At 42.7% G+C, this 127,037-nt stretch overlaps 5 protein-coding genes across 7 annotated transcripts; 2 read left to right on the top strand and 3 right to left on the bottom strand.

Moving 5' to 3' along the window:
- Positions 1-618: 618 nt before the first annotated feature.
- LOC115376017 (adenosine receptor A1-like) lies at positions 619-2,541 on the bottom strand. The gene is made up of 4 exons (XM_030075538.1): positions 2,362-2,541; positions 2,082-2,216; positions 1,754-1,938; positions 619-1,438 (listed from the first exon to the last, which is right to left on the bottom strand). The coding sequence occupies exons 1-4, from the start codon at positions 2,539-2,541 to the stop codon at positions 619-621; spliced, it is 1,320 nt and encodes a 439-aa protein (XP_029931398.1).
- Positions 2,542-5,448: 2,907 nt separating this feature from the next.
- Positions 5,449-22,177, top strand: gtf3c3 (general transcription factor IIIC, polypeptide 3). The gene is made up of 19 exons (XM_030067025.1): positions 5,449-5,764; positions 6,677-6,755; positions 7,441-7,763; positions 7,863-7,986; positions 8,399-8,590; positions 9,325-9,490; positions 10,443-10,590; positions 10,791-10,971; positions 12,607-12,707; positions 13,152-13,323; positions 14,262-14,464; positions 15,055-15,156; positions 15,250-15,382; positions 17,582-17,807; positions 17,983-18,037; positions 18,500-18,635; positions 20,514-20,638; positions 20,723-20,875; positions 22,022-22,177. Exons 1-19 carry the CDS (start codon positions 5,672-5,674, stop codon positions 22,142-22,144), a joined length of 2,835 nt encoding a protein of 944 aa, XP_029922885.1. The 5' UTR covers positions 5,449-5,671; the 3' UTR covers positions 22,145-22,177.
- A 1,400-nt stretch (positions 22,178-23,577) lies between these two features.
- Positions 23,578-68,495, top strand: LOC115370186 (E3 ubiquitin-protein ligase HECW2-like). The gene is given in 32 exon segments (XM_030067092.1): positions 23,578-24,146; positions 26,035-26,129; positions 34,391-35,692; positions 39,753-39,860; positions 40,591-40,685; positions 42,652-42,727; positions 42,826-42,995; positions 43,775-43,917; positions 45,101-45,201; positions 45,552-46,603; positions 46,875-47,034; positions 49,489-49,590; positions 50,529-50,614; positions 50,616-50,680; positions 51,353-51,456; positions 51,731-51,855; positions 52,104-52,289; positions 52,812-52,964; positions 53,071-53,170; positions 53,825-53,921; positions 54,072-54,155; positions 54,423-54,532; positions 57,264-57,384; positions 57,521-57,634; positions 58,088-58,240; positions 58,752-58,850; positions 59,458-59,587; positions 60,416-60,562; positions 63,151-63,265; positions 63,850-63,935; positions 64,136-64,248; positions 64,866-68,495. Coding segments are annotated over 30 exon segments (4,731 nt in total). The 5' UTR covers positions 23,578-24,146; positions 26,035-26,129; positions 34,391-35,268; the 3' UTR covers positions 64,978-68,495.
- A 3,029-nt stretch (positions 68,496-71,524) lies between these two features.
- LOC115370151 (insulin receptor substrate 1-like) lies at positions 71,525-75,952 on the bottom strand. 2 transcript variants are annotated; one of them, XM_030067048.1, is made up of 6 exons: positions 75,618-75,737; positions 74,668-75,087; positions 73,862-74,108; positions 73,191-73,440; positions 72,444-73,104; positions 71,525-72,144 (listed from the first exon to the last, which is right to left on the bottom strand). In XM_030067048.1, the coding sequence occupies exons 2-6, from the start codon at positions 75,063-75,065 to the stop codon at positions 71,727-71,729; spliced, it is 1,974 nt and encodes a 657-aa protein (XP_029922908.1). In that variant the 5' UTR covers positions 75,066-75,087; positions 75,618-75,737; the 3' UTR covers positions 71,525-71,726. The 2 variants fall into 2 exon arrangements, with proteins under 2 accessions (XP_029922908.1, XP_029922900.1); XM_030067040.1 differs by lacking the exon at positions 75,618-75,737 and adding an exon at positions 75,819-75,952 and having other exon boundaries at positions 71,527-72,144.
- A 7,589-nt stretch (positions 75,953-83,541) lies between these two features.
- dglucy (D-glutamate cyclase) lies at positions 83,542-99,559 on the bottom strand. Of its 2 annotated transcripts, XM_030067061.1 has the most exons (15): positions 99,378-99,559; positions 98,760-98,842; positions 95,904-96,057; positions 92,307-92,393; positions 91,092-91,230; positions 90,662-90,812; positions 90,406-90,528; positions 89,924-90,145; positions 89,265-89,382; positions 88,781-88,923; positions 88,499-88,598; positions 87,592-87,740; positions 87,027-87,146; positions 85,084-85,244; positions 83,542-84,593 (listed from the first exon to the last, which is right to left on the bottom strand). In XM_030067061.1, the coding sequence occupies exons 2-15, from the start codon at positions 98,833-98,835 to the stop codon at positions 84,441-84,443; spliced, it is 1,896 nt and encodes a 631-aa protein (XP_029922921.1). In that variant the 5' UTR covers positions 98,836-98,842; positions 99,378-99,559; the 3' UTR covers positions 83,542-84,440. The 2 variants fall into 2 exon arrangements, with proteins under 2 accessions (XP_029922921.1, XP_029922929.1); XM_030067069.1 differs by lacking the exons at positions 98,760-98,842; positions 99,378-99,559 and adding an exon at positions 98,401-98,434.
- Positions 99,560-127,037: the final 27,478 nt, after the last annotated feature.

Raw genomic sequence — 127,037 nt, 5'->3', positions numbered from 1 at the left:
CAATAAATAAAGCAGTTTTGGAGAAATTGATGCAAAGACATATTGATCAATTCCAGTAGAGCTGTATTTGCCGCTTAGTGCAGCTCAAGACATTTACTCAACGTGTATTTAGACAAGAAAAGCGAACTGCAAAATTCTAACTACTTCTAATTACATAACTTGGATGAAGAAAATATTGCACAAGTGAATCCAATAAGTCATCAACCAGGTAATCATGCTTTCATTGCCGGGTTTGCTATAGTTTGAAAAATGAGCATTCAGATTAGTTAGAATGTGATAATTTATTCTTATATTCTTATTAAGACATAGAACCATTTGTTTACAATCAAATCTCAGTTATGGTAGTGCCACAGGATGAGGGCGTGTTCAGCTTCATGATGTGTTGTCATTGTCCTCATAGAAAACTTAGGAAAAGTTTTGTACATGACTAAGTAGAATGAGTTTGAACAGCCTTATGCAAGCAGGTTTCCCTAATATCTAATGGTCCAATTTTATGGTGAATTGTTTAAGGCGAAACCTTTGATTCAGAAAAGTATCTGAGCTGTTGTTAGATATTTGGTTGTTGAAATGACAATTTTCAGTTTTGGTTTTGATTTTGGTAAAATGCTTTTTGATGCTCTACTGGTGTTTTGTTGTGAAGATCCACTGCCACATCCCTGTCAGAGTGCGCCTGAAAGACCTCATCCTGTAGGCGTACAGGATTGGGTTGAGGGCCGAATTGGCATGGGAGAGCAAAATGGCCACCAGGGTGACCGACATGGGCACCGGGCATTGTGGGCAGAGCAGCAGGACGCAGTTGATGCAGTGGATGGGCATCCAGCACACCATGAAGAGAAACAGGACCAGGAAGAGAGAGGTGGCCTTGCGGATCTCCTGGCGGGTGCGTGCGCCGGGTTTGCCGTCATCGGACCCTCCAACCGACCCCGAGCTCGAAGTGGAGCTACCAGAGCCAGTTGGTCCAATCCTGAAGCCTGGCTTTGTAAAAATAGTGGTGGGCACAGTTTGAGAAGCACACCCAACCACTTCCCCAGTCCCATTTGAAGCCTCACCCGGAGTTCCTAATCCACTCTCAGATGCACCCACCTCATGGAAAACTTCAGTCTTCGATGTTCCCTCTTTGGCGTCTCCACCACTTCCTGTCTCCGTCCCCATGTCAGTCTCATCTCCTCCAGCGCCATCACCATCTGAGCCCTGGACCACGGTGACCTCCGTCCCGGACCCTATCCCGGTGCTCCCACTCCCGGTAGCGGGCCCGTCCTGCAGCCCGGCCCCGGCTGCAGTTCTTGTGGCCACGGCGATGCGTCTGAGCTGGCGGCGGACGGTGAGGAAGATGTGGGCGTAGATGATGAACATGGCCACCAGCGGCACCAGGAGGCAGCAGAAGAAGTTGAAGTAGACCATGTAGGTCATATCCACCACGCAGGTGAAGATGCAGTACCTGGAAGGACAGGAGGAGGCGGGACAGGGGGCGAGGTATGGTCATGGTTTGGTTTTTCCTTTGATCCTTCTGTTTATTTCTCCTGCCCCTCCATTTGCCCTATGATGACCTTCATTCATCATCCATCCATGCTATTACCATGTGTTCTTCCACCTGACTGATTCATTGATTCATTGTTTTATTCAGTCACTTAGTCATCTGTCTACTCATCCCATCTCCCCACCCTCTTCCCAACCTTTCACTAATTCTCTCACTCACTCATCCATCCTTCTGTCTATCCAGTCATCCATCCATCAGCACTCCAGAGTGTCTTACTCAGAGTCTCCTGGTTGTTTGTGCCAGTCCATGAGCGGCACAGTGCCGGAGATGGCAGCCAGGCTCCAGGTGACCAGCAGGGCCAGCCGGGCGTTCCTGGGGCTCATGATGCGCTGGTACTGGAAGGGCAGCAGGATCGCCACGTAGCGCTCCGCCGCCACCGCCAGCAGGCTCAGGATGGAGCTCTGGAGGAGAGAGGAGGGCACTTAGAAACACACACTATCTAACAACATGACTTTGTATGGCTGGCAGTGGCTCCCCGAGGGACTTAAAGCGATAAGGTCCTGACCACATTTTGACTCCCGAGGCTCCAGAGAGACGTTCCCACCTGTGTGAGCACCATCAGGATGCTGAGCAGCACGAGGCACAGCGGCAGGTTGTGGCGGGGCTGCCCCAGGTCTGTCAGCACTGCACAGGGGATGGCCAGCAAGCCCACCAGGATGTCTGCTACTGCCAGTGACACCTTCTCACACACACACACACACACAAGAACAGCACACTTTTTTTACTATTTTCCTCCTCTCCCTGCTTGTTTCCTGTCCATGATTTCAGCGTGTTCAACAGATTTAATGGTTTATGCTTCAATAAAGCCCTACTCTGCTCCTCACCAGGAAGTAGTTGGTGACGGTGCGAAGCCTCCTGTTCCTGGTCACAGCCAGGCAGACCAGGACGTTGCCCGTGATGGCCAGCAGGGCGATGAGGAGCTCGGCAGCGATGTAGGGCCCTTTAAGGCGGGGTTGGTATGCAGAAGGCGTGGCGTCCAGACAGCCAGCAGGCGTTACATTCATGATGAGAGGGAGACACGTGAGGGCTCCACCGTCATGGAAAACCTGGAGAAAGTGCACGGGGATTTGAAAATTGTGTTTTCCAGGCTTAGAATAGCAATAGCAAATGATACATATCCAAAACATTTTGGAAATGTGATGGGAATTCAACCAGAATCTGTCTTTTTTCAAACAGTGGAATGATTAGAGCAGAAACATCAGCTAAAATGCAGTGGAACATAGAAGAGTCACAGATTATCAATCAATCAATTAATATCAATATCATAATATCATAATTAATAATATGTGAGGGGACACAGGCAACATGGATTTTTGATGCTAATTCCAATAATCAATATCTTCCCACCTGACACACCACTAATATTGCCTATGCCTTTTTGTAAGAGTTGTTACACAAATCGTGACTGTTAAGTAAAAACTTATCTCCAATTTTGGTGATTTTCATGATTTAATTAATTTGAGATACAAGCCTCGACATTTTGGAGATAAGTGCTTTTCACTGAGCCGACACAATGCAGATGCAAGATGCAGGTTAAATTTCGGACAGGCCTGTTTTACAGAACATAATTAAGAAATTTTAAATCCACATTTTTAAGACCACATTGACTTTACACTGATGTTAATTTCACAGCTGCAAAAAATGCTGAAAAGCTTGTTGGATTTGTGAGGAAAAGCTCTCCACTCTGCTGTGGTTTTCTCCACAAGGAAAACTGTAAACGTGCTGTGCAAGTTATTGACTCTGCCCTTTGTTACTGATGGAAAGGTGAGAGAGTTTTCAGCCATTCGTGCTAATTATGCAGAAAGAATTACACTGGATTGAGGGTACAGGGAGAGGAATAAGCTCAATGGATGTTATGAGGCTGTTAATGTGGCCTTTGTGCCGACCAACTGAGCGGTGAAAATTGTTCCTGATAAGGTACAAAAACAGTGACGCACGCCCAGACAAAAACACAAGCGTGTGCAGCCCACTGGCCACTGTTTGCCCTGGCTGATAGTGAGTCTAACCTGCTGCCTGTTGCTGAGCACAAATGTAAATAGGGACAAAACCACAAGGCAACTTCAACATCATTAGGTTTGAATTAGAGGAGATCCCCCCCGGCGGTCAATAAAGTATCTCTGATTTCCGATTCTGATTGTATCTTTGTAATTCTGAGCAAAACGTGCTCGTCCCAATCTTAATCCTAGATCCCAGACACAATACAGAGATGGGTCACCATGCTGCAAGGTGCATGAATTTATTAACAGCTGTAATGTCATGCAAGTTGCTCCCCTGGGTGCAAGATTTTACCGGTGTTCTCTGCAATAGCTCCATCGTCATTCTGCACCAATTTCTGATATAAAACTAAGTCAAAGGACACAAGAGAGCAAAACAAGCAAAAGAAATGCAGTGATGACTATGCTCTTCTTGTTTTCCTTAACCCCTGTAACTCTGATTTGCCCTTAAATTTCCTCATCAGTGGTTCACTCTGAAAAGAAATTGGTTTTCCCACATTGTATGACAATGTCACATCCATATTCTGGTTGCAGCTTCATTGGAGCCCCATCACATTTCTATTGAGGGAAATATTCAAACCCAAGATGCCGTTGTTTTTTGGCTGCAGCATCACATCAAATAGAAAATATCTAGAAAACTTGTGCATCATTTTATACACTCCTCCTGTGATTCTGCAGGACATGTTTGGCGTCTCTTGAAACTTTGGGATCTCCACTGGAAATTAAAATAAAGTTCCATAGGTTTGGATAAAGCAGCATGCATCTGTAATGACTAATAAAAGCAATTTAAAAAAAAAAGCCATACATGCATTGTGAGTTGCGAATAAAGCATTTGAGGTTTTGATAGTGATGCCCACTCACCTGAATTAGGCTTCTGCTGCAGGCATCAGACGGTGAGAGAGGTCCAGACCCTCCGGCTCACTGAGACAGTGTGAGGCTGATGGATGCAGGTCACGCACATCTGTGAGGGAGACCAGAGGAAGACACAGGAGCCATTAAACCACACCTACCCCTCCCTATCTCTGTCTCCTTTTTCCTTTCTCTTCTCTGATCTCCCTCTCTCTCTCTCTCTCCCTCTGTGTCTCTCTCACGGGAGGTAAAAACACACAGTGCCCTGACCTCAGCACAATGTTGTCAACACATTGACCTATTGAATGATTCACAGCAGTTGCCACACACCTCTAAATGAACTGGAAAACCAAGATATGCTTTGACGTAAATCTGCACCCTGCTATTAAAAAAGACACAAGCTGCAAATTATGTGCGCTTCACGTGCACATTCAAATGTGACAAAATGCTGCATGACAGTGATGGAGACAAACGGAACATGCTTTTTAAAGCACGCCTGAAGTGTACTGTAAATGACGCACACAAAAAAAACTAAACAAACATAAAAGTATGAAGTGTAACGACTGAATTTGGAGTAAAAACAATGATTTACAAAATGAAATTGTGCATTCTGAAATTAATTAACAAAATGTGATGTGACTGTTTTTGATAGACATTTATTTTAATTCAATTTAATTTTAATTCATTTTGAGTTTAGAAATACTGAGTATCTTTCTTTCTTTGTAGGTTTGGAAATCACAGTCACCCATTGCATTTGATGCTTCAAAATAATTTGAAAAAGAAAATTGTAAGCTATATGCTATTTGCGTGGGTAACAAAGAAAAACCCGGCTTACTTTTGTTTATGTGGACCTTAGCCACATCATGATATGGCTTCATTTAATTTTCATTTTTGATAAATTATTTACTCATTATTCACAGCATGAGCACAATTATTCACAACAACGAATCTATCTGATAGATGCAGAATGAGGTACATTGATATTCCTCTTTTTCACCACTAGATGTCGCCAAACACTTCTTTTGTTTTTTCATTCCGCCACCCGGATGTTGTCTCGGGTCACATGACCGTAGTTCAGCATGGCTAGAGACTCAGTTGGGTTTGTTTACAGCAGCTGTGCTCTGTGGAAACACGTTGTGTCGGTATTTAAGACGTAAACAGTTACATCTCATGCATGTAGTTACAGAGAGACAGTTAGAGACGTGCTCCAACGTAAATCCATGAAATAAACGCAGCCTAATTTGCTAACGTCGTAAGCCACACAGCGAGAGATAGAGGCAGAGAGAGAGAGATGTCAGGTTTCAGCGCTGAACTTATCGACTACCTGGAAGGCAGGATTACATTTGAGGAGTTTGACAGGAGGAGAGACGAGCGGCTCGCCAAGGTAAGCTGAACACGGCGGTGGACTCAGTTTAATTTGAGCTGGACTGGTGGTTAGCACTGCGGCTAAGCTAGCAACAGTCGACGGTTAAGACTCGGTGACACGATTTAACGGTAACCGACATCCTTAAAACGTAGTTACAAGACTTGATATTACACGGAATTGTCATATTTGCTGTTATTTGGTCATTAAAGCACTTTAAACTCTATTTTTTGCTATTTACACGATAGCAAAAGTTTGCTATATTATTGACATTTCCTTCCTCTGATTCGCAGTTCTTTCTTTCTCTCTCTCAGCCTGTAGTCTGTAATGAATGACTTTTCTGTGGTTTGGTAGAAGCTATTTTTTAATTTTTTTTAAACTGTAGAAGAGCCTTTTGGTGTTTTACATTGCTTGTTTATTCCTTTAACCAGGTGTGGTGTAAAGCTACATTTGTTTTTGGAGCAGCATACACCAAAAATTTATGCAACAAACTGGCAACTTTAAAAAAAAAAAAAAAAAAAACTTCCCTGTAGGTGAATGTAAAATGTCTGTATTCATGACCAGAAGGCAGAGTGTGTGATGAAATAGCTCCTGTGTTTACTTCTCCTGTAAAGACCCGTCTTAATTGACTTTAAATGTCATAAATGAAACGAATAACATGAGTGTGTTTGTTCCTCAGTGGTGTCTTAATGGTGTCATTTAAGTGGTGGATGATGAATTAGTGTTGGCAAGATGTTGGGGTAAACTGTATTTCTATGTCTTATGATCAGGCATTCTCTGATTATTTGATTGATTTAACCACTGGGAATTTGTTACAGTTTTGGTAGTTGTTTTTAAAACTAAAAAAAAAGTCTCTCTCTCTCTCTCTCTCTCTCTCTCTCTCTCTCTCTCTCTCTCTCTCTCTCTCTCTCTCTCTTTCTTTCTCTGTCTCAGTCAGCGAAACAAGAACTAGATGAAGACGAGCAGGATGATGCTCAGCCGACCACTTCTGGCCGCGCACAACAGGATATCGGTAACCCCAGAGTCTGTGTGATCGTGCACAGTATTATTATCTTGCTTTGTTGATAAAGCTGATTTTGTTTCTGTGTACCTGATATTGGCAGCCCAACATGATCTGAATCTGAACGTGAATCTTAATTCATCTATGTTTTATTTTGTTGATGATTCGATTCATGATTTAATTAATAAAATGTCAAAAATAATGACAAAAGCTCCACAGAGGCTATGTGATGCCTTCAGATTGCCTCCTTAGTTTCACAAACAAACAAACAAAAACAAGAAAACACCAAACGATTCATTTTATTATAATATGACTGGAGAAAAGTAAGCAAATCTTAGCAAAGCTGCAATCTGACCTTTTTGGGATTTAATTGATAAATGACTAAAATGACAGTGAAATGATTTTATGTCACCTGACTTAGTGTCTCAGCACCACACTAAACTACTGCCTTCAAAATGTTAGTAATGGCAATATTTTCCATGTTGGACTGCTATCTCTAGGTTGGAATGAGCTACAAGGCCAAGAAACTAATTATCTTGACAAGGCATGACATTGTACTTTAATAAGTTGTATCACAGGCCTGAAAGAAAGCCAAAAATAGAGTGATAGAATTATGGTGGCTAACTGATTTGTAGTCGCTGTTTCTTAACATAATGATACTGAAACATTCTCCTGTCCTTTCGTCTCTAATCTGAAGATGGCATCAGTCCCATGGTCCAGCAGGCCTTTGCCTCCATGCTGGGAGAAAAAACAGAGCCACCGTCTTCAGAAGAGGAAGAGGAGGAGGAGGATAGCTTGAGCTATGTTGACGATGAAGATGATGCAGATTTTGTGGTGAAGGAGAAGATGGCGATGGAGGAGGATGAGGGGAAGGAAGGGAGGAGAAAGAGAAGGAGAAAGAAGGTAAAGGACGAAGAGGCAGAGGAAGAGGGGCAGCAACAGGAGACGGAGAACCCGACGGTGGGGGAGGTCTTCGCCCTGGAGATGGAGCTGAACCGGGAGAACAAGAAGATGATGAAGGTGAGGAGGAGAAGAGGAGGTTCCTGTGTCTTAGTTTCTGACTGTTTGGTCAGGTGTGTGTATCTAACTTTGTGTGTGTGTGTGTGTGTGTGAGAGCAGGAGCGGCGAAATCGCAGTAAGCTGCCCAGAGCTCTGAGAGGCCTGATGGGAGAAGCCAACATCCGCTACGCCCGCGGAGAGAAGGAAGACGCCATCCTGATGTGCATGGAGATTATAAGACAGGGTATGAACCAATCTGTGTGTGTGTGTGTGTGTGTGTGTGTGTGTGTGTGTGTGTGTGTGTGTGTGTGTGTGTGTGTGAGAGAGAGAGAGAGAGAGAGAGAGACTTTGAATAAAGTCCTTGAAACTGTGCTCATAGTAAATAGCTGAGGCGGTGACACATTTTTAAACTTAAAACTTGAAAAGAGGCACCTTGAAAATGCTTGAAATTTGCCTAAATTTGATTTAAGAAAAGGGGCAAGATAGTCAGTGTGCTCTAATGCAACATTTCCGGTTTTCTGTATTGTTAGTGTTGTGTCAGGAGGACTGTAAATATAAAGTAAGGATATGTTCATTTTTAAGACAAGAGCTTTCACTCGGGGGAAAACACTTGTGAATTCAACATCTCAACCCAGTCACTGTCTCTTTTTCTGCAGCTCCTCTGGCCTATGAGCCTTTCTCCACGCTGGCCATGATCTACGAGGATAACGAAGACATGGAGAAAGCTCTGCAGTTCGGCCTGATCGCCGCTCACCTGAACCCGTCCGACTGCGAGGAGTGGATCAAGCTGGCAGAAATGTCTCTGGAGCAGGACAACGTGCGGCAGGCCATCGTCTGCTACTCTAAGGGTGTGTTATTCTGAGTCACACCGGTCCCTGTCTTTGTTTTTGCATTTGTTTTTTCTGCCCGCTGTATTTCTCAACACATTTCACAAAACACTGATAAAAGAAACCACCCAGAACGCACATGAATGTATTTTTATTTATGGGATTACTAGGCCTGTATAAATATTTTTTCAACCTTCCTAAGCCTCAGCTGAAGCGCAGCAAAATATAAAAGGCACCAAGCTAAGCTTAGCAAGAAAAGTGTGTTTTTAACAAAAGGATGGGAAAACAGATGACCCCAAATTACAAAAACGAATTATTTAGCAGTTATTTTGCCAGATTAATAGGATCGCATGAATGAATCAATTATACGACTCAGTGATTTGAGTCACCAAATTATTTTACTTCACTTGATTTTTTTTCATTAACATCTTCAGTATTGCCGTTACTAAGCATGAGGACTTACATCGTAATATATTAATATACGCCATTAATTTTACAGCCCTAGTATAAATCCACTATAACTGATAGTGACATAAAATATAATGACATTTCCAAGCTACAGGAGATCATTCATAGTAAATTTCCCTTTTAAAATCCATTATCAAGAATGTAGAAGATGTCAGAAATTGATGCAACTCCATTATCTGCCTTTTTTACCTTGTTGATCCCCAAAGATGGATAAAAGGTGAAGATGCTGATCTGCAATAATTATAGTAATCATTCTCCAATCTATGTGATTCCCACCGCCTCCACAGCCCTCAAGTACGACCCGACCAACGTTCGCTACCTGTGGGAGCGCTCCAGCCTGCACATGCGTCAGGGCGATCACAAGCAGTGCATGGACGGCTACCGCAGGATCTTGAGCCTGCTGCCGCTGGAAGATGGAGAGCACTTCATGCAGCTCTCCAAAGACATGGCCAAGTGAGCACACACACCCTGTTCACCTCATCACACACTGCAGGAGCCAGACACAGACTGGCTGGCTGAATTTCTAACCAAGTGGTGGATCATGATTTGTTGAACAGTTAATAAACCAACATTGATAATGTTTATCAGATTAGAGGCGTAAGCAATTGTCAAATTATTGTCAAATTTACTGACTTACAAACTGAATTATTAACAAAATTAACTTAGTACAAGGGTTGATGTTTAGCCTTTATGACCGATAAATCACATATTTCACAGCATTTAAATTGAAATGCCTTTGTTAGATTTGGAAGAGTTTATACAGCAGTAAAGTAAAGACATAGCTGGAACCTCTTCCATCATGCAGTCACTCAAATGTTGGAATGACTCATAAACAAAAACCATAAATATACACTGCTCCTACCAGGGACACAGTGAAAAGCAGATTTAAGCTCCTCGTGGGAAATACACAGTTATGTGATCAGAAGTAATGTCCTCATTCATCTTCAGAGACAAGTCCAGTCCCGGCAGCCCCACGTCGGCCAGATGTGAACTTTTTGTAGAAATCAAGTGGACATTGCTGCACATTTACTCACTGATGTAAATTAAACCAAAAATGTATTTTCATAGTGGATTAGGAAATGGTGGGCAGGCCACTCAGCACCTTATGGGCTGAGTGGCCACAAATTTGTTTGGGCTCTGCTAACTTCCCATAAGCATGTGGATTTATTTTTCACACTCTCCAGACTAAATGGCAAACAAATTGAAAAACATAATCAATAGATTCATCTACAGTGAAAGTAATCATTAGTGCAGTGCTGATCTTGGACACCAAAAGGAAGGTTTGCTGTTGGAAATGAGAATTCAAGTTCATGTGTGTGTGTCCTCATGTATCTGTGTGTGTGTGTGTGTGTGTGTGTGTGTGTGTGTGTGTGTGTGTGTGTGTGTGTGTGTGTGTGTCCTATAGGAGTTACTATGAGAGTAATGACCTGCCGGCAGCTTTAGGTGTGATGGAGGAAGCTCTGAAGCGGCACCCAGGCCTGGTCACTGATGATGTCATCAACATGGCCGCTGAGCTCTACATCGCCAACCACCAGCACAGAAAAGCCCTGCAGGTACACAAACTACGTGTGCATGTGCATTTGTGTGTGTGTGTGTGTGTGTGTGTGTGTGTGTGTGTGTTGTTTCTGCCTTTGCAACCTGTGTGGAAATGTTTGAGATTTCCTTGTGTGCGTCAGAGGGAGAGAAACAGAGGAAACTAAAAGGCAGAGTGGTGTTTCTTTGCCAAATATTTGGTGTGTGTGTGTTTTCCTAGGTCTTGATCCAGTTCTCAGGTATATTTCTGGTGAGGGCTGAAACCAAATCAGACTCCACCGTGCCAATGGATGAGAAGAAGGAAGAGGAGAAGATGACAATGGTGGAGGAGGTGAAGCAGAAAGACGAGGAGGAAGCAGAGATGAAGACGGCTGATGAGGACAAAGCGATAGAGGAGCTGGGTGAGAGGCCATTTCTCCTAAAACTGAGCATTATCCCTCCTCTGACTCCTGCCACTCTTTTTTCTAGCATGAAAGTAGTCTTTCTGCTTGATTTGCACAAATTTGTTTTACTTGCAATAAAACATTGCTTGATTCTAGTGTCAGCAGTTTTGCGCTCAGATCTATTTTTTGGTTGCAAATCTGTTCTGTTTGGTTGCATAATAACGAAACAGAAAACACTCCTTTAAATAGTCTATTCTCATCCTGTTTCCACTTTTCACAAGAACCAAAAAATGCTAAGATGTGGAAAAATGGGATCCAAAGGCAATATTGATTTTTAAACTGCAGGTTTCCAAGTATCTAGTGGCCAAAATAGTGACAGGAACCATAAATGTGTCTGGGCTTTTTCTGCCAAATCCAGAGTAGTTGTTTTGACAAAAAGCCCTCAGGTACAATACATTGTGATATACAGCATTTACTAGCCACAGAGACTTGATGGTTATTCATGAGACTCAAGGAACATTTGTCTTTCAAATAAAGAGAGCTAACAGAGCACAAGAGCTCAGACAGTGAAACAGTGCTGCTTGTTCATTACATTCATTATAAAGCAGTTAATCCAGGAGCTGTAACCTTGGGAGGGCTTATTGACATTTTGAACAGAGTCTAATGAGAGCCGGCTAAAAATTACGTTTTGTTCTGTGCCCAGCGAGTCTGTTCTGCATTGTGTAGCTGTCTTGTAATGTGTCAGAACCAATTAACCAAATCAAATTCATTGTGCACCTGTTGTAATTAGTACATAAAAGAAATTACTCTCAGTGAGGTTACAAATGTCTTTCAAGAGGCAATTTCAGGTTAGTCAGATATCAGGCATTTCACTCTATAATCTGTTTCATACTGAGCAGGATCTAACTCAGTGAAGGAGATGCTGATACAGAGTGTCTGCAGGTCCTTAGAAAGTCTTAAAATGTCTCAAAAGTCAATTTATAAATATAAGCTCTTAAAAGACATTAGATAGTCTTAAATCTGAATTTATGAGATCTTCATTTCCAAATAAATATATTATCAAATTTCATTTATGCATCTTTTAATTTCTTCTCGTCAAAATTACTCAAGTTCTGCTGCATGAAAGTTAGCATTTCTGATGTTAACCCGATACTGTATTTTATACTCTACTGTATGCCTTATAGTAACATGCTACACTTAAGCTGCTGGGAAAATGTTGTACCTTTACATAACACATTTTCTGCTTACTCTCATGTTACAAGAACCCAGATTACTTTCTTCAGCATCTGTACAGAGAAATCCACAACAATCCTTGGAGTTACCTGTCCCAAGTTTAAAACAAAAAAATCCTGGTAATATTTATTCCAGCAGCAACTTATTATGTAAGCTAAAAGAGTCTTAGTTTGTGTCTTATTCTTTCCTAAAACTTCTGTTATCACATCTAACTTTGCTGTTTGCTTCAGTGGGATGAACAATAATTTCATTATTTGACATGATTTGGTGCACATGATTAATATTTTCATAATAATTTCAACCATATTGCCCAACCCTAATCATGACTAAACTGTTGCTGCACTTTACTGGACGTAGTTGATATTTGTGGCAGGTAGTAATGTTGATTTAAGGTCAGTTTGTTGCGTTGTGTATTTGCAGGTGACGTGGTGGCAGTGGACATACCCGACAACGTCCCTGTGGACATCAGAGCCAAGCTGATGGTCTGCCTCATACACCTGCACGTCTACCAGCCTCTGGAGGTAAACTGACACGCTAACATCAGTTCACCCCCTCTGCCCTGTTTCTCTGTCTCGTCTATCCTTTGGTAAAATAGAATTGTCATAAGTTTTTGTGTATGTTGAAGTGAAAACATGAAAATCACCAAAAATGGAGTTATGAGGATTAGAGCCCATTTCCATTCCAGCTCAAAAATTTGCTATATCTCCTGCCATATCAGTAATCAGTGTATTTTTTTTCCTATAAAAACACTATCGGTATCAATCTCATAAATCCCATATTGGTTGGGCACTAATAAAGATTTCATGATAATAGCAAAACTCAGCTGCAAGGTTTCATGTGAAGTCAGAGACTTGATTTTAGAGTTAAGTTTATAGCTTGAAAAGTTTTTTTTTTTTTTTGAGACTACGGTAATTGTGATATATATGTATTTTCTCACCCTTGCTCTCCCTTATATCCACCCATAGGTGCTTCTGACAGCACTGATGGAGCACAGCCCAGAGGAGGTGGGGGATTTGTATCTTGATGTCGGTGAAGCCTTCCTGGAGGAGGGCAAGTACGTGTCGGCTCTGCCTCTGCTGTCAGCCTTGGTCACATCAGACAAGTACAACCTGGCTGTTGTCTGGCTCAGACATGCAGGTATGATACAGACAGAAAAATACTCCCCAGAAATATTTAAAATCCCATAAACTGATATCAGAGTAACAAATACAGATTCAGAAAACTCCTCTGCTGCATTCATGGACTTGCAGGCTGCAGCTAACTAGCTAAAAGCAATATCAAAACACTTTGAACAAAAGCAGTTTTTTTTTTTCTTTTTGAAGGGAAAGATGTTTTGGACATCATCTTAAACAAGATAATCCGGTATTGTGCACTGAAGCATCCTTCAATTACAAGTTGCAAACAAATTTGAACTACTGAAGCCAGTGATGTTTCATCCTTGGCTCCATCCAAACATTTCTGAACACTTTTTACCACCCTTTTTAATCATAATAAAAATTGGATGAGACACACAACTAAACACATAGCTTGTTCTAATCCTGTCGTCACATCACGAGAAGTACATCTTGACTGCATAGTCGGGGTTGGACAGATAGACATGATGGAGTATCATTGAAGTTTGGTATTTTCCAGACAGCTGGGGAGAAAGTCTGGTAAATTCAGCATTTCTCTGGGAAAGTTGGAGGATTTCAGGGCCTTTAATACATAAACCACTTTACAGAAATATGCTAAAGTGTTTTTTCCAACCTGTTCACACATTCAATGCATTAGCTAGTGGTTTTCAGCTGTCTCTCTGCACAAGCCCAAGGCACTTTGTCATTTTAGACCTTTTTCAAGCTCGAAAAACAGCTTTAACATACATGGAAGGAAGAAGATTTTAGGTCATGAAAGCACTCTGACTCAATTACAGAAAGCTATGGAAAAGTCATGAATTTTTACATCAGACAGGAGAACAAACAGCAGGAGTGAGCAGCGACAGGCAGGTGGACCAACATCATCAGACAAAACCAACACAGAGACACAGACTGATAACATCTCTCTTCATCCATCACTTTCTCCTCCCTCCCCACTGTCAGAGTGTCTGAAGGCGCTCGGGCACTTGGAGGCGGCAGCAGATAGCTTCACTAAGGTGGTGGAGATGGCTCCCCAGCACCTCGAGGCCCGGCTCTCCCTGTCCACCGTGCAGCAGCAGCTGGGCCGGCCGCTCTGCGCCCTCAAGGCCCTGGAGTCCATGTATGACACCAACACAGTGGCACAGGACTCGTCAGCTGCACAAAAGGCAAGGGACGCTGAGTGTGTTTGTGTTGGTGTGTGTGTTTGTTTATGGGTCAGTAGGGTGTCTCCTGGACCCAAAAGTCTTAAAATCTTTTATGGAACTCCTAAATAACTCTGCATCCTGTGAAATTGCATTTTAAACACTTAAATTCAGTGTGACAGGATTCCCAATGGTCATGGAATTTATGGAATATCAGGGCATTTTGAGTGATTCCTGTGAAGTTGTTCACTTTAAAGGAATACACCACAATTTTCCAGTTTGTTTCACACATTCATTGCATTAGCCAGTGGTTTTCAGCTGTCATAGAAACCAGACTGTTGACCCTTTTGGAAAAACAACATTAACACATGAGCTTGAAGGTTCAGTCCTGTTTGGTTGTTTTCCTCTGTGATAAATTGGCACATTGTTACAGAAATTCCAACGAGTCTCTTTCTCTTGTCATTTTCATATTGCAAAATTGGTCTTCTGTGCCACTCCAACTGGTGTTAAAAAGTGATAAATTTAACTTGCATTACTGCAACATTATTCCTTTATGTACAATGTGCCTTTTTAAATTTGATGTACTTGTACTCATATGCGTTCTGTGGTTGTAGGAATTAAAGCTGCTGTTGCATCGCTCCACACTGTTGAAGACTCAGGGCCGAATAACAGACTACCTGGATACTCTGATCACAATGATATCCATGCTGCTGAAGGTAACCTTGATATTATCTTACAGACACAAACAATTTCTTTGTTTTTGTCGTCTCCTTGTATTACAAATGTATGTATGTGCGTGTGTCTCCTAGGTGGCCATGCAACGTGCCAAGGTGTGTGCGCGCTCTGTAATCATGTCCGGGGAACGCCACTTGAATCTGGTCAAGGTCAAAGACATGCAGCCGGACATCGCAGACCAGGAAGCTGCATACCAGGACATCAGCGGTATGTTTGTGTGTTTACATGTTGGGCACAGTTTGTCAGCTATTAGTGTTCATCCTCAGCAGCCTGGGCAGCGAGGCGGTGGTACACAGGCTGCTGGTCTGGCCTGCCATTGGCAAGAGTGCCAAAGAGCAGGGCAGAGCGGTTGGCGCGGTATTGTTCTCCATCAGCAATTAGTGGCAGTCACCATATGTTGAGAGGGTGCTGCTTCTGTTCTGGGTCCCTGGTGTCACATCCTGGCCAAAGTTGTGTTTCCATGTGGACAAAAATAAGAGCTTCAGAGTGGCCAAGTTTAACATTTTGTAATTGCCATGGCCACATCATGGATTAGTTTGTCTTTATAAACTTTTACCAGGATGCTATGTAATGATGGTATTGGATACTGTTCAGTTATACAGATACTGTGCTATTTTACACCGTAGGCTACTAAACTACATTAAGAATTGTGGTTATTGTTTGATCACTAATAGTAGCAATACATTACTTCAAATAGTAATGTAATACAATACTAATGCCAGTTAGCGAAGTATACATAATAGCAGTACTTTTATACAAATAATAATTCTAATGATATACTAACAGTAATGGTACATAAAACTATACTAATACACAGACTTTGGGTTTACTATATTACTTTATATTCTACATTACTGTACTTTACAATTGTTTATTATTTTCCTCAACCCTAAGAAAATGTTTCTTTCAAAATGATAGAAAGAGCCTTGTCCTTTCTACATGTCAGTGTAAGTCAGACTGTCTTCCGCCATTTACACTAATGTTGACGTATACAATAGTATAGTATAGTAAATACGGATGCAATGATTCATCGATTGCACTGATCATAAATTCTGCAGATGCAGCTGAATCAATTTGCTAAAAGAAAAAAACATAAGGAATCATTATGGCTTTGGCCTTCTAAGATAGACGTTCTTGGTTGCACATGTGGATATAATTTTTTTCTCTAAAATTACAGTTATTAAACTCCAAACCAGAAAAAATCATTATTAAACCAGTTCACTGACCAGCGAATCATGAATTGAACTGAATCAATGTTAAGCCAAAGATTCTCAACTCTAATAAGTATAGGACTGTATAGGAATTTTAATGAATATAATACACATACTAACAATACACAAGTATTAATCTTATATTAGTAATATTAACAGTATCATTCCATACTATACTATTTCTATACTGCATTGCACCATTTCATTATGCACCATACTTTTTTGTGACCAAATTTTTATTGGTTTTCCCATTTGCTTTCATTACGGAGGAGACATAGGTGTACTAATATTGTACTTTCTAGAATAGTATGTTTTACTGTACTGTTTTCTCCATTACTCTGCCATGGTGCCATGTGCTCTCTCATGCCTCCTCCTAGAGTTCTCATATTCTGCCCGAACCCGACCCGACCCGACCCGACCCGACATTTTCGGGTCGGGTCGGGCCTAAAATTTACGTGAATTGGGCGGGTCGGGTCGGGCTTCGGGTTCTGTGGGGGATTTTTTTTTTTTTTTTTTTTTTTTTTTTTTTTTAATAAAAAAAAAAAAAATAGAATTATGTGTTGTGTTATTGATTATGACGTTTCATTTTTATGTGACTGGTGGAGAGTGAGAGACTGGATTGGATTTGGAGGCTAAACTTTCAGTGACAGACAGACAACCAGCTGTGCGTGCGCAGCGCAAACAAGTGAGAGAGAGTTGCAGCAGTATCCCGCTGTGCTGGCACACTCGGCAGCAGGGACGGGTTTTGCTATGGGCAGTGCAACTGCCCAGGGCGCAATCTACTTGGGGGCGCACGAGAAAAAAAAAAAATCTCCAGTTTTCTAGACTACCGTATTGACCCGCACATGCCGCGGCACCATCAGTCGGTATCAGGCGGGCCGGCCGCGGCACCGTCCGATACCGCGCCCACCAGTCAGGTCTGCCGGGTCTGACAGGTGAGCTGCCTGATGGCCCGCCTCATACCGACTGATGGTGCCCCGGTGCCGCGGCCGACCGGCTCTGCTAAATAATGGGGAATTTGGCGATTTTTTTTTTTTTTTTTTTTTTTTTTTTCGGGCTTTATCGGGCTGTCGGGCCTAAAGTTCGGCTAATTAGTCGGGTCGGGTCGGGCCTCGGGCTGGCCCAGTCGCGCCCGGGTCGGGTCGGGTCTTAATTTTCAGGCCCGATGAGAACTCTACCTCCTCCCCCTCACCAGGTAAAACCAGCGTTCTGTCCCGGGAGGACTGGTGGCAGCTGCTGGTCAGCTGTGCGCGGACGCTGTGCGAGGAGCACCGTTACGGGGAGGCTGAGCTGCTGGTCGAGTCCGCCATGGAGTTCTTCTCCTTCTACGAAAACAAACCCAAGAGGAAGGAGCTGGAGTTCTTCGGCCTGTCAGCCGCCTTCCTTGACCGCAACTACCGCAAGGCCTACGACTACATCAGGTGAGAGAGAGAGATAAGGAAAAGCAGAATTAAGGAATAAAGAAATAAGTTAAGGTGTACACCAACATCAGCTAGAGAGCAAGTCAAAGGTTGTAAGTCTGTTTTGATTTGAATTTCAAATTTTTATAATTTTATAATTTTTTTTGTGTTGTCTCGGTCCATGTCTTCTCCATAGGTTGATGCTGATTGACAATGTTGAACGCCCTCAACTTTGGAACGTTTTCAACCAGGTGTGTGTGTGTGTGTGTGTGTGTGTGTGTGTGTGTGTGTGTGTGTGTGTATGTGTTTATGTGTGTGTGTGTGTGTGTGTGTGTGTGTGTGTGTGTGTGTGTGTGTGTGTGTGAAAACAGAAGCTATACATTTGGCTTGACTTTAGGTTTGCTCCTGTGAAAGTTGAGTGCATGCAGAAACAAAACTCCCAGCTGGCTGTCTTTATAGTAGACCATTTATGTGTGAGAAAAAGTTTCATTAAAAAGCATTTTTGGTAAAACAATAATTCAAACAAAATAATTTGTCAGCCCCTATCATGTAATATATCATCTCAAATATCTTCAGTACTCTGTGAAAAAGAAGGGGGGAAAAACTCCATGTATCTAGTTTTCCTGGTTTGGGTCACATTTTGCTCACACGCCTGTATTTTTCGCGTATTTTCATGTGGACACAATCAAATTGAACTCTGTTTTCCTCCACAGGTGACGTTAAACTCACAGCACCAGCGCCACCATCGCTTCTGTCTGCGCCTGATGCTGAAAAACCCCGACAACCACGCCTTGTGTGTCCTCTGTGGGCACAATGCCATGGTGTCCGGCAGCTTCAAACATGCTCTGGGTACAGCACACGCTCACACATACACAGATTAAATCTACACACGCAGATTAAAGTTCAACACAAACGTGCAGATTAGTTAAATATGCGCGCACACAGCTATGTTGACGCTGCATGCAGGCTCCACATATGTTGGATTTAGTCTACACAAACACAGCTCCCTCTCTCTCATTCCCTTTTGCTTTCACACATGTGACTGAAGTGACTAAACAGATTAATAACATATAATAAAAAAAATAATAAAAAAATAATAAACTTTATTTATGTAGCATTCAAAACAGAAGCTACTAAGTGCCTTCCCATGATAAACAGTAATAACTCAATCTACAACAAAAAAGAAATAACAACAGAGCTAACTTCAGAAAAGATATAAATAAACACAGTTCACAGAAAAGCCAGTCTAAAAAAAGTGCGTCTTTAAAGGGGTTTAAAAGTCAAAACAGACGTAACTGATCTGACCTCTTGAGGAAAGGCATTCCACAGTTCAGGGGTCCTAATAGCAGAAGCTTGAGCCTCTTTTGAGATGAGTTTGGATCTCAGAACATTTAAAAGAAACTTTCCCTCAGACTTCAGGTTACAGTCGTGCTCATAAGAGGATAAAAGATCTAAAATGTAATTTGCCTCTGAGTGAGAAGGAAATATTGGGGCGCTTTCTCAGACAGGGATTAGACCTAGTCACAGACTAAAATGCCTTTTTAAACTACAATAACTTCAACTCACTTTATGGATCATGGAAATATTCCTAGATTATCTTAATCAAGATTTAAATGATGCTGAAGTGAATGAAGGTTTGAATTATAGCTCCAAGGCAGCAGGTTTAACTTCAGAGTGGAGAAGCAGAACCCTTACCTTTGTTTTTCCTCCTGTTCCACAGTTCCAGGTTTTTCTAGACCCACTCCAGGATTTATGAGCATTGCTGGGTTTTCAGTCAGAATCAGCAATATTGATCCCTGCGGGGACGTTGGGTAAATTCAAATTCACCCTTTGAGCAAATTAGCAAATTACACAGGTAGAAAGGTGATAAGCAAATTCTCAGAAAATAGCCTGAAAATGAACAGAAAATTATTAAGAAATGATGGGAAAATAACTTTAAAATTACCAGAAAACTTCCAAAGAAAATGATCAAAATTACCCCCAAAATACCCTAAAGGTGGCGCCCAAAGCTAGAGAAACTTGAATCTGTTGAATTATCGCCTCAAAGTTAATAAGGGACTCCAGAGTCCAGAAGTAACCAATCTGAAGTTAAGATGTGTTTTGGAAAGTCACTCTTTAGGCCAGGTTTAACTACTCCAGATTAAGGTCTAGTCCTGTTTTCATTAAATCTCTGGGAAAGTCTGGGAAACTGCCTCAGAAAACACCATGATTATTTAATGCCAATTCATTAGCTTCAGTAAAAGTTCAGTAAAATAAAAAATGTAAAGGTTTTTGTAGATATCTAATACAGTGGCATCTGCATTAAAGCTGTCATTTGAGTCTGAGACATTTAAAAACAATTGTTTATGTGGCTTAATGGGTGATAATGTTATCTTTATATGGAGCATAATGATGTTTGAGAGATGTCTAATTCAGTTATCTTCCCTCATTTTAGGAGAGAGGGGGCATGATTTCACTGTGACTCATAGAGACAGGAGACGCAGGCATAGACGTAGGCAAACTAAGGAGCTACCTTTGATGTTCAACTGTTCTTACATTTTTTTTTTTAAGTTGACATTTCAAAGCCTTGTGAATCTGGAAGTTTATATTTATGCAGGTTTGCTTCAGAGAGGATCTGTCTGTGCTTATCTGAGAAGCTCTTCAGCACAGGCGCTAAGGCTCTTACATACAAGGATGTGTGTAAGAGCCTTATATACATTTTATATAACATTTTGGCTCTGTGTTCAGGCCAGTATGTGCAGGCCTTCAAGACTCATCCCAGCAACCCTCTGTACAGCCTGTGTGTGGGACTCACCTTCTTCCACATGGCCTCGCAGAAATTTGTAGCGAAACGGCATCCACTGCTGCTGCAGGTAGGAGTGTGTGTGTGTGTCTTCTGCTGACGTTTTATTATTTACCTTAGTTCTGCATCCTTACATTTGTGTGTATGTGTGCAGGGTTTCTCGTTCCTGTGGCAGTATGTGGAGCTGCGTGGAGAGTGTCAGGAGAGCATGTACAACCTGGGCAGGGCGCTGCACCAGGTGGGCCTGGCCCATCTGGCCATACACTACTACCAGAAAGCGCTGACGCTGCCCCCACCCAAACTAGAGGTACACACACACACACACACACACACACACAGACGCTCCCCACCCCAACTTACCCACCCTCACCTTACATTTTAACCAGCTATTTTTGGAGCAGAGCTTGCTGTATCACTGTAACTCAAAATTAGAGGTGTGTTCCTTTGCGGACCTTTCACTTGTACTGTGTTCTTACGCAGTGACTACACTATGAAGTAAAAATCCATACACTGACATCCATACACTACCCTTTGGATCAATTTACCATCCTTCTTTATAGCTGTCCCAGATCTGCTTTTCATTGTTGGAACTAATTTTTCAGATTTGGTTTTGATTGTTTGAATCTGTTGTCCGCCTGTAAAATGTTTGATTTTCCAGAGATGCAGATATTCCACTTTAAGATTAATGTAGTGCGCGAAAAGTGGGCTAAACAGAGTCAAATGAACAGTGGTTACTGGGACTTTTCCATAAAATCAGCTCTCAGAATTATCATTTTTGGCAAAAACGACCAGCCGCTGGTTAAGAAGACAGACATTTGTGTGTGCTTTGATGAATGAAATCTGGAAGCATTTAGGAAAAAAGTTTTTTTTTTTTTTTTTTTTTCCTGTGGTTGTGCAGCCAGTCAACACCACATAGTCTCAATGCCTGTGGAAATCCTCTGAAGTTGTCATCATTTTACAACCATCGATTTCATGGGTTTTAATTGCACTTTGTTTTTAGTTTTATGTCTGTTTATTTTACTTAGCTTTAGCAGCTTGTTTCATCCATCACAGAGGTTATGTTCCTGCCGTCTGTGCTGTTTTAGTAGTTATTGTTTGTTTTGTGTTGACTCTTTGCCTTACGTGACGTTTTGCTTCTTCTTGGTGACATTGAAAACAAGGATCAAAGCCCTCAGTTTTCCTCCAACTTTCAATAAAAGTTACTGAAATGAGTGAATCTTCATACATTCCTTTTTCTCAGCCTCTTTTGTAGATTTAGACATTTTGTGCACAAGTCAGTATTACCAGGTGGTGCTGCAGACCCACTGTATGTTAATGAGATCAGTAGATTGACCACTTAGCCTTGCTCTGTCACTCTTCCCTCTCCCTCACTCTTCCTCTGATGACATTTTTCCCTCTCTCCATCTTTCTTCCCCCCCTCTTTCCCCCTCCATCCCTCCATCTCTCCCTCCAGGGTATAGATGATGATCAGGTGGATCTGAGGAGAGAGATCGCCTTCAACCTCTCCCTCATCTACCAGGCCAGTGGCAACATGGAGATGGCTCGCCAGCTCATCAACACACACTGCGTTATTTGAACACACACACACACACACACACACACACACACACACACACACACACACACACACACAAAGCTTCATCAGTGCCAGTATTTTCATAATTTTGGTTTGGAGACCTGGGTCCAGTTCCTGTGTGTGTTGCAGTGTAAGAAAGGCTTTTCTTTTGAAGTGCATATTGTGATATCTAGATGCCTGTGCTCTTATTTTATTGGTAATTGTCCTTTATTTGGGATGAGCCGAGGAATAAGGTTATGTGAGGAATTACTGTGAGCACTTTGAGTGTATTTATAATTTTCTATCTGTGGAAGATGGCACTGAAGAAGCCAATGAATGTAAAGGAAACACTGGTTGTTCATGTTATCGTCTGAATAAATACACACACACACAAGTATCATTTACTGTATGTAAAGTATTTCCCAATATTTTTTGAAACATGTTTCAATTCCAGGTCTAAAATAATACGTTTTCAGTATTTAAAATGTTTTTAATAAAATATTTTGCTAAAGAAGCGAAATGTTTGGGATGCTTTTTTTTTTTTTTTTTTTTTAATATCTGTAAATGTTTGTTTATTTATTTATTTATTTATTTATAAAAAAAAAAAAAGTCAAACAAGGATTGTTATTGTTTTTTTGTTTTTTTTCTTCACAAGCTGCCCATAGGCTTGTTGGGGGAAAATAAAATAGATAAATAAATAAAATGGGGGAGGGGCAGCATTTTGAAGCTTTTGTACCTAGTTAAACCCTTTGGTCAGTGCCAGTGGGGTGACTTTTTCAGCTTTGTTGTCATTTTTTTTTATTCCAGTCATCATCATCATCATCATCATCATCATCATTAGCACTAGTGATTATCAAAACGCATGCATATATTTTTGGGGTCACGATGAATGACCTGGAAGTTGGCAGGTCAGATGACAGGTGGTGTTTCCTGTGCTAATTCTGGTGATGAGAGTGGAGGCCCAACGCGTGGACCGAGGCACTGGCTGGCTTTCTTTTGTCGGCACGGGGGGATTAAGGCAGCGAGATTATACCCCCAAATCCCTCCCTGTCTCCCATCTCAACCGTCTGCTACCAACATCTTTCATCTCCGGGTCAGTGCACTTTGATCTGGGACAGGAGATTTTAGCCAGTTTAAAGCCACGTGGCCCCAAATTACACACGCGGCCCCTTCCCCCAGCTTTCTAATTGATAAGGATGAGGTTTTATCCCCGGACGCCCCATATTGATCTTGATAAAGTGTTTTTAGTGCTTTAAAGTCATCCTTATGTGTTCTCTTTGTAGTGAATAAACCAAACTACCGCATTTGTTTGGGGACCACCTGGAACCCCCTTCAGTGGCCCCTGGTGGTCCTAGAACCGCATTTTGGTAACCACAGATCTAGGCTACAGAGAGGGGAGGGGGCGGGGGTTAAATCACTATTTTGATGCCGAGGTCGGTGTAAATGGACGACCACGCCGAGGCCTGGCTTTGCAAAAGTTCAGTGGCACCGGTGCAGCGCAACTGGTTTGACCACCTCCGGGATATTATCGTGTAAAATCGGGTTCGCGTCGTGCCAGTCCAGCATGCCTCGGCGTCGGGTTAGCAGGGATAAAGTGAGTGGAGCAGCGGAAACGGGGAGGCGGATGTGAAGTCGTCCAGCCAAATAAATAAGATATGAACGCGTCTTTCCACCCAGCCTGGCAACATCACGGATAAACAGTCGTTCCTGACGGTGCAGCGTGAAAGAGAGAGGAAACCACGGCGAGAATGGTTTGAAAACGGGAATAACACGGAGCTGAATTCATCGTCGGTGCGAGATTTTGTACAGACAGGAGGCTGGAGGAACAGCGAGAGGGAGCGGCGCTGCGCCCGGCTGAGGAGCGCCGGATCCCGGGTTGGAAGCGGATGAAGGGTCGGTGGGGCCCGGGCCGTGCGCGGAGCCGTCGTCCATGATCAGCGACTCGCTCCGGGGGTTTTGATGCCCAGCGGGTGGATTTGTAAACCAAGGATATCGTTTCCATCTCCGTGACAAAACCTGAACGGTGAGTAACGGTGCATGCATGAAAATGCTCCACTGACATTTGGTTTTTATTCTAGGGGGCAGCTTTGATCTGGATGTGCAGCCACCAAGCTGTCAAGTGACACATTCTTTATATTCAGAATGACATCAGTTCATAACACCAGCAAGTCTACCGCTCTATATTTGTGTCTGAAAATGCATTCTGGCTTGTTTTTGTGAGATGATATAACGTGACGCTTTGCAAAAAAAAAAAAAAAAAAAAAAAAAAAAAAAAGCTATAGTGCAAAGAAAAAAAAAAGGGGAAATTCTTTGTTTTTGCAGCATCAAGTGATACAGGCCGTTATGTCCTGTCCTGGTAAAAATGAAAACGAGGCGTTTTGGCATTTTGTGCTCATCACCAGTCATTTCAGTCTGCACACACTCGCTTTCTCTTTCTCTCTCTCTCTCACACACACACGCACTCTGTTGGAGAATATGAGGAAATCAGATCATGCAGTGTGCTCACGAACAATCAGATCATTCCCAGAGTGAGACAAGACAGGTCTGCTGCTCATCTCCTCTTATTTCCTCTTTAATAGCCTCAGCAAGGATCTGGCCCTGATTGTAATCTGGATAACAGGCTGCACTATTGCCTGGGCAATTAAGTGGAAGTATAATGAGTTTAAATGTAATGGGCAGGTCAGTTTAATGCTGGCTCTTCTATATTTTTTTTCTTTATAGCTCACACTGATGCCAGCTTTTCACCGATTTATCACTACAATTTGAAAAAACACTAAGATGACCCCATGTGCTCATGACACATGCATTACATTCAGATGCAAAGAAGCTTACAGGCTATTTTAGACTTGCAGGTGGATCGATCCAGTATCTGATACCACTATCTGTGCATCCCTGTTGATAGTTTGTGCTCCTCCTTAAGTTACACCCCTCAGTCTGTGCCATAACAGGTTATTTTAGGTATTTTTAACTTCAGCATGTGCGGCTTTACTGCCAGTGTATTACAGTCCCTGACACTTGTGCTTTCTTGTACAAAAATATGATAAAAATATAAAATAGTTGCAACAACAGTTACTAGCCATGCAACAAATTGTCTTTTGAATTGTGATGATGTTCAAGTTGCACTACAAAGGATTTCCCCCTCGTGTCATTTTGTAAATAGAAGAGAGCGTCTTGTCCCACCTAAATGAGACGCTGTAGGTTCACCCTCGTCGCCCCAAATTGAGACTCTGGTTTCTGGGATGGAGACTTCCCTGCTCACAGGAAGCGAGCACTTCATCCAGAGAAATCCGGAGTCACCATGAGTTGTTGTGCCTATTTTGTTCCTACTTCTTAAAGCGTTAAGCATCACAGAACAGCTAGCTTGGTTAAGAAAAGGCAGCATGGAGAAATGTTGCAATAATGCTCAGAGGCAAAAAAACATTCAGAATTTGGGATATGCAAATAAAGGAAGGATTTATTTGGGTAGTCAAGAGACTTAAAGGCTCAAACACTTTAACAAAAGCCTGGGAATATCCACATTCCACTCATGCTTTTTTCCTAATGCCTTTGTAAAAAATGTTTTGGACATTAAAGATGCTGAGTTCCAAAAAAATCCTTCTTTTTTGCACATGTTCTGAACTCTCCAGCTCACATTTTTCTAACTGTTCCCTCCTGCTGCCACTAGGAGCCGCTAATGTGCAGAATTGCCCAGTGCATCTTTAAGGTCCAGCTGACTCAGATAGCAGCAAAATTGAAGATTCACCGGCAAGAAGCAAATTTAGAAAATTGTATTCATCATGACTCCACATATTCAAACATTAAGACACTTTCTTATCACTGTATTTGTGACTTTTATCAATTCTCAAACTTGACGCTGTTCATATAACATAAACATAACCTAATCATAACCTTTATCTCATCCCTCCGGCCAGTTGTTTTTCTGGGAGCCACTCTACACAAAATGTCCTTGGCTGGTGGAGCACCCTCATCCCTGTCGGACTGAATAGGTCAATTTTGTCTTCACAAGGTTAGAAGTACAAGAATGCACACACACACACACACACACACACACACACACACATATACTGGCACAGAGGAATGTGATGGGGACAGGAAGCTGTCGCCTCTGACGGGACCGCCTCATTGTTCTCCAATCACGCTACGGCTATTTCAGGACAATGTCTGTGTGTGTGTGTGTGTGTGTGTGTAATCGCTTAGTGGTCTTAGCTCAGAAGTTTGTTTTTGTGCCACATCCAAGCCAACCTAATGCTGTCCTTAGCCTTGTTTATATCTCAGATGTTGTCAGGATTATTGAAGACCTTGGTTTCCGGGCTCCAATGTGAGTGTTTGACTGATTCAGTGGGTGTATTTTTACACAAAAATCTCACCCAGAGCGGCTTTCAATCTGTGATACTTCTATAATTCAGCGATCTGTAAAAAATTGAGGCTGTTCCTGCACCCCCCAGGCCCCTCCCTGTGCAGACATCTGAGTGTCTTTTCCCCTTTTAGTGGTCGAAGTCCAGCTCTGCTTCCGCCCCGCAACAGTATCAGCAGTATTGATTTCAGCGGAGAGTTTCGAGAGTCACGGGGGCCGTAATGCTCCTCTAAACCCCACAAAGACTTTTGCCTCTGATGGGAAACAGCAGCGTGCGAGTATGTGGGTGCCCGTACGTGTTTGTGCACTACCCATAATTCCCCTCGCCTTGGTGTAGGATGTCTTTGATTGAAAATAGCAGCCAGCATGCCAAAAAGAAGTCTAGGGCGTGTGTAGCAGTCGTAAAAGTGCATGTGTGCGCCTTGTGTGTGTGTGTGGTTTGACTGTGTTTTGATGTCAATACCTGGTCTTTCTGGTCTTTTTTCACCAGTGTGTGTGTGTGTGTGTGTGTATATTTAGGCACAAAGTCTCACCACTTAAAAATAACCTGCAGACTTGGAGCTGTTGCTGGAGAAGAGATAGCACTTATCTCATGCAGCTCCACACACACAATTTTTCATAGATTATTCAAATATTATATAAAAGGATTAATATGATCAATTGTTATGTTTTAAATCAATAGCATGTTTTTAATTCAACATGTTTCCGATGTCTAATAATAGCCAACATGCTGATATTAGTAGTGACTCTTTGGAATAATCAGTTTATTCCCATACACAGAGGGTATTCCCAAACGGGATAGGGAAGTTAAACTGCTTATCCTAAGTATGACCTTAACTGGGATATGATCTCTTTCCTCTGTCATGCATTGTTCAGCCCATCCTTTTTTTTTTTTTTTTTTAGTTGCACGCTGATGTCACATCCATATTGTTGCAGCGCATCATTGAAGCTCCATCGCACTTTGAAATATTCAAAACTGAGACTGCAGCATTACGTCAAAGAGAAAGCATGTAGACGCCGTTTATGCGCGTCTCTCTCCCCGTGAGCCAGCTATTTTTCTCTGTCAGCGGGACGTTTTGGTGTCTCTGGAAACCTCGGGATCTCCGCTAGAATTTCAAATGCATTTCTGTGGGTTTTGAACAAAGCTTGGCCGTGCAGCACGCATTTGTAATCACGGAGCCGCTGGTGGGACCGGCCGAGCTGCACAGCCCAACATAATAAATGTGTAGGAGCGCGGCGCAGGGAGAATTCAGAAGAAAATGTACCCACATGTCAAAAACGCTGGACTGTATCATTAAGCTAATGGATAGATGGGCTGGCTGTGCTGCCAAAAGCTGTAAACAAGGCACACACACACACACACACACATATACATCCTCCTCCATGCAAGCCCAGCAAGCAGCAGCTCACCTAAAGCATTACAGCTAATGATATCACACACCTTAACCCCTCTCAGGTAGTCGTGCACACACACACACACACACACACACATATACACACACACAGGTGGAGTCTTGCAGTCGCCAGGGCAGTAGAGCAGTGATGAGTCAGCTTTCTGGTCCAGTCGACTCAATCCATCAGTCCACTCACTGTCTCCAGTGTATATATGTGTGTGTATGTGTGTGTGTGTGTGTGTGTGTCTACCTGTGTTGCTATACAAAAGAGCTTATGCAGAAGTGTTTCCGTTTCCGTGTGTATGTGTCGATAGCATGGCGCCAGTTGCACCTCTGCAGCTCGTTCTCCCTCTCTCTCTGACACACACACACACACACACACACACACACACACCGTCGCACGGCCCCAGTCTGCTGGAGCGGAAACACAACATGACATTTTCCAAAGGGAGCTGGTAAATATACCCGGGCTCAGGAGGCTGGTGTGAAAAATCACGCTGCTGGTTGGGCCCAGATGGACGCCGGCAGCTCTGAGGTCAGGTAGCGGCACAGATTATGACGTGTTGTTACGACGTGTGTGTGTAATAACAGCTACGGTGAGATCGATCTATTGATGTCCCGGCATATCTGGCTGATATCTGCCTTCTTTTCAATATCCGATATCGTCCATGTCTTTCCTCTGTGATATGAAAGGTTGTTGTCTCGCTCTAATATTGTTGGACAGTATCTCTCATCTTTTTATTTTGCATGTGCAATATTCTCCTTGATTATTGTGTTTATCCAAACATTTCATTAAAAAGCGATTCACTCCAGTGATACTTTATCAGGTTTGTGGTTGTGAAGTGTGAAGTTCATGAGGTCACCATAGGTCATTTTGCAGTTTTAGAGTTTTTCCCCATGTTTTTCCTCAAAATTGATCCTCACTTTGGTGCAATATTTAGCCCACTTGCCGACAACCGAACATGACATGCATGGCATCGATGGATTCCTTAGACTGTCTAGTTTCATAAGACAGCATCACTTTAATCCTGAGTCCGCTACAGCCTATGATAGACAGTAAGACACTCAGGCCCACCAACGGGCCATCTGCGCGGTAAAGGGTCAAAGATATTGAAAAATTGGCAGTAAATATCAGCTATCGGCAGCTTCAGCGCAAAGAAAAATGTCTTATTAGAAAGTTCCTCAGTCATAGCTGTAATACATGAGCTGGTATTAAGCACATGAGCTGCTGTGTGTGTTAGTGATATCACTTGTGCAGCGTGACTTAAGCCACAGCCTCCATCTTTGTGTACGGTATTAAATATCAAGCTGATGCCGGGATAAAATAGGATCTTGTGTGAGAGAATTGCACTCGTTTCAGTTAAATCTGACACCAGCAGCCGCGCGAAACACACAATTATTCTAATTTTTTTCTCCCCGTGATCAAAGGCTGCGGAGTTCATTAAAACTAATGGAACGAGTCCGCTTGTTGCTTCGACTGGCGGAGGGCTTGTTAGTGAGCGGGTGGGAGCAGTGGAGACGGGGTTTCGGTGCGTCTCTAATGCGGAATGTCCCGTTTGGCCTTTGCTCTCGTCGAACCCTGTGATGGAGGCTGCCGCAGGGTCAAAGGTCATGTTGCTGAATGCATGTGAGACGGAGGGAGGAGAGGGTCAGAGGCTGAGCAGTGATGGGAGAGGTGGAGAGATGAGGTTTTTGTCACTTAAAACAATGATATGAAAGAATTCCTCATATTCCAGATTGGCTGCTTTCTCTGAAACCGATGCAGATGTTTGCGTTGTTGTTATCGCACAATCAGTTAAAATGACACCGCTGTTCTCTAGATGCCATTCAGTTCCATTTATGATGTTGCTTGTAGTTTAAAATATCAAGTCCAAACGTCATGCCAAACAAAGAAATGTTGCCTACCGAATCCATCGAGGAACCTTAATAGGACAAAAGTGTCAGCATAAAATAGTAACACCTTTAAGTTGTAAATGAAAAGTTAAATGTGCATCAAGTGAGGCGGACGTCCCATCTTATGGAGAAATTTTCGCCAGTAATTAACATCCTCCATGGTTACTTCAAGTTTGTCCACCAGAAAAATAGGTTTTAATTATCCATCTGGAACAAGCTGACATTATTATTCCACTATTTCTTTTACAAAATAGTTGGAACTATTGATAACAGCAAGCTACTTTAGTCTGTTTCACCAGGCTGTTTGTCAGAATTAGTATTTAAAGTATTTATTATTTAAATGCGGGATATCTGAAATATATATATAACCTAATCTAAAAGTAAAACATAAAAACAACATTTTGCGATGCCAATCTGGAAAATTACCTTCACCAACATTGAAAGAATCCTTGAAGAATAAATAGGTTTAAAAGCTGCGTTAAAGGTGGCAGTGTTGCACATTAGCGGCCCCAGGTGGCAGTGAGAGGGAAGTACATGAATTTTGCAAAATGTAAAGCCAAAGAAAATCATGCCACATAGCTTTGGTAAGCTTGCACATGTTTACTTGCGTGTTGATTGCTGGTGGTGTATTTTGACATAAAGAATGGGATCTAGTGCCGTTTTGAATTGTGTGCACGACATGTTAAGAGTTGTAAAACACTCTAAATTCAGCGACCAGCCATCTGCACCGTGCATAGTTAATGTAATGAAGGCAGCCATGCAACTTCAAAGCATTACAGGTGGTGCATGACTTGACTCACGTCTCACCAAAAGGAGTAAGCATGTAATTTAATTTGTAGGCGTGCACGGAATAAACAAAACTTTCTCCCGTCAAATGTAACGCAGTGATGTTGTAGTTTGTAGATTATACAGAATAAAACGCTGTTTCCCCTTAAGACAAGTTAGGAAATGTTTTCATCCTGCGAGCGTTTGAACGTAAGCAGAGGAAAATGTTCAAAAACTGTGAAAAGTTTTTGAATGGCTGCCAGATCGAGGACCCAGCTGGTTGAAAGCGAAGCGAGCAAAGCTTCACAGCTCCCGTCAAGTGCGACTTCGACAGCTTGAGGAAGCCAAATAGTAGCTGCTGGCTTTCCTGCTGGATGTGTTTCCTCACATGGAGACTTTCTGCATTCAGGAGGCCTGTTTATTTGCTGAGGATAACTTATTTATTTATTTGAGCATCCATTCAGAAGTTAAAATTTTCAGGGTAGCTGGATGGAAACATGGCTGCAAAGAGAGAGCGAGAGAGAGAGCGAGAGAGAGAGAGCGAGAGCCAGGGCTCCAGCTGCAGATTGAAGCCGTGTGGTAATGCAGGGGATTAGCAGAGGCATTCTGTCAGTAGTAAATCCCCCATTCTCTGTTTTAATCTGGCTGCTGGATCAAGGACACTCACCTCCTGAGAGCTTGTGTTCACGTGCACGCGCGTGTGTGTGTGCACGCGCATTTCCAATCAGCATTATAAAGACAAAAGGCGACATTGTTGTTTAATTTCAGTGAGAGCGGGCCACTCCGGGTGGAGCACGCTGCAGGTTCTCAGTTGTTTTCGTGCGAAGGAGAGAGACAAGACTAGGTGTGAGAGTGCTTTTAATTTGTGAGTGCCAAGCTTCCAGGCATCCAGAATGTGTAATTTTCTGTGGGTGTATATTTGTTTTTGTGTGTGTGAGTGTGTGTGCCTGTGCCATTTTGGCACAAGTGCCTCTCAACTCGGCCAGCAGCCCCATGCTCAGCGCTGGCCTCTTCCCCCGAGCTATTTATAAAACTATCAGTCCAGATGTGTGGGCGTATTGGTGTGACTGTGTGGGTGGGTGTGTGTGTGTGTGTAAGCCCGGTTTACTGAGTGTTTTATTGTGGTATCGTTCACATCGCATCATCACTTTAGTTGGATTCACAGGATCGTCTGCAGCCTGGTGAAAGCTTATTTATCTGTAACGCATCAGATCTATACAGCGAGGCATGGAAATGTCACTCCGTCTGCTGTGAGTCAGCACTGCAGCTGAATTTCAAAGCTACTGGCACGGTGATCACCATGATAAACGACCACTCAGACTCCTTTTTTTTTATGCACAAGTAATCAGTTTATGCTCTGTAAAATCTGGCCACAAAAAAAATGACAGAAGATCAGCTCATGTGGTCGTGTTACTGGTGTGAGGTGGGACAATTACGACCTCTCGGCCATCGATATGAACAAAAAATCAATCCCGGTTTAGCATCCAAGTATTGATGTAAGGCCTGGTTATGAGACGTTGCAGCACCGTTGCAATAGCAAAAGGTGGTTGTGTGCACCTGAAGTTAACTCAACAATAGAGAGATCTGCTGAGGCTTTAAGAAAAGTGCTACAAAAACAAATGGGCAGGCACATGGTAGCAAAACTGGTAGCTTTCCCGACCAATTAAATCTAGTCTAAGTCAAATCCAAGACCAGGGGCCAGACTCTCCAAAAAGTTCTTACTAATAATCTTAAGATGTTTCGTAAGAGGAAAAAAATTAGAAGTTCATAAGAATGTTCTCAAGTGCTATTCCCCAATGTAAAATTATTAAGGTATTAGCCTACTACATTAATCTATGTTATATAATCAAATTTGGCTCTAAATGAATCAAAGATGTTTGGAAAAATAGCTTACCTTCACACAGCATGTGGTGACTTAAGACGACCTTTACCTGTCTTAAAGTTACGATACTATTTAAGAAAAATAGTAAGATAATTTCTTTCAAGAATCCCATTTATTCTTAAGAAAAATCTTAAGAATAAAGTTGAGAACATTCTTAAGGTCTTTTGTTTGGATTCTTAAGATATTTTCGAATTCACAAACAAAATATTCTTCTTAAACCCAAACTTAAGAAAAAAAGTGGCACTTAAGAAGAAATTTAATCTTAAGAACCTTTGGAGAATCCGGCCCCAGATCCAAAGGCAGCAGCTGGGACTGGACCATATATTGATATTGCATCAGTATCTTGATATGAGACTCTATCATGTGACATTCTAGGTGTTGTAGAGGCTGCGTTACAGTAAAGAGATGCACTTTTCTCAATTAGACTGTCAGACTGTTGACTGTAATCTCTTGTGTGTAAATATCTTAAGCATCCCGACCACGCTGTCATAATGTCAGTATTGAGGTATTCAGTCAAAGACGTCGTGCTCTGATTTTGTCCGTATCACTGAGTTGCAGGTTCCGTCCATTAAATTGCTTCTTGTCCTGCGGGAGAAAATAAAGCCATTCCCAAATAAAGTGACCCATATTTTCTATTTAAAGGCTGGAAAAAAGTTGAGTCACCGTGCAGCCGGTCGCTGGTGTCCGAGACAGGACGGACCGGCGGGAAAGAGTGAAGCGCCCCTCGAATAGTGTGTAGGCGTCAGGTGATTCATCCTCTCTCTCTCTCTCTCTCTCTCTCTCTCTCTCTCTCTCTCTCTCTCTGTGTGTGTGTGTGTGTTGCTACGATCGATCTCCCACATTCTCTCGCACAACCTCCTACTCTCCTCTTTATCTCCTCATTTATTCGTTTATTTGTGTCTCTCTCCCACACACACTCCCCCTGCCCTTGTTTCAATGCCTCTCTCTCTCTCTCTCTCTCTCCCCCTCTCTCTCTCTCCCATGCCTCCCTTCCTGTGTTTCTCTACCTCTCTCACCAGAAGGGTACTGCACAGCTAATTTAGCAGCCTCAGGGGGACGGTGCCTGCGTATGTGTGTGTGTGTGTTTTCCTTCAGTCTTGTAAAGCCAAGGAGGATGGAGGGAGTGTGTGTGAGAGAGAGAGAGAGAGAGAGAGGAAGAGAATGAGGGAGTGGCGTATAAAGATAGACCAGATGTGGAAACAAGAGAACAAGAGAGGCTGATCATTAGTTTTGATGTGACTGGCGCAGACGCTGAGACAAGGTTTGGCATAATCACTGCTCACCATGGCAACCAACATATGTGTGTGTGACAGAACGAGAACGAGGCTGTGCATATGTGTGTGTGTGTGTGTGTTTGAGAAATATAGACAAAAGGAAATGGGAGATGTGATCAATACGTTCTCTGTATTCATGTGGCACTGAGTGATCAATCAATTTCTCAGTACTACTTTAACACACACACACACACACACACACACACACACACATATATAGACATAATAGCTATGTTTCCATTGTTGCCATCAATTTATTTGTATATTCTGCACACGTTTGATCATTTGGGGAAAAAGATTCCTTTTTTGTTGAAAGTAAAATATGTGAGAAAACGGCATTATAAAAAAAAGTGTTGTGGTGCTTACATTTTTTGCCATTTTTTTTTTTTTTTTTACTGTATTATTTGGCTCTAGAAGGAAATGCCGGCTATCGATCCTGGCTCTGTGTGGCTGAGGCTTTCAGAGGGAAACGTTTTGTCTGCGAAAAGTTGGCCACTTGAGTGAAATCGAAAGAAAGTATGAAAACAAAGTATCGTTCATCCTGACTCTGCCTCCTCCTGCAGCCGGCCTCAGTGTCGACTTTCATTCCTCCAGATGTCGGTCGGTCACATGACGGGCACTGTCACCGTGAGATATTGACCGTCCTCCCTCTTCTCACCCTCCCCTCTCTCCCTCTCTCTCTCTCTCTCTCTCTCTCTCCTGTAGGTGTCCAACCTCCTTCCGCCCCTCTCCTCCCTCTGGATCGAAGGATCGCCCTCTCATCGTCCCCTCCTCCCCACGGACAGGAGAGCAGGAGGATTATTACAGGATCACCCTCCATCCCTCCTCCCCTCGGTGTCTCTCCCTCCTTCCGTCTCTCCCTCCCTCGCTCCTCCCTTCTTTCTTCACGCACCCGAGCGAGGCGACTAGAGCCCGTGTGTGAGAATGCGCCGGTGTCGCGGGGTGACGGGTCCACGTTTTCTGTCCTTCATCTGAACTTTAAATGACTGATCAGGGAGACGGAGACAGGCCGAGGCGATAAAGGAGCGTCGGTTCAACTCCCAGTGCCTTGCTCAAGGCGATGCCAGCAGGGCCGAGGAACCAACCAGCAAGCAAACCCAGCCAGCGCCTCTTCTTCCATCAACCCTTCCGGCTTTTTGAAGGAGGTTTCTCCCGGGACGTCCCGCCACCCCTCCCTGTCCCTCGGTAGCTCCGCCCCTCCCCGGCCCCGCCCCTCTCGCCCGTCGTCCCGCTCGCTTCATGTTGTAAACGTCACCGCTTGCTGAAGAGGACTCCCTCCTTCGTCCTTTCCTTGCTTCCTCCCCCCTCCCTTGTCTTTTTTTTTTTTCTCTCTCTCTCCCGCCACCCTCGCCTCCACCATTCGCCCCTCTCTCGCAACGGCTGTCCTCCCCCCCCGCCCCCGCCCCCAGCCTTCCTCCCCCTCCCCCTCCGCCTCCTCCCCGCACCATCATCATCACCACCACCACCATCCCCATCCCCATCCCCATCCTCACCCACACCATCACCATCACCACCACCAGCTCTCCTCTTCCCCTCCTCCTCTCTCATCCCCTCCCTCCTCCGCGTCAGCGTCGGCGGCTACCATGGCGACCGCCGCCACCGCCTCCTCCTCCTCCGCCTCCACCTCCTCCTCGCCTTCCTCCTCCTCGTCAGCCAATGGCAGCGCCCGGGAGCACCTGCTGGCGGTGCGCCGGCGCAACCCGCACGCCCGGCCGTACACGCTGGGCCCCGAGAACCTCCGCAGCCTATCAGTGCAGAGCGGAGGCGGGGCTTCCACCTCCGTATCCTCCTCCTCCTCTTCTGCTGCGGCGTCGGCGGTCCCATCGGAAGCACCGGGAGTGGGGCTCCAGCGGGCCAACAGCGACACGGACCTGGTGACGTCGGAGAGCCGCTCGTCGCTCACGGCGTCCACGGACCAGCTGACGCTCGGCCACGCCCACCTGGTCATCTCCTGGGACATCAAGGAGGAAGTGGACGCCACCGACTGGATTGGCCTGTACCACATCGGTGAGCAAATGCAAACTCAAGCACTAACGATAAAACAGTTTAAAGTGTCAAGGTAACCGAAAGTTGGAAACAACCTGACCATATCAGATTATTTCCATAATTTCCATAATTGAATTAACCTTAACACACCTTTCAAAAAATAGATTGTCTAGTGAAGAGGTGAATGAGGATTTCTTAATTCTTTGAAAAGAGGTATAATATTTAAACACACATTTTTGTACAACCTGAACATGACTGGTGCATTTACAAAAAAAAAAAAAAAAAAAAAAAATCATAATGAACTGTCATACAGCTACAAATTGTAGAGACTGTTCTCTTCATATTTTTGTTTTCATCCTTGAATGAACTCATGAGAACCAAGGTTATTATCCTTAACCAAAACCAACAAAATAACAAAAACTAGGCGTGGGGAAAAAAACTGAAAACTATACTAAAAATAAATAAATAGGCCTAGTAAATAAAATAAAAATAAAATTAGTTTTTATCTTTGTCAGTTTATTTGGTTCATAGCTGCTAAGGGAATGATTGTGAACTTAGTGTTATTTTTGGCTAAAGCTGCTTGCCGTACAGCCCCGTAGTTTGTCCATCCGCCTTATGTCTGTCTTGGGATTTCACTCAAACTTGTCTCTACGCCGTCTGCTTGTCTCTCTGTCCTCCTGTCTGTCTGTCTGTCTGTCTGTCTGTCTGTCTGTCTCGGGGCGTGTAATAAAAATCGTGGCAGGACAGTGATATGATGGCAGAGAGGCTGCAACTTGTAACTCGCCTCCTCTGCAAGGTTAGAGCATTACCTCAGCCCCGCTCACGCTGCATTAACTGGCTAATGGATTGTGTGTGTGTGTGTGTGAGAGAGAGAGAGAGAGAGAGAGGGAGTACCCTGATGGAAAACAGCGCTGACTCAGCATCAGTAGCATTTAAGAGCAACTTTGCCCGCATGTCTCTCTCGCGGCCGCTACACTGCTGTGTTTATGAGTGACAGTGGCTGCTGCTGTGAGCTACAAGCTGCCCGTCATAACAGCGGCCCGCTGACAAGGCTCTATTACCACACGTGAACGTACAGCTGCAAATCCAGGCCGACACGTTCCGGCCGCTGTGCACATAAATGCACGTCATATAAATGCAAATCAGATCTTTATTATTTCACAGATTGCTCGCTGAAACTCAGGCCGTTGAGGTTTTGAACGTTTGTATGCATGTAACTATCTAGCAGCATGGCATGGTAGTGTTACTATTAAACTTACCATGAATTTTCAGATTATAGGGGGTCCACCTTATTTATCCATGCCCTATGTTCCCAGGCCCGATCATATTTTCCTCAACATAATTTCTTGATACTGGAACGTGTTTTCTAAAGCTTATCTTCCTCAGCATAAAAAGAATAATACCTCCATTACATTAAAAATGCATAATCTGATCATAGGAGTTCAGTAAATTATATCTGAAATGGTGTTTGAAAATGGCATATCAAAAAAAAGCAACAAGGGAACATAGAGCCCTGGGCAACAGAGATACACTGCTGGTTATAGCCCAGCACTGTGATATATCCAAAATTGTCCCCCTGTGCCAACAATTTAGCCGCACTTGACATTTTAGCAGCAGTTGGTGCTGTCAGTGTTCATTATGATATGTTGGCTCAGTTTAAAATGTAAATGAAAAGGCTTGTCTCTGATAACAGCCTCTGTCTAACAAATGGCTGGTGTGTGGCCGCTGACATAAATAACACAGCTGAGCTGCCGGGAGGTTTTACGGTGACATCCTGCGGTTCTCGGGCCAAGGTGAGAAATAGCAGCTTTCAGCGGCAAGTGAAATACACACAGCTCACAGAGGCTGAGGTCATCTCAAACCACCAGAGGCCGATTTTCCGTGTGCCAAAGAGAGGGAGTGTCTGTGGACACTCTTTGTCCACCTCTAGGGGGAGAGGGAGGGGAAAGGATAGGCAGAGGAAGCCGGTGAAAAGCGATCTCTGCATCTCCGTCCTCCCAGCCACTCTGCAGCTCTTTGGCGGTATTGACCCAGGCAGGGGAATTTCTGGGGCTTTTCCCCCCAGGGACAAGCACTGTTTCCAGCCTGGCTGGCAGCCATGCTGCCCTGGAGCCACTGGAGCTCCATAGCCTCACCCTGCTGTTGACCTGTGTGTGTGTGTGTGTGTGTGTGTGTGTGTGTGTGTGTGTGTAGGAGAGAGAAAGAAAGAAAGAGAGCATGAGGGTATGGTTGTGTGTTTGTGTGTGTGTCAGACTATAGTTTATGATGCCTGGATGGCTGCAGGGTTATCAGGTCAAACAGCTGTCTATATGTGTGTGTTGGCACAAAAGTGTATGAGGAATACTTATTAGCTGTCACCCACAAAGGCCCAGGGATTATTGATGGTGACCTGCTGTGACAGAGGAGACATACTAACTATGTGCCCACGTGTGTGTGTGTGGGTGTGACATTGTTTGAATGTGTGTATGTGTGTGGGAAACTCAGTTTGATGGACATCAGCATTGATCCGGTCGGACACGAGCCATTTGTCACCCCTTGAACGGGACGCAGAAATAATGTGTGACGGCCTGGCAGGTACAGACAGGAGTGTAGTTTATGAGCAGAGGGCAGATGTGTGTGTGGCACAGAGTTTCCCTCCTTTCACTCTTGTGTGTGTTTTCAGACGGGGAGCTGGTGGCCCCCAGGGTGATGTGTCAGTGCAACCAACTCCCAATCCCTGTGGTGCAAAGCCACGCCAAAACCCTCACAGTGATCAGAAATACAAAGTGCAAAGTTAGATGCAGGCTTATATTGATATGGTGATATGAGACCAAATACCATCTGGGATTCTGGCTACCATAACACGCTGATATGGCATAAGCTTGTCTTTTCATGGTTTGAAAGGCTGTGTTACAGTGAGGGATCCACTTTTCTGAACTTCTGTTATTGGCCTCTACCTGCTTAGCCAGTATATTGGCATTACTAAGAATTTTTCTATGTAAATATGAAAGCACCAACAGTCTTCCCTACAGTATCATCACAATATTGCAGTATTTCTTAATATTTCACCGTGCAAAATGGGACTACATTTTCAAACTCTGTAGTAAATAGGATGAAATGCAGGCTGTACATGCCACAGTATCCAAAATTATATTCGGTGCATTCCCAATATGATGCTGCATTCAGGACAGGTGCATAAAGAAAAGGACGTGACAGGTTGGTGCATGAAAGAACCATACACAGGATGTCATATTCATCTACCTTTTTAAAGAAACAGTTCACTTAAAATAGCCCCCCAAAATGAATTTCACACTTATCCCCAGAGCAGTTTATCCATCCAAATAGTTTCTGTGTGTATCTAGGGTTCTCATTATCAGGATAAGGGCTTCTTTGTTATAACTGGAAGATGTTTCCACGCTGGAGTTCAAAATAGCGCACTTAGCATCCTAAAATTAAACCATTAATTATCAGGCTCTTGGTATTCGGTCGTTGCCGCAAAGTTTGTGCAGGCATAACGGTGGCCGGCAGCTGCTTTACATTGATTCAGCCCGTTAGGCCGCTTCCATGAAACACCTATAAATACGACGGCAGCAGGGGCGATTTAGGTCATTTTAGGTCGTGGGAGTGCTTTGGGTCCACTAATGGAAGTTGATGAAAAAGCGAGGAAATCTCACAGCGCTGTTTTTTTTTTGTTTTTTTTTTCCCCTCACATGGTCACGCCAAATGAAGGCTCCAGGGAAGCGCTTTGCTGTGGCTTATTGTTGCAAACGGCGGCGCTAAAAGTTTGAGTATTTTTAACCTTTGGTGTTTGGCACTTTGACGGGTAAAAATATGCCAAGCTGTCAGGGGCTCAAACACATTTATTATTCTGTGAAATGCGGCGCGTAACCTTGGTCTCATGTGCTCGCCTTTATCTCCGTGTCACCTTGCTGCATGTTAATTATTTTTTACGTCTTGCCCAGCGTGGGATTAATTGTTAACGGCAAACTTCTGTCGCCCAACTTGGAAACTCATGGGATGGACCTCAGTGTGTGTGGTGCAAATGGCTTAAAATTGTGGGTGTGTAATTTGTGGTTTTTGCCTGTGTGTGTGTGTTTCCCAGATGAGACGTGTGTGGCCAACGTGTGGGACTCCAAGAACCGAGGAGTGAACGGCACCCAGAGGGGACAGATCGTCTGGAGGCTGGAGCCGGGACCCTACTTCATGGAGCGTGAGTGGACTTCAGTGTGTGTGTGTGTGTGTGTGTGTGTGTCCCGTCCCTCAATAGTCTTTTGTCTCTATGAATTTTTCTTATTCCTCTGTTTTTCATATAGTTATACATATGAGTATTATGAGTAAAGCTAATATGTATTGTCTATTCAAGTATGTATTATATATTATGTGTGTAAGGTCTAGTATAAGTTTATAACAGGTATCATGTTAAGGTAGTGAAGCAGAGGAGGGTAAACATCGACATATACAATGAAATTCATATTATACATCATACTGGAATGAAGTTAGAGAACACATAATAAATACTTTTCTCAAAATAGAATTGATTTTTTTTTATTTTTTTTTTTTACTCTAGGTTAGTAAGTTCAGAACAGTTAAGTCGGCCAAAAAGTGAGTGATTCATTTACTCACTTTTTGGCAGGCAAGCCTAGCAGCTACTGTCTGCAGGTTTACAATTTGGCAACATCTGGGAAGCTGATTGCACAGCGGTGTGGTGTTTCCTCACTGCGCCTCCCACAGATCACCTGTCAGTCAAATGGTGGGGCGGGGCTGTGGCGTCGTTTTCAGTCCGAGTCTCTGTAGGTGGCGCTGTTTTCGTCACTGCTCAGATTACCTACCTGCTTTAGTTTTTGTTTTTTTTTCTTTATGAGGCAAACTAAGTGAGGGATTATTTGGTAGCTGATCTTCTGAAACTCAGAGCGTTTATGTGTGTGTGTGTGTGTCCACAGCGGAGACAAAGATCTGCTTTAAGTACTACCATGGTGTAAGTGGAGCGTTAAGAGCAACGACACCCTGCATCACTGTCAAGAACCCCGGAGTACCAGTATGTACCGTGTGTGTGTGTGTGTGTGTGTGTGTGTGTGTGTGTGTGATCTGTCCTCTGAGCAGCCTCTTTTTTCCTTGTCTCCTCTTTCCTCTCCCTTTCTGCTTCCTTTGTTGCATTTTCTCATTTAAAACCGTCCCATTCCTAATCCCTCCACTTGATTGGCTGCCAGCGGCCGGTGATCTACCCAGATTATCAGATGCAGATCCTCGCTCTCCCACCAGCGCAAGAAATAAACACGTATGTGCACACGTCCGAGTCCGATTGGCGACAGGTGGCGTCGAGGGGAGATGCGGCGTGAGATTGAAAGCCTCTTAGCATGCGTACCGCTCTCTTTCCTCTTTTCCTCTCTGTCTCTCTCTCTTTCTCTCTCTCTCCATTACGATTCACCTCAATCGAATTCAGCTCATCTCTCGCTTCATGGGCATGAGAGCAGGCAGGGCAGGCCGCCCCATTAGCCCGGTGTTGATGGGATCGATGGTGCAGCCGGGGTTTATTAGGTGAGATATTGTGGACTGGGCGTGCGGCATCCACAGTCAATAGAAGGAAGCGAGCGGAGTGGAGGATGGAGGCGGCCTGCGTCTAGGCAACATGACTCCAAGCGACTGATGTGTCACCTGCTGTCACTCAGCCGCCCTCAATCTCACACCCACAGCAGTGTCTTAAAGGAGCAGTTCATCCAAAATGCACAAAAATTACATTTTCCCGCGTGCCCCAATGCTGTCTGTCCAATCAGAGCGTGTTGTGTGATTTGGTGAGGTTTCCACGTACTGGTTACTGCTTTTACTCTGTTGCTAATTTTACAGTTTTATACCAAAACTGATTTTGCTTTTTTTTTTTTTTAAGGCTGATATCGGTTGATATCGGTTGGTAGTATTGTCTTTTTTTTTCTTTTTAATTAACCATATTTTATGAGTGTTCATCGGTCTCCTTGTCCTTTCACTTCTTATTTTATCCTTATTTGTCAGTCAAGATGTAAAGCACCTTGAATATCATGCATTTGTTTGAAAGGTGCTATACAAATAAAATTTGATTGATTGATTTTGTTTTTTGACCTAATAAGACATAGAGAGAATGACAGTGAATCTGATAGACCTCAGTCTTCATACACTGTATAATTTAGCCTACATATAATTAAGTGGATGATTTGGCCCTTGCTTTATGAGTCTGATACATGATAATGAGTTCATTCTTGGCCCAACTATTGCAGACTTGATTGCTGATGATCTCCAATACGAAGCAAATTCAGGAGTTGTGTTGTGCCTCATGAGGAAATAGCAAAAATGTTCAGGTTGTTGGACAAGTGGAAAAGAATAAGCACCGCAGGCAGTTATAGATTCTAAAAAAGGCACACTTGGGTCCTTTCTGCCTCAGGAAAATGTCCCCTTTTAGATGAAACCATGATGATTTTTTTTTACTGTGCTTTTATTGAATCAGCCATGTCCTTTTTTTCCCCTCTCGTCTCCTAACTTGAAAACCTCAAGTGCTTGATTTATTTGCGCGTCAGGAATTGTTTGTGTATCCTTTCTCTGCGCTGTAAAGTTCACCTTGAAACCCTGAAACTTTATTTTTCATCGCTCTCATCCCATCTCTGTCAGTCTCCCTGTTTGTTTCTCTCTCTCTTTTTTCATGATCCTGTCTTCCTCCTCTCCTCTGTCCCTGTTTGTGACGTGCAGCTTTGATTTAAGCGGCGATGTCATGTGAGGACGTATCTCTTCCCGGCCCACTCGTCTCTGTGAAGTTCTCTCTGTCTTCCCCTCTCCCTCTAGCTCTCTCTCTCTCTCTCTCTCTCTCTCTCTTTTTACCTTTCATGCTTCATCTCCCTCTCTGATGAAACAAAATATGAGGGAACATCAAAACGTTTCTCCGGGGTTGGAGTCGTTTCATTCCACGGATTAAATTGGAATGGGGGCCGTGTGTGTCGCCATCGCTCATGCCGCTCTCCCATTGGTTGCTTCCCGGTCAGGTGGGCGGCGAGGGCCAAACAGAGGACCAATCGGGGGCCGAGCACTGTCGCAAACTTGTCAGCTTCACCCTATCAGGTGAGAGGAGAGATTTGAATTGTGGTGTACGTTTTTGGAATAGTAAAAAAATCCACACACACACATGCACATACCTGAATGTGTGTTTTGTGTACTAGACATCCGGGCGGTGGGCCTGAAGAAGGGGATGTTCTTCAACCCGGACCCCTACCTGAAGATGTCCATCCAGCCGGGGAAGAGGAGCGGCCTGCCCAAATTCACACACCACGGCCAGGAGAGGCGCTCCTCCATCATAGCCAACACCACCAACCCTGTGTGGCACGGGGAGGTGAGCAATACACACACACACACACACACACACACACACACTCTCTAGGGCATCCAAAAAGTCATGAATTGTCTAAATTTGACAAAGCAGCTCTTCTGTTCCTCCGGTTCTCCGTTTCTGTGTGATCTGGCAGAGTTTCCAGTCTGCCGCAGTCTCTCCAAAAACAATGACACGGATACTCGGCATAATTCAGAGTTCAGCGAGGAACTATTTCCTGCCAAAGAACACTGGCAAACTCTATCTAGCCCCAAATTTGTACTCCTTACGGGTGGATGGATACAGTTTACCAGTTCTTTTTTTGGCAGGAAATAGTTCCCAGTGAAACATGAAACCTTTTCTCACCCCGGGGCTGTGGATTATTGATGTGTATTTTTGGATAAACTGTTGTTTAAGGCATCAAGGTTATTAGGCTTTGGTTGTGTTTTTTAAATGAGTTGCATTTTGATTGAAATTAAATTGGAGGTATTAACATATGATTTACATTCAGTGATACCTCGAGTGTGAAACAAAGGACAGTGAATCTTGGTTGTACAGTATTTACAGATACATATGAATATATGGAGAAAAATCCATTGCATAGCTCTGGTGCATGTGGTTTTAGTAGCATGCATGTTTCTAAGATGTCCTTTTAAGACAAACAAAATGCGATAAAAGAAGAGAAATAAAAAAAAAGCCAACTGGAAATGCAAGTAATATAATGTTTATTTCTGCCTTTCCTCTCTCTTTTCTTCTTCACCCATCTCTCTCTCTCTCTCTCTCTCTCTCTGTCCGTCCTGCAGAAGTACACCTTCGTAGCTCTGATGACCGACGTGTTGGAGATTGAGGTGAAGGATAAATTCGCCAAGAGCCGGCCAATCATCAAGCGTTTTCTGGGTCAGCTGATCATCCCCGTGCAGCGGCTTCTGGAGGGGCCGACAGCCGAGTGAGTGCAAATCCCTCCATTCACACTTTTTGACTGCGGCATGTAGTGTTTTTGTCATAAATAAGCAAAATATGGCACAAAAACACACGAGCAGATTGAAGGATTGATTTTAGACTTAGATCAATTTGTTTGGAAAAATGAACAGTTCACTTTCTTCAGCTTTTTGCACTGTTGCCTCATTTTATCCAGTTCCTGGGAAGAGGGTTATAGTTAAACATTGTGATTCTTCCCCAAAAAGAAATGAAGCACCGGTTTGTTTTCACCTCTGTCTCCAAATGAAGTGTAATTTAGTTAAGCTTCATGGCTCAAAGAGTGGCCGATTATATAAATAAACCGGCCTGTGCAGGTCGGGGGTTCGCTTCCCATCTGCAGGATTTTACAGCCCATAATCCAGGTCCCAGGCTGGTCTTGTTGTCTGAGAGTCTGAGAGCCAAAGTGTCACAGGTTCAGTCCTGTGCAGCAGCCAGCATGTCCAACAGCATTTGTCCTGTTTAAGTGTCTTTGAGCAAGAAACTGAAGCCTTGAAGTGGACTTTTTTTGCCATCCTGCTCTTAAAAAGCCCCAAACTGAACAGAATCAGCATCTCAGATCTTCTTGCCACTTTTGAATCCTCGGATCGTGTCGAGGCATCTTGCTCTGACGTCTGATGATGTCTGCTTTTGTTTGGTTTTTGAAGTCCTCTCCTCGTCTTTTTCTTCTTGCCATAGTTTTCAGCCTAACGACCAATAGCTGCTATAAATAGTGCCTCCTACTTGCTTGTGGTGTCGCGTATGTGCTGAGAGGATTTCAGACTCAGAAACAGTGATGACAGACGTTTGACCTTCACAGTTTAACCGCAGTAACTCAGCATAGATGAGTCAATACTGATCAATACTCACCAATCAGCTCATTGTTCCAGCATTGATTTGGTATTGATCAACAACTGGGAGCACACCATTGAGGATTATGTTGATTATATATGTAGGTGTGTGAGCGCATATGTGTATGTTTACTGTCTATATATGTGTGTGTGTGTGTGTGTGTGCCTCATTGTGTCTATATGATGTTTTCCCCAAAATATAGACTGTGTGTGTATTTGTTTATGTTATTGTAATGTAATGCAGCTTTTAGTATTCAAGTCCTGAACTGTTTGTTGATGTGGACATATACTAAATGATGTGTGTGTGTGTGTGTGTATGGACAGTGACCAGCCGGTCAGCTACAGCCTGTGTCGTCGTCTGCCGACAGACCACGTCAGCGGGCAGCTGCTGTTCAGAGTGGACATCACCTCCACTGGACATGAAGGTGTGTGTGTGTGTGTGTGTGTGTGTGTGCTGATGCTTAAATGATTAATTGATGAGTCAGTCCAGGGAACATTAACTGAACTTGACTGTAAATTTAATAACCGGTTATATATTTGAATCATTTATAATGTAAAAATGCCAAACATTTGCTGGTTATATCTGATGGTTGTGTTTTTTTTTTTACACTTCATATCTTTCTAAAATGAATACCTCAGGGTTATTTTTTGCTGGCTGGTCAGACTATTTCACCTTGGGCTCTGCCTTTTTGCTCTCCATTTTTCTTTTCTCCCTGTCCATCTTTCCTCCTCCTCCCTCCCTGTCCTCCCCTTCTCCCTCTCCTCTCTCCTCCAGAAGCCTCTCCAGACGCCGTGGGCACCATCTTGGGTAGCAATGTGAACGGAGACCCTGGTAGTCCCTCTGACGATGAAGACCTCCCTCACCCCTCTTCATCCTCTCGCGTCACACGAGGACCCTCCCCCACTGGCTCCGACGAAGGCTCCCTGTTGGTCAATGGTGCTTGTTACTATGGCGATGACAGCGTGTGGCGGGAGCCCGGGCAGACGGGAGACGATGATCTGGGTGCTGTGGCTTTGGGCGGCCACACCCACCGGCAGGTGTCGCTGAACGACTACCTGGACGCCATCGAGGCCGCTAGAAGCCCCGGAGACCGGCTGCCGCCGGGGCCTTCGCCAAAACTCAGGTCCAGCTTCCCGACGGACACGCGGCTCAACGCCATGCTGCACATAGACTCTGATGAGGATGAGGAGACGGCAGGGCAGCACAGGGACCAAGCGCAGGAGGCAAAGCCACAGCAGACCGCAGCAGAGCTGGCAAACAGCACGCAGGCGGCCGCGGGGAGCTCAGCTGCTTCTGCGTCCGGACAAGGAAGTGACGGATCAAAAGGAGGCCCAGAGCAGGAGCCTGAAGCTGCAAACAGGACAGGAGCTGCAGCAGAGGCGGGAGCAGCAGCCAGTGCTGGGCCTGGAGCAGGGACCGCAGCTGCTGCTGGGACAGGGGCTGAGCCTGGAGCTGGGCCTGCAGACGGGGCGGTCGGTGGGACAGGGGCTGGTGCCGGAGTCGGTACGGAGGCTGGAGCATCATCAGCCGTGGCTGAGACCGCAGCTGGAGCTGGGGATGCAGCCGGGGCATCGGCCGAGGCGTTGTGTGTCTCTGGAGCTGCAGCCGAGGCAGAAACGATCCCTGCCTCCTGCTCCGCCCAGGCAGCAGGGGCTGAGGCAGACGGAGGGGCTGAGGCGTCTGCAGGGGCTTCTTCCGCGGAGCAGGGGACGCCACTGGAGACTGAGGGGGGGTGTACCTGCCAGGACCAGAGCAATACGCCCGCTCCAAACCAGGAAGTACCCAGCAGCTTCTCGCTTTGTGGTGCTCTGCTGTCCCCCATTCAGGTGAGCAGCTCTGCTTCAGATGACTCGAAGCTAAATCTACTAATATAACATGTTGCTGTCTTTTTAGTATGAGTATTGTATTGTCCTCTTGAAGTGCTGAGCTTTGTGCTTTCACAAGCCCAAACATGCATCACCAGGACTGTATCATTACAAATATTTGTTGATGATGATGATCATGAATTTAGACAGTTTTTAGGGATCATAATGGCTGTGACTTAATTAAACTTAGGATTAACAGAAATAAAACCCAATTTATTTCTTCTCTCCTCAGGAAGTGGAGATGAAACATGAAGTGGCCCCTAAGGCTGAGGAGGAAGGGGTGGAGTCATCGAGCAGCGAAGCAAACGGACCAATAGCGGCAGCCGCTCCCACCACGAGCAGCGTGGCTGACGAGGGGGGCGGGGCTACCGGGGGCAGTGTCGCTGAAGCTGGTCAGTGGCAAACCTGACGTGCATGTTTGTGTCTATTTGTCAAGATAAAGCGTGAACTTCTCCAAAATGTAACACCCACGCAGTTTCACCAGATGTCAGAATTTTGTTGAATAATAATAATAAAAAAATTTAAGACATGATAAATTATTATAGATCATTTTTCAGTGCACCCAGCCAGTTTAATAGTGCACTGTGTGAGGAAATCCTACAGCTCCATTGTGTTATTTTCTGTAATTTGATGCTGTTTTCTGACCCTGGGACAAGCCCAAGCGATGCAGAAACACATGGTGCACTGTCACAGAACATGACAAACCACAGGAAACATTTGCATAGGTTTCTTTGGGACATCAGGGCCTGCTTGCTGTTTTTAATCCACCGGGCGCAGCTCCACTCTGTTGTTTTTGTCTTGTCTCTGTTCCGTGGTGGCAAAAAGCTCATAAAGCACTGTTAATTACAGGAGCGACAGCCAGCGGAGGGGATGGGGAGGTGGAGCAGGGTGAGCGGCAGGAGGAGGAGGAGGAGGAGGAGGAGGAGGAGGGAGGGGAGGTGTGGAGGAGGAGGCGCTCCATGCAGGCCTCTGGAGGTGTAGCCCAGAACCAGGAAGTGGCCGGGGCCAGAGAGCCAGCTCACCAGAGCGGGACGGCAGTGGGGAGAGAGACAGGTGAGGCGCAGGCTGGATGGGATGTTGGAATATATGAGAGATTGGAATATGATGCGTTTTCATTATGAGGATGCACTCAGCACAGCGAACAGAGATGGAAAAGAGGCCTTCATTATCATCAGACTGAGTAAAACCACACCGCTGCACCGTCCACAGAGCAGCTCCACCGCAACACTGCAAAAACTCAAAGTCTTACCAAGAATATTTCTTATTTCAAGTCAAAATGTCTTATTTCTAGTCAAAATATCTCATTACACGTAAAATAAGACATGATCACCTAAGAAATAACTTTTTAGACAATTTTCATTTGTTTCAAGTGAAAATTTGCTTGTTTCTTTGGCAAAATTTGCCAGAGGAAATTAGCCTGAAACAATTGAAAATTGTCTAAAAAGTTATTTCATGTCTTATTTTAAGTGTAATGAGATATTTTTACTAGAAATAAGACATTTTGACTTGAAATAAGACAAATATTGGTAAGATTTTGAGTTTTTGCAGTGAAGTCTCCATCTCAACACGTCAGCTGGTCACATTCAGTGTTCAAGTCCAAAGTAAAAAACTGAAAAAACTGCCAGTGGGATGAGAAAAACCCACTTGTTTCTAACGCTAATCGGCTTGTTTCCAGAATTTTCTTGAATCAAATGTCAGTGTCTTGATCCTGGTGGGCTGATCTGCATTATTCTGCCTTGTTTCAACAGATTTGTACTTGTTCCCAGAAAAGAACCTACTGAAAGTGCATTTGAAACGACTGGCAGATTTTTTTTCACCTTGTTAAACCAAAAAATTAGACTGAATATGAGACTAAATGTTTTTTTTTTTGTTTTGTTTTGTTTTTTGGCAGTGAAGCAGTTCAGTGCTTTGCTCAGAGGAACCTTAATACGAGTTACTCAGAGAGTCAGGGGTGTTACTCATTCGGTGTTTTCACAGTCAGATTTTCCACTTGCACTGAACTGATGACTTTGCCGTCACAAGGCCACTTGCCCTGTCCCTCAGGCTACGCTCTCATGTACTCATCTTACACGAACTCAGAGTGAGGCTGGGAAGTAGGCGGCAAATAAACTGAGGACACGTCTAACTCAAAAGCCTTTGACTACACGGTCCACTCACCCTCCTATAACAAGAGTTTTGTATTTTTCCACTGGCATTTTTCTAACCCAGTTGCCTATGAATGAAGTGAGGATCATGTCTGTTAATATTAAAGCATATGAATTAAATCAACAATAGTTTTGCCCATGCTGCGCTCTGAATCTTGTGTAAGAGCATCAGAACCATGCAAAATTTCAGCTGGCATCTCTCCAGGGCAGAGGCTTGACTATCAGGGATTATTAATAAAAGACCAGCGCGTTACACAAACCGTGGAGCAGAAAAGGTTGGAAAAAGCAACCAGAAGAGCTGAGGGATTACAGAGTGAACAGTTCTGCTTATTTAACCTTTTGGAAGGTATTAGGTAATAGTAGATGGCACCGCTGTGACTGAGGTGAGGGGAATAGGAGATGAATTGAGCTGCGGGTGCTGACCTTGTGCTTGGCAGATTATGAGGTTTTGGGGCTTTAGTGATGCCGGGGGAGTTAAGCTCCACAGGAAAATAGTCGCCAGGGGCAAAAGCTCGGCATGTTGTAAAATCAGCAAAGCTTCCTGGAAACGAGCCGGGGGAAACGGGCGGATACAGGTGAATCTTGGGGAGACATTTCTGCTTTTTTTTCTAAATGTAAAATGATGACAAATGTCAGTTTTTTTGAAGACAGTATTCGTTTCATTCATTGTGTGTGTGTGTGTATGTGTGTGTGTGCGCGCAGGTGCCACCGCCCAGGTCAACGGTCACCAGTCTGTTCGCTCCCTGCCGTCCGTCCGCCATGACATCAGTCGCTACCAGAGAGTGGACGAGCCGCTCCCACCCAGTGAGTGTGTGTTACCCTGTTCAAAATGCAATAAGTAACAACTATTTAAAGCACCTCATCAAAGTAATGTAACCTACTACAGCTGATTACTTTTGTTTACTTCTCTAACAAATGCAGTGAGCATGCAAAGGGAGGTGGGAATCTTTTTTAAAGAACAGGATTTAAACTCGAGTTTCTTTGGAAATGAAAGCCTTTCTTGGAGCTCAGTGTTTTGTGCTATTCACTACATCCTGAGTGTAAATAGCTATTAAAACTTATGTAACGTTTGACCACGAAATCATTCTCAACGGGACTCAAGATGAAGCACGAGCTCTCCTGCTGCCACCATGCCAGGCCTGAGTGGAAATTTTGGGATGGTGACAGCGTTGATGTGTAAACATGAAAGGCCTGGGAACAGCAGAATGTAGAGCCAGACGATCAGAAAACATCGTATTTTTGGATTGTTGGTGCAACTAAACTAAGCGTTGTTTTTGTGCCTTCGCTGTCCCGTCATTGTCTTTGCAGCTTAACTAAACACTCATTTTAGCGTCCCGCCTTTTGGTTGGGTTCGCGCCGGGACAATCAAAATAAACAGACCTTCTCTTACCACTAAAAACCAGCAGCAAAACATGACGTGTATTTTGGATCGCTCTCAACCATTAACAAAGCCTGCTAGTATCGAAAGCCTTTGTAGCTGCTGTAAGTGATGAAATATTCATATTTTGCAGTGGGTATTCATCATTTCCAGCCTGTTAATACCTCTGTTGGATTTCTCACCATCACCGAAGAGCTAACAGATGCAGAAAATCAGCTGTGCATCTGTTCAGAGGTGCAGGAGCTTTGCATTTTTCCTGCCCAGCACGGCCTCGCCTCTGTTTATGGGAGAAAAAAAAAAACCCTGATGATGTGATTTTGTTTGCGCATGTGTGTGTTCTTCTGTCTGTGTGTGTGTGAGTCAGACTGGGAGGCTCGTATTGACAGCCACGGCCGGATCTTCTATGTGGATCACGTGAACAGAACCACAACCTGGCAGCGGCCCACCGCCCCCCCCGGCACCACAGACCCTGCAGAGGTCCAACTCCATACAGCAGATGGAGCAGCTCAACCGCAGGTCAGGGAACACACACACACACACACACACACACTGAGATGCTGGATCACACAAGCTACAACCAATAAAAGTTATTTTGTCTGCTTGAAAGATATCTTCCATTCCTAAGTTGTGACATGTGACGGACAAAAGCCTCATTAATAAGGCCTCGAGACAAATCACAGGCTTTTTTTCTTTGTGTAAGAAATATTTTGAAACTTCAGAAATGATCTCTAGACCGGCTGGGATTCCTGAAATGAGACCAAATTGAATGCAGCTAGAAAAAAAATGAAATAGACAATGACAATGGTGGAATTTATTATCAATTGATAAGTTTTGGAACAAACTGCAAATCGTTTGAAGCTTGATGAATCTATAAATCCCTCTTGGGAACTTTGTAATTGTATCAAAGGGAACCAAAATCAAGTCGAAATGGGTTTAAAAATGGGTTTTAGAATACATCTAAGAAAAAAAAGAGAAATTTTTCATCAAATAGCACAAGAAAACATGCTCTGTGAGAAGTGAAGAGTAATTTTGCCTCCAGAATATCAGCAAGAAACAGACATTGTCATGTGATGAATGTCTGTTTATCTGAAGACAGGAAGCTGTGAATTTCACACCTCTCTCTCTCTTTCTCTCTCTCTCACACACACACACACACACACACACACACACACACACACACCTTTCTAGGTATCAGAGTATCCGTCGGACAATAACCAATGACAGCAGACCAGAGGAACAGCCAGCCAATGAGCTGCCGGCGGATGAGACTGACATGCACCCTTCTATTCCAGGTAGTCCTCACACTGCAATGCATTCTGGTCTCTGTAGTCCGTAGAGCATGCACTGTGCTGTGGAGGAAAATGAACAGTTGCTGACTGTTTGGTTTATACTTTTATAGACTCTCTTTTTATGTTATTGCAGAACTGTTTCAGATGAATGCCAACCACCTTGTCTTTTACTTTTCCAAGCTAACATCGTTTGGTAGATGAACCCAGCACTTCTTTTGGCTTTGTCTCCCGAAATATTTGAAATCTTTGTGTGTGTGTGTGTGTGTGTGTGTTTCAGAGCTGCGTAGGGACGGCAGCGTGGCTCAGTCCAGTTCCAGGTCTCGTCTCACTCTGCTGCTTCAGTCTCCCAGCGCCAAGTTCCTCACCAGCCCCGACTTCTTCACTGTGCTGCATTCCAACCCTGTACGGACATCTGGTGCTCTCCTCTTCTTTTCTGTCTCTCATTCTCTTTCTCTACTGTCCACTCATCCATCCATCCATTCCTCTTTCCCCCAAATCACCCTGCTCTCTCTCTCAGGACACAGCTCACAGCCCACCAAGGCAATGTGCATTATATCTGCATAAATAGACAATGGGATGCACTGCACTTTAAATAACTCCCTCCCTCCCTCCCTTCTGTATTTCACGCTGAATTTCCCTCTCTTCCCCAGAGTGCCTACCGCATGTTCACCACCAACACGTGTCTGAAGCATATGATCAGCAAGGTTCGCCGGGACGCCCATCACTTTGAGCGCTACCAGCACAACCGAGACCTGGTGGCCTTCCTCAACATGTTCTCCAACAAACAGCTGGAGCTGCCCAGGGGCTGGGAGATGAAGCACGACCACACCGGCAAGGTGGGCATGATGTGGATATCAGGCAGTCTGCGGCTCCCAAATTATATTATGTATATCCCAAGACCTATAATGTGTAAAGGCTTTAAAGGTCTGGGATACGGCTGAATATAGCATTTTAAATTTTGAATTCGGTTTCAGAGGTTGGAAAAGTCGTGCATATTTTGATATGGCTGCAGTGGGACCTATTTCAACATCTGCCTCAGTTGTGAAAGTGTCTTATTGTATTAATAATCTTACACCGGCTTAAATTTAACACATGCCAGCATTTCTCCAAGAATTTTGCTCTCAAGGTGCAAAAGGATCTGAAGCAGCAACACCATGTGACACTAAAGCTCCCCAGTGAAACCCAGACGGGTGAAATTCTTTTAGGATAAGCAGCTCCTTAACACACAGTCGCCCGCTACATCTATTCCAAAAGAATGTTAAGTTGAAGACAAACAAACAAAAAAAACGTCACCAAAGACACAAGATGAGTTCTCTGCTTTAAATGCACATATTCATGGGATGTGTGTGTGTGTACAGCCTTTCTTTGTGGACCATAACTGCCGTGCCACCACCTTCATCGACCCCCGGCTGCCTCTGCAGAGCTCCCGGCCCGCCAGCCTCCTCGCACACCGCCACCACCTGACCCGACAACGCAGCCACAGCGCTGGGGAGGTCAGCCCGCGGCGACTGGTAAGGTTCACACACACACACACACACACACATGCATGCATGGACAGGCACACACACACACACATACTCACACTCATCTTCCTCCTCCTCCTCTTGCTCTGTCTAGGTGGGTGAGGACCCTCGTCATGCTGGCCCACCCGTCCTGCCGCGGCCCTCCAGCACCTTCAGTTCAGTCAGGGGGCAGTGCCAAGACCTTGTGCCAGTGGGTCAGTACATGAATGAATGCACGCACACGCACACACACACACACACACACACACTTCCATCCACCAGGGCATGCATCGATCAAGTCTTTAAAGTGATCTTTGACTGGTCATTGGGATGTGATTGCATCTGTCCATCACAAATAAAAGTTTCTATGCTTTGGTAGTTAACTTACGCCAGTTCACCCCATTCATTTTTTTTAAAAAATGTGAAAATCTGCTCTTTGATACTTGAAGATTGCAACACATAGGCAATTCCATGCTGTCAATACTTGCCGGCATGTATGTTCACTTCAAAGGGGCATTTCATCTAATATCAGGGGAAAGAAATAGTTCAAGGAAAGAAAACATGAGAAAAACAATGTTTTTAGGAGGGCTAAAAGAGATTAAATTAATATCGAACACTGTAAAATATGACCACTAGCGGAAATTTCCAGGCTAAAAATGAAACAGCAAAATGGCACCAAGAATGCAATGTCACCAATCCTTGTTTTTAAACAGTGTTAATGTTTTTTAGTGGAATTTTCCTTTTAAAAGCAGACCTTTTTTGATCAAAAACAAAATTACTGTTGTTTTAGATGCTGTTATTCTCTGAGAAACATAATAGCATGTTTATCTTACAATGCCACACATGTACTTTGTGCTTTCTCCCTCTAGCATACAATGAAAAGATTGTGGCGTTTCTTCGTCAACCAAATATATTTGAGATCCTGCAGGAGAGACAGCCCGACTTCAGCCGGAACCACTCACTCAGGTGAGCACACATGCAGAAACACTCAACTCAATCAGGAGGGTAAATTACATTTGTGAGAATGTATGCCTTCCATATAAAACACAAAGAATGATGGGATACATAGCAGGGGTTACCTGCACTTAAATTACTTTATTGTTGCTATGACAACAGGGAGAAGGTGCAGTTGATCCGCACAGATGGAGCGTCAGGATTGGCCAGGCTGTCAGGAGACGCCGATCTTGTCATGCTGCTTAGGTGACACCACCTTCCTTCCTTGTTTCATTCCTAGCTTCCTCACTTGTTTTAATTATTGTTTACTTTCTTCCTTCCCTCCATTCTTGCTCTCTTTTTTTCACCCACAACCCCCATCTTGTTTTATTCCTAGTTTCCTTCCCTCTGTCTTTTTGTCTTTCTTCCTTGTTTTCTCATGTGTTCTTAAACTGGACAAGGAGAAAACGAGTCTCACTTATAAGTTAATAATGTTTCTGCTGTTCTTTTGATTTCTGCCTCTCGTCCCTCTAGTCTGTTTGAAGATGAGGTGATGTCCTACGTGCCTCCTCATGCCTTACTGCACCCCAGCTACTGTCAGTCACCTCGGGGATCCCCTGTCTCCTCTCCACAGAACTCACCAGGTAAGAGACAATCAGTGCTTACACACACACCTAATTCATGTTAGAAACTGATTTGGAGACTAAAGTGTTTATTTTATAAAGTTAACCTTCCTGAGCAGCAGGATGGCCTAGTGGTTATAGAGACTGAATCCTTACCAGCTCCAGGGCTGCTGTTCTCTATTTGAACTAGTAACACTATTACTATTTTCATGTAATTTGTAACAAGTCAGACTCAAACTGCAGTGTTAACACTTTATTGGATTTGTATTTATTTATACAACTGATCATTTGAGATTTTAGAACAAGCAGGAGTTGTAACATTTAGTTGCATGGCATCTTACGCTCTGGTGCCAAACACAAGATGCCATGTTTTTAGTGGCATATGTTGCTGCTGAAGTGGCATATGCCACTTTCTCTTTGGTGCCAAACGTAAGATGCCATGCTTTTAGTGGCATATGCAGCCTCTTCTCCTTAGGCCTGACAATGTATGACTGCTAAATTTGAGTGCCATACAAATGTGACTTGCATTTTTAGGCTTTGAGATTTGTTTACATTTCTAACTAGTCTGACAATGTAATGTATTACTCATTACTTGTACTCATTTAAAAAGTAATATTACTTTACTAATTACTAATAGTATTACTATTACTAAAATATTTCTAAAAACTAATAGTGACATTACTAGTTATATTTAACTTACTCTTATAATAAGCAGCTGACATAATCTCAGCAGTATTTAAGCAACTTGGTATCAAATTTAATTACTGTTGATACTAATATTTAACTGTGTAATAACTTAGTATCATTGTAGCCAATACCCTAATTGATACACAGTTAATTGAGGCTGAATCCCAGGTCGATCTGGGTGTTGGCATCCTTCATGTGGTGGAGCCATCAGAGGGGGGCATGGTCCCAACAGAGGGTGAACAGGCGTCCTAGGAGGTAGTAGCGTTTGAAGCATCAGTCTGCAGGATGAAAGGGAGAGCAAAGTTAGGTGGGTAGAGAAGCAGCTACCCACAGGGGGCCTGTTTCACCCTCTCAAGTACCAGGTGGCACTGCCCTGTGGTTCTTGGGGCATCGGGTAGGCATCAAATTGTGAGACATCATTCACCTTTTTGCTAACAAGAACAATGGGGCTACATCAGGTGCTGTTAGACTCTTTTATTACCCCCATCTCCAGCATAACTTTCAATTATTTATGAATCACTATTCTGTGTTCAGTTAACCAATAAGGACTGGATTGTATGAGGTTTGTGCATCCTGGCAGGGGGAGAACACATCAGCAAAATGCTGCTGCAACATCTGTTTTCTGGGATGGTGAGAGATGGTCATCACAAGGGGAGTGAGACAGGATTGGTAGACTTTGACATCTCAGACTCCACCGCTCTCCATGCTTTGAGGAGGATGAGACGCAAAATATATTTCCCTTCCCCCGTCAGGATGTGCAACCTCACAGTCAACATCCCCCACTCCCCATGTGACCATAAAGAGCCCTTACCACTTAGCGAGCAACTCTGAGCTGGAGATGGAAGCAATATAAGTACTTGTCTTAGTCTAGTCCCTCTGTTGCACAGGTGCTGTTGATGCTCCTGGGCCTTGAGCAAATTCTCCCGTGACAATTGCCTACGTGTGTGGAGATTTGGCAACATTTCCTGGATTTCAATTTTACTTGGGCAGTTTTCTTAACCAGGTCCAGAGCCCCATGTGGTTTTCGGCCAAACAGTAGTTCAAAGAGAAAAAATTCTGTGAAGGCCTGGGGCACCTCTAGCACTGCCAACAACAGAGGGTCTAGCCATCTATCCCAGTTGCAGTTGTCATTGTGTATGAACTTATGGATTATGGGTGCAATGGCACACTCGGGATGGCCTGGTAACCATGTGCCATAGTGAACCGAGAGGCTGCAGGTTTTCATTTCAACCGAAAACTCCACCAGGTGATTTCACTGATTACCTCACCTTCAAGCAGAAAGGACGAACTAATCAGTGAAATCACCTGGTGGAGTTTTCGGTTGGAATGAAAACCTGCAGCCCCTCAGCTCACTATAGCACATGGTTGCCTGACCCTGCCCTAGCACAACTGGGTATCTGTGAACATCCCCATGCACACACTTAATTTCTACCCAAGATGCCTCTACTAAAGCCCCAGGATGAACCAGGATCTGGTGGATTACATACTGCTGTCTGTGCATTTTCTCATTCATCCAGGTCAAAGATATTTAAAGGAAAATCAATCAGGTCAAGTGGACTTAGTTGTATGTCTAGAAGATGTTTCACCCCTTATCAAAGTGGCGTCATCAGTAAACTAGACTGGTAGACTATCAGTCTGGTCTAGTGAACAGCATGAACTGATGAAGCCACTTGGATAAGGGGTGAAACGGCTTCTAGACATACAACTAAGTCCACTTGACCTGATTCAATTTCTTTGAGATTACAGTCTGCTCACTGTCTGAATCCACCATCACCTGGTGTACACCCCCTTGGGATCCTTACCGGAATGCTGTACATCCCTCCTGAACCGGGGAAAGGCTGGTGGGCCAGCAACCTGGACCTGCTCGACCTCAATGAGCGGGCACTCCTTGCCCGGGCTCCAACTTTCATACCCTGACATCTGGGGAGCAGAGAACAGCGCCTGTAGCAGCTGGAACCTAGAGTGGAGAGGAAATAGGAGGCTTAGAGCAGGAAAAAAATGATCAAATAATTACCAGATAATGTCAATCAATCCCCAATCCCCTATCCCTTCTCTCTGCCTGCAGGTACTCAGAGAGCTAATGCAAGAGCTCCAGCTCCATACAAGAGAGACTTTGAGGCCAAACTACGCAACTTCTACAGGAAGCTTGAAACCAAAGGCTACGGCCAGGGACCAGGGAAGCTAAAGTAGGTAGTGTGTGTGTGTGTGTGTGTGTGTCTCCCTGTAGTGTGTCAGCAGTGCTTTTAGATAATTACTGTTCATGTATGCAGGAAATGTGTTTGTATTTACATGTGTTTGTGTTCTTGTGTGTGTGTGTTTCAGGTTGATTATTCGTCGCGACCACCTGCTAGAAGATGCCTTCAACCAGATCATGTGCTACTCCAGGAAGGACCTGCAGCGCAGCAAGCTCTATGTCAGCTTTGTGGGGGAGGAGGGGTGAGTCTGGGACTGGGGGTAGGAGCAGGAGAGTCGGATAGGGATTTCTAATAGGGTAAGGTATAGGTTGGCTTTACAGAGGACAGGTTATATAGGAGAAGAGGAGAGCGAAGTAATTACATAGAAGCTGACCTTCCTTTCTCCCAGCATTGTGTCTACCAAAGCTTTTTTTTTCCCTCTAAGCTGATGTGTTTTTATCATGTTATGAAACAGCAACAACAAATGCAACAATGAACCAACATGTAACTCTTACATATTTTCTGTACCAAAGCAACCAAAAAAAGATGCATTTCCAAGTGCACTCCAAATGCCAACTTCTTCAGCTGGAAAAAATACGCTTTGGTAGACACAGGCTCTTAGAGAGGATCAAGCTTTATGTCTGAAACCAATGCTTTCAGAGATTACTACAGCTGTGTGTGTGTGTGTGTGTGTGTGTGTGTGTGCGCTTTGCAGGTTGGACTACAGCGGGCCTTCCAGAGAGTTCTTTTTCTTGGTCTCCAGAGAGCTTTTCAACCCTTACTATGGTCTGTTTGAATACTCTGCCAACGACACCTACACCGTTCAAATCAGCCCCATGTCTGCCTTTGTGGACAACCACCACGAATGGTGAGAAATACTGCATTTATGTATACGCACACAAATTGAGTACTAACAGTTATTTGGTGCACTAAAATACTATGTGTGTCAGTACATCCTGAACCTTGTATGAGTCTAATATTAGGTGATTTGCATTCGTTTTACTGTGAGATATTATAGTATGCAAATGCTGGACACTACACTGGCATTTTGTAACATACAGTACTGAGAATGATAACACTGCAGTATCACTTTGTCACAAATAGCAGGTAAACACAGGTGACGACATAAAAAGTGTAACAAAGCCAGGGTCCTGCTATTGTTCATGCTGGCTCACTGGAAAGACACATAAATGGAACAGAGGTTTAATTAATGTCATTAATAACAACTGTGATTACCTGCTATTTCATGGCAAAATGGCTGCTGTGAAAAAGGTCTAAACATATAATATGTAGCCTGTACTTTGCAACTTCAGAATATAGGCTAACGTAGACTCAGCAGTTTTCTGATGTGTGTGTGTGTGTGTGTGTGTGTGTTTCAGGTTCCGTTTCAGCGGTCGTATTCTGGGTTTGGCTCTGATTCATCAGTACCTGCTGGACGCCTTCTTTACCAGACCCTTCTACAAAGGCCTACTGCGCATGTAAGTACACACACGCACAAACACTGGGCCCTGATAGAGACAGAGCGCAAGGCGTCAAACTCTGACAACCATGCTCACCAGGGGACGAAACAATTCATTCCTCTCCCTTGACTGTGAAGTTGCGTTCTTGTTTTCCAATGGCTGTCCAGTGAAAGTATCCGTCAAACTGCTTCATGCTGGGTATGGTTGGATACAACAGAAGATGCAGAGTATTTTGATTTATATTTTTATGTTTGGTTCAAACTGAAGGTGCAGATAGTGAAATTATTGTGTATTGTGTTGCTAGTGCGGGGGTCACTGACGTCGCTCTAGGACAGAATTTTACTAAAAAAATAATAATAATAAATAAATAAAATATAATAATAATAATAGATAGATAGATATAGATATATATAAGCTTGTTTTTTGCTATCCACACCTGCAGTTCAAACCAAACATACACCAGTGTCTTCTGCTGAATCCAGCTATACCCAGTGTGAAGCAATCTGACGGGTACTTTTGATGTGACGACTGTTGGAAGCTGGGCAGGACCATGTGATGGGTCAAACTAGGAATACCCGAAGGACACACATGCACACACTACCTACTCTCCTTTCCTACCATTTAGTCCATGTGACCTGAGTGACCTGGAGTACCTAGACGAGGAGTTTCACCAGTCCCTTCAGTGGATGAAGGACAACGACATAGAAGACATGCTGGACCTCACCTTCACTGTCAATGAAGAAGTCTTCGGACAGGTCAGACTCCATATGGTTGACATCACAAGAACAGGCTGGCTAAAGTATCTACATGATGATTTCAGATAGGCAAGACAAAGGGAAAAAAGTGGTTGGAGAGAAAGAAAAGAGGGTGTAGGGAAAAAAGAAAGAGAACTATTATACCATTACTTTTGACATAATGTGGTTACCATAAACAAACAAGATCTTCAAGAGGGTTTGCATTTTACAGTGTATGCCACTGGGTCAGACTGGGACTGCTTCAGTGCACTAAACAGGAAGAGGGTGCTGTTCTTCCACAGCAAACAGAGCTAAAACGTTTGTAAACGACAGATGGTGAAGGAGGCAAAGGCCAGTGGAATAATCACTTCCAACATGTTTATCCTCTTCAGTAAAGCCAGGGCGAAAACCTCTGACCAAAGATCACGTTTTGCGTCATGAATCAAGAGGGTTTATGGGAAATGTGGTCCTAACTGTAAGAAACACGAGCATTAATAGTACTGCTGGCGTGAGATAAAGACTGCTAATCGTCTCAATTTATTTACAGTAATTATACCAAGGTGTCATAGTTAAATTAACTATTATATATTTATCTTAAAAAATGCTAAATATAGCAACAGAAATATTCCTGTTATATGTAAAAGTTCACAACTAAGTGGATCATATCCATTTAGTCATTCCAGATGGTTAAGGTCTCTGCTGGTCAGTGGAAATCCTGGATTGGATTAATGCTCAGTATTGGCTGATATAAAACAGTGCTGGCAGTGAACATGTAGTGTTGTCGCAGCCCTTATGTGGTCTGTTTTTATTTATTTATTTTTTTTATGTGTGTATTTTCTGTCCCCACAGATTACAGAGAGAGAGCTGAAGCCGGGTGGAGCCAACATCCCCGTCTCAGAGAAAAATAAGAAAGAATACATTGAACGGATGGTGAAGTGGAGGATAGAGAGAGGAGTGGTGCAGCAGACTGAGAGCCTGGTCAGAGGCTTCTACGAGGTACAGCTTTGTGCATGTGTGTGTTTGTGTAGAGCACTGGTTCCCGACCCAGTCCTCAAGGCCTCCCTGCCCTGCAGGTTTTTGTTTCAACTCTAGTCTAGTAAGTGCATGAGCCTTAATTGGGGCAGGTGTGCTAAAGTAGAGCTGGAACAAAAACCTACAGGACAGGGGGGCCTTGAGGACTGGTTTGGGAACCACTGGAGTAGAGGGTACCACACTCTGCACATAAGATGTTCCTCCTCAGTAAAACAAACAAAACAAAATCTTAACAACAGTGCTACCAATGACGCTGAAACCCCCTAGTGCACGGGTGTCAAACTGGTGCCATAGTGAGCCGAGAGGCTGCAGGTTTTCATTCCAACCAAAAACTCCACCAGGTGATTTCACTGATTACCCCACCTCCAAGCAGAGAGGAGGGACTAATCAGTGAAATCACCTGGTGGAGTTTTTGTTTGGAATGAAAACCTGCAGCCTCTCGGCCCTCTATGGCACCAGTTTGACACCCGTGATGTAAAGCATCTGCCAAGAAAGTCTGTTACAGCTGCCATGTAATAACGACCCACCAACACAATAAACCATTAATGTAATAACAATTTCCACTGATAAATTACCTGTTTGGTGATCACTGCACAGGGTTTAAGTTGTGAACAGAAATTGTGCTTAAGCCTTATACTCTCCATAGCTTTATTCTTAGTTGGCTTTTTAAGGCAAACAAATATTTATTTATTATGAACAAATATATATGGTCTCTTTGGCCATATTCTTTACAGGTTGGAACTGAAATATGTAAGCTAACTTTCATCCATTCACAGATGTGTATGCATAGCATTTTTTTTTCTTTTTTTATATAGATATTTAACAGATAATTATGACTGTGCCATGTTTAAATCATCATCACAGGCTTACAGGCTTCTCATCACAGATTATTAAACTACTTCCCAAAAAAGTCTTTGACTAGTAACAGCCATGCACCAGATTTTTCTGACAACAATAAGTGGATGAAAGGCTGGATGGCCAAATCTTTAGACAGGTGGTGTACAGCATGAGCAGAGGGCTGGTCAGATGGGTGGTCTTATATACCCAAGTATTGTGATAGTATCAAATTGGGAGATAAGTATATTGTCAGTATCTACCATCAAACCAGTACAATGAGACTATACCCTTATTAATCCTAGGGCATACTGCTGAAGGACATGGGGGGAATTACCTCAGTCTAAATGGACCAGTTTACCATTACACTGAGGCAGGGCTGGTCATCGTGAAATTTTGGCTCTGATCACGTTGACGACCACCTGTCTGAAACTTTTCTTCATCATTGCCTGCAGAAACTAGATCTATGATGATTAGGCTCACCCAGGATGTGAGTCATTGGCACATTGAGTAGAGTGTCATTTATATTTAGAGAACTAACCACACCACATCTTAAGACAGACAGCAATCATGGCAGTCATTAGTGGTATGAGAGTCGACCAAGCAGCAGGTCACTAACAGAGGCCTGACACAACGAATGAAAGAAATCTTTTCAGGAAACAGTAAGAGGATGAGAGCCTGCGTGGCACAGAAACAGTTGGCACATGGCTGTAATCTGGTCAAAGACTTTTTTTGGAAGTAGGTTAATTAATCTCTGATAAGAAGTCTGTAATTTTTTTTTTTTTTTTTTCAAATGAAAGGAAGTCTGTGCTCAAAAGATACAGCTTTTTCCCCCCAAGATATATGATTTAAACATGGTACAGTCATAATTATCTGTTTGATCGCAGATAGTATCCAGATATTACAGATTTATTTATGTTTAATTTTCAAGCACTACAACATTCCTGCCAGAGTGATCATACCTCTTATAGTGATGATCAAGGACCTGTTGCATACGCATCTGTGAATGGATTAAAGTTATGTATTGCAGTTGGACTGTTAATTATTTATCAGTTTATAAATATTAAAAACTAAAAATTTCAACCTTCTTGTTAATGTAATTCCTCCCAGTAATGTTCTAATTATGTCATAAGAAGTCTAATTTTATCCCAAATGAATGGAAGACAGTGCTCGAAATATAATGCTTTTTCAATTCTTAAAAAAAAATATGGCACAGACTTGGCTTATATATTTCAGTTTCCAACCTGGAAAGAATATGGCCAAAGAGACCATATATATATATTCATAATAAATAAATATTTGTTTACTTTAAAAAACAATTTAGAACAGTGTTCAATGATCACCAATCACCTCTTTCATGCAAACTTGTGATTAGGTGACAGTTATGTATTGAACTGTTATCACATTATCAGTTATTACATTTGTGAAAAATAAAATTTTCAAGCTTCCTCTTAATGTCATAACTCCCATTAAAGTAATAATTAGTATGTTAACAGGGAAAAATGTATTACATTAATGATAGGTGCCTTATATTATGTGTACAGCAAATTTATTACATTAAGTGGATTATTATATTATACTGAGTAAATTGTTTTTACATGAATGGTTTATTGTGTTGGTGGGAAGCTATCACACTGACAGTTGCAACAGAGTCTCTGGTTTACAGCATGCGTACAGTTTGGGTTGTAATATTTTGTGTGTGTGTGTTTGTTACCTAGGTGGTGGATGCCAGGTTGGTGTCGGTGTTTGATGCCAGGGAGCTGGAGCTGGTGATCGCTGGCACAGCCGAGATCGACTTGTCAGACTGGAGGAACAACACCGAGTACAGAGGAGGTATGGAGGGACACCGGGATCAATGGATGGATCTGTTGGAAAAGGGATAAAATAATATGCAATTATCAGGAAGAGCATCATTAAAAAAAAAATCTGCACCTTATCTGCTTACCTGTAAACCTAAAAATAGTCAGCATGTTCTTTCTTTATTTTCAATATGTACATTGTATATGTTTTTATCCTTAATGCCTGTTTACACTGCCGTTTAACAGAAAAAGACTTAACTCCAAATTTTCAGGGTCAGGAAATCAGCCTTGTAGTTTGGTCGCTGGGTTTTGGTATCGCTTGTATTATCTCCAACATGCTATATTTTATTCTCCTCCTAGCTCTATCCTATTCTTTGCTGCAGCATCGACCTACTTCCCCGTCTGAATCATTAAAGTTTCATGTAAATCATCATCTGATCTAATCTTAGCTCTCGGTCAGCTTTGGACAGAAATGTTTTAGGTTTTTGGCTGCAGTGGGTACGACTTTTGGCCCCGAGGCCAAAAGTCGAGCTCTGTCACTTTCCATCAATACTGCTCTGCTGTAGGTCAGTTGGTTCTGTCGCCATGGTTACGCGGCTGTCTGTGTGTTGCTTTTAGGTTACCATGACAACCACATTGTGATCCGGTGGTTCTGGGCGGCGGTGGAGAGGTTCAACAACGAGCAGAGATTACGGCTGCTGCAGGTGTGTGTGTGTGTGTCTGTGTGATGTAACTGACTTAGTGTGAGACAGGGCTTCACTAGAAAAGAGGAAATGTGCTCATTCAACCTTGCATGGATAAACCAAATAAAAAATACCCCATTTAACAGTGATACTCACCAGCCCTCGTCTTCTCTCTCGCTCCATTTAACTCGCTCTATCATCTCTCCCTCCTTCCTCTTCAGTTTGTAACCGGGACGTCCAGCATCCCCTACGAGGGTTTTGCTGCTCTTCGAGGCAGCAACGGGCCCCGCAGGTTCTGTGTGGAGAAATGGGGGAAAGTCACTTCCCTGCCCAGGTAAACACTTGGAAGAAACCCAACAGCAGCTCAAACCTCATTAATCCAAAAGTCACAGTTTGATTTGGCTATGATTTGATGTAATCACAAGTTTGAACACATTAAGATGGTGATGAGAGTAAACAGTCTGAGCATTATTTTGTGCCTACTGGTAAAAGGTAGTCATTTATAAGGAGAATAAGTATCCACATCCCAAAGGTACGGCTCACACAAAATATAAAAAAACATATTTTCACAATCTACCCTCAGGGGCAAAAGAGTTTTATTGGAAACTATTTCCTGCCAAATAACACCAGCAACCTGTATCTATTCAAGGTGTTAGTCACTGTGGGCAGATAGACACAGTTTGCTGGCGGAAATGAAAAGAATGGAAACCTTGCCAAGTCATGTGGCAAAATATTCAGGTGTTTTTTTTGTTTTATTTTTTGGTATTTTGGGCAAACTGTTCCTTTTGTTGGATAACAGAGGCCACGTAAAAACCAAAACTGACCACCCACTGCTTGGTTAAATTTGATTAGTTTGTCCACTTAACCAAAAATAAATAATATTACTTTTATTAAATGGGCAAACTGGATGTATGTATCAGCACTTAATGTGGTAATTGCATCTTTTTCCAGAGCTCATACTTGTTTCAACCGGCTGGACCTGCCACCGTACCCCTCCTTCTCCATGCTGTATGAGAAGATGCTGACTGCTGTGGAGGAGACCAGCACCTTTGGGCTGGAATAAGCAGCTACACCCACCTCACCTCACCTCACCTCACCTCAGCTATCGCTAAAGGACCCCATGATTTTGGTGCAGAACGGATGATTAAAGCTGGAGGAATGCTCAAAAAACTGGATTAAAGAGCTCAGTTCTTATTTATAAAGCGTTCACAGGTATATTTTGTAACAGAGGCCCGTAATTCACAGCAAACTGACCTCAAAGTGATGTTTTGACCTTTGAACCAGGATAGGACCTCAAACCCGTGTTGGAAATGTGTGTTCCCCTGCACCTGCACATGCTTTCTAACCTTCAGTCACACACACACACACACACACACTTTCACCCGTGCAACACGACAAATGAAGAAGAAGACCCTCACTGCCCTTCAAATCCTAACCTGCCCCAGTGACAACATGCAGACAGAGCTCTTCGGTCACTCTTCAGAAACCAGGACGAGAATCATCAATCATCAAGGTGTGACCAGTGGGAGAGCAGGCTGTTTCTGTCTTTCTCTTTAATACCCAGGAGGTTCAATGGCTCTTTTACCCATGAACACCTCTGGGGGTTTAAGTCTAGAGCAAACAACCACTGCCTTCACCGTCAATCTTAAACGTGTTCAGCTCTTACGTGCTGACTGAAGTCGCATGAGCTGGTTGGACTGGCAGCTTCTTTTTGTATTTTTTCCCCCCTTCATTTTAGAGATGCGTGTTTTGCGCTAAAAGCCGCTTTTCTATCTTAGAAACAGTAACGGCGGATGTTTAGCTCCTGTTGTAGGAGAAATGAGCATAGCGACCTACTGCGGAGTCAGCAAGCCTCTCATCGCCAATTTAAGCTTTCATTTTAGAGGACTTTGTAGAGTCAAAAGGCTGAGACTTTTCTAAGAAACCTGGAGCTTCTTTCTCTGAGGACTGTCAGCAGACTCATTGAGGTGTGGCTCCTCCTTGTGGCCTGTCACAGCAACTGCACTCAATTGGACAGTGCACTTCTCTCAAAAAGCCTTTTGAGAACCACCTGAGTTAAGTTTTCCAGGTTGCGGGACATTGTGGCGAATCTTGCCTACAGCTGATTTTGAAGTTGGGACAAAAGCTTTGCTATTGTTGTTACAGTATTTTCATCAACAAAAAGAAGTGATTTTCTAATAATGTGGCAGTGAGATGTTGTGATTCGAATGTAACTAATTTTATGATGTGGATCATGGGTTGAGTGATTTTTATACCAGATCTGGGTCAATTGGCAAATTAATCCTTTATATTTTGAAATTTAACAATTGGTTACTTAGATTTCACAGTCAGTTAATTTTAATTTAGTTGCAACTGGTTTGATTGGGCCAGATTCAGTATGCTCAACTATATTCAATTAGATGTTTTTGAGAGAGTCCAAAACAGGATTTTGACCCAGGTCTGTTTTCTACGCTTTGTTGAAAATAATCAGCTTTCTAAAGTGGAAGTAAAATGAATGTCCACACACCCAGATGCAAAATCCAAATTTCATAAGCCTCAACCACAGCTTGTGCTTTGATACAGGTCACTCGATATGAGCTGCCATTTTGAAAGTCGTTTCACGTTCATTTTGCCAGGACAGGGAATTAATTCTTGATGTTTTCTTAATATATTGGATATGAAAACATTTTACATTTCAATGTTTGAATTAAAATTAATCGACCTCAAGGCATTCAATAACACAAACTGACATTAATTCTCTATGAATTTTAGCGGTGGTCATTTGTTATACATTGATATAATCCCTTTTTTCCAAGTAATGACATTGGCTTATATTCACTTTACACACTATAACTGAGTTTTTCAAAAGACAGCTTCAAATGTATTATTTTTTCTTTTTCTGACACTTGTGATATTAGCAACTTTGTAATCACTGGTGTATTTGTCCCAATCACTGCTGTGTATTTGTAAAGCTGCCACCCAGTTTGATTACACATACTGTATGTAACCTATTTCTTTTTTTCTTTTGACATGAAGTGTTAGAATCAAACTCCAACACAGTTAAATAGCTCTTATAGATTTGCACTCTGTAATCATTTCAATATTGAATTAGTTGTATCAACTGAATATTTGTCTTTATGTTAATGTAACTTAATTTAATCAGGTTGTCCAGGTGACAGAAACCAAGGGGGCAGCCGTATTGGAAGCAGGCACACACACAATACACACATCAACAGTAAATACGATAATGTCCTCATCAGGGCAGAAGCATGAAGGTTTTGTATAAAATCTGTTTTGATGAAGCTTGCAGTCTTTTTTTTTTTTTTTTTTTTTTTTTGCACATCGAGACACTTATTACCCTCCTCTTCACTCACATTCCCCTGCACTATGAATGTAACCTCGCCTTGATCTGAGCACACTGCCACCCTGAACTACAACTATCACCCTAGAGGACTTCAGCTCCCAAGTATCACTTAGTTTCCCTGCTAACACAAACCCTGTCATGCTCTTAAAACCTCATTTTATACACACAGCATGACCCAGGCCAAAATTGTCACTGATATAAGCTTGCAGGTTTTGTTGTATTAAAGTCACAAGGAAATTTCAGTTTGTTACCTAATTTTCTTTGTCAAAATATTCATCTATTTAACAATAAAAGCCAAAGAAATTTTGACTTTGAGGGTGTTTTTTTTTTTTTTTGGTATTTTTCAAAATCCCATTACCTCTAAAACATCACATTTTGAGTGGAGCCCCGACCCAACAACCTGTTTCAACATGCAATAAATCCAATTAAGAGACCAAAAGGCCTGTAAAAATGCTTTTTCATTGTGACTTTAATAGAGCAAACACAATAATAATAATAAAAACAACTATAAATTCATGCTGATCCTGCTGTTTAAAATTATTTGGAATAGGTCAAAGGCCAATCTTGAAACTGATTTTGATGAACTACTGTGTTCCCTGTTTACACATTGACAAAATGTAGCCTAACACAGGATTGTAGCTGACATTATTTCTGGCACTGTTAAGAGGTTTGCCAGAGCAGAAACAAAACTAATCCTTTGAATCCAGTAAAATTTAAACCAATAAATAAGTAAATAATAAACGTACTCCCAATCCAAGGTTTACCGATTCTTTTGTAGCCCTCTTAGAGTCTAACCTGAATGTACCAAAGGTTTGGGCCTGACGCAAGTTTGTCTTTCTGATTTTACTGCCACATGAAGACGTCAAGACTTGCTGCCTCTCACTTAACAACCACTCACTATTTCTGTACAGTCCAACTCACTTTTAAATTTGAGTGTTTATCAGCACGTCTCTCCTGTAACAGAACGACATCACCAGTGTCTGCCTGCCTGTTTTGTGTCCACATCAGAGGCAAACCAAGATCGAATAGCATGTGAAATTCTTTCTTTTTTTAACAAAGACAGACTGCTAAAGCCACTGGTTCCTGCTGTATGGACCAGGTAAGATCCATCGAGCACTGAGTGTTACCGGAAAGCATTTCACATGGTATTCAGATCCGAGGCTGGCGAGAGCTCCACTCTCTATGCAAAACTTTTCCTTTTTCTTCATGTCACTCTGATTGTAATGAAATGAACAGGATAATAAATGGAATTGATGGTTTGTGTCACGTCTCTTTTCATATGAATTTTTAAACCTCCTTTCATGTGCTAATTGACTTTGATACTTCTAATCCACCAGCAAAAACAAGAACACTAATGTCTTGCAGCTGTGTGATGTCGAAGATTGGGCCAAATAACTATAAATTATAAACACTGTTTATAATTTCTGTCTGTTGTGATTTTGTAATGATCACAGCACAACAGAACAAGAGTCATTTTTTTCCCTCACATAAATATTAAAGTCAGAGAAAGTGAGGTTAAGGCTTTATATGAAGGTCCTTGTAATAAGTGACAATTAATAGGCAATAAGGAATGTACAAGTTCTTTATAAGATGCTTATTAACATTAAGACGTGGTAATAAGGCTATACAAGTGTATTAATTATAGCATCATAACATGTTTATTGTTATATGACATAAGCACTTCAATCAACAGTGTATAGACTTGCTTATGGGTGTTAATAAAAGCCTTACAAGTGGCTTATAATTATTTATAATAGTATTACAAATTTATTGAATTTAACTAACTTCCCAATATCATTTTTAAACCTTTACCATTTTTTTTTTTTTATAAAGATTAACAACTTATTATTCATTTATTAGTACAGTAGTTCCCAAACCAGTCCTCAAGGCCCCCCTGTCCTGCAGGTTTTTGTTTCAGCTCTACTCTTGCACACCTGAACCAATTAAGGCCCATGCACCTTCATGCATGCCCTGCTCAGGTACTAGATCTGTTTCAACCAATCAGCATGAAGCCCTTAAATGGATCAGGTGTGAAAGAGTAGGGCTGAGACAAAAATCTGCAGGGCAGGGGGGCCTTGAGGACTGGATTAGAGACCACTGTATTAGTAGTTAAAGACCCCTCTGATGAAAGGAAAAAAAAAAAAGTTTTTACCTCGCTAACATGTCTATGTGGTGTTTTTCATTTGCTACAAGTCAGGAAGGTATCACCATGGCTGAGTTTTTCTACTTTGAAACTGCATTGTACCAAGGATAAGATTAAAAATTACAATATGGGTTCAGACAGGCAAGGTTTCTGATGTTATGAAACTTAAGCCAATAACCAATCCTGTCAACTGATGGGGTGGTGCTTCCCATATCATTAACCTCAGCCCTGTTTTATTTTTTTAAAAAAATCTTCAGGACCAGAACAACTCGATATGGCCGCTTCACAGGAACAATGTTAGTGTAACCATGAGATTCACTGAAAAAAAATATTTTTTTCTATGGGCAGATCATCAGTACAATAGAAAGTTACAAGCTGGTGTGTGAAAACACGTTCTCATTACTGCATCATCAAATATCGATGCTTTCATGTCCCTTTGCGTCTGATACCGATGCCCAAGGCAATTTTTGTTGTCGGGATGAGACGTAAAGGCTCAGAGTCAGGTGGTCAGGTTTAGGCAACGCAACTCCTTTTGCTTATGATGCTATTATTAATACATCTATAATGCATCTATAATACATGTAGCCTTATTACCACTTCTTAATGTTAACAAGCATCTTATAAGAAACTTACAAGGACCTTATTATTAACACTTATTACAAGGATCTTCATACAAAGCCTCATTTTCTCTGGCATCAACATCTGTGTGAGGGAAAAAAATCAATCTCTCTTGTGGCACTATAAAACCACAAGGAAGGCACATCTTGTATGAAGTGAAATGTTATTTGCCCGCCATGAGACGTGTGTGTGTGTGTGTGTGTGTGTGTACAGTTAGGTCTGTAAGTATTTGGACAGTGACACAATATTCATAATTTTGCCCCTGTACACCACCACAGTGGATTTGAAATGGAGTAATCAAGACGTGAGTGAAGTGCAGACTTTTGGCTTTAATTCAAAGGATTGAACAAAAATATGGCCTTAACCATTAAGGAATTACAGCTAGTTTTATACATTGTGCACTTCAATCACGGCTTGACCTGTATATATGTATGTAAATAGACTCCCTTGCTTTCGTACAAGAACAGCTGTTGCTAAATAGTTTGAGAGGACATACCGTTTGAGGCCTACAGTGTCATGGGGACAGATGCCGTCACACAGCGCTTTGTCTGGGTCTACTGCGATCTGCTCAACCTGGACGGCCTGCAGCCTCTGGAATCGTCAGGTCAGGTTCTGCTTGCAGGTCTTCAGCCGGGTCCACTGCAGGAAAACAGACAGGTCAGAATTTGTGATGTAATACACACACACACACGTATATACATATATGTGTATGTATATACATACACATATATGTATATACATGTACACACACACAAACACATGTACAACAGCAGAAATATAGATATGTATATACACACATATACATATATCGGTACATATGTATAGATATGTCTGTGTGTATAGACAAACACACACACATTCATATAGACTCAGTGGCCACTTTATTAGGTCCACCTGTACAGTCTAATGCAGTTCAATACATCTCTGCCATAAATTCTACCTTCTAAGAAAGTTTATAATGTTCAGTTTTTGTTCACATTGTGGAGAATGTGTCAGTTTAGTTCTGTTTATTACTGAGGTGGTAGTCTTGTACTGGACTACATTATATTGAGGTGTTTCTATTTTTTTGTCCTCGCTATTTATATGCAGTGAGGGGGATAGAACAGTAGAAACACCTCAATAAAATGCAGTCCAGTCCAACAGCAGCACCAACTATGAGCTCAATGCCAAATATAGAATTGAATGAACACCTCTATTACTGTGGCAAAAACACAACCTGAGCATTATAGGCATCAGAAAAGTAAACTTTATGGCTGAATAGTTGGATTGTACAGGTGGACCTAATAAAGTGGCCCCTGAGTCTTAAAATTGTTACGAACATTCAGGTGTGAATTTCACTGTTCCCGTCTCTTCACAATATGATATTAGTCTCTGAAATGTGGTGGTTGCAACTGCACAAAATTTGTATGAGATGTCATGATTTTTTACTATGTACATAGTTAAAAAAATGTACACCAACAATCCAAGTCCAATCAACAAATACAATTGAGTTTCAAGTGACAGAAAGTTGCTCCATGAAAGATTTTTTAAATTCATTTATTCATACATTGTTTTATTCATTTTTAATCTTTGTGGACATTGGCATTCTCACATATGGCCATTTCAAATGCAGTACAACAGTAACACTCAGACAGACATGTCAACAAAATGGCATACAATTGCATCATCAGGTTGATATGTAACATTAACAGATATTCAGCTGTCAGACTTAGTCCTCAGCTTGTAGGCAGCAAGGCAAACATGATGACAGCCAGTATCTCTGAGCAGCAGACTGGTCTGGAACAGCGTGTGCTGGATTATATCGGTCTGTACTCAGGTGGACTGGATATGTCTGGACAGGCTGAGAACTGCCCGGTCCAATTATAGGGTTTGGAGTGGGCAAGCCAGATGCGAGGACAATCTTCAGCATATAGGAAGCGGGCATGACCTGCTCTTGGAGGTGTCTGCAATTGGCTGCTTCCTCTTCCAGCCCTGCATTACTCTTAGCCAGAGGAGAGCAGCTCAGCATCTCTAATTGGTTGGTTTCCGATTCTGATGGCTGGACTCCAGAAGCCAACCAATCAATCTGACTGGACTCAGCGGTCTGGTTTGATTGGTGGAGAGGCAATGAGTTGTAAGACGTGGAACTATACAGGAGAAAGAAAAAGCATTTTACCAACTGTAACCACAACAATACACAATCATGCCATCTGAAGTCACAACATGGGCTGCTGAACTGATGAATGTATTGTTATAAAATTTTCTGCCACAAAATACATGAACTACAACTTAATTGTCAGTGTCATAATTTAAAACCTAGGTAATAGATCCTTGCTGCCTACTGATATAAATTTTAACACCAAATAAGAAAGATGTACCCAAGAAACAACTGGTTCTCATTGGAAAAGATCAAACAAGATGATTTTTTCCTCCAAAACAAACCTACCTGTTGAATGACATCTGGAGGGAGGAGGAGTAGGAAGAGCGAGCAGGCCAGGTGTGTATAGGTGGGCTCGCCATGGTCACATAGTCGCTGTGAGGCAAATCAGAGCAGTAGTGGCCTTTTTGTGGTGACATCATCATGTACCCAGGTGAGCCTTGTGCCTCACCTGCCTCCCAGGTCTCCATCCTACCAGCTGGGACACTACAGTGTTCTTCTGTCACCGCAGACATGCTGCCATGTTGGTCTTCCATCACTTTGTCCGCTGGAAGATGACTGTGGACCATCATTTCCATGTAGCTGCCAGTGTCAGACATGGAGCTCTGCCGAGACCTGAAGGATGTGGGATTTGAGTTGAATCTGAGAGCAGGTGCAGGCTCTATTTTCTCTGGTGCGCGTGGCTCAAGGTAAAGCTGTGTCACACTCGCTGGGATCTCATGCTGACCAGGGTTCCTTGAAGGTGAGGACAGGGGTGAAGCAAGCGGTCGCACAGGCCCCACTTTGTCTTTGTACTTGGGTCTGCCACGTTTTGAGGCCAGCAGAGCTCGAGTCTGGTTCTGATGGTTGTAGTTAGAGGCTGGTGACTGTCTAAAGTCTGGCAGGGCTCGCAGCGCCCTCATCATCTCCCGCAATGTGTCATGCATGTGCTGAGCCAAAGTTGTGTCACCTGCATGTTAACGGAAATGAACAGAAGAGTCAGTATACTAGGAAGAGAACAAGGATGGCGCATGTGATCCCTTTACTCTTCATTACCATGGTCCCCTGCATCCATCCAGATCTCTCCAGGCCCGGTTGGTGCTGACCGACCAAGCTCCAGGTAGAACAAGCTTTCTGAGTGACCAAAGCGTCGCACGCTAAGCAAAGGCACTGTAACCGATGGTAGTTCATCATCTGCACCCACTCTCACCAAGACGAGTGAGGTCGCCGAGAGGCAGAGTCGGGTTTCCCCTGCCAGGGACTTTGTACGTCCCAGACCTCTAGGCTTCACAGTGACGGGCCAAACCTTAAGCAACGAGGGAGCAGAACAGGCGACATCACTGGGCAGTGATATTTCCATGTTTAATGTAGGGCTAATGTTTAAAAAGTTGTTTTTTAGCAATTAAAAAACACTATGCACTAGACAGTCTACATGTTTTATATAAATGTTGCCAGTTGGATCTCATGTCCTGTCAGTTAATACCTATTAGGTATTAACAGATAACAAAAACAAGGGACAATAAAATTTGTCTAATCTCTTAAGTTTATGTAATTTCTTCTTAACTACTGTAGTCTGAATGAAGTGAACCCTTTGAAAGGCAACTGCTAACAGCTTTCTAAATGTTGTTAAAATTCTGCCCAGACTGGGGTAACAAAGTAGTTGTCAGTCTTACTCAATTAATCAATGTTACGTCAATGAGAAAACAGAAACAGAAATGGATCTTAACCTCTTTGAAGACAGCGACTGGAGACAGGGTGCAATATCCATCATCCTCTTCATCAAGCCCTTCTTCATATTTCCTCTCTTCCTCAATTATTTTCTTGATGGCCACATACCATTCTTCTTGTTCCTCTTGGTCCTCTGCTACCAGAACCATAGTGCGGTCCTTGGCATAGAGTGCCACTATGTGGCCTTTCCTGGAATTGGCAATCCTTCTCACGCCGAGGCAGCACCGCAAGTAAATCACCTGATCGCTTCACATTTTGACAGCATTTCATTATCCATTTACACCTTTCTAGGTTGTTTTTTTTTCCTTTTCTTTTTGTTTATTTCCTGAGCTACTGTCACACTGTGGGAAACAGGCACACACCTATCCCTGCCGCTCGCTGAAACTAGTGTCCAGGGTAATAAATATGACAATGTTACTAAATTACAAGCAAGTTCAACTGAGGCCTTATTTTTTTAGCTGATAATATGAAATGAGCTTGGTCCTAAGGTTTACTGAGACATAGGCCTATCACTATAAATATCACAACAAACATTACCACTTTGAAGAATGGGATCAAAATGGCCAAATGGTGAGTCAGAAAACATTTCATTTGAACATTTTACCCTTCCCACATAACAAAACTAATACATTGTTGTGATCAAACTGTGTTTTCCCCCTCAAAACCAACCTAGCAAAGTGGTGGAGCTTAACTGAATTTCCTTATTTAAGTGATTGATAAAGCAATTGACAGAATTTACAGACTTTTAAACTGAGCATTTCAAGCCCTGGTGAAAGCCTTAAACAAACAGGATGCTTTTACCAACCTTTGCTTCCTTGACCCAAACAGTGAGGTTTTGCCATCCATTTTCTCCACTGTTTTGAACTTCTCCTGAGTCTTGAACCACTCCAGTCGGCTGGGCCCGGTGTGACTTCCTGTTCTTAGGACAAAGTATCTCCTCTGGTTCCGCTCCAGCTTCCCCAGGTATCCCTGTTTGACCACATCGCCTTCCAACCCAGGGCACAGAGCGAGGGCAGCGGCCAGAGGGACCGGGGTGGTGGATGTCCGGCTGGCACTGAGGAGTCCCTCGTAGAAACGGGATGGAGACTCACACGCTTGCATCCCAGCGCCACTGCAGCTGCACACACTCCCATGCTCTTCCCTGCGGTTCACATCCTGCTCCATCTGATGGTCAGCTTGGGCAGTCTGCTGAGATGAACCCATGGGTGCCCAGATTTGGTTGAAGCTGCAGCAGAGAGATGAGAGAGGAGAGGTGGCAGTGGTTAGGGATCTCCTTGCCTTGGCCTGTTGCAGACTTGTTCATTTTAAACCAAAAACTCTCTATACATATGCACAAACATACACAATAATTAAGACAGAAGGGGGGTACACTTTCTTTAAAGTCTACTTAACCTCTTGCAAAGACTAATTAACTTTCATTCCCGCTTTAGTGCCCTCATTAGCACCTCAATAGATGCGTGGTTAGCTATTATTGATGAAAATTTGACCAGTGCAATTAATTCTCATTTCTCTACACATCCCGTTTGTTCTTTTAAATTTTAGTGCCATCTGTGCACACTGACTTATTTAGTGAGGATAAATGTATCCCAGAGTTTCCAGAAACTGAATCCATGTAGCATGTAAAGCCACTTCGACCTCTTCAGCTATGCTACTCCCGTCGGCGGGTCTGTTATATCAGTGGAGGGCAGGCTGTAATGATTAAGGCCACAAAAACAGAAAAAAAAAAAAAAACAGCCTTTCAACTGTATTTACTACCTGAAGTAGCTTGGTGGGAATTAAACCTCCTCCCTGCATGCTGCTCTTGGTCACTGTGACTGGCGAACTCACCCGAAGCCATGTTTGTTTGTTTGTTTTTTCCCGCGACACTCTGCTCAGGTTGACCCATGACCACTAAAAACCCAACTAAAACTACGAAAACACGCTTACTCTAACAATTACATGTTAACAGTTCCTCACCTTTTTCAGATAGCTTGCACAAATCCCGCTTTAGACACCGAAATTGTACTTTCCGAGTTCATTTTCACCTGTATCGGCGTTACCGAGTCTGTGCCCAGGTGCTGTCAAACACCTCATTAGGGCGTCAATCACTCTAATGCTGCCTTCAAGTGCACCTTGTAATTTAACCTTCTTTTCTTTGGTTACTGATTTGTTTTTGTATGTTTGTTTGTTTGTTTCTTTCTTTCTTTAATCAAGCAAATGAATTTCCAAAAACGGGTGCGCCTGCAAGAGCAAGAAGTTCAAGGTTTAAAATGGAAACATAATTTTATTTATGCAAAAATGTCAGTTAATTGTTCACATAAGACATATGTTCGCCCTCATCAGGCTCATAAAAGCCCAAATCTTCCCAAAAATGTGGATTCAGTGTCATTTTCTGTCAGGTATCCACATGATCATACATATCCGTCATGATCTCCTGATGGCAAAGGCAAAAAAGCTTTCTTGTTAATCACCTCAAAAATTCGTTTCGGCATGCTTGATGCTAGTGTTTCCAGGAAGCTAGTGGGAATGTTGCTCCAAGTGGTGAAGATGGCTTCACAGAGGGCATCTACTGTCTGGAACTGGTGTCCATTTCTGTAAACCTCCCTTGCCATCCAACCCCAAATGTTCTCAGTTGGATTTAGATCAGGGGAACACGCAGGATGGTTCAAAAGAGTGATGTTATTTCTCTGGAAGAAGTTCTTTGTCAGGCGGGCATTGTGAACTGCAGTGTTGTCCTGTTGAAAAACCCAGTCACTACCACACAGATGATGGCCTTCAGTCATGAGGGATGCCCCCTGCAACATCTCCACACAGCCAGCTGCCGTTTGACGCCTCTGCACAACCTGAAGCTCCATTGTTCCATTGAAGGAAAAAGCCCCCCAGATCATGATGGCACCCCCTCAACTGCAGTTGGCACCATTGACAAGCTTAATTTGGGCCGAGGATTGTCCCGTGTCTTGACAGACAGCCAATTGGATCCTCTGGCACAGGGCCGGTGAATTTTTTTTGGGTCTACCACTTGACTTTTTGGTTCCATAACCCTCAGGATCTTTTAAGAAGTTAAAATGACTGTCTTACTGCGTACAACCTCAGCAGCAATGTCATGTTGTGAGGGCCTTGCTGTTTGGCCTTGCTTATGCAGCTCAACAATCCGACCACATTAAAGGAGAGAAAGCTTTTTCGCCTTTGCCATCAGGAGTCATGACAGTGTGGATACCTGACAGAAAATGACACTGAATCCACATTTTTGCGAAGATTTGGGCTTTTAAAGGTTGTGGTCTTAAACTTTTGATCAGCTGATGAACAGCCTATTTCAGTTTAATGGTTGTTTACAATAAATTGCTTACTCAATTTTTTTTTTTGTCTCACTCCCATTTCTTCTTTTTGCATTTTGAAGCTCTACTTAGAACCTTCTTAAGATCCAACAGTGCAAAATGTAAATTCTTGCAATTTCTCAACTGGTCTTAAAATTTTGATCAGGAGTGTAGTCACTCCAAAATTTCCGTAACCTAGGACAGGAGAAAAACATATGGCTTAGATTACAGGGAGAGCCACGGCATCCGTCACATAGGTCTGCAACATTCGGATAGATTTCATATAGTCAGGATTTTGGTAGAGGGGGCTCTATGCAGCACTTTGAATTGAATAAGTTCTAGTCTAGCACAAGGTCGGGACAGGTGGAGCTGATAAATTGACACAAATTGACACAAATTGAGTGTGTATATTTATTGATCAAATTCTGATGTGCACACATCAGAAGAAAAAGAACCTCTTCTCCTCTCAGAATTATGATAGAAAAGTCAAAATTATGACTTTTTTCTGAGACAAATCTCAGAACTCAGTTTATTTATGTGTTTATTGATGTATTTACTGTTGGGTTGGCCCAAATCCTCTTCCTTATAATTGCACTTCATGTGTGATTCTTGAAATAATGTTCTATTCAAAGTGCTGCATAGAGCCCCTTCTACCAAAATCCTGACTATATGAACTTGTCTTGTTGTCACAGTAACAGAGGTGATCATTCACTTCTATGTTTGGCATTGAGCTCATAGTTAGTGCTGCTGTTGGCCTGTACTGCATTTTACTGACAGCTGTTTCCACTATTCTGTCCCACCTCATGTAAATTAAATACGCGAGGACAAAAAATTAGAAACACCTCTCAGTATAATGTAGTCCGGTAGCAGACTTCTGCAAACTACAACCTCAATAATAAACACAGAATTAAAGTGACACATTCTCCACAATGTCAACACAAACTGAACATTATAAACTTTGTTTAAAGGTAGACTTTAAGGCAGAGCTGCTGAGCTGAACTGCAGCAGACGGGACAGGTGGAGCTGATAAATTGACACTGAGTGTGTATATTTATTGATCAAATTCTGATGTGCACACATCAGAAGAAAAAGAACCTCTTCTCTTCTCAGAATTATGATAGAAAAGTCAAAATTATGACTTTTTTCTGAGACAAATCTCAGAACTCAGTTTATTTATGTGTTTATTGATGTATTTACTGTTGGGTTGGCCCAAATCCTCTTCCTTATAATTGCACTTCATGTGTGATTCTTGAAATAATGTTCTCCTTCCTTCTCTGAGCAAAATGTAACTGGCAGAACTTATAATAAAATATGAAATAACACCATCTAGCCAACAAATGACAGTAAAGAGACTTATTCACTAAAAAGTAGCGATCAGGGAGCATCAGCTGAGGGAGAGACAGATTATTTTACTGATGGGGCAAATTTAGTCGTGTTTTTGGAGTGTGGGAGGAAACCGGAGTGCCCGGAGGAAACCCACGCAGACACGGGGAGAACCACGAAAACTCCACACAGAGAGGGCGGGGCCGCGAGCCCAAGCCCCGCCCCCCTCGCTGTGAGGCCGCAGTGTTTCACCAGCAGCCACCGTGCCGCCCGAGGTGCACTCTTAAAAAGGACGTGGGGCTTTTCAGGACGTCCCGGCTCCCAGGCTGGGCCGTGTGGAGCGCTGGAAAATAAACTGCCGACGTCCTTTTTAAGAGCGCACATTCATCTTGAAAAAAAAATCTAATCTGCCAATCATGATGAGACCTTTTGGTGTGTGTGTGTGTGTGTGTGTGTGTGTGTGTGTGTGTGTGTGTGTGGTGTTAGAGTGTGTAGGGTTTAAGGGGCGTGGAGATTGAGAGGAGTGAAGGGTTGTGGTGGTGGTGGTGTGTTTATGTGTGTGTGTGTGTGTGTGTGTGTGTGTGTGTGTTAAAATGGGAAAGGATGCTGAAGGTGAAGTTGGTTTGACTTCAGCCCCGGGATCCTTTCCTCAGTTTAGGACAAAAGGTCTCATCAGGAGGAGATTTTGTTTTCAAGATGAATGAAAAAAAAAAAAAAAATAGGATGGGCCCGAGAAGTCCTCCTTCTACTCTGCTTTCTTCTTCTTCTTCTCCTCTTTTCTGCGGGCCTTCTCCTGCTGCTCTGCTCGCCACTCTTCCTCTCTCCTCTGTCTCTCCTCTTCCTTCCTCAGCAGCTTCTTTCTTTTCCTCTGCTGCCGCTCAGCGACCTCCGGGCAGCCGTCCACTGCAGGAGGAGGGGGACAGGTGGACAGGTTAGTGTGGAGTGTGACGGAGCTGCAGCAGACCTGAAGGAGGCCACGCTGCCGTCACACCTCCTGCTGAGTGAGCGCACTGACTTACCTTCACAGCTGCAGCAGACACCGTGCTCCTTCTTCAGAGACCTGGCCATCTTCTTCAGGTGGTGTTCCCTCTGCTTCCTGAAGGTCCAGGCCTGGAGCTTCTCCCTGAAGCCGAGGTTCAGCTCCTCCTCTGCTGCCGTGGACGCTGCCTCTTCCTCCTTTTCTCTGGCCTCTCTCTCTCTTTTCTCTCTCTCTCTGGCCTTCTCCAGCTGCTGAGCTCTCCACTCCTCCTCTCTCTTCTGTCTCTCCTCCTCCTTTCTCAGCAGCTTCTTCCTTTTCCACTGCTGCCGCTCAGCGAACTTCACCCCTTCTGTAAAAAACAGAACATTATTTTAAGTTGACGGTGCAAAAAGGTGCTCAAACAATATTGCATGAATGTCCCTGAGCTGTTTAAGTTATATTAAATTATAAATCATTTAAAAAAAGAAATAAATGTTAAATTTAAATTAATTGGAGACTGACTATATTATTCTTAATGGTTTCACACACCACTTTGAAAAAATACAACAATGTGTCTGTGAAGCTACACATCCCTGAGGGGGATACAACTCCTAACCTGACTTACCTTCACAGCTGCAGCAGTTGTGCTCCTGCCTCAGAGTCCTGGAGATCCTCTTCAGGTTTCGGTCTTTCTGCTGCCTGAAGTTCCAGGCCTGGAGCTTCTCCCAGAAGCCGAGCTTCAGCTCCACTTCTGCCTCTGGGACTCCTGCTGCCTCTTCCTCCTCCTCCTCCTTTTCTTGGGCCTCTTTCTCATGGGCCTCTCTCTCTCTTTTCTCTCTCTCATGGGCCTCTCTCTCTCTTTTCTCTCTCTCTTGGGCCTCTCTCTCTCTGGCCTCTCTCTCTCTGGCCGCCTCCTCCTCCTTCCTCTGTCTCTCTTTTCGGAGCTCTTCCTCCCTCCTCTTCCTCTCCTGGGCCTTTTTAAACTCTGGAGAAGGCTCCAGCATCCACTCCCTCCTTTTCTTCAGGTTGGCCCTGAACAGCTCCCTTTGGCGGCTGAATCTGCCCGTGGAGAGCTGGGGGCCAACATGGCTGAAGGTTGGTTTGGGAGTTTTATGATGGAGCTCCTCAGTTTGACGCTGCTCCCTCAGCGTGTTCTCAGCTCTGGTGAAGCTGAAGGTTAAAGGTCAAGAGTCATGTATCAACAGCTGTCCAAACATCACAAACTACAGCAACAACATAATTAGAGCAAAAGAACAAATATAATATACCACCATACATGTCAGGCATGATACAACAGTTTGTTAGTGGCTCATTCTGATTGGACAAGAGGCGCTCAGTGAGTGCTGATATACAGAATAACAGCACTCTGCTGTTTTACTGTTATTATCACTAAATGAGTAAATCATAATCTGTCGTGTCTTATTTCCGCTATTTGATGGAAGCTGTTTGTGGAAGCTGTTTGTGGAAGTGTTGTGTAAAAGCAGCATCACAGGAGAGCGAGCGCTGTCACTCTGAACATCAAACCTGTCAAACCAAATCTAACCGTCTGAAACCTGGATGAACGTCATGTTTCTTGTGTTTAAATTTAATTAACCCTTTGCAACCTGAGCAAACTGGCTTGATTTCTTCCAAAAAATGGAAACAAAAGCAGAGAGCAGCTGAGCAAGATGTGACCCGAGAGAGAGAGTCAGAAAGTCCGTTAGAAAGTTGTGTAGACAGCAGGGAAAATGTCCATACCTGGTGTGAATGTGGGTGATGGGAGCCTGGTGGAGGCTCTGTGGAGCCGGACGGAGCTGTGAGGAGCCCGTCTTCCTGTGGTCGTTGACCTGCTTCAGTGACATGCTTACTGTAAGTGATCACTTTGGAAATGAAAGTCCAGACACACTCGCAGGTCCAGAGGTCTGCTGTGTGTCGCCGACGTCACAGAGGAGCTTTGTGACGGTGTTCCGATGCTCCTCTGTGACGGGAATTCTGGAATTCTGGACCGAGTCAGAATCGAACCTTCTGAGGCCTCAAAGGAGGAAACTTTTCAAAAATATTTTAATGGAATAATATATATAACATATATATGTCATATGTATGCAATGCTGCTTTCACAGCTTTAAAATATATTTTTTAATATCAGTGGGTCTAAGCCTGGTCCAAATTTTAATGGCTGTCTTGAATTTTAGATTGAAATATTTCTTGCAAATTTCCAATTTCCAAATTGCTTCCAAATTTTCCCCTTGATGTACAGAAACATATGTTGTTGTTTTTTTTTTATGTTTTTTTTTGTTTGATTGTTTGTTTGTTTTTTTAACTCACAAAAGAACAAATGTACCTCTTCCATTTGGCAGTCTGTTTGTGTTCTCTCACATCTCTCTGGCCTTAAATAAAGGTTGAAAGAAGCTGAAATGTCGATTGTCAGTATTTAGGCTTGATCTGCTCAAACTTCACCCTCCATCCTGCTGGACTGACACATTTTAGCAGATAATGTGGAAAATCATAACTTCATAGTTACAGGTTATATAGTTTTTATAGAATTTTGCATATGTTTGGATGCTTATGTTTGCCGTTTACTTATGCATATACACTCAGTGACCACTGTATTAGGTCGACTTGCACAATCTAATCTAATCTAATCCAGCTGTTGTGCCATAAAGTCTCCTCTCCTGCTGCCTTTAATGCTCATGTATGCTAAAGACAGCTTTATCCCACAACTCATCTGTGAAGTCAAGACCCAGCTCCTGCACCCAACCAACCCAAGCTTTATCAGTCGAGTGGCCATCAAATGTCATTAATTGTGCATATATCTTACATATAAGAGACTTCTGACTAAGTTTCAATGTTAGAAGATCGTCCCATGGTTGGTTAGCAGGAAGGAAAGGGAAGCCTGGAAACAGAGTAGAGGCACAATGTCAGAGTTGGAAATAACGAAACAAATGGGAAGCAGGCAAGCTGAAATCTGACATCAGATCTGAAAATGTGGAAAAGATACCATCCTTAAAAAGATCCCTGAAGTGCTTAACGCCTTGACTATACCAAATCATAAAAGTGGTGTCGATTAGTGATGCAGGAAACAAATGATTTTTAGTTACAGGTGTGGGTGGATGGTGATACAAATTTGAAATGGCACCTGAACTGTAACCAAATCTTAAGGCAGGAAAGCACCACAGGGTTGCTTGTAAAATTAGAGGGATTCAATGGTAGTAGGGAAGAGAGTAAGGCCGATAAAGGGAACCAGGAAATATTTTGAGTAAAAGCCACTTTGACTGTGAATAATTTTTATTGCTTGTGTTACCGGCTTCAGACCTCGGGGATATCTGGACCACTGGCAAGCGATACACAGGCTAGAGGCACTGTGGATCTGAGGATGTGTGGATCAATAAGGAGAAACCCAATGAATGCACATCTCATTCAAGCCAGTGCCAGTATATAACATTCTTCAAAAAGTAAAATAAAGACCAAAATAAAACAATAACTTGACAAATAATAGCCTGAGTTTGTCTACTCTGTGGTACATAAACATAACAGTATCAAAAATATATTTCCATCTACACTGCTCTCTGAATATATGCATAGGCATATATACACACTGTAGTTAACTCTTGACACTGTGCTGACAAAAGACACAAAATGGCAGTGGCTACAGCAGAAAAAAAAAAATGCATAATGTGCTCTGCAACAATGTAGTAAAAAAAAAAAAAAAAAAAAAAACAAGAAAAATAGCAACATATTTTTATCAACATAATACAGCATCTCTAACAGTCAAAACATAGCTGGGAGGTGCCTAACATCAGGCTGTTGCCACTGTTGCCTTGTGCTTGGTCTTTTTTGTCCATGTATTTGGTTAATATCTGTTGGGTTTCTGTAAAGTGCCTTGAGATAACTTTCTTTTTATGATTTGATGCTATACAAATACAACTGAATTGAATTTAATTAAAGAAGTAACACAGCTAAATTCACCAAACAATTATTAGACTAACCTTTTACGTCACTGGCAATATTTTTAACTTGGTACACAAAAATATTTCATTTAATTTCATTTAATTCAGTCACTGCAATGTATAAAATATAACAGCACAATGATGAAGTGAGTGGTAAGCATTTCATTTTCACAATATTGTTTTTTTTTTGTTTGTTACAGAAGCTAATTCACCTTTCCCAGTGGAGGGATGGTAAGAAACAAATCATCTTATTATGATCACATCACATTTCCATTGTGAAAAAAGAAACAAAATCTCAATATCTCCATTATAACTCAAAAAATAATATTCACCTCTAACATAATTACATTACATAATTACATTACATTACATCTTGAGCTACACATTATGCTGATATTAGCAGCATAATGTGTAGCTCAAGATGTAATGTTTAGCTCAAGATTACTTTAAAAAACTAACACACAAGTAATATTTTGATGAGCACTTATCTTGTCTTCAGCAGGGACTGAGGCTGGCAATGGGCAAAAAGTATTGTGAGAAAAATTGTTTGCTGCCATTACTTGTAAAATTACAGCCAGACCAAAAATGGCACTTCTTCAGTGACATAAACACTTTTTTTTCATTTTTCAAACCACTGTAAGAAACAAAGTATTTGGCAGTAGTTTTCATGAATTTCTGCTCACATTTATTATACATTCAATAGCAAAGCTGAGAATGAAAGACAAAAGTTATTTCCTCTTCTTTGCTACTTTGCTACACTAAGGTAGCATTTACAACCACACACAAGTGCAAACACAACGTTTGAGTGTGTACTTTGAATGCTTGATTCTGTTTCTCCTGCTTGGCTGTGACCTGAATTCACAATAATTTGTTCCAGTAGTCCTAATATTCTTCTTATTATGAATAAGAATATTATTAATATTCTTAGTAATACTATATGAAAAAAAATATCTTACATCAAATCTGAAACACAGGCAAACAGAGCTTGGGTAATTCTGCCCTTTTAAATCCTCCACTTTCTAAAGAAATCTACTCCAATGGCTTCATAGGGCGCAGGTTAAGGGTCAGGTGTCAGTTCTTAGTGGGTGGGGCCTTGTGTAGCCTCCAGTAGTCTGGTGATGATGTCAGAGTGTGTGGGGTGAAAGGTCAATCCATCCACTTCCATGGCCAGGTGACCGGTTTTGCCACTTCGTATCCCGAAACGCACCAGGGTAGAGAGGATAGACTCCTCCTAAAGAGACAGAGAGAGGGGCATTGGAAAAAAAGAGGGGCTAAAAAGACAGCATGCAATGCTGGAAGTGTAGGTGTCCTTTTCAATTGCAGTTTACACATATCTTGTTTTTCAGATTGTCTCTACATAATTGTAATTTTGCAGGTGTGCATTTAACACATTAGAAGTACTTCTCTGGTATACATATTAAAAGTGGGTTTCAGTTTCCTTTGGTAAATGCAGGTAATTGAATTGCATTGTATGGCTTCCTTCTGTGATATCTTGGTCTGAACTACTGACACTTGGACATCCATGAGTATCCGAGTATCTGCTCATGGGGTAAAAAAAAAAAAAAAAAAAAAAATCATCTTTGTGGGTATAAATGCCAAACACTGAGCATTAATCAGAGCAACTGCAAATACAGGTGTAGAAAAATGAGCTAGCTGTTGTTTGTGATTCCTTTTTAACTGCATCTGTTCTGCATGTGTGTCTGTGTGACTGCATCTGTAACCTTGTCCACAGACGGCAGGTTAGCAGCCCAGTCCTGGAGCTGTGCCGGGGAAGTTACAGGTTCCGCTCCTAGTCCTTTCTTCAGGTATCGCTGGTGGGACGGACAGGTATGGAGCAGATAGAGTGCACAGGCCACAGCATAACCTCCCCAGTTGGACACCCCTGGTGGAGCAAAAGGTGCTATTGAGCTTGAATGGAGACTGGATATTCCCAAAGACAAAAGACACAGGGCAATACTATGAGAAGCATGTTACGGCTTTCTCACAAGCTAAGTGTTGTGGAACAATGATGAAGGATGGCAATATGTCAGTGACAACGTTGATCTTGTTTTGTTTTTTTTTTCCCACTGTAATAGGTGCTCATTAATTCATACAAAAGCCATATCATAGGGCCACTGAGAACCCTTGCTCATGTTAAGTTTGATGACCCACCTCAATAATATAATATATCTTTGAGTCACTTATTTGCTCCACTTTCGTCCCAGACATTTAATCAATATAAGTGGGTTTGAAAGTTTCAGTGGTGGATGATATTAGATGCACTGATTTTGGAGTGTGGAGATTTGTTATCTAATGCCCCTGGGAACAATTCAAAGATACAGTCCAGCCAGGGTAAAGGCAACTTCCATGATGTCTGTAATTCTCACCACTTTTGTAATGTGGCAGACTATGTTAATCTGGAATAGTCTATGTCAGGGGTGTCAAACTGGTGCCATGGAGGGCCGAGAGGCTGCAGGTTTTCATTCCAACCGAAAACTCCACCAGGTGATTTCACTGATCACCCCACCTCCAAGCAGAGAGAAGGGACTGGTGATATTGATGTTGACATTCATTTTATTGATTATTGTTTATTTTTGCCTCATTCACCTTAAGTTAACAACAACAAAAATGCAATTTCTTAATTTCTTAAAAGCTTAAATTTCCATGGAAACTTTTTAAAAACCTCATTCAAATTAATGACAAGAAAAAAAACGAAAATTCCCAAAATTCCCGGGCCGAATTTTCCCGGGAATTTTCGGAAAAATTGGAAAAAAAGTGACAGCAAAAATCTTCTGAAAATTTCCAATATTCCAGAGCGAAAATTCCCACGGGAATTTTCGGTAACTTTCCGGGAAATTTACCGAAAACTTTCCACCCCTTTGCGACACTAGTATGTTTACAGTACCATTTACAGTCAAACATTTTGATGCGCTGTAGGCTCAATTTTTAATAAATCAAAAATCTGTGTGGATCGTTTGTGTAGGACAGTCTGAAGATGCTCTGTAGCAAGTTTGGTGACATTCGAGCAAAAATTGTGGGAGGAGATAGGTTTAATAAGTTTTACAGTTTTTGAAAAAAACAGAGTGATGGATTTCATAATTTGCAATAGGTTTAAGTGCACAAACGTTTCTTCAGTATTGGGGCTACAGTTTGATGAAAGTTGTAGCACCTATGGTTGATTTGTTATGAATTTTCAAAGTTTTGAAATTTAGAGGCTTGCTATAGCGCCACCATCAGGACTATTGGCTTGTGTTTGCATCTGAGGTAATCTGGCATGGGACTGGACCTTTGTGCAAAATTTGGTGATTTTTTGCACATGGGAAGTAGGACTTTGAAGGAAGGAAGGAAGAAAGGAAGGAAAGAAGAAGAAGAAGAAGAAGAAGAAGAAGAAGAAGAGGAAGAAGAAGAAGAAGAAACAGGAATACAAGAGGGACCTGGCAGCTTAGGCTGCCCGGCCCCTAATAAATACAGAGGTAGAGTCAAGATGTATACTTTAAGTTGGACAAAGAGTGTTTCTTTACCATATGTGCACCCACACTTGCATTAACAGTGATGACACAAACTCTGTACGTGTGTATTTAAAGTAGTTGTGTTCAATGTGTATGCATCCGTAACAGCAACTCAGGAGCATTAGCATAGCCAGTGTGTGTGTGTGTGTGTGTGTGTATTTGATGTGAATCCATACCAGCAGTAATTGCATAATCAGCCGCAATATCACAGGCAACTAAGCTCCCTTTGGGCATGAAGCTCTTGACTTTGTCCTTTACTTTACCCATCCCCAACTCATTACCACCATCACCGATTCCTAGAGAGAGATGAGTGACATGATGGCAAGACAGGGAGAGAAAAAATCCTGTTGAACTCTATGGAATGCTCCATAAAGCAGTATTCACATATGTATTTGTGATCCATCAAAAACCATCATCATGTAGCAGCTGTATGGCTGAAAGGTTAGCTCATTTTAATGGCACATGCACACATTTCAACATGCCAGACTTATTTAGATGGCTGATTAAAAGCACATAAAAATTGACGAAAAGAACACATTTTTAGTGGCAGATCGCTATACTTGCAAATTTGTAAAATAACTTGTTTTGTTTACACAGATATGAGTCACACAGTTACATTTTTGTGGTGCTAGTTTGTAATGAATAGACCAGATAGGCCACCAAGAGGCCTGTTAACACCAATAGTACTGATTCCAGGTGAAAGTAGAAATGTTTAAAACATATCATCGGTATGTGGCCTACCTGTGGTAATAATTCCAGGTATATCTGTGGCAGCAATAAACAAATCGTCAATAGGATCCACCAGATGTTTGATGTTGATTCCTCTCATGTTGTAGTAATTTCCATCTGCAGCTCGACCAGTACGCTCTATTGCCAGCAAGTGGTCAAACCTGGATATTAAATATCATGTGAAGTGATTATTTTCAGCTGCTATGAGATTATTTCAAAATCTCATGGAGAACAAAATAGAATTTTAGACTCAATTTTGTAACCAAATTATTGTAGACATGTTCTGTGCATTTGGTGCAAGTGATGAAATCTGTCCATTACAGTTAGATTATATTATGGAAGAATTTAACTGAGTAATATAATATTATTTTGCCAGGTTGGTTGTTGTTGTCTGTTGCCCAGATTCAACTCCTAAAAAACAAACCTGTTCGAAATGATGGTGAAACTCTGCATTACTAGGAAGAATATTTAAATTTTGAACCCTCAACCCAAACACATAATGTGCAAGACTGAATCAAAACACAACCAATTCTCATTTTAAAAAATCATATGTGATGCCAAATTGTGGCAAGAATCAGCTGAAAAGCTATTAGACTTTTGAAATCCAACAGCCTGTGGGCGGTCTTTTATTTTCAAAGGTTTTATTTCACCCTCTTAACAAAATTCACTTTCTCTTTTTATTTTACATTTTTTCAGGGAAGCTTTGTGGTAATTTTATTGTAATTTCAAATATATATCAGAATTATACATTTTTAATTTTTCAATTTTTTGGTAATTAATTTTCAGTCATTTCGTGCCAATTTGCTCATTGCCTTTTTCCCCCGTGGTTTTGAAAGAAATTAGGTGAATTTGTTTTAAAGGGGTTAAGTGTGTGCTCAGCCTTACTAGCATGCTGACATTACAGGTGAGGTCAGCTCACCTGGGCTTGCTGCGGTCTCCTTGGTGACACAAGAAGTGGAGGGCAGAGTCCGACTTGTTTTTTTCAAAGACAACCAATGGGATTGCAGATTTCAGCACACCTGGGCGGTGGGGGGTGGGGGCACACCAGAGCAAGCGCAGATGATAACTTGAAAATAATGTCACTGTCAGAGTTTCCAACAGCAGGCTTTAAATTCAGCTGTGTAACTCAACAGACATTTTGCGGAAATGTCTGTTGAGTTACACGGCAACATTAAAAGATGTCGGTCACTCTCCCTCCCACCTGTCTTCACAGCTTCTTCCATGATGTCCTGATTCATCTCTAGTGCTCTCCTGTCCGTTATCAGCGTCACCTGTTTCCCAAGGGCCAGCAGCATAGTCGCTATGGCAATGGCTCCGGGGGGGCCATCTGTCTCATCGGGGGGGCTGGGACGAAATATCAACAATAAGAAATAAACAAGAGTGATGCGGAGTGAAGTGTTCAGAATATTTAACCTTTTTACCAGATTATTGGGGAGGAAATGATATTAGCATCTTTTAACTACATTCTGTTGCAGAGCTTTCTGCTAACAAAACTCTGTAGGCTAGTTGTATGAATGAGCCAAAAGACAAATGCAAAAAGGGGCTTGCGTTCTGAGAAAAAAACACTTCTGAAAACTTCAGAAAGGGAACTTCTGAGGAAAGTGTGACAACCACTGCATGACAGTATACAAGCATGTACATGTGAGGGGTGTGTGTTCACAGTTTGTGTATGTACATGCATGTACCTGTGCATATAATGTGTGGGGAAGCCCGTTGTTATGGCAACAGAAGAGGAGTGGGAGAGTGCCAGACAGGAGTGTAGGAGTTCATCCTGAACAAATAAAGCTCTGATCCCTCGCTGACCTGGGAGAAAAAAAAAATTATTTATCAGAATGTATGCTGATAACAAATAACAAATCTATGCTTGTTTAGTTAAGTTAAATCACTCTTGTGGAGTTTAGGTATGACTCTAAACAACCCATAATTCCTTCACGTGTCTCTCTCCACCCTCTATTTTTCTCATGAACATTCCTTTTCTACCAATCTACTGATCTCAGCATAATTTCATATTTGCTCTCCTCTTTTTTGTTTCCTAACTGCTGGCTAACTTTTACACTCCAAGCTGCCTGTCAGTTTGGCTTCTGTGTAACTATTGCCAAGGGTCACAGACTTCTATAAAAATGTTTGACTACAAATGAGAAATGTGCATGTTACTGAATACTATCTTATTATGTCCAACCAGGATACCATGCACCAAAGGGCTTTAGTTTAGTAGTTACGTGTTTATGAGATTATGTCTGTACATAAAAGCAAACTGAAGTTGTCAGTCACCATCAGTCTTTTCATAACCAAATCAGTACGGCTAGTGGTGCAAGAGATACTTATGAAGTTTGTGTGTGTATACCTGGATCCTCTCCGATAATCCTCTCCAACTGTCTGATCTTTTCCACTGCCCTGTGGGATGCCAAGCTGTAAAACAAGGGATCGTGGGATAGCAAGAAGCAGCTGGGGGTGAGCTCAGGATCCGGGTCAGCAGGTGTGGTGGGAGAAGTTATGGATGAAGAGGAGTCGGGAATGTCAGTCATGAACATACAGCCTGGTGAGTGGCTGAACGCCAACGACGCCTCTAGAGAGAGCGACACATAAAACCCAAGCTCTGTTTAGTTTAGAGGCTTTGTGACATCTGATATCTGTGATGACAGCTGTTTGTTTTACCGTTTTTGTTTTTTATGTTCATGACATGTTATTTCCTTAGTGGTGACATCAGGGTACTGCAGAAGTCAGGGTTTTTCACCAAGCCTCAAGTTCCAAAATAGTATTTACTAATTGAAATGAACATTTCCAAGCCCACATGATTCCCATGTTGTAGCCAATCAGATTATTCACCGCTGCTCAGTATTGCCTCGATAGCAGTCACTCCACATGCCCAGAAGACTGGAACATCCCCAGGCTGCAGCTCAACCTGGTCCCCATAGTCTGGTTTGGACAGCTCCTGTATGCCTAGAAAAGCTACACCACACACACACACACACACACACACGTAAAAACATACAAACACATTTATGTCTTATGTACTTACAGAAAGAAATGATTATTGTGTAGAAGTGTGTGTGTGTGTGTCTCTCTCTATATATAGATATACCTGGATGTCCTATGTGTATGGGAGCTCCATGTGCTAGTGGGTTGAGGTGAGTAATCTGCAATGCTGCGTTCAACAGGTCAGCAGAAACAGGACGCATAGTGACCACTAAGGGACAGCTAAACACTCCAACTGAAACACAGGGGACCGAAGTCTACACAAACACACACACACACACATGCATGTGTTATAAAGCATAATGACCTTATATGGAATCTGACTGGTCAGAGAGGCATTCCTAAAGTACTTTATTAAAAAAAAAAAAAAAAAAAATCATATGGTGCAGGAGCAACAGTGTGAAAGACCAAGCAGTCATTTGTTTCTGGTAATTATATGGTATCATTATAAGGTATCAGTATTTGTTTGCTACATTAATCCTTTGAAATGCTCCACATAGCATCTTCAAAGGTGTTCTACTGTATTTGTACCATACCCTGTACATGCTGACATTTCTGCCCTGCTCCACGTTCCTGACAGGAACTCCAGCTTTCTTCAGTTGGCCTTCGAAGCCAAAACTGCATCCCAGATAGAAACACACCATGTCTGACCATGTCTGCTTCTCTGATGCAGCCCTACAAGCACAACGACAAGGACAGGTGAGCCTGCAATGAGCACAAGCAGGATTTTACAAGCTGAGATATGGATCATTCCACGTCATTTCACCAAATGGCCCACGCACTTGGGTCTCAAAAAATTCTGAAAAATTCACCAGTTGTGCCTTATCTATCCAACAGGCACACTGTGAAATTTTAGTTTCCTCGGATGGATACTTCTCGAGATATGGCCAATTTAGTGAGGGGCGTATGTGTTGATTTTGGTGCGATTTTCGCCTGTCCTTATTTTTCCTCCATTTTCAGGTGTCAATATCTCAGGAACTACACCACATAGGAAACTGAAATTTGGTACGATAATACACCTCCACCTACTCTCCCAGAATATACAAAAACATCTGCCACACATCATAACTGGTACCTCAAAAATGGAAAAAAAAAATTACGTGCGTTTTGTGGTCGACCATGTTTGGGCCTTCAGAAAACAACTTTATATTTGCCCCAGCTTCTTGATTTTTTCAGAGCTTTGAGATACATACATGGACTGTTCAAAGCATTAATGGTTAGTTAGATATATGCATTGGTTTCTGGATGGCAGCTTCTCTAAATCCAAAAAAAAAGTTTTCATGTCACATTTTCATTGGCCCATAACTGCATGTGGGAATGTCTTAAAAAAATCTGATCTCTGTTTTAATTTAAAGTTCAAAGCTTGCTCTTTCTTGGGATATAAAACATTTTTTCTTTATGCAAGTTCTTAATTTTTTTTTGTTATCCCAATGTGAATAAAACTGCTCCATCTCTCATTCTAGGGGAAGGATTGTTTTGCCTGCTGCTAACTATTTATGAACTCAGTTAGGCAGTACACTCCACAGTAACCACTGTTGAGGTATTGCACAACCTTAAACACGTGCACCAAGGTATAAGCATCACAGAAAGCGATGAACCTCACTGGTCACTATATGTTGATTAGCTCCTAAAGTGAAAATGCTAATGTCTTCTTTGGTTGAGTGGTCATGATTATACTCTGTCTTCGTGCCTCTGTGTTTGAACTGCTTCTCTAACAGCGCCCTGACTGTCTGTCTTTATTGAGTTATTACCTTAGTTCAGCACTGCAGCCCTGCAGGCTGGAGACTGTCCTCACGAGACGACCGTTCTCATAGACACAGTACTGAGAGATATCAGTCCTAGAGACACAGATGGAGAGAAATAAATCTACCATTCACTTGTTTAAATGCAGAAATGTTGCATTACTGTTGCATCTTTGTAATTCAAGTTTCTTAAGTGTAAGTGAAATTCAAGGAAGGTATGGAAACACTCGGTAGAGAACCCCTAAGCCTGTTGATTTGATTCTTAAAATTAATGTCTTCAATGCATCATAATAGTCTATCTATCTATCTGTTAAACTCACAAAGGTTGTAGGTTGCAGTGGTTTCAAGGAATGATTGTTTATACACATTTTATAAAAAGGACAAGCTAGTTTGCAGGGATTCATGTTGTGGCTGTTTTCTGTAATAAGCCTACATTAATTACAGTTGAAAAGCAGAGCAAAAAACACCGGCACCTAGGAGTGGTGTGTAGTAGCTGTGTGCAGTGCAATGCTGTTTTTTTATTGGTTTATCTCTGTCCCACAGAAGTTTAGGGTAAGGGTGTTCCTCAAAGTGTAATGTTAGAAATCTAATAAGCTATTCAAACATTATCAGAGCCATTTGCAAAATCCCACTCAAAGAGTAGAAGAGAGAAAAACAAAGACAGAAAAGACAGAAACATAGAGGGAACTAAGACTGTTGCAGGGTTAGACCATGCTCTGCAGAGTAAGATACACACGAGCATGCGCACACATGCTTTGTGGCCACTTTCATTAATAATTATTTTTCATTTCATTAACTTCATCTGTCGCCTTATTTGTTAATGTTGGGAGTTCCGCTGACAAAATGGTGTATTTTCTTCTATCCTGGTCACAGTGTAACAAAGCACACAAAATGCATTCTAAATAAGACACATAGATGGATTTTTCTAAGCATTTCAATTTATTGTATTTGTTCAAAAAGCACTGTTTGTAACTTGTTCTCTTCTGCTCTGCTGACTCTCCTGTGCAAACCTGGAGCTGCCAAACCAGCCAGGCGTGTGCTATCGGCTTTTGTGAAGGAATTCCCGGGGGACTGCGCCAAGTGGGCTGGAGTTCGAGGGGGGGTTTGTACTGGATTTTTGAACTGCCTTTTTAATTACCATTTTGAATTAATAATTGTTTATTATTTGTATTAGGATGTTTAACAATGAAACTGTTGATATTCTTATGTATTTGTAATGAAAATATTATCTTGTATGACATAATTGATTATGTTGTGTTTCTTCGTAGGGCCCAGCTTATGTAAAGAGGAGGCTGGAGTTCCTAAGAGCAGATGTAATTAGATGAGCTAGGGGCCAGTCAGTTTGTACCTGGTAAGGGTCCTGTGTTAAAAGGGCATAGCCTTCAGTGCAGTGCAAAGCTGTTTTTTCTCAGTTTTGTCTGGGGTTGTGCAAATATTGTTTCTCCTCTTCAGTTTTATTTTTTCCACCAGGCCTGCACTGTATATAGTACTACACTGGATTTGTCTCTGTTTTTCACCTTTATAAATCAATCACCTGGACTGCATTAGGGAGTTTTTCTCAGTTTTTTTTTTTGCCTTTGCCGCTTGGTCAACCTTACAAAGATTTTTTGAATGATTCACCTCTGTATAAAGAAACGGATGGTTACATATCAACAGTAACCATGGAAAATAACTGATCACAAGGAACAATGACATCACTGTAGTTATGTGTAGGTTTACTGAACCAATTAAAGGGATATCTTTGATATTTTCGATTCTAGCCCTGGCTAGACTTCATAGAGCAGAAAAGAAAGTTTCTTGGTTGGCATTTCAACTAAACAAAGAAGCATCAGCATTACATTTGTTTGCTATAAGGTTTTTACAGCTCTCATGTCAAACAACAGGCTAACAACAGACTAAAGTCATCACAGTAAGATTATAACTTAAATGCAATATGCAAGATTCTCTCAAAAACAAAACAAAACAAAAAAAAACATTTGACTAGGGCTGAAATGACTCCTTGATAAACTCAGATTATTTAATTACTAAAAATCATCAAGCTATGGAGCACAGAGACGATAATTACTGTGACACAAACGCATAATTTGACTGCACAAGTCAGAAACTATGGTTGTGAGATGGAATGGAGAGAAAACACGAGAGAAGAGCGAGAAGAGGCAGGCTTGTCTAGAAAATGGCAGAAAGTGTGTAAAAATTGGGTCCATTTCAAACTTTAAGAAAAATAATGCAGTGCAATGAATCCATTGTAAAACGGAACTCATGTACCACAACAGTGCAACATCAACGCTACAGCATCCAAACAGAAAACATCTACACATGTAGTGGAGACGATACAACAAGGTAATGTTAATGTGCACATTTAATGTAAATACACATGATGGACAGTCAGGATGAAGGATAATAAAGAATGTAACGTTAATTACTTCCACCACTGTTCTAACATAACTGCCTTGTCTGTTTGTGACAGTGCCCCATAATTCACTTTCTCACCACATTAGTTTCAGTATAGTTTCATTAGTTTGTTACTTGCACAGGTTTATTTCATTTGCAGTCAACCATACCACAACACAGTTTGTTTGATTTAGAATCTGTTTATTCGCTTTAATCTTACATTGTTTTACATGGAGTGCACGCATTTTTACAGTGTTCCTTCCTGGTGGTGGCGGAGAAAAAAGGTGTGGCTGAGGGTCGAGGACTGTTAAATCCTGGAGCCAGCTGATTGGATGCTATCATGAGCTGCAAATGTCATGGGAGGGGGTTTAGTTAGTTTGCCTTGTGTTTAGTCATAGTTGATGTTAAGGTTGATGTTGTGTTTACCCCCTTGTCTGTTATTTGGGTTGGCCAAGCCACTATAAATGTTCCCTCATGTGTCATTATGTTGGGTCAGTTTGTTCAGTGAACATCTCTTTTATAGGCCTAGTAGTTAAAATCCTTGTTTTATAATAAGTTGCATTTTTGGGGGTAAATAAAATCCACTTTTTCATTTACAAATCCTGTTTCCTCATTGCTTTACTGCTTTGTCCCTTAAATTCTTAATGGCTTTACATGAAAGGTTGTAGCAAGGTTTGTACTGAGCCAAGGAAGAGTTGAATAAATTATCACGCCATGTAATATGGCATTTTATGCATTTAACGGGTTTTGTTTGGAAAGATAATTCTTTTAAATAATTCTTTTAAATATGCAATAAAAATGTTGCTTTTCTAAAAGGAAACAAAGTAATGGTTCAATTTAAGAAACCTGGCCTACTTAATTTTTTCTTTTGCACATTTACTAATAGCTACTGTTTAATAAAACACAAAAGTATTTCTTATGCCATTACTTAATTAATCGATGGAATAATCGGTAGAATACTCGATTACTACATTTATCTACAGCTGCAGCCTTACAGTCCACCTTTGGTGCCAAAAAGTCATGACTGTGTTTTTTATTTTGCTTCCATCTTTGCCTGTTCATTCATTTCCCATGTGCCAGTCAATTATCTCACTGATTTATCAAGTAATCAGATTTTCAGCAAACATCAAAACTATCAAGTGTTCAGACTAGTGCTCAGTATGATGGAGAATTTGTAGGTGTGTGTGTGTGTGTGTGTGTGTGTCTGTGTTACACCTTATGTCAAAGTCTCTAGCAAGAGGTGGGCACGCAGTTTCTCCTGCCTGGCTGCGATAAAGAAGTGGCAAGGGTCCAGGGTTACTGTGACAGAACGCCTGGAAGTCATTGGCCAGATGACTGGGCAGGATGACAACATTAGCCTGCTGGTATCCTGGAAAACAGACACACACAGACGCACACGCACACACACAAAAACCATGTGCTATAAGCATTTAAACATAATTATGAGACACTGCCTTATATACAAACTGGTCAGGAGTCTAATGGAGCTATGGTGTTGGTTGAATCTTACACCTTTTTTCATCTGAGTTTCACAGTCCATGTCCACAAGAAAGAGCAAGAATGAAGTCATTCATCACTTAGACATGTGACTAAACTTCTGTCCCACTTTCTGTTAAAAATGTTTTGAACCAACCTCAGAGCAAACACTTAATCAATCTCTACGACAACCTAAATCCATTTACTAGTAGGTGGGGGCTCCACCTGTACCCATTATGTCATTCATGATTGACAGCCTTCTTCTTGCTTTGCCTAGTCCTTAAACTTTGATTTTCACTTAAATTGCTCCATCAGTAGCTTCAAAGTTTTAAAAAAAGCAACACTTTTTTTCCCCCACTACATGACAATGTCACGTCCACATTACATCCATATTGTATATATATATATAACCTGCTGGTTGCAGCTTCATTGAAACTAGATCACGCATATATTGAGTGAAATACTAAAAGCAAGATGCCTTCATTTTATGGCTGCAGCATCACACCAAATAGAGATGCCTTTTGCATCATTTTAGACATATTTCTCTGGAATTCAGCAGGACATGCATGGTATCTTTGGACATGATCTCAACAAGAATTAAAAACAAACTTGTGTGGGTTAGAACAAAGCTTGGCATGCAGCAATGACGACCCTATCCATGGGACCGGCACAGCTGCAACAGTGTGTCTAGCACTGTGGAATCTTTTTCCTTGGATTTTCTACTAATGCAGTTTGAGTCCATTCAGCTATGATGGCTATCATGCTAACATTCACCTGGCTGAAAATGTCACAAATTATATTGTAAATTTCACACTCTGCACATTCCTAATCATTTAAAAATGCATGTGGAAACATGTGACTCTTCAAATTGAAGTGATACACTGGATCTTACCATTGGCTAGTCCAGAAGTGGTGCTTATTCTGGGATCTTCCTGTCTGATTAACAGCCTCAATACATCAGGACTCAGAGCACTCAAACTCTCTGGCCGCTCCATCATCAAACACACACAAAATTGTATTTCCCTGTCTCTAACACTGCACACACACATACTAGACGAGATCTATGGCACTGGTCAACTGTCATTCATTCTCTGGAGACATTTAGTTAATGTTCATGTGAGGAACAGGCAAGCTGGAGTTAAAATTCTAACAAAACTGGTTAAATCGGTTAGGGGTTAGAGGGAGAACAAGTCTGGTCTAACAGAGGGATAGAAAAATGTTTCCTAAGAGGTCCTTGGTTTGAGTCTGCTGCCACTGTGTGTCTGAAGTGTGGCATTCTGACTCCTACCTGAACTCTCACACTATACTTATAGCATGCAGAAGAAGACATGTGACGACCACTCCGCTCCACTAGTTGTCCCTGTTGCTGGTTTTTCTCTTTTCCTTGTAGGATCCAGGGCAGGGCGGAGGGCGTCGCCAGCTTGACTGAGCTGCATGGTATCCTCAGTCTGATGAGCCACACCTGGGCCTGGTGTGGTCTCTCACCCTCCTTTCCCATGGATCTCTCTGCTCTTCTCCTCCGGCACAGATGCGGCTGCTGTTTGTTTTTCCTTTTTCAGACACTTCCACACCTGCCTACACTACTGACCACTGACTTCCACGTTTTATCTCAGTTCTTTATGGTTTATTTTTGTCAATAAATATCCTTTTACTTTCGCAAAACTCATCTAGTCTCCCATTTTTGTTACAGCCTAACAGCCAGGCTGTGACAGACAGAAGAGACATGCCTACTTGAAAATATTGCTCACTTCAGCTGCTAGCTGGCAGATTAAAGAGTCCTGGTAGCACACCTTGATATGCATTCATTAAAAAAAAAAAAAAAAAAAAAAAAAATCCAACAAAAAGGAACAATATTCATTACATGTCATTCTGTGATCACAGCACCTTAAATGTCATGGCTGGACATTTTGCATTTTTTCATTATGCAATATACTTTGTTAACCCCTTCAGACTCGCATTTTTTCTGCTGGGCAAAAAAACTGATTCTGACTCCTTTCCAACATAAAAACAAAGTGGAAAAAACACATTTTTGCTAACTCATGTTTTTAATAGTATTTTTTCATGTCCATTGCAATGGACATCAGACTTTGAAAAAATCCTGTAAATTAACCATATGATGTATGTTCAAAATTACTTAAAATATTATCACTTGTAACAGTTACAATTATGCTGACAGAAAATTTGTTTGGCCATCATGAACATAAATTTATATTTTTGATTGAAAATGGGCACTTACTCCTCCCTCTCTGCAGTCGCTCAGCCATGCTTGTCTTGTCTGATGTCTGATGTCACTCTCTCAGAGCGTGCTCAAAGTCATAACATGATTATGATTGGATAATCAGGATCCAACCAGTAACCAGCATTACTGACATCATTCAATTACCCAGTATTTATTGGTTTAGAGACAGAAATATGTCCATTCCAATGGACGCAGGGTCTGAAGGGGTTAAGGATTTTCTTTCTTTCTTTCTTTCTTTTTTTTTTTTTTGCATAGTTTTAGGCACTTTTAATACACTTGCGCACTTTGGGTGTGTGTGAGAGAGAGTGTGGTAGTGATCCTCCTGAGTTGTGTGTGTGTGTGTGTGTGTGTATTACCTGACTCCAGGGCAGATATGGAGATGCTCCTGAGGTTTGAGAGGGCACGCCTAGCAGCTCTAACAACAGTCAGCATCCTTCACCTAAATATTAAGGCACGCACACACAGGCATTTGATGAAGCAGTCACTTGTCTCTCTAAAATGTCTTTTTGCTGGGGACTTTCCTGTCTCATTACAAGGCTACGGTTTCATTAAATATTCAAGTTTTTTCATAAATTAATTTAAAGAGAACGTCTGGTCAAACACAAAAACAAGGTTTCATGCTGGTTGACACATGAAACATGACCAGCAGGCCTCCTTTCTCTTCTCTCCACGCCAGGCTGCATTCAAAGTTTTGGCAATTAAATACATGTTTATTGACAAAGATACATACATTTGAAGTCATCAGAGGGGACTCAATATCTACATATTTAGGACCCTGTCTTCACTTCGGCATACACACAGGCCGCCAAGGAGCACGTATTTCAATTAAATATGGACTTTTAAAAGCGGATCGTCTAGTCTACTTCCACAACTACACCGTGGCGGGAAGTGGCGAGTATTGTGACCCAAAACAACTGAGCTGAGTCGGCTGGACTTCGGTGTGACAATGTGTCCGTGTGGATAATGCAACTCACCAAGAGGTCCTGTGTATCATTTCTAACAAGTCCCGTCTAGGTTACTCCAAATTTTCGAGAAATGTAGGTTCCAATTCTCCCAAGTGCATCAAAGGTTATGGTTAAGATTAGAGCCAGGCCAAGCGCATCATATGCGCATGTGCAAGAGTTTGGCGAAAAAACCTAACAGATAGCTGATTCTTCCTCTTCCTCTTCTTCTTCTTTGGCGTTTAACGGCAGCTGGCATCCAATTTGTTGCATTGCTGCCATCTTCAGTATTATTTATGCATTACATTAAACTATATTCTCTTGCTGAGACCAGTTTCATTCAAAAACTTAAAAAAACTACTTCTACCCCTTCCGAGTGATCCCATTTTCAAAATACCTCTCACTGATACCTCTGTCATGTCCATTTTTTAAAATTCTGTAATTAGTTCCTGTCTTTCCCCAGTATATTTATTGCAGTCTATTAATACGTGTTGTATTGTCTCTGGCTGTTGGCACTCTTGACATAGTCCATTCTGATGTTTTCCTATAATGAAGAGAGTATTATTGGGTAGGTATGACCAATTCTCATTCTAATAATAGTGACTTTTTCCTTCCTTTTCCATCCTCTTCTTTTACAGGTTACTGAATCAGTCACTCTATAAGATAATGAAAATTGCTCCCAGCACTGCTGCCATTTTAAGTTAATTTGCTTCCATACTAAACACTTTCCCTCCGCTTTGGAAAGGCTTATAGTGACATCTATGTTTTCTTTTCTCATAGCTTTTTCCGCTAGCTTATCCACTCTCTCATTTGTTGGAATGCCTATATGTGCAGGAACCCACATCGACGACAGCTCACTCCCATTTCTTACCACATCCCTAATTGCCAAATTAACTTTATAAATAAGGTCTTGCCGACTCCTGGATGAACCTGTCCCAATACTACTGATTGCTGATACTGAGTCACTGCACACCAATATTTTATGATTACGTATCTGAGCTACCCACTGTGCTGCCATTAGAATAGCATACAATTCCACTGTAAACACATTGAGGAAATTTGACATTTTCTTGCATGATTTAACATTCCATCCTTGCACAATAAATGTTGCTCCAGTGGCACCCGTGTCCTGATCCTTTGATCCATCAGTAAAGATTAAAATGTGATCCTGATACCTCTCTGCTACACGGATATGAAACGCATTGACTAGTTCTCCATTGTTGCTCTCTGCTTTAAGTTGAAGCAACCCCAAGTCAACTCTAGCCTCTAGTTGCCACAAAGGAACAGTAGCCTAGGCCACATTACTCCTGGACAAAAAACCTTGCCCAGAATGTCCATTTCCTGTGCCACTTTCTCTCCTGTCCATCCAAAACTGGAAGGTCTAGCCACCTCTCTCTCCCAGTTTGCCTGAATTACACTTTTAACTGGATGATCACACCTTTGACCCATTAAGTTGACCCAATAATTAGCTTGAAGTTGCTTCCTCCGCAAACAGAGTGGCATTTCTCCTGTTTCCACCTGCAAGGAACACACTGCTCCTGTACACATTGTCAGTGCCTTTGCTTGAACTATATCTAATCCAGCTAAAACTGACTTAGCTGCTGATCCATAAACCAAAGATCCATATTCAATTCTTGCTCTAATACACATAAATTTGTTTCAAAGAAGCTACATCCGCTCCCCATTCTGTTCCAGCAAGACATCTCATTAAAGTCATAACCCTTTTACTTTTATCTATTACTTTTGATACATGGTCCCTCCAAGTAAGTCTTTCATCAAAAAACACACCAAGAAATTTTAAAGTTTTAACTCTTTCCAAAGTCCTACCATACAGTTCTAGTTTTAAACTTTCATCTATTTCTTCCTAGTAAAAAACATCACTTTAGTCTTCTCAATAGAAAATATAAAGCCCCATTTCTGTCCCCAATCCTCCACTAGGGTAAGAGCTTCCTGCACCTTCTTTAGAGTATACTTCACATTTTCCCCCCTTTTCTATAAACTACCGTCATTTGCGAATATGACTTTCCAATCCCTGGCTGAACATTAGAAAAAAAATCATTAATTATTATATTAAATAGCAACGGACTAATAACACTGCCTTGAGGAGTCCCATTTTCAACCAAGCACCTTCTAGATATTTCTGTCCCTATTTTCACCTGAATACTTCTATTATTTAAAAAGTCCATCACCCAGTTAAACATATTTCCCCCAATCCCTAGCATATTCAGTTTAATTAAAAGACTCTCTACCCAGAGCATATCATACGCTTTTTCCACATCTAAGAATACTGCCACAACAGTTTCTTTCTTTACTTGTGCTTTTCTTATTTCATCTTAAAGACATATGATTGAATCAATAGTGCTTCTCCCCTTTCTAAAACCACTCTGACAACTAGCCATCAACCCCCTTTCTTAGAGCAAGGGCTCTAAGAAAGTGCATTAATCTTCCATTAACCAACCTTTCCATTAACTTGCCTAAGTGAGAAGTTAGAGCTATTGGCCTATAATTTGCTGGATTACTACCATCTTTCCCTGGTTGCTTAATTGGAATTATGACTGCTTCCTTCCACCCTGCAGGAATCTTTCCTTCCTCCCAAACTTTATTAAATACATTTAAAACCTTCTGAATTCCCTTATCTCTTAGGGCAACCAGCTCACAAGCGAGCGAACTTAGCCAGTCCGACTCCGTTCCCCGGCCAAAAAGCTTTTATCAATCCAACACAATACAAAGCCAGTTTTGTCTGTGGATCAGGATCGGAGTCGGGCTCAAACAAGTACGGTTGTATAACATCACGCTCAGCAGTAGCCATGACAATCATACATAAGATGATAATTCATCTTATGTATGACCGTTACTTGCTTGTGATTGGCCCGACCATATGTCACTCAGAAAACAGTCAGCCAATCAGTGGAGAGCGGCTGATTCTCTCTTCTGATTGGCTAAACCAATCGTGCTCTGCAAACTACAACCTCAGTAATAAACTCAGAATTAAAGTGACACATTCTCCACAATGTCAACACAAACTGAACCGTATAAACTTTCTTTAAAGGTAGAATTTAAGGCAGAGCTGCTGACCTGAACTGCATCAGATGGGACAGCTGGAGCTGATAAAGTGACTCTGAGTGTGTATATTTATTGATTCAATTCTGATGTGCACACATCAGAAGAAAAAGAACCTCTTCTCATCTCAGAATTATGATAGAAAAGTCAACATTTGGACGTTTTTCTGAGACAAATCTCAGAACTCAGTTTTTGTATTGTATATGTATTTAATTATGTATTCACTGTTTGGTTGGTTCCTTATAATTGCACTTGATGTGTGATTCTTGAAATAATTTCCTCCTTCCTTCTCTGAGTAAAATTTAACTGGCAGAACTTATAATAAAATATGCAATAACACCATCTACCTAACAAAGTACAGTAAAGAGACTTATTCACTAAAAAGCAACAATCAGGGAGCATCAGCTGAGGGAGAGACAGATTATTTTACTGATGGGGGAAATTTAGTCGTGTTTTTGGAGTGTGGGAGGAAACCGGAGTGCCCGGAGGAAACCCACGCAGACACGGGGAGAACCACGAAAACTCCACACAGAGAGGGCGGGGCCGCGAGTCCAAGCCCCGCCCCCCTCGCTGTGAGGCCGCAGTGTTTCCACTGAGCCACCGTGCCGCCCGCAGCGCACTCTTAAAAAGGACGTGGCGCTTCTCAAGACGTCCCGGCTCCCAGGCCAGGACGTGTGGAGCGCTGGAAAATAAACAACGTCCTTTTTAAGAGCGCACATTCATCTTGAAAAAAAAACATCTAATCTGCCAATCATGATGAGACCTTTTGGTGTGTATGTGTGTGTGTTTGTGTGTGTGTGTGTGTGTGTGTGGTGTTAGAGTGTGTAGGGTTTAAAGGGAGTGGAGACTGAGAGGAGTGAAGGGTTGTGGTGGTGGTGGTGGTGTGTGTGTGGTGTTCATCAGTGTGTAGGGTTAAGGGGCGTGGAAATTGAGAGGAGTGAAGGGTTGTGGTGGTGGTGTGTGTGTGTGTGTGTGTGTGTGTGTGTGTGTGTGTGTGTGTGTGTTAAAATGAGAAAGGATGCTTGAAGGTGAAGTTGGTTTGCAAACACAAACCGACTTCAACCCCGGGATCCTTTTCTCAGTTTAGGACAAAAGGTCTCATCATGAGGAGATTTTTTTTCAAGATGAATGAAAAAAAAAAAAAAAAAAAAAAAATTAGCATCGGCCCGAGAGGTCCTCCTTCTTCTTCTTCTCCTCTTTCCTGCAAGCCTTCTCCTGCTGCTTTTCCCTCCACTCTTCCTCTCTCTTCTGTCTCTCCTCTTCCTTACGCAGCAGCTTCTTTCTTTTCCTCTGCTGCCGCTCAGCGACCTCCGGGCAGCCGTCCACTGCAGGAGGAGGGGGACAGGTGGACAGGTTAGTGTGGAGTGTCCCATATGCAAATCTGATATATGGCCATATAAGAACATATATATTAAATAATGGGACATATAAATTCACATATTTGGACATATATTTCAGGATATGTGTGCAAATATGTGGCGTAAATATTTGGTCTGACATAAGGTAACATATATGTGCATATACTGGATGACATGATTTATTTTGCACATATATTAAGAACTTTAAGTGTGAATATGTGGCAGATGTAATTGTTTTGCACAAATATAATGCAATTATCTATACATACATGCATTGTATATTTGGATCAAACTTGTCAACTCTTCCGATTCACGCGGGAGACACCCGATTTTTAACCCTATCTCCCGCAATGCTCCCAGTCAGTAATTTCTCCTGTTAATCTCCCGATTTGCAGCGGCTCTGAAGGAGGCCACGCTGCCGTCACACGTCCTGCTGAGTGAGCGCACTGACTTACCTTCACAGCTGCAGCAGACGCCATGCTCCTTCTTCAGAGACCTGGCCATCTTCTTCAGGTGGCGTTCTCTCTGCCTCCTGAAGGTCCAGGCCTGGAGCTTCTCCCTGAAGCCGAGGTTCAGCTCGTCTTCTGGGAGTCCTGCTGCTGTGGACGACGCTTGTTCCTCCTCCTCCTCCTCTTCCCGGGCCGCTCTCTCTCTGGCCTTCTCCTGCTGCTTTTCCCTCCACTCTTCCTCTCTCTTCTGTCTCTCCTCTTCCTTACGCAGCAGCTTCTTTCTTTTCCTCTGCTGCTGCTCAGCGACCTCCGGGCAGCCGTCCACTGCAGGAGGAGGGGGACAGGTGGACAGGTTAGTGTGGAGTGTGACGAAGCTGCAGCAGACCTGAAGGAGGCCACGCTGCCGTCACACCTCCTGCTGAATGAGCGCACTGACTTACCTTCACAGCTGCAGCAGACGCCGTGCTCCTTCCTCAGAGACCTGGCCATCTTCTTCAGGTGGTGTTCCCTCTGCTTCCTGAAGGTCCAGGCCTGGAGCTTCTCCCTGAAGCCGAGGTTCAGCTCGTCTTCTGGGAGTCCTGCTGCTTTGGACGACGCCTCTTCCTCCATCTCCTCCTTTTCAAGGGCCTCTCTCTCTTGGGCCTCTCTTTCTTTGGCCTCTCTTTCTTGGGCCTCTCTCTCTCTGGCCTCTCTCTCTCGGGCCTCTCTTTCTGTGGCCTCTCTTTCTTGGGCCTCTCTCTCTCGGGCCTCTCTCTCTCGGGCCTCTCTTTCTGTGGCCTCTCTTTCTTGGGCCTCTCTTTCTTGGGCCTCTCTCTCTCTGGCCGCCTCCTCCTCCTTCCTCTGTCTCTCCTTTTGGAGCTGTTCCTCCCTCGCCTTCCTCTCCTGGGCCTTTTTGAATCCTGGAGGAGGCTCTACCATCCACTCCCTCCTTTTTTTCAGGTTGGCCCTGAACAGCTCTCTTTGGCGGCTGAATCTTTCCTTGGAGAGCTGGGGGCCAACATGGATGAAGGTCGGTTTGAGAGCTTCACCTTCCTTCTCTATTAGTTTCTGCTCCAGAGGGGCGAGGGAGCTTTGGAGCTCTTCAGTCGTTTGTTCTGGCTCCTTCTCAGCTCTGGTGAAGCTGAAGGTTAAAGGTCAAGAGTCATACATCAACAGCTGTCCAAACATCACAAACTAGAGCAACAACATAATTAGAGCAAAAGAACAAATATAATATACCACCATACATGTCAGGCATGATACAACAGTTTGTTAGTGGCTCATTCTGATTGGACAAGAGGCACTCAGTGAGTGCTGATATACAGTATAACAGCACTCTGCTGTTTTACTGTTATTATCACTAAATGAGTAAATCATAATCTATCGTGTCTTATTTCCGTTATTTGATGGAGCTGTTTGTGGAAGTGTTGTGTAAAAGCAGCATCGCAGGAGAGCGAGCGCTGTCACTCTGAACATCAGCACGGCTGGGATTCAGTCGCAGCCCTCAAACCAAATAGAACCACCTCAAACCTGGATGAACGTCACATTTCTTGTGTTTAAATTTAATTAACCCTTTGCAACCTAAGCAAACTGGCTTGATTTCTTCCAAAAAATGGAAACAAAGGCAGAGAGCAGCTTAGCAAGACATGACCCGAGAGAGAGAGTCAGAAAATCCGTTAGAAAGTCGTGTAAACGGCAGGGAAAATGTCCATACCTGGTGTGAACATGGGCGATGGGAGCCTGGAGCTCCTGGATGATGCGCCTCAGCTCGGCGATGGTTTTCTCCATCTCAGCGATCTTGTGGCTGCTGAGACGCTCCTGGAGCTCCAGCTTGTCCTTAAGGCCCTGCATCTCGGTTTCTCTGGCCTGGTCTCTCTCCTCCAGCAAAGCCAGCTTCCTCTGAGCCTCCAGCAGACTGGGAGTCTGGTGGAGGCTCTGTGGAGCCGGACGGAGCTGTGAGGAGCACGTCTTCCTCTGATCGTTCACCTCCTTCAGTGACATGCTTACAGTAGGTGATCGCTTTGGAAATGAAACTCCAGACACACTCGCAGGTCCAGAGGTCTGCTGTGTGTCGCCGACGTCACAGAGGAGCTTTGTGACGGCGTTCCGATGCTCCTCTGTGACGGGAATTCTGGAACCGACCGAGTCAGAATCAAACCTTCTGAGACCTCAAAGGAAGAAACTCTGTTTATTTTCAAAAATATTTTAATGTAATAATACATATAACATATAATATATATGTCTCAGCTGTAATATTTTTTTTAACATCAGTGGGTCTAAGCCTGCTCCAAATTGTCTTGAATTTTAGATTGAAATATTCCTTGCAAATTTCCAATTTCCATATTTTTTCTAAATTTTCCCCTTGATGCACAAAACATCTTTGTTTTTGTTTTTTTTTAAATCACAAAAGAACAAATATACCTCTTCCATTTGGCAGTCTGTTTGTGTTCTCTCACATCTCTCTGGCCTTGAATAAAGGTTGAAGGAAGCTGCAATGTCGATTGTCAGTATTTAGGCTTGATCTGCTCAAACTTCTCCCTTCATCCTGCTGGACTGACACATTTTAGCAGATAATGTGGAAAATCGTAACTTTGCAATTACAGGTTATGTAGTTTTTATAGAATTTTGCATATGTTTGGATGCTTATGTTTGCAGTTTACATATGCATATACACTCAGAGACCACTGTATTAGGTCCACCTGCACAATCTAATCTAATCTAGCTGTTGTGCCATAAAGTTTCCTCTCCTGCTGCCTATAATGCTCATCTTGTCTTGTTGTCACAGTAATAGAGGTGTTCATTCACTTCTGTGTTTGGCACTGAGCTCATAGTGCTACTGTCGGACAGGACTGCATTTTACTGACAGCTGTTTCCAATATTCTGTCCCTCCCCATTTTAAATATGTAGGGGGACACAAAATCGGAAACACCTCAGTATAATGCAGTCCAGCACAAGACCTCTGCAAACTACAACCTCAGTAATGAACACAGAATTAAATTTACACATTCTCCTACACAAACTGAACATTATAAACTTTATTAAAGGGTAGACTTTAAGGCAGAGCTGCTGACCTGAACTACATCAGACTGGACAGCTGGAGCTGATAAAGTGACAGAGTGTGTACACTGTAATAAATTACCAGCATTTCACATTAACAGTATTATTTTACAGTAGCTTGTTGTAATTAAGTTCCTCTGTAATATCCCAATGAATACCTGTAAAAACTACAGTATCCTTGGATTTTACAGCATTTAACTGTTATTTTACAGTAAAATCCTGCTATATCCCCTGTTATATCACAACAAGGTCTGTAATATCACAGCAACGTTTCACAGCATTCAACAGTATTATTACAGTGAAATTTTGTTTTCAAATATTCCCTGGTAAGTCACATGACATAACCAAACTCGGCACTGAACCTGAAGAGGCCATTTCCCTCTTCTCTTCTGGGCTGAATGGAGAAGGTGAGCTGCATGCAGAATGTCTGTTTGCAGTGACCCATGGTATTTTAAATGATATTAGCACTATTAGCTAACTAGCTAATGTTAGCTAGCTGTAGCATTTGCCCGTGTGGTCTGATATAGGCTAGCTAATGCTAGCTAGCTAACGTTAGCGTTTGCTATTTACCACAGCCGACCTTATTATTTAAATTTGAATACTTAAATACTGTTCATTATGCTTTCACTGAACTGTTGAGTGTGCATATGATAAGATTATGAAGAATGATGACTCAACTTGATAAATGCTGCCTGCAATACATAAGTCTATTTAAAACTGAAACTATCTTTGCTTATTAACAGGTACTTCTTGGGCATCAAGCCTGAAAGAGGCTTAAAGACCAGGAAGCGGACAACAATGAACCCTCATATGAGCACCTTTTGAGGAAACCTTTGACTTTGAGTGGGCATCATAGTTTTTTTTTTTTTTTTTTTGCTGCAGCAGTTGTCAGGCTCAGTTTTGAGTAGTTCTTTTTTTTTACTTTTTTGAAGGCAACTCAGAGCTAGTGTCTGCCGATGTGTCTCTGTCCAACACCTCTGACAGTGGTAAGTAGCAAACGGTCGTTTTCTCACTGCTTAGCCTCCAACTCCTTGTTCCTCAAATGTGTTTTGCCATATTACTACAATATAATAGCCTACTTTTTCAGCAGTCTTCAGAATTACAACAGAGTACAGGTTTAAGCATTATTCCGGTAGCATCACTGTCGTGACAATAATAACGGTCAAGCACACCCTCGAGTGTAATAATGCTCTTATACAACTATTACCAACAAAATAAAATGTATAATCAAAATGTATTCATACTGTGGGCATTTCACTCTCAAAATATCAAAGTTTTTCGCTAGTATTCTCTCGGTGGAAATCTGAGAGATCTGACTTTAACTAGCCCTTGTCACACAGCCAACTTGGTCTTATCATGTTTTCCAGACAAAACTGAATAAATACCAAACACAGCAAAACAAAACTGCTCTGCTCGCTCAATCATGTATGGCAAAATGTTATGGAAAAACATAAACAAACTAACAGGAAAGGAAAACCCCAAGTGTGGCAGCATACAGCTAAAATCAAATGGTGTTGTAACAGAAAATAGCCTAGAAGTAGCATCACTTTTTAATAATTATTTCATAAATTCGGTTACTGAACTGGCCCGGAATTTTACAATTCCCACTGCTCACCCCCAAGACTCAGAGAATGACCAAACAGCTTTAACCCTGACACCCGTATATGAAGCAAAGGTTAACAAAATCCTATCTACCTTGTCAAGTAGCAAGGCAAAGGATATATATGGCCTAGATACAGCGCTACTAAAGAAACAAAAAGACCCCCTAACTCCACCGATGACCCAAATAGTAAACAAATCTATTAATGAGAGTATTTTCCCTAATGTCCTGAAACTTGCCACTATAACCCCTGTACATAAATCAGGAGATAAAAAGGAGATAGGCAACTATAGACCTATAAGCATATTGCCCGCCTTCTCTAAGGTAGTGGAAAAGGTTGTAGCTGAACAACTGATTGCCCATCTTGAGTCAAAGGACTTATTACATCCTATGCAGTTCGGGTTTAGGAAAAAACACTCTACCGAAACAGCTTGCTGCTACTTTCTAGAAGTCATCAAAACAAAACTTGACAAAGGAGGGGTGGCTGGAGCAGTTTTCCTCGACCTACGTAAGGCCTTTGATACAGTACAACACAACATTTTACTAAATAAACTGGCAAACTACAACCTCTCTATAACCACACTTAACTGGATGAAGTCCTACCTGAATGGCCGCCAACAATGTGTGCAAATAGGAGACCAAATATCGCCCTTAAAAGCATGCTCAATGGGAGTTCCGCAAGGTTCAATACGAGGACCACTGTTTTTCAGCCTTTATATAAATGACCTCCCCTTTGTCTGTAGAAACACCGATATAATTATGAATGCCGACAATACAGTAATTTTCACACACGGAAAGAACGAAAGGGAAGTTGCAGAGACCCTATCTAAGGAAATGGATAATGTCGCTCAGTGGCTACACAACTCTTGTCTCACCCTTAATGTGAGCAAAACTGTAAGCATGTATTTCACAAACCGTTATGAGTTGAGAGATTGCCCAAATATTTATGTAAATGGGCAAACTATTAAGAATGTATGTGAAATTAAATATTTAGGAGTCACACTTGACCCGACCTTAAGCTTTAAGAAGCACGCGAAAAACTAGCTAACTCGCTGAAGTTCAACATGGCTAACTACCGACACATAAGGAGTTCTCTGACACTTGAAGCATCAAATACATACCTGAATGTAATGATACTCTCTCACCTTTCTTACTGCATGTCAAGTTGGTCGCAAGCAGGCAAAACAACACAACGATCTCTTGAATCACTATACAAAAACGCCCTCAAAACCCATGATAAGAAATCCCGAAATTATCATCACTGTCATATCCTTGATAAGTATAATATGCTGACTTTTGAAAATTTGATCATGTACTCAAATGTTCGCCTATTGTTTAAGATCATCCATAAAGATGCTCCTCCCCCTCTGAGACAGTTTGTGACTCTGAACTCTGAAATAATGACCCGAGCCACTAGATCAACTACTCAGGGGGCGTGCAGGATCCCACAACGTAAGACTGCTTTTGGTAAATCGTCTTTCATCTTCACTGCCATAAAACAGTGGAATAGCCTCCCAACCAAACTCACAACCACAACAAATCTACACACTTTTTCCCGCTTAACAAAGCAGTGGCTACTGTCACACCAGAGCTGCTCGCACCTGTAGTCGCACCTGCGGCTGTGTGCGTGTGTGTGTGTGTGTGTGTGTGTGTGTGTGTGTGTGTGTGTGTAAGCACATGCGGGGGGGGGATTTTGGGTTTTAAGGGTCTGAGCTTTGTATTAGCTTTGTAAGTAACTATGGCCGATGGTTTATTAGTTTACAATATTTTAATGATTGTACATTTGTTTGTTCAGAGACTAAGGGCCCTATCTTGCGCCAGACTCCCTAAACCCGCTATTTGTGGATTTAGGATTTAGGAAGAGGCGTTCCCCCGTAAAAGTTGCTATCTTGTGCACCTCCCGCTATCCGCAAAACACCTGCGCTACCTGCTATATTATGAATAGGCGTGTTTTGGGCGTTACGCCAGTTAAACCAATCAGTGTGCCAGGTGCCATTGCCTTTAAGGGCAGGATGCGCTATCCTAAATCCTAAATCCTATACCCGCGATGGAGAGAGGGAGGTAGATTTTCTCAGGGCTTCTACTGAGGCTAAAGCAAGTTGGCTTTATATACATATTATATATTATATTATAGGCGAGTTAATTCGGGAGGTGGAGCCACATGTGTCCAAGTGGACACGTCACAAGGTTGTACTGATTGAGTAAAATCCCCGGGCCACACCACACACACACAAGACGCAGAGGTGGAACTATGTGTAAACTAATTTATTGACAAGGTAGATTGGGCAAATAAAATATTAAAAATAAAAATATAGCACAGCTGCTGGCTTATGATAAAACAATAAAACGTGCTGGCGTAAGTGTCCAATTAAAACAGTCTTTCCTCTAAACAGTCTATATGAGTAATATACTCAGTCCATTCCGGCGGCGTCCCGGTATCAGTCCGACCGTGTGCGTGGCGAGGCTCCGTCGGGGCGTGCATTGAAGCCGCCTGGGCGTGCTCTCATAACAGCCCAAACTTTAGGGAAAGCGGATAGCGGGTGGTCAGGACCACCTGCTATCCGCTATCCCTAAAGTGTGTGCGCAAGATAGCAACTTTAGGGATAGCGCATGAAACACGCCCACGGACACACCTCCAGGCGCAAATGACGGAGTCGGCATAACGGATAGCGGGTAGCGGGTGGCGCAAGATACCGTTTAGGGATAGCGGAAGTTCCTAAATCCGCAATTTGCGGGTAGCGGGTAGTGGCAGCGGATAGCGGGTGGCACAAGATAGGGCCCTCAGGGTGGAAATTAGCTCTAGGGCTATAGCCTTGTACAGTGCATCTATCCCTTTCGGGTTAATGTCCCCTGTACCTTGTCCCTGTTTTCAAAAAATAAATAAATCAAATAAATCAAATTTAGAATATCCGCTGGAAAAAAAAAAATTATGGACTGATAGTTATACTTCTGACGACTTCTCAGTCATTTTTAATCTAACGGGTGCCGCGACAACAGCTGATCTTTTTCTACAACCAGCTTATATTAACAGTTATATTTAAATACTGGCTACTGCTTTCCAGTGTCGGCGGCAGAAAAAACATCTATCTTTTAATAAACTCACTGGCAGTTGTTTTATTTCAGCTGGGGGTGTGTCACTCCAAGTTAACGTCAGCTCCAATTAATGTGGCTAAGCAGCAAAAGTAACTACAGTAAGCAGTCACATTAAGGCTGAACAGAGTTATATAATCACCTTTTCAGGCTGTTATCAATTTACCTCTGAAATAAAGACGATAGTTTTCATAGATGTGTTGATTTATTAAATGCTCATTTCAATGTGCAGATGCAAACAAATTAATTAAATCAATGGCCTAGGCAACTCATAAAGAATAAATAAATGAATAGCGATTAATGGGCTGATTAATAACTGATAACATTAACACATCGATAACAAGAACAAAGTTACAGCCGCACATCTCCATGGAAAAGTTTACAGTACTGTCCGTGGTGCTGAATCTGCCTCAGCAGGTACTGTCTGTGGTGCTGACGCCCATGCGGCATTTCATTCTCTTTATTACAGAAATTAAAGCTCCATAAAATTAATGGAAGATCTTGTTTAGCTCTTCTTTCCTTACAGCTGAGAAATCAGCTATTTGCCCAGTGTTTTTCAGGTAGTCTTGTAGACATTTGACGGCCCAAGACGTTGACCGGGCCGTAGTACCTGCTTCATTTCCTGACCTCTCCAGCTGATCCAGCTCTTCACTCATCACTCTCGCGTATCTCTCCTTTTTCTGTTCTGTCTTGTCTTCCTCGTTCAGCTATTTATCCAAACTTAGGTCGCCAAATAAATCAAAATTGACAACAAAATGGTCAGACGAAAAAAAGTTGACAGCGGCGTTTGATGTGGGTGAAACATTTCGTGTTAGAAACCACACAGACCCGGGCAATAACATATAGGTGGAGTAATATTTTCAGTGATTTTTTCATTTGAGCACGTTCTAAACGTCTGATTGACCAGTCAGATTGCTCGGTCGGATCTACGTGTTGTATAATATTCATTTAAAAACATTAAAATAGCATGTTATAAATCACAGAAAAATAAATGTACAACTTACCATATTGCTATGTATTCTAATGTTCATACAGTATTAAACTATTTGCTAATTCACAACTGAACACACTTTTAATTCACCATAATTACTCAATCTTTACAGGACAAAATGCAGCTATGAACATCGAGGAGGAAAATGAGCCTGCCCCAACAACCTCTACCCATAGCAGAAAGAGAAAGGCGAGGGATGCTGGGAGATTCCAAGAATTTAAAAGGTTTATGGAGGAGTTCAATTGTGCAGAAGACACAAGGCAAGAGAGGGAGGATGCCACACTTACCAGGTGGATGAGTATGCAGCAGGAAATTGAAGAGAGGCGTTTTAGGATGCTGCAGGAGCAGCAAGCAGCCACAACCACAATGCTAATGAATGTTATGCAGACATTGCTTCAGGGAACATCACAGCAGCAAAGCCATGCACCACAAGTAAACATGCAACATGGGGTCCATCCATGCATCCACATTATCCTCCGCCTTCCCCAGCTCCAGGAGATTGGGTTGCACAGATGCCTCCGCTCCCACCACCTCCACAGCCTCAGCCAAATGTTTATGATCAGACACCACATGGTGGTGAACCAAGCAACAATGATTTTTTTCAGCTGTAATTTCTTTCATTGAACAGAAGCCAGCACTATTTTCATGTTGAATGTCAATTTAGTTTTGTATTTTACTGTTTGCATTACTGTGTTGCATTTTATACAGTTTACCTCAAACAGGTTCTATTTTTATGAGTGTTTTTGTTTAGAGTTGAAAAACAAATACAGTTATACAAAGTGACAAGAGCTGGGTTCATTTTTGTTAGGCTCTGTTTATTAAATTATTCTAAATTATTCCTCCTCAGTCTGCCAAATTATATGGTATAAAATGATATAATAAAAAAAAAAATAACAGCATAGCCTACTTTTGTACTGTTCTCAGACTTCTCTTGCTGTATGAACTTAATATATCATCACCACTAAGCCCATAAATTATTTTTCCCACACAATAACAGTGGAGGCCACCAAAAGCATAGTGCCACTGTGTAGACACAGGCAAATGTACAATGCAATTACAAAATTAGACCATTACATTGAAATCATGTACAAACCACTGACAAAAAAAAATAACTGAACTGAGCTCCTGTGACATCTCAGCTCCTTACTACAGAGCTGAAATATGAGCACACAGTGCATTTCTAATATTTGCCCCACTATCACCACCAATCTGTCGGTCTGCAGGATCAGCTCTTGCATCAGGCACATCATCTTCACTGCAGATGTATTCCTCGTTATGACTCACAGAAGTTGAGAAGGATGCAGCAGGACAAGACGATGTCACTGATTAGGCTGACATCACAGTCACACCTTTTTACCAGGCATCTCCACCTTCCTTTTAAGCGCCCAAAAGCCCTCTCCACAGTCATTCTGGCTTGACTTAAGCGGTGGTTGAAAGCCGTCTGTTGCAGCGTTATCCCTCTGACCTCTGGGTATGGCTTCATTAACCATGGCAGCAGTGGATACGCAGAGTCTCCCAGTATGAGAAGAGGTACATCCACATCTTGGATTGTTTCCTTCCAACCTGGCAAAAGTGTTCCATTCTGTCCTCGTTCAAACAGGGAGGAGTTTGAAAACACACGGGCATCATGAACCCTCCCAGGCCAACCGATATTGACATCCCAGAACTTCATGTTGTGGTCCACAACACCTTGCAGGATGATTGAATTAGGGATGTCCCGATCACGTTGTTTTGCCCCCGAGTCCGAGTCCGAGTCATTTGATTTTGAGTATCTGCCGATACCGAGTCCCGATCCGATACTTCTATAAAACCAGGAAATTATATGTTATTAATGATTGAACAAAAATGATAGGAGGATGTATCAGTAATTATTTCACCTGAGGGTTGACAGAGTACTTTTTGCTGTAACAATATGTTAAATTATTATTTGTTTTAACAATGTAAATTGCTTATCAAACAGACCTAACAATTCAGCTACCAATGAATGAGCAGTAGTATGCATGTGATAACATAGATCGAAAAATAAGCCAAAGTGATACCTCTTCTCTGAATAGACAAGCTAAGCCAGTGTGCTGCTGTTAGCCAGCGAAAAATACAGTGGAGTGGCACCTCTTCGCTTTGTTTCACAATCTATGTCAGTGCGCTGCTGTAGCTGGAAAGTTTATCTGCCTTTTGGAGTCGGTTTCCGTTTTATTTGGCTAATTCCGCGATTCCGTCCATGATAGTAGCAGCATATCACCAGAGCCCGTCTACTGTATTAGAGTTTCTCTGATATCACGCGCCTCAGCTTCAAAACAAACTGCTGCGTGCTGCCGTGTTCCAATTCAATTTCAATTTCAATTTTATTTATTTGTATAGCCCAGAATCACAAATACAAATTTGTCCCAAAGGGCTTTACAGAAAAATACAACATCCTCTGTCCTTAGACCCTCACATCGGATGAGGAACAACTCCCTAAAAAACCCCTTTAACAGGGAGAAAAATAGGAAGAAACCTCAGGGGAGCAACAGAGGAGGGATCCCTCCCCAGGACGGACAGACGTGCAATAGATGTTGTAAACACAGATAACAAACAATAAATGTATGGGAATAGATAGGTGGCGGATGAGGGATGATGACGCCAAGGCAAGCTGGATGCACCAGAGCAGCCAGGGACCCGGGCCACACAGCCACCTACACCACGACGACCTGGATCTAAAATAGACAGCACGCACTCGGACAAACACACATCAACCATTCACACACACTCACACAGAGACAAAGGTGGCACATTAATTATCTGGAGAAGACTAATTGATAATTAGCTCCGTGAGAGCAATAATTTCATAATCTCGTCGGCAGGTGAGTGCTTGGGTTACTTCACTGAGACAGAGAACCAGCCCACCGTACCACTAACTGTCAGCCATAAGTTAGGCCGAAGAGATGAGTTTTTAATCTAGATTTGAAAGAATCAACAGATTCAGATTGCCTGACGTCAGCAGGGAGGTTATTCCACAGCAGCGGGGCACGATAGGAAAAGGCCCGGCCACCTGCTGACTTCTTCTTAATCCTAGGTAAGCAAAGCAGCCCCGCATTTTGAGAGCGGAGAGTCCGCGATGGAATGTAGGGTTTAAGGAGATCCGAAAGGTAAGATGGGGCAAACCCATTTAAGATTTTGTAGGTTAACAGAAGCACCTTAAAGTCAGATCTAATATGCACAGGAAGCCAATGAAGGGAGGCCAGAATTGTAGTAATATGATCAAATTTTCTAGTTCTAGTTAAGACCCTAGCTGCAGCATTTTGAACCATCTGGAGACTTTTGGTGCTGGCCTGTGGGAGACCTGAAAACAGGACATTGCAGTAATCAAGTCTGGCTGAAACAAATGCATGAATTAAGGTCTCTGCGTCAGCCATGGACAGGGAAGACCGAATTTGTGCTATATTACGTAAATGAAAATAGGCAGTCTTGGTGATATCCTTAATGTGCCTGTCAAAGGATAAGCAGGGATCAAAAGTAACACCGAGATTTTTGGCTGCCACACTTTGTGAAATCACACAGTTGTCAAGTAGAACTGTTAACTGTTCAAAACAGTGTCTATGTCTGGGAGGGCCGACTACTAACATCTCAGTTTTATCTGAGTTTAATAGCAGGAAATTTAGTGACATCCAATTCTTTACCGCAGCCAGACAGACCTCTAATCTATTGATCTCTGTGGGATCATCAGCCTTTATGGGCAAATATAGCTGAGTATCATCAGCATAACAATGGAAATTAATACCATGGCTACGTATAATTTGTCCAAGTGGCGAGATGTACAGGGAAAAGAGAAGAGGACCCAGGACTGAGCCCTGAGGTACCCCGCATTTAACATTGGAGAATTTGGATCTAGTATTATTGTACATGACAGACTGTGTTCTTTCAGATAAGTATGAGTTAAGCCATGCACGAGCCAGGCCCGTGACACCAAAATTCTCAGTTAGTCTCTCTAATAAAATGGAATGATCAACAGTATCAAAGGCTGCACTGAGGTCCAGTAATAAAAGCACAGAGGTAGAGTCCGCATCAATAGCCAACAGAAGATCGTTGGCAACTCTAGTAAGTGCTGTCTCAGTGGAGTGACAGGCCCTGAAAGCTGATTGGAAAGGCTCATACAGCTGATTCACTGCCAAATGGGTGGAGAGTTGTTGAAAGACAACTCTCTCGAGCACTTTAGACATGAACGGGAGATTGGAAACTGGGCGATAGCTATTTAAAGAACTAGAATCAAGATGTGGTTTCTTTAAAAGCGGTCTGACCACAGCTGTCTTAAAGCTGCTGGGCACAATGCCAGTACTAAGAGATAAATTAACAATATCTAGCATTGTAGAGCCCAGTAAAGGCCAGGATTCTTTATAAAGCTTGGCAGGTAACGGATCAAGAAAGCAGGTTGTCGGTTTAGAGGCTATCACAAGCTTAGATAAGGTATCAAGTGAGACAGCCTCAAAAACCGAGATAGTAGGGACTATTGGTGAGCTAGCGACTGCCAATGAGTCCGCAGGAGCTGCAGCGGATTCAGAATTAATTTTTTGCCTGATTTCCTCAACCTTGTTGCCAAAAAAGTCCAGAAAATCATCTGCTGTAAGTGATAAGCTAGTAGCAGATGGCTGTTTTTTCGTGAGCTTTGCTACTGTCTCAAAGAGAAATCTAGGATTATGTTTATTAATGGCGATTAAGCGGGAGAAATAGGCTGCTTTAGCCACACCTAGGGCGCGCTTATATTTCAATAAGCTATCATGCCAGGATAGGTAAAAAACAACTAACTTCGATTTTCGCCATTGTCGTTCCAATCTCCTGCAGGCCTGCTTCAAAGCTCGTATCTCTTCATTAAACCAGGGTGTGGATCTCTTCAGTCGCCTCGGTCTGGTAGAGAGCGGGGCAACTGTATCAAGGAGACTGGAGAGGGCCACGTTGAGGGAACTAGTAAGGTTTTCAACAGAGCCTGTCTCTACAGTGAGAGGAGCCAAAACTCCAGGCAACTGCTGGCTAAACGCAGCAACAGCAGAGGGACCAATATGGCGACTAGTAATTACATCTGTGCCACCACTAACAGGACAGGCCAGCGATGCCTCAAATTTAATAAGAAAATGATCTGACACAGCAGAGGTGGCTGATAAGACAGTCAGATCAGAAACAACAATCCCTTTAGACAAGACCAGATCAAGGATATTACCATTGCAATGAGTTGCCTCTTGAACAGACTGAGTAAATCCAAATGTATCAATAAGATTTGAAAATGCTTTATTCAGTGGATCATCAGCCTTATTTATACGGATATTAAAATCTCCAAAAACCAAGATCTGTTCAGAATGGGTAACTAAGCCTGACAAAAATTCACCAAACTCATCTAAAAACTGAGAGTAAGGACCAGGCGGTCGATAGATCACCACCATATAAAATGGAGAAAGGCTATGCATGGCTGAGGAAGATGAACTCAAGACAAGAGCCTCAAAGGATTTAAATTTATTTTCCAGATTAGATGTAAATTTAAATATATCTTTGTAAATTAAGGCAACACCACCGCCTTGTTTATGAGCCCGGGCTACATGGGCATAGGAGTAATTAGGTGGAGTAGCCTCATTTAGGGGCAGGAAAACATTTGGTTTCAACCATGTCTCACACAGACCAATCATGTCCAATCCATGATCAAGAATTAGATCATTTATAAGTAAAGCTTTGGTAGCCAGAGATCTAATATTTATAAAACCAAATTTTAGGTTCTTGCTGCCACGACCAGTGGTGAGCAGATCTGAAGACCCACCACTGGCTGAGGTATTAATAGGGACCAAACATCTAGTGTGATTAGCTGACCGTCCCAAACCTTTAGGCTTAGGACGATGAGTAAGCACAGGCTTAATAGCTTGAGGAGTATGGTTTTGTAGTCTATAAGGTGCTTTGTTACAGGGATGTACTACAACAGTAGAAGGGGTAGTTTGTAGATTCATATACTGGCCAACCAGGAGACTGTGAGTGGGCCAGTGGGGTAGGGAGACTGTCTCCATGTCGTAAGCCAAGCCAGTAGTCTGATTATCTATACTATGAGAGATATCCTGACCAATCACCTTAGCTACACTAGATGACTCCACACCCACACTAATTCTATACCTAGCAGGCTCTCTAATCACCTGCCACCTGCCGAGTATTAAATCCCTAGTGTCAAACAGAAGCTAAAGCTCTATCTATATTGCTAGACAAAAGAGTGGCACCTTCCCCAGTAGGATGAAGGCCGTCCGCTTTCAGCAGGTGAGGGCGGCCCCAGAAGGAAGGCCAGTTATCCACAAAGCTAAAACCGTGCTCAGCACAGTGACGGGCCAGCCAGCGGTTCAACGAGGTTAACCTACTGTACATCTCATCATTACCCCTCACTGGTAAGGGACCAGAGACAACTAATCGATGCCGACACATCTTTCTAGCTAGCTCAAGTGTCCTGACTAAGCTAGCTTTTGTGATCTCTGACTGCTTCATCCTAGCATTATTGGTGCCGACATGAATAACAATGTTCTTATAGCTACTGGTGTAGTGTGCCTGGGTCCCCTGTTTCTTCCTCGATGCTGCCAGCACCCTAAGATTATCCTCTATGTCGGAGACTCTGGCCCCAGGTAAGCAATGAACCACAGCTGGCGAAGCTAGTCTAACATTGCGGGTGATGGAGTCTCCTATCACTAGCGTGCGTTGCTCTACTCTGTCAACAGGAGTGGGAGAGACACGCTGGCCCACGGGGTTACCAACAGGGCTGGAGAGGGGCGAGAACCGGTTTGCAGTCGGGAGGGGCGACCGCAAACCAGGCCACACAACCGGTGACTTGCTCTTGCGAGCCTTCCCACGCCGGCTAACAGAGACAAACCCCGCCGCCTCTGCCGACGAGGCTAAGCTAGTGCTAGCGCTAGCGGGCCGCCTATCAGGCCCGGGACTGAGGCTATCTGGAGTGCCCGTGATGTCTAGCGTATTCCTAGCCGAAAGTAGCTGCTCTAAATCACGGACACGTCTCTCTAGTAGAGACATCCTATCTGAGAAAACGGAGCAGTCACTGCACACCATCGTTGTCCAAGGCTGGATTTACTGCAGCAACACAGAGCTAACTAATAGCTAGGCTAACGCTAGCACTAGTACATAAGCCAGTAAACAGAGTGCGATTAGCTCCGCTAGTCTATCGACTCTGAAGAAGTAGCAGGGTTATCACAATAGCAAGGTAATCAAGTTATAAAATCTACCAGCTACAGAAGAGACGTAATATGTATGGCTAACGATTAGTTTGAACAGGAGAGAGAGAGAGAGAAGGAACAGGTAGCAGCGACCTTACGAAGCAGGAAACAGCGTCACAGCGTCGCAGCGTCGCAGCGTCAGTTCCGCGCATGCGCTGGTCAGTGGTGTCTGTCACAGACAGACCCGGCCTGTAAACGTTGGTATTTTATTCTCATTTATTTTTTATCACTAATAGCCCATATATTGAAAATGTGATTAAAAATAATAACAATAAATATACATATGTATATATTATTTATCCGATACCTGATTGGGACATAACGTCCGAGTCCCGATCGAGTCTTCAGTCATGTGATCGGCCCCGATTTATGATCACATGATCGGATCGGGACAACCCTAGATTGAATAGTAGCCTTTGCGGTTGTAGTAGTCAGCTGAGTTATTAGATGGTGCCAGAATGCAAATGTGAGTGCCATCCACAGCTCCTGCACACTGTGGGAACCCCCATCTGTCATGACGATTTCCTCAAACTCTGCATGTGAAGGTGTGTGCAGGTATTGTGGCTTTAGTATGTCATTGATGGCAGCAACAACCTGTTGAGTGAACATACAAGCACTGGATATCCCCACACCAAACAGATGAGAAATGGATCAAAGCTCAAGATTGGTGGCCAGCCTCCACAAACATACAGCTACTCGTAGCTCCACTGGCACTGCCTTGCGGTATCTTGTGTTCTGTCGAGTGAGCCTTGGACGCAGATTTTCACAGAGATGACTGAAGGTGGATTTTTTCATTCTAAAATTGAGCAGCCAGTCTCTGTCTGTCCAGGTGTCTTGGATGTGCTGCCACCAAGCATGGCAACATGGTTTGGTCCAGATTTTCCTATAAACAATAAGAAGTAAAATAAATAAATAAATACTATACAGAAATACAAATTCCATTCAAAAATGATTAGGCCCCGTTCAAAAATAAACAAAACAATACAAAACAAAAAGCAAAAGACAATAACAGGATCCAAAAGAGAAACACATCAGAAATATCTGTGTATCTGCTTTTTATCCGCTTCTTTGTACATGTAACTATTTATAAACTTATCTATTTATTTATCCATTTATTTGTAAATTGGTCTATTTATATGGTTATCTATTTATTAATCTGTTTATTCAATTAGAACTAAGCATTATGGGGGCGTCCCAGTAGCTCAACTGGTACAGCACATAAGACATGGCTTAGGCCTAAACCGCAGCAACCAGGGCTTGAATCCAACCTCTGAGATATCGTTCATCTTATGAATACCAATTAGTCGGATGTATTGCTCATGGAGTTGATGCTGCTGGTAACAATATGCCAGCAAAAGTATAAGAACTGGAAAAAGATGGCTCGCTGGATTCATTTTCAGTAACCAGGAAGTAACACTGATGTAAGATGCTGGCCGGCCTGCCTAACGCGTGCTTTATTTTGTAAAGTCCGTTACTCCGTTTTAGTGGGGCGGCATAGCTAAGCTATCGTTCATTTTCTGATAAAAGCACCAAATTTGGTACACTCATTGCTGAATATATGTTGAATGAATCTGGATATTGGGCCACTGCAAATTTTTATTCTGATGACTGTGGCAGCCATTTTTAAAACTGGCCGCCAGTGGTTACTGGCATGGAATGCTTTGCCTACCCTACAGCTGCAGTTTCATGTTTTCAGCACCACAAATATAATTTAGAGACATTTTAAAGTGGGAAAAATCTTTATTACAATGTAACAAAACAGAACACAGCTACATACAACATAGCTACAGCTTTGCTACATACTTGCCACATTCCAAGCTAGCTACATGTTCCAAGCTAACTACCTAGCTTAACTACCTAGTTTTGCTAGCTTGAAAATTTACCTCTCCACTGTTCCCCACAATAATTCTTTTTCTCTTTAGCCTTTATCTATGATGTTCAAAATGTATATATCCAAAAACTAACATATTGTATTCATAATTATTACAGTTGAAATAAAATGTTTAGGCCTACCTTGATGGACTGTCCACTGCACTGCTTGTCACAGGAAGCATATGCTAGCCAGCTCGTTGGCTAGCTGGCTTGCAGTGGTGGTTGTGGTGGTGGGGCAGAAAGTGTTTGAGATACTGAGTGTGTATAACTGTATTTTTTCTTAACTTAATGTGTATTTACATTTTAAAAATATTTTAATGAATCATTTAAATATTTTTATTCATTTTAAAAAATCAAATGCCTGCTATGGCCACTAGGGGGCGATTTTGTTATGGCCCAATATCCAGATTTGTTTGAAATATATCCACCAACACAACTACCAAATTTTATGCTTTTATCACAAAATGAACAATGATTGTTAATTCACAGTAAATGGAAACTTCATCTGCATTACTTTCACAGTAAATTACTGGCCAACTTTTGCATGATTTCCACAGTATACATAGTAAATTCACAGTAAATTACTGTCAACTTGTGCATTACTTTCACAGTACACAGTACAGGGCCTTGTTATAATGATGTACAGCAAAAGGTTGTAATTCCCCAGTAATGTACTATAATATCAAAGTAATTGCTTTGTCATTGAAGCTGTGAAGTTACAATACACAGTTGTGCTTTTACAACAATGCATTGTAATATCACAGATGTGAAATTACAGTAAATTGATGTGAGTACATTTCACAGTATATTGCTGTAATCCTCACTGTGAAACTCATGCAAAACCTATCCAATAAGTTATTGTGAATTCACAGCGAAATTTTGCAGTGATATATTTATTGATTCAATTCTGATGTGCACACATCAGAAGAAAAAGAACCTCTTCTCTTCTCAGAATTATGATAGAAAAGTCAAAATCTGGACTTTTTTCTGAGATAAATCTCAGAACTCAGTTTATTGATGTATTTAATTATGTATTCACTGTTTGGTTGGATACTTATAATTGCACTTGATGTGTGATTCTTGAAATAATGTCCTCCTTCCTTCTCTGAGTAAAATTTAACTGGCAGAACTTATAATAAAATATGAAATAACACCATCTACCCAACAAATGACAGTAAAGAGACTTATTCACTAAAAAGCAGCGATCAGGGAGCATCATCTGAGGGAGAGACAGATTATTTTACTGATGGGGGAAATTTAGTCGTGTTTTTGGAGTGTGGGAGGAAACCGGAGTGCCCGGAGGAAACCCACGCAGACACGGGGAGAACCACGAAAACTCCACACAGAGAGGGCGGGGCCACGAGTCCAAGCCCCGCCCCCCTCGCTGTGAGGCCGCAGTGTTTCCACTGAGCCACCGTGCCGCCCGCGGCGCACTCTTAAAAAGGACGTGGCGCTTCTCAAGACGTCCCGGCTCCCAGGCCAGGACGTGTGGAGCGCTGGAAAATAAACTGCCGACGTCCTTTTTAAGAGCGCACATTCATCTTGAAAAAAAAAAAAATCTAATCTGCCAATCATGATGAGACCTTTTGGTGTGTGTGTGTGTGTGTGTGTGTATGTGTGGTGTGAGAGAGTGTAGGGTTTAAGGGGAGTGGAGACTGAGAGGAAAGAAGGGTACGGTTGTGCTGGTGTGTGTCTGTGTGTGTGTGTGTGTATGTGTGTGGTGTTCATCAGTGTGTAGGGTTAAGGGGCGTGGAGATTGAGAGGAGTGAAGGGTTGTGGTGGTGGTGGTGGTGGTGTGTGTGTGTGTGTGTGTGTGTGTTACAATGAGAAGGGATGCTTGAAGGTGAAGTTGGTTTGCAAACACAAACCCACTTCAACCCCGGGATCCTTTTCTCAGTTTAGGACAAAAGGTCTCATCATGAGGAGATTTTTTTTCAAGATGAATGAAAAAAAAAAAAAAAAAAAAAAATTAACATCGGCCCGAGAGATCCTCCTTCTTCTTCTCCTCTTTCCTGCAAGCCTTCTCCTGCTGCTTTTCCCTCCACTCTTCCTCTCTCTTCTGTCTCTCCTCTTCCTTTTGCAGCAGCTTCTTTCTTTTCCTCTGCTGCCGCTCAGCGACCTCCGGGCAGCCGTCCACTGCAGGAGGAGGGGGACAGGTGGACAGGTTAGTGTGGAGTGTAGAATTAATTCTGAGCCTAAAAATATCCACACTGTGAGCAGGGCCGTAGCAAGGTTTAAGAAGGCCTGAATATACTTTTAAATGAATAGACATCCACCTGCATTGGCCACAAAAATGTCTTTCTTGACTTCAGTTCAAAGCCTAACCTATTTTGAGTGTGTCCAATTAGCCCTCTTCTTATCTAGAAAAGTGGAAGCAAAGAATCGGCCGGTGTCCAAAATCTACGAGCCCAAGGTAAATATGGCCCAATTAGGAGCTTTTATCTCACCGGCTGGCCGAACGATGACACCCTGGGATAGTACAGGAGTTCTTTGTGTGAACAAAATTGCTGACACAGGAAAATAGAAAGGGGGGGAGGCACCCAGGGATCGGAAAAGATATAAACAGGTGTAAAAACTAAGAACGCCAGTCGTCTTCCTGGATGACCGACTCACTGTTTGTTTCCATTTGAGATCTCGAATGAAAATAAACTTGCCTGCTCACGATTCTGCCTGGTTCTCAGTCTTGATTTTTGGAGCCTCCAAGACTTATTTTATTGGTGTTTTTGGTACCAAGTTTAAGAAGTTTTCTGCAGTCAATCTGGCCTGATTTGGACCGAAGTTTCCACATCAGGAGCTGCAGCGGCTCTGAAGGAGGCCACGCTGCCGCCACACCTCCTGCTGAGTGAGCGCACTGACTTACCTTCACAGCTGCAGCAGACGCCGTGCTCCTTCTTCAGAGACCTGGCCATCTTCTTCAGGTGGCGCTCTCTCTGCCTCCTGAAGGTCCAGGCCTGGAGCTTCTCCCTGAAGCCGAGGTTCAGCTCGTCTTCTGGGAGTCCTGCTGCTGTGGACGACGCTTGTTCCTCCTCCTCCTCTTCCCGGGCCGCTCTCTCTCTGGCCTTCTCCTGCTGCTTTTCCCTCCACTCTTCCTCTCTCTTCTGTCTCTCCTCTTCCTTACGCAGCAGCTTCTTTCTTTTCCTCTGCTGCCGCTCAGCGATCTCCGGGCAGCCGTCCACTGCAGGAGGAGGGGGACAGGTGGACAGGTTAGTGTGGAGTGTGACGGAGCTGCAGCAGACCTGAAGGAGGCCACGCTGCCGTCACACCTCCTGCTGAGTGAGCGCACTGACTTACCTTCACAGCTGCAGCAGACGCCGTGCTCCTTCCTCAGAGACCTGGCCATCTTCTTCAGGTGGTGTTCCCTCTGCCTCCTGAAGGTCCAGGCCTGGAGCTTCTCCCTGAAGCCGAGGTTCAGCTCGTCTTCTGGGAGTCCTGCTGCTTTGGACGACGCCTCTTCCTCCATCTCCTCCTTTTCAAGGGCCTCTCTCTCTCGGGCCTCTCTCTCTCGGGCCTCTCTCTGTCGGGCCTCTCTCTCTCGGGCCTCTCTTTCTTTGGCCTCTCTTTCTTGAGCCTCTCTTTCTTGGGCCTCTCTCTCTCGGGCCTCTCTCTCTCGGGCCTCTCTTTCTGTGGCCTCTCTCTCTCTGGCCGCCTCCTCCTCCTTCCTCTGTCTCTCCTTGCGGAGCTGTTCCTCCCTCGCCTTCCTCTCCTGGGCCTTTTTGAATCCTGGAGGAGGCTCTACCATCCACTCCCTCCTTTTTTTCAGGTTGGCCCTGAACAGCTCTCTTTGGCGGCTGAATCTTTCCTTGGAGAGCTGGGGGCCAACATGGATGAAGGTCGGTTTGAGAGCTTCACCTTCCTTCTCTTTTCGTTTCTGCTCCGGAGGGGCGAGGGAGCTTTGGAGCTCTTCAGTCGTTTGTTCTGGCTCCTTCTCAGCTCTGGTGAAGCTGAAGGTTAAAGGTCAAGAGTCATACATCAACAGCTGTCCAAACATCACAAACTAGAGCAACAACATAATTAGAGCAAAAGAACAAATATAATATACCACCATACATGTCAGGCATGATACAACAGTTTGTTAGTGGCTCATTCTGATTGGACAAGAGCAGTGTTGTGCAAGTTCATAGTTCTCATGAACTAGTTCAAAGTTCAGTTCACACAGTATTAAAATGAATAGTTCACGTTCATAGTTCACCATTTCAATTTTGAACTAGTTCAAAGTTCAGTTCATTTCAGTTTTTTTAGGTGAAAAGTGAGAATGAAAGACTGACCTTGTTTTTAAAAGAAAACTATGACATCCATCACCACCTAAAACTGTTTGCTATTTACAATTATATATTGTCCTCTTCTCTGAATAGACAAGCTAAACCAGTGTGCTGCTGTTAGCCAGTGAAAATAGCGCAGAGTGGTCGCTCTTCGCGTTGTTACACAAGCTATGTCAGTGCGCCGTTGTAGCTGGAAAGTTTCTTTGATTTTGGACTCGTACGGTGCCGGTGCAGATGTTGTAATGTTTTTCTTGGTGGTGCAGGTGCAGGTGAAACGACTGGAGGGGTTGTGACACCCAGATTTGCTTCCGTCCATGTAATTTTCCCCAGACAAACGTTCAGATTCCACACAAAAACAGCGTTTCATTCAAATAATGTCAAATTCCGCAATATTCCGTGTTAAAAAGGAGAAGGGAAATTCCGCAATAATTGGACCTAAACATTGGCGCTGACTCTCACATAATCTGAACGAGTTCACGTTCAAGTTCTTTATTTACAAATACATTGCGTTCAGTTCAACGTTCTTAAAAAAATGAACGTGTTCAATGAACGCGTTCTTTTGAACTCATTCATGCACAACACTGGACAAGAGGCGCTCAGTGAGTGCTGATATACAGAATAACAGCACTCTGCTGTTTTACTGTTATTATCACTAAATGAGTAAATCATAATCTGTCGTGTCTTATTTCCGTTATTTGATGGAAGCTGTTTGTGGAAGTGTTGTGTAAAAGCAGCATCGCAGGAGAGCGAGCGCTGTCACT

Source organism: Myripristis murdjan, chromosome 2 (genome assembly GCF_902150065.1).
Source record: "Myripristis murdjan chromosome 2, fMyrMur1.1, whole genome shotgun sequence".
In the NCBI taxonomy this organism is placed as follows: domain Eukaryota; kingdom Metazoa; phylum Chordata; class Actinopteri; order Holocentriformes; family Holocentridae; genus Myripristis; species Myripristis murdjan.
This window is presented reverse-complemented; position numbering and strand designations above follow the sequence as displayed.

Coding starts and splice junctions, on each gene's coding strand:
- LOC115376017 (XM_030075538.1), bottom strand. CDS start 2,541: ATGAATGTAACGCCTGCTGGCTGTCTGGACGCCACGCCTTCTGCATAC. Junction 2,217..2,361: donor CCGTCACCAACTACTTCCTG/GTGAGGAGCAGA, acceptor GTGTGTGAGAAG/GTGTCACTGGCAGTAGCAGA. Junction 1,439..1,753: donor AAACAACCAGGAGACTCTGA/GTAAGACACTCT, acceptor CTGTCCTTCCAG/GTACTGCATCTTCACCTGCG.
- LOC115370151 (XM_030067040.1), bottom strand. CDS start 75,065: ATGGGTTCATCTCAGCAGACTGCCCAAGCTGACCATCAGATGGAGCAG. Junction 74,109..74,667: donor TTTGGGTCAAGGAAGCAAAG/GTTGGTAAAAGC, acceptor CAAAATGTGAAG/CGATCAGGTGATTTACTTGC. Junction 73,441..73,861: donor CAGTCGCTGTCTTCAAAGAG/GTTAAGATCCAT, acceptor TCGTTGCTTAAG/GTTTGGCCCGTCACTGTGAA.
- gtf3c3 (XM_030067025.1), top strand. CDS start 5,672: ATGTCAGGTTTCAGCGCTGAACTTATCGACTACCTGGAAGGCAGGATT. Junction 5,765..6,676: donor GAGACGAGCGGCTCGCCAAG/GTAAGCTGAACA, acceptor TCTCTGTCTCAG/TCAGCGAAACAAGAACTAGA. Junction 6,756..7,440: donor CCGCGCACAACAGGATATCG/GTAACCCCAGAG, acceptor TCTAATCTGAAG/ATGGCATCAGTCCCATGGTC.
- dglucy (XM_030067061.1), bottom strand. CDS start 98,835: ATGCTGACTGTTGTTAGAGCTGCTAGGCGTGCCCTCTCAAACCTCAGG. Junction 90,813..91,091: donor GAAATGTCAGCATGTACAGG/GTATGGTACAAA, acceptor GTGTTTGTGTAG/ACTTCGGTCCCCTGTGTTTC. Junction 84,594..85,083: donor ACCTGCCGTCTGTGGACAAG/GTTACAGATGCA, acceptor CTGTCTCTTTAG/GAGGAGTCTATCCTCTCTAC.